At 41.4% G+C, this 141,626-nt stretch overlaps 13 protein-coding genes, 1 long non-coding RNA gene and 1 other non-coding gene across 23 annotated transcripts in view; 10 read left to right on the forward strand and 5 right to left on the reverse strand.

The window, feature by feature from the left end:
- The first annotated feature begins 6,576 nt into the window (after positions 1-6,576).
- On the forward strand, positions 6,577-14,784 carry LOC4350399 (very-long-chain 3-oxoacyl-CoA reductase-like protein At1g24470). Its single transcript, XM_015761123.3, has 3 exons — positions 6,577-7,475; positions 12,579-12,648; positions 14,204-14,784. Exons 1-3 carry the CDS (start codon positions 6,790-6,792, stop codon positions 14,465-14,467), a joined length of 1,020 nt encoding a protein of 339 aa, XP_015616609.1. The 5' UTR covers positions 6,577-6,789; the 3' UTR covers positions 14,468-14,784.
- A 4,991-nt stretch (positions 14,785-19,775) lies between these two features.
- LOC4350400 (uncharacterized) lies at positions 19,776-21,564 on the reverse strand. Of its 5 annotated transcripts, none has more exons than XR_010737436.1 (5): positions 20,961-21,564; positions 20,774-20,872; positions 20,611-20,688; positions 20,274-20,359; positions 19,776-20,040 (listed from the first exon to the last, which is right to left on the reverse strand). XR_010737436.1 is itself a non-coding variant. In XM_066305248.1 (3 exons), exons 1-2 carry the CDS (start codon positions 21,558-21,560, stop codon positions 20,816-20,818), a joined length of 657 nt encoding a protein of 218 aa, XP_066161345.1. In that variant the 5' UTR covers positions 21,561-21,564; the 3' UTR covers positions 19,776-20,688; positions 20,774-20,815. The 5 variants fall into 5 exon arrangements, 1 of the variants encoding a protein (XP_066161345.1); XR_010737435.1 differs by having other exon boundaries at positions 19,776-20,032; positions 20,264-20,359; XR_010737434.1 differs by having other exon boundaries at positions 20,264-20,359.
- A 451-nt stretch (positions 21,565-22,015) lies between these two features.
- On the reverse strand, positions 22,016-29,964 carry LOC4350401 (serine carboxypeptidase-like 7). Its single transcript, XM_015761856.3, has 13 exons — positions 29,735-29,964; positions 29,486-29,631; positions 29,220-29,419; positions 29,004-29,106; positions 28,876-28,913; positions 28,701-28,802; positions 28,500-28,583; positions 24,905-25,054; positions 23,602-23,673; positions 23,377-23,498; positions 22,948-23,061; positions 22,776-22,821; positions 22,016-22,347 (listed from the first exon to the last, which is right to left on the reverse strand). The coding sequence occupies exons 1-13, from the start codon at positions 29,911-29,913 to the stop codon at positions 22,264-22,266; spliced, it is 1,440 nt and encodes a 479-aa protein (XP_015617342.1). The 5' UTR covers positions 29,914-29,964; the 3' UTR covers positions 22,016-22,263.
- Positions 29,965-36,765: 6,801 nt separating this feature from the next.
- On the forward strand, positions 36,766-41,804 carry LOC9272531 (pentatricopeptide repeat-containing protein At2g35030, mitochondrial). 3 transcript variants are annotated; one of them, XM_015760193.3, is made up of 4 exons: positions 36,766-38,701; positions 38,780-39,055; positions 40,576-40,963; positions 41,641-41,804. In XM_015760193.3, exons 1-2 carry the CDS (start codon positions 36,992-36,994, stop codon positions 38,858-38,860), a joined length of 1,791 nt encoding a protein of 596 aa, XP_015615679.1. In that variant the 5' UTR covers positions 36,766-36,991; the 3' UTR covers positions 38,861-39,055; positions 40,576-40,963; positions 41,641-41,804. The 3 variants fall into 3 exon arrangements, with proteins under 3 accessions (XP_015615679.1, XP_015615676.1, XP_015615677.1); XM_015760190.3 differs by having other exon boundaries at positions 36,766-39,055; XM_015760191.3 differs by lacking the exon at positions 41,641-41,804 and having other exon boundaries at positions 36,766-39,240; positions 40,576-41,386.
- A 5,148-nt stretch (positions 41,805-46,952) lies between these two features.
- On the forward strand, positions 46,953-57,588 carry LOC4350402 (signal peptide peptidase-like 2). The gene is made up of 14 exons (NM_001423190.1): positions 46,953-47,159; positions 49,384-49,542; positions 49,640-49,751; positions 49,836-49,955; positions 51,555-51,712; positions 52,347-52,523; positions 52,690-52,724; positions 52,818-52,974; positions 53,780-53,833; positions 53,927-54,019; positions 54,394-54,533; positions 55,637-55,707; positions 56,860-56,943; positions 57,058-57,588. Exons 1-14 carry the CDS (start codon positions 47,010-47,012, stop codon positions 57,150-57,152), a joined length of 1,605 nt encoding a protein of 534 aa, NP_001410119.1. The 5' UTR covers positions 46,953-47,009; the 3' UTR covers positions 57,153-57,588.
- A 1,428-nt stretch (positions 57,589-59,016) lies between these two features.
- LOC9270206 (BTB/POZ and MATH domain-containing protein 2-like) lies at positions 59,017-60,758 on the forward strand. 2 transcript variants are annotated; one of them, XM_066305198.1, is made up of 2 exons: positions 59,017-60,633; positions 60,702-60,758. In XM_066305198.1, exon 1 carries the CDS (start codon positions 59,144-59,146, stop codon positions 60,323-60,325), a length of 1,182 nt encoding a protein of 393 aa, XP_066161295.1. In that variant the 5' UTR covers positions 59,017-59,143; the 3' UTR covers positions 60,326-60,633; positions 60,702-60,758. The 2 variants fall into 2 exon arrangements, with proteins under 2 accessions (XP_066161295.1, XP_066161296.1); XM_066305199.1 differs by having other exon boundaries at positions 59,017-60,594; positions 60,662-60,758.
- Positions 60,759-65,160: 4,402 nt separating this feature from the next.
- Positions 65,161-72,771, forward strand: LOC4350403 (protein transport protein SEC23 E). Its single transcript, XM_015761965.3, has 12 exons — positions 65,161-66,109; positions 66,186-66,359; positions 66,979-67,140; positions 67,854-67,996; positions 68,365-68,440; positions 68,537-68,709; positions 68,788-68,869; positions 69,255-69,332; positions 70,332-70,493; positions 70,573-70,836; positions 71,571-71,675; positions 72,403-72,771. The coding sequence occupies exons 1-12, from the start codon at positions 65,294-65,296 to the stop codon at positions 72,547-72,549; spliced, it is 2,382 nt and encodes a 793-aa protein (XP_015617451.1). The 5' UTR covers positions 65,161-65,293; the 3' UTR covers positions 72,550-72,771.
- A 5,189-nt stretch (positions 72,772-77,960) lies between these two features.
- On the forward strand, positions 77,961-80,237 carry LOC4350404 (pentatricopeptide repeat-containing protein At3g49240, mitochondrial). The gene has a single exon (XM_015759670.3). It carries the CDS (start codon positions 78,046-78,048, stop codon positions 80,029-80,031), a length of 1,986 nt encoding a protein of 661 aa, XP_015615156.1. The 5' UTR covers positions 77,961-78,045; the 3' UTR covers positions 80,032-80,237.
- A 9,192-nt stretch (positions 80,238-89,429) lies between these two features.
- On the forward strand, positions 89,430-92,950 carry LOC4350405 (protein ALP1-like). Its single transcript, XM_015760084.3, has 3 exons — positions 89,430-89,803; positions 90,689-92,076; positions 92,676-92,950. The coding sequence occupies exon 2, from the start codon at positions 90,691-90,693 to the stop codon at positions 92,053-92,055; it is 1,365 nt and encodes a 454-aa protein (XP_015615570.1). The 5' UTR covers positions 89,430-89,803; positions 90,689-90,690; the 3' UTR covers positions 92,056-92,076; positions 92,676-92,950.
- A 1,686-nt stretch (positions 92,951-94,636) lies between these two features.
- On the forward strand, positions 94,637-96,129 carry LOC4350406 (large ribosomal subunit protein eL38z/eL38y). The gene is made up of 3 exons (XM_015762235.3): positions 94,637-94,751; positions 94,844-95,027; positions 95,886-96,129. Exons 1-3 carry the CDS (start codon positions 94,749-94,751, stop codon positions 95,906-95,908), a joined length of 210 nt encoding a protein of 69 aa, XP_015617721.1. The 5' UTR covers positions 94,637-94,748; the 3' UTR covers positions 95,909-96,129.
- Positions 96,130-97,740: 1,611 nt separating this feature from the next.
- On the forward strand, positions 97,741-102,905 carry LOC136354103 (uncharacterized). Of its 2 annotated transcripts, none has more exons than XR_010737851.1 (2): positions 97,741-97,881; positions 102,451-102,905. It is a non-coding gene; the product is annotated as an uncharacterized lncRNA (long non-coding RNA). The 2 variants fall into 2 exon arrangements; XR_010737850.1 differs by lacking the exon at positions 102,451-102,905 and adding an exon at positions 97,946-100,155 and having other exon boundaries at positions 97,757-97,881.
- Positions 99,003-102,939, reverse strand: LOC4350407 (uncharacterized). Its single transcript, XM_015762234.3, has 4 exons — positions 102,632-102,939; positions 99,908-100,082; positions 99,543-99,659; positions 99,003-99,278 (listed from the first exon to the last, which is right to left on the reverse strand). Exons 1-4 carry the CDS (start codon positions 102,835-102,837, stop codon positions 99,111-99,113), a joined length of 666 nt encoding a protein of 221 aa, XP_015617720.1. The 5' UTR covers positions 102,838-102,939; the 3' UTR covers positions 99,003-99,110.
- A 17,421-nt stretch (positions 102,940-120,360) lies between these two features.
- Positions 120,361-130,531, reverse strand: LOC107276481 (protein ACCELERATED CELL DEATH 6). The gene is made up of 4 exons (XM_066305941.1): positions 130,402-130,531; positions 129,759-130,287; positions 121,179-121,705; positions 120,361-121,100 (listed from the first exon to the last, which is right to left on the reverse strand). Exons 1-4 carry the CDS (start codon positions 130,483-130,485, stop codon positions 120,405-120,407), a joined length of 1,836 nt encoding a protein of 611 aa, XP_066162038.1. The 5' UTR covers positions 130,486-130,531; the 3' UTR covers positions 120,361-120,404.
- Positions 130,532-132,231: 1,700 nt separating this feature from the next.
- Positions 132,232-132,338, forward strand: LOC112937226 (small nucleolar RNA R71). Its single transcript, XR_003239741.1, has one exon. It is a non-coding gene; the product is annotated as a small nucleolar RNA R71 (small nucleolar RNA).
- Positions 132,339-135,640: 3,302 nt separating this feature from the next.
- LOC107276482 (ankyrin repeat-containing protein At5g02620) overlaps positions 135,641-141,626 on the reverse strand; it is a 7,220-nt gene continuing 1,234 nt past the window's right edge. Inside the window, exons 3-4 of the mRNA XM_026021670.1 lie at positions 136,437-136,963; positions 135,641-136,330 (exon numbers count right to left, since the gene is read on the reverse strand). Coding sequence (XP_025877455.1) covers positions 135,641-136,330; positions 136,437-136,963 — 1,217 coding nt within the window. The remainder of the gene's footprint in view (positions 136,331-136,436; positions 136,964-141,626) is intronic.

Here is a 141,626-nt window from a genome sequence, read left to right on the forward strand (position 1 = left end):
GATATGGGGGAGAACAGCAATAATGAAGCCCATGAAGAGCAGTCTCATAACATAAGTGTTGTTTCTCAACAATACTTAGGGGATTGGCAAATAATTCTAGTTTTGCAAAGTCATGCACCTATTGTTTCAATTCCTGGTAGATCCATTGTCAATAAAGTGCAGGATGTATCTGGAACTATTTTATCCTTGCTAGTTTACCCCCAATTCTGGAAATTGCTCAGTATCTATAGGTTTGTTCTGGGTGGGCCAAGGCTGAATGCTGCTAGTGGATGTATTCTGGGCCAGACCAATGCTTTAGCCCACTATCAGCTGGCAGTTCATCAGATGGTCCAGTTTGCTCTGCTGGCCTCTTCTTTGATCTGGGCCAAGGATAATTGGACTGCTCAATAGGCTTTGACAGTTCAGCCCATTCAAGCTGTTTACCCTCATGCTGATCCTACCCCCTTGGAGCTCCCAGCTAATCCTTTTCAACAGGACATATCTCCAACCCTGCTTCCCAAGCCTAGCAGGGGTAAAAGAAATTTGGGAAAAGTGGTTCTTATTGACTCTGGTAGAAGAAGGAGTGCAAGAATCAACAAGTTGACATATGGCTTCATGTCCCCTGATCCCAATCAGGGTGTGGGTAAGCCTAAGGAGAAAAACAAAGGCCAAGAGTTCTAAGAAGCTTAAAGCTTTGGCTGAAGAGAGTGGTATTTTATTCTCCCTTAATCCATTGCCCCTGGAATTCACTGATCCTCCTAATTCTGGTGATGACACTGACGCTGCCCCCTTTGATTGTTCTATTCAGCTTCTACAGCAGATAGGGGTTGATCTTTGTGGTCTTGGCAAGGAGGAGGTGTCAGCTGAGGCCTTGACTTCCCAGACTAGAGCTGGGAAACATGTTGATGCTTCTCCATGATTTGCTTAATGGGTTGAATTGCTGTTTATTTTTGTGGGACTAGACTTGTAATTAAAGCCTGTGGGGTTGCTGTCATACTTTTCTTATTCAGTACCAGCTCCTCTCTTGTGTCTGCCTGGATATTTGGATTTTTTTGTGTCAGACATGGTCACTGTGGGTGTTATGCTATGCATGGACCTTTAGTTCTGTTCTTTAATCCTGGAATGTTCTTTGTTGGAATGTAAGGGGGTTAAATTCTCTAGCTAGCTGTCATGCTGTTAAGCAGAAAATAGATGAAAGCGCATGTTCAATTTTTTGCCTGCAAGAGACAAAGAAGGATCTCTTTGACCACAGCTTCATTAGATCTTTAGCCCTAAAAAGATTTGATAGCTATCTTTTCTCCCCCTCAGTGGGTGCTTCAGGGGTGTCCTAGTTGGTTGGTGTAGTTATGTCTTTTCGGGTTCTCTTGTGGAGCAAACTCAACATGCCCTAGTGATAAGTTTTACCTGAAAGATGAATGGGTTAACTTGGGTTTTAGTAAATGTCTATGGTCCTTCCCATGGTCCTGGTAGAGATGACTTTGTAAATTGGTTGCAAGATCTACAGATTGATAATGACTATTGGATTGTCCTTGGGGACTTTAATTTCTACTGATCAGTCGAGAACAGAAATAAGCCAGGAGGTAATATGAACGATAATTTTATATTTAATGAAGTCATTAGCTCTCAAGGGCTTCTAGAAATTCCTTTGCAAGGCCGTTCTTATACATGGAGCAACATGCAAGTTGATCCTCTTCTTGAGCAACTTGAGTAGGTTTTTACCTAATACTCATGCTTTGGTGATGGCTAGAAGTGCCTCTGATCATGCTTCGATTAAAGTCCAAATTGCTACTACAATCCCCAAATCAAATGTATTTCGCTTTGAAAACTTTTGGCTGAATTAGGCAGGTTTTCATGATCAAGTCAGAAATGTGTTGGAGGGCTTCAGAGTTACTCAAGATCAGGCAAACATAATTTCGGCCAATTTCAAAAGATTAAGAAGCTCTCTTAAAAAGTGGAGTTCTTGTTTGGCTAAACTCTCCAGGACTACAGAGAATTGTAACAAGGTGATCTTGTTTCTTGATAAACTGGATGAATTCCGCTTATTGAATGTTCCAGAGCTAAGATTCAAAATGATTGTTAAAAGCCAAGTTGCTTCTCTTCTAAGTTGGCAGTAACAATATTGGAAGCAAATATTTAAACAGAAACTGGTTCTTCTTGGAGGGGAAAACACTTAGTTCTTTCATGCCATGGCCACTGAAAGATTTAGAAATAATGACATCTCCTTTCTTCAAGATTCAAATGGCAATCAAGTGAGTGATCATGAAGGAAAGGGTGCCATCTTTTGGAAAGTTTCAAGGATAGAATGGGGCTTACTGATAATCCTGAAATGGTTTTTGATGTCTCTGAGTTGATAGAAGACAAAGGGGATCTCTCTTCTTTATGTGCACAGATAACCACTAAGGAGATTGATGAGACTGTGAAAAAAATGCCTGGTGACAAAGCTCTTGAACCAGATGGCTTCGATGGGTGTTTTTTTAAATCTTGCTAGGGAATAATTGCTCAAGACTTCTGTAGACTTTGTACTGATTTCTGGGGAAGTACCGTTAACTTATCTGCAATCAAATATTCTTACAAAACTTTGGTCCCAAAGAAGCCTAGTCCTCAATCCCCTAATGACTTCAGGCTGATCTCCCTCATGAATTTCTTTGTAAAAATTATTTGTAAAGTTTTTGCTGATAGACTGCAACCATTGATGACAACATTGTCATTTGTGTACCCTGGCCGGTCACATTCTGCTTGAAATTCTATTCGGGAATTTCCAGGCGTGACACATGCGTGCCTCACGTGCCCCTCACGGGCGCTGCATGCACGCGCGCGGCAGCGTGTGCGCTGGTAGGTGGGACCCACACGCTGATCGTCCCCGACCTCCAGCCGCCGGCCTCCTCTCTCTCCCGAAAACCTAGCTTCTTTCCCGACCAAATCCCCCCCAATCCGATGCCCAAATTCCAAATTAATTGGGGGCAATTAGAGCATGCCCATCAACCACCCAATATTTGATTCCCCAAAAATCTGAATTAGGAATACCAAAATAAAAATTGGGTCCAACAATCACCCCCTCCTCCAAAAACGAGGGGGTCCACGGGTAATAGCAAAGTGAGCTTGAAGCACTCCAAATGGTTGTTCAATGTCCTTCTTAGCAGCTTCTTGTGCTTTGGTAAAATATTTCCTCTTATTTCCTTGTGGTAGCTTCATGCTCTTCACAAGTGTTGCCCATGAAGGATAAATACCATATGTAAGATAGTAACCCATAGTCATGCCCTTTGATACTAAAATTAACTTTAGGAGCGTGCTCTTAAGCTAGCTTTGCAAACAATGGCAACCGTGGAAGGACATTAATATCATTGTGAGAATTAGGTGAACCGAAGAACGCATACCAAATCCATCAGTCATGTGAGGCAACGGCTTCTAAAACTAAAGTAGGAACTTACTCTTTCTCTTTATATACTAGCCTTGCCATGCGGTCTAGTAGTTCTTCCACTACCAATGCAAACAATCTAAAGAACCCAACTTTCCTGGGAGCCCTCTTTCTCCCCCCTGAGCAAGTAATCTAGCTTTGTCATTCTCGTTTGGTGTTCTCATATACTCCTCTCCATAAACTTCATCAACAGCCACCACAAACCTTTTAAAACTCTCAATAACGGTACTACCTCCAATACGAACATACTCATCAATTGCATCTGTTGCTATTCCATAACATAACATGCGTGATACTGTTGTTACCTTTTGTAAACATGACAGTCCAAGGATACCAGTCGCATTTCTCTTCTGCACAAAATATTCATTATGTGCTTCAATAGCATTCATTATGCGTAAAAAGAGAGGTTGTCTCATTCTAAACCTGCACAGTAATTAACAATAATAATTCTCGTCTATATCAATTTTGCAAACAAAGATTGACAAAACAAAAGGCACGGCTACAAACCTGCGTCTAAACTGAACATCAAGGTATGTAGGTTCCTTGGAAAAATAATCATTATACAATCTCCAATGACCAGTCAAATTTTCCTGATTAATTACTGTATGACCTAAAACATATCCACCACCTTTTGAACTTCACCATTGTTGAACTCACCGTGCACTATATCAACCGCCGAAGAAATAAATTCTTCGCCGCCATCCGATAAAGACTCCTCATCCAATAGCATTTGGATTGGTGATTCGGAATAAGATCCTCTAACCCAACTACAACCTGGCCCTTACATGGTGGACATTGGCATGTCGGTACATTCCACATATTTCCACGTACTCCCTCCGTTTCAAAAAAAAGAATTTGGGACGGGATGTAACACATTATAGTACAATAAATTATTACAATGAATCTGAACATATGTGTATCCAGATTTTTATAGGATGGAGATAGTATGAGCGACCATGTCACTCTAATTTTAGGTCAGATAATTAGTTCCATGTTGATTTTACAGCAATGATGGTTTCTACCAAGAATCATCATCTACCAGGGGAGATCCTTGGTAGTGTTTACTTTTAGCCGTAACAATTAGTCTGGTTTTCTGTACTAATTTAAATTGCTTTGCTATCCATGAACAAATATGAATAAAAGGAGTTTAGTATCTATTTGAAAAGATTCTGCACAGATACAATTTATTTAAACTCATATTCTATCATAGTAATGAAATATAATTGCTTTGCTTATGACTTGTACTTCATTATGGAATTTCTATCCCCAACGGAGTACTCTAGATGATCAATGGTGAAATGATAAATGAAATGATAAAGAGAATAATCGACTCTTCTCCAACAAATGAACTATCAACCTCCCAAAAAAATTAATTAATATATTAGATTAGCTATCTATTTTTCCATAACAAAATAACTATATATTAACTGAATAAAATATTGCAATGAAAAAATTATTTAGTAATTATAGAATTCTTTAGTAGTTAGGGGATCTTTTTCTTCTATTGGTGTCTATTAGTTTGTGTTTGCTTAGCTTCGTTTCTGCTATTGTGAACTTTTCTGTGTGACTTATGTAATAATTGTGTGTAACTCTTTGAGTAAACGCTAGGATGTTTCATTGAAAAAAGTAATTATAACCCGCAAAAAAAGAAAAAAGTAATTATAGAATTCTTGTATTTCTTCTTCGACTTGAATACCAAATTAAATAAAGAAAAAAATGAAGTAAAGAATGCATTTTCAAATTAATTCTACATATGTTTTTATGGTAAGACTATATATTACCGTTTAGTACGCTGTCATTTTATTAGTCTCCGTAAACAACCAGTATTTATTCTCCAATAACCAATGGAGGGTGTGGTCATAGTGCACATCTGGGTTAAGGAGGACCACAAAATAATGTAGGTACTGTTTTCGTATATATGCTATAGCTCAGCTATAAATTCACAGCTAGTCCTTGCTTCACCTAGGACCAGTGTGATCACGCGATTACTCTTGTAGTAAGCTGATCATTTTTATAAAGTTTTATGTCAAAAAAAAGTTGATCATTTATATTGTGTAGTAAGACGGATGATTAATCATCACACCGTTATATCTTCTGGAAGTGTACTATAATGTTTAATATATCTAACTTGGGATATATACTATGCACATAAACCTGTGCATGTACACACGTTATACATCCACTAAAAATATCATCGAAAATTATAAATCTTTTTGGTACATGTACCTTTAGTATTGCATCTATGTGTAATGTATCATCTTGAATTTCTTCACGCTTAGACCTTGTTCGGTTAATCCCCTTGAGGGAGGGATTAATTGGAAGGGATTTAGGGGGTGTTTGGATGGGGGTAAAAAATTTTAGTCCCTATCACATCGGATGTTTGTACACTAATTAGAAGTATTAAATGTAGACTAATAAAAAAAACTCATTACATAACCCTGGACGACGAATCTATTGAGTTTAATTAATCCATGATTAGCATATGTGATGTTACATTAAACATTCTCTAATTATGGATTAATTAGGCTTAAAAAATATCTCGTGAATTAGCTCTCATTTATATAATTAGTTTTGTAAGTAGTCTATATTTAAAGCTCTAAATTAGTGTCCAAATATCCTATATGACAAGGACTAAAGTTTTGTCACTGATCCAAACACCACCTTATTCCACACCTATTTTGGTGTGAAATTATTCCCTCTCAATCCCTTTCAAATCAAACAAGCTATTAGGGAAAAAAAGCTTGGTTTAGTTCCTAACTTTTTCTTCAAACTTTCAACTTTTCCATCACATCAAAACTTTCCTACACACAAACTTCTAATTTTTTTATTCAAACTTCCAATTTCGGCATGGAACTAAACACAGCCAAAGACAATTATGATAGAATTATACTATTAAAGCTAAAAAAACCCCTATATATTCGTAGATCGAGACATTACTCTATTAAATTACTGTATCATATTACAAACATAATGGAGTAGTGATCGAAGATAAAAACGATAGAACAAACTCTCCCATTAAATAGGACACATTGTACAAAGTACTGATCATGCAACAATAGTAGTACTCTGTTGCGTGTTGATTACCCATGGACCAGAGTAGCCATCATCATCACCCATGCTGCCAATCTGCCATATGCGATGTCATATGCTTGCGCTTGCATATGTAGAGAGATTTCTCTCCACACGGCAAAGCTAGCCATCCACCACCTTTGCTTGCATTCACTCGCCATTACTGACGGACCTACCAACTGTAGGGCGTAGGCGCAAGCACCACTCCACTGTTGCAGTTCTCAAATGCTTGCACTTGGCTTCCGCTCATGCTCATAAAAAAGAACCGCTGCTAACGTTGCGAATGCCCTGATATAGCAAGCTGTTCGGCCGCCGGCGCGAAGAACATGGAGTCCGTGGTGGTGGCCGGAGATCTGGCCGCTGCACCGGCGCCGGCGACGCCGATGTGGTTCGTGGCGCTGGTCGCCGTCGGCCTGCACGCGGCGGTCGTGTGGGCGGGGACGTTCCTCGCGTGGCTCCGCCGCGCGTTCCTCCGGCCCGGGAAGGGCCTGTGCCGGCGGTACGGCGAGTGGGCGGTGGTCACCGGCGCCACCGACGGCATCGGACGCGCGGTGGCGCTGGAGCTGGCTCGCCGCGGGCTCCACCTCGTGCTCGTGGGGCGGAACCCCGGGAAGCTGTCGGGCGTCTGCAAGGAGGTCCGCGCAGCGGCGCCGGCGTGCAAGGTGAGGACCGTGGTGTTCGACCTCGCCGCCCCAGGGGACGACGACGTCGGGGGCGGCGAGCTGTCCCGCGGCGTGGCGAGGGTGGCGGCGGCCGTGGAGGGGCTCGACGTGGGGCTGCTCGTGAACAACGCCGGCGCGACGTACCCGTGCGCGGCGTACTTCCACGAGGTGCCCGACGCGGTCTGGGAGGCGGTGCTGCGGGTGAACGTGGTGGCGGCGACGAGGATCGCGCGCGCCCTCGTGCCGGCCATGGCGGCGAAGGGGAGGGGTGCCGTCGTCAACGTCGGCTCCGGCTCCTCCGTCGTCGTGCCGGCGTTCCCGCTCTACGCCGTGTACGCAGCGACCAAAGCGTAAGTCAATCCATCCTTCCAATCTTCAAAGCTATCGTGTCATGCTCATAAGTATTTTTTTCTAGTTTAATCCTAAATTTATTTCTAAAGCTGACCAAAATTAGCGCAACTTAACAACTAACCTTCTTAAAACAAGTCTTAGAAAATTACTGATCGTTTCACGTTTGTTCTAAGTCAAACATTTTAAATCTTTAACCCATCTACTCCTATAAACAAATATAATTTAATGTAATAAGATTTATGAAAATACTTTAAATATATAATTCAATTATTGGTAAACTACATGGCCTGGATTTGAAAAAAGTGATAGTGAAAGATATATGTCTTACTTACAACAAACGACGAGTAATTAAAAGAAGGAAAAGTGTTACAAAACTTTCGCACGTTTCTTTGCTCCAAGAACTTTCATATTTGTAACTATTGGATTGCCTCGAGATTTATATATGCATGAAGGAAAAAAGTAGCTACAAATTTCTTTTCACACGTCACGTGTAAGATCATGGTGCTAGCCAACTAAATATAAGTTATATCATAGTTATATATAGCTTGATTAAAAAAAGTTACAGTGTAGTTACAATTATAATATAGTTACCTTTCAAAGTTTTTCGACTTTTCAGTCAAAAAAAAACTTGTAGCAGTTTTTTAAGATACTCCCAACGTAATTTGACTTTGTTGATCCATGCAGAAACTTGACTCTAATTAAATGTTTTTCTATCATCGGAACAAATTGTGCAATTTGACATCTAGAAACAACCATCTACTGGCATGTATGGAGTACAGTTCTACATTAATAGCCCATCAATTGGCAGGATGGCATGACACCACCTTAAGTCAACACAAGTGTATCATCTAGTGGTGGCAGGCGCCAAAAGGCACGTTGCAGTGCTATCACTATTCATGCAATATGTGGAGTACTTCCTTCGTCTAAAATAATAACCAAAATAATAACCTAATACGATATGTGATGGTTCGTATTACTATAAATATATATAAGAGCACTAGAATATATCATACTTTGTACTAGAGATATTTAATTATGTGCCACTCTTACAAGTGGCAATTAAATATGTCACTGAACCTACGTGTCATAAACTGCCAATGATAAATTCTTAATTGTCACATTTTAAAAGTAGCAAATAGTTAAATGCACACCTATCCTAGGTTTAATTATTTTGAAAGAGAGAGAGAGTATACATCCCAAACTTCACTGCATGCAATAAAAGGTTAAATTGATTTACTTTTTTCTTTATCAGTTGTTTTCAAAAAAGTAAATTTCAGATGATTGCAACTATATTTTTATTAAAAATTACCAATTTACAATAATTTTATATATACATTTTACAAATATTTGGAGAAATACAACAATAATGTACGGTTATATCTGAAAGCTATAAATTTTATTTGTTTGACAACTTTTGGGCCTACTTATCTTACACACACGCAATATTTATGTTGGTGTATGCAAGACCCATATATCATATAGATCAAGAGGGCTAAAGGTACGTAGCTGTGGCTCTGTGATAAAATTGCTTTGCTATTCTCTTAGTTCTGTGAGATACCGATGCAAAATTGTAGCAAATTTATACTTTTGAAAAGCCAAGTGATTGATTCTCAGAAAATTAAATGTTAATGCCAATTTGATTTAATTTTTTATGTGAGAAGAATCAATGCTTAAAAAGACTGCATCATATGGGTGCATGCATATAAGCAATTAATTAATAGGAAGTTTCGATCTTAAACAACAAAAAAAGTGAATTATATTTGCATGATCTTTTATTGTTGTAGTTTTACTTTGGACTGGTTATAGTTGAATTTAGGGTTGTTGCACTTCACTACTAGAAAAAAGGTTTTTTCAGGCGGCCCAAAACATGTGTCGCAGGTGGGGGGAAGGACCGCCGCTACCCTATCGCCTGCGAAAATAGACCATTTTCGCAGGCGGGCCCGTGGCCCGCCAACGAAAATCATCTTAGAAAAATTTTTTTAAAAAAACCACCAACCTAACCACTGGCGCCGCCACCGGCCTCACCTTCCGGCCACGGCTCTCCTCCGTCCGCCATTGCCTCCACATAGGAGAGGGAGGAGCCGAGCCGCCGTGTCTCCTCCGTCCGCCGGCCTCCACAGGCGACGTCATCATCATCGTCGCATCAACACCGTCAGTGTCGTCATCGCGTCAACGAGGAGGGGAGCCAGCGGCCGGATGCGAGCCGTCATCATCACCCGTCGTGATCGGTGGCGGAGCCGGCGAGGAGGGAAGCCAGCGGTGGAGGAGGCGAGCCGTCGTCGTCGTTCGTCGTGGCCGGCAGCGGAGGGGGCGAGGAGCGGAAGCGGCCGGCGGAGGCGGCGAGGAGGGAAGCCGGCAGCGGAGGAGGAGAGCCGTTGTCGTCGCTCCTAGTGGCCGGCAGCGGAGGGGGCGAGGAGGGAAGCGGCCAGCGGAGGTGGTGAGGAGACGAGCCTACGCCGCCGCTCGTCGCGCACACACCGCTCCTTCTCGGAGCCGCCACCGCTCGTTGGTGTCGACGGCGACGCCAACGCCGACGCCGACGCTGCTGCTGACGCCCTGCCGCGGCCTTGCTGAGTTGAGTTGAAGATAATATGCGAGATGGAGAGGAGAGGGTGAGTGGTGGGGCGGGGTTGAGTTGAAGATAAGATTGAGTACTTGAGTCTGTGACTTAGATATTTTTCGGTGGAGGTATGATTTTCTCAGGCGGACCACGTAAGGTTCCGCTTGTGAAAATCGATTTTTCCAAGCGGGCCACTTAAGCATTCCGCCTGTAAAATTAAAGGTATTTTCGCAGCCGGATCGCTTAAGTGGTCCGCCTGGATAAATCGATTTTCGTAGGCGGATGACGAAAATTCACCTCAGTTTATATTTTTCTAGGCGGATATTTGGGTCCGATGGTCATACCCGCTTGGAAAAATAAAAGGCCAATGTTGCTAAAAATCGTTTTTCTAGTAGTGCTTCAGACCTCCCGAATCTTTTCTTAGTTATGTCCATCCTATACTCAGACAAATAACATGATATGTTCTGTTCATAGGTGAAGGATTTCGCTAGCGTACTAGAACCGAAGTGGTTTAGGCGGTACAAAGTAAAACCATCATAAATTTAGCTAGTGGAAAGTAGAAAGATTGAACTAGGGATGGTCTAACATGAAACTAAGTGCAATTCACTCTTAAAAAAAGGCAAAATCTACAGTGAGAAGATTTGTTGAGCGGTTTGGTGCAACATTTTGATGCAGTTGTTTGTTTAGGTGTCACATGTATGTCGTCGTATATAGTTTTTTAAGCCACAAATTCTACTGGCTATTCTCATGCTATTTCTGTTTTAAATTAACTTTATTTTTTAATCTATGTTACAATTACCAATATAAGATTTAGAAGATTAAAATATCTTTTACTTTATTAATTTTCAGTACTTTTGTCTTTAACTTTATCAAGTCCAAGCCCACCACGTTTATCGCCAACTTTAACAAGTCCTAATATTTTGATTATTTAAAAATAAAGTCTTTATGAGTTAAATTGGTGAAGGAAGAGATGAAGTTATTTTGAGATAAAAAAGTACCTCGTATTATTTAGTCTCGTCATGTCTAAGATATGGCCGTGGTATGGCATATTTCAACGTTGAACCAAACTTCCCATTATAAGTGCAAGCCAACGATTGATCACCGTCCAAATGCACATGGCATATGAATGCTCGTTAATGTCCGTTCGTATATGACGGAAAAGTTCATGCTTTGTTCCCCCGGCGAATAACATGGAGGACCGGCCAATAATTATATATTGAGAAACGACATAAATAATAAATTAATATAGCAATCATGCATATATCCAGATGGTATATTCTCATTGATATTTCAGAGAAAACAATAATCATTTGAATATAATGCTGAAAACAAACAATTGAAGAAAAGCACATCTCAAAGTAACTTAAATATCATATTGGGTAAAGTGTATTGTCGGCCTTTAAACTTGTTTGTCTATATATATCATCAATGACTAACCATATAGTCGCGCTTTGCACAAATTTTGATCATGTTTAAGAACTTTTATATATGCTTTATTAGTTTATCTTAGCTTCTAGAAGGTTTTAACATAAGTTAATTTATTTACAAAATATTCATTGGCCTAACTAATTATAGATTTAGCTAAGTTATACTATATGTTCACATGAGGAATCACTAGAAAGTCTTCTGGATTTTTTTTTTCTTCGTTGTCTTTTGCCCCCTCTCTCTATTTGTATCATGTGTCCAAGATGAATCACCAGAAACATCCATAAATTCCCATATGCTTAGTCAGTTTGTGTTTTTTTATTAATTCCCATATGCTCTATTTGTATTAATGCATGCTTAGCCAATATGTTTTGATGTTGTGCCACATCATTGTGCAAGAAAGCTGATTCACTTCTTTCACTATATATATGAGATAAGATTTGTCTAAGTATATCATCCAGATCTATGAACTTTTAAAATATATTTTTAAAATTGTCATGACGCCTCGAGATCCTACATGATGCTCATTTGGAACACCGATATGATGCTCATTTGGAACATCGGTGTTGAGTCATTCTATTTTATCTTTTTTTCTTCTAATTTTCTTCTCTTCTTCCCTTCTGTTCGTGTGGAAAAAACAAAGAAAAAAATTTGGGACCGAAATATCCGTGTGGTATGCCACTTTAATGTGCATGTCACATACCAAATGAGCGTCACATAAGAGGGACCGTAACAATTTGGGAATGTTACTCAATACATAGGGGCAAACAAGATAATATAAGTTTAGGTACGTACTAATCTCTAGGTAATTAATATGACTGCTCTAACTTAAATTTCTTATGAGAGCAAGTTTAATAGTATAGTCCACTACTAGCTCCAATTCATCTGTAGCCGATTTAATAGCTAATTTATACAATATTGCTTACTATACTATTAATATATGGTCCCACATGTCATACACACATTGCGTCTTGGAGTCCGTACTATAGCTGACTACAGATCTGTAGCCCGCTGCTCTTCTCTCTCATCTTTTATCTCATTAAAATATGTTTGTAGCTAGCTAATAGTCTGTTATTGTACCTGCTCTGATACCATTTTTCTAATACCCTTTTTTTAGGTATGTTGACCAATTGTCTCGAAGTCTACATGTTGAATACAAGCATCACGGAGTGGATGTGCAATGCCAGGTAACATTTGTTATCTTTTTACAATGTTTATTGCCTGAACATTTATTTCAGCTTCAAAGTTTAATAAAACACCCCTTTATTTTCTTTTTGGACGGGCTAAAAGAAGCTATGTATTTCGAAGGTGCCTTGTAAAGAACTATGTGCGAAAATTCATTCTCATAGGCAGATCTGGAAGAGGCCTGCATGCAAAATAAAAGGTTTATTTTTATAGACAGGACTGTTAAACGGCCTACGTATGAATTTTCTCACATGCCGGCTCCCTCTCCTATATTCTCCTCCTTGCGCTAAGTCCTTTTCTGTCATGTCTACTCCTCTCCTTAGTGCTCTCGTCCCTCTTCTGTTCTCCCCTCCTCCCTCTATCTGCTCTCCTTGATGACCGACAAAAGGAGCAGCCAGCAGGCCCTAACAGAAGGGGCGGTTTGCCACAAGAGGTCTGCAGAGGAGTGCGGGGTCGGTGGACAGCGGTGGGAGCCACTGCAACAACGGGTGGATCCGCTATCGCCTGGCACCTTGATGGGCAGATCCGGCCCCAACGACCTTGTGTCGGCTAGACCTAGTGGCGGCAGCAAAAGGGTAGGGAGGGGTGGGGCCAAAGGCATTACATCTGGCGAGGTGAGAAGGGGCGGATTTGGCACCACCAGTCGGATCCGGTAGCTTGGAGCAGTGTGGGGCTGTTAGCGGCGGATACACGAAGACGACGACGGTCGTGGCCATGGGTGATGTGGATCTATCACTACTGTCACTTTCCCCTCCTCTTAGCTCTCTACCTCCCGGCACGTGTGGTGGTGTAGGCGGCGGTGGATCCATCGGTAGCGGCCTCGGACGGGTGGATTTGCCGTCTGCGGCTACTGAGAGTGGAGGTGGAGGAGCCAAGTAGACGAAGACCATAGCCTTAACGGCATGACGACGACCTTGACATCAACTGCGTGATGATGACAGTGGTGCCCGGTAGTGGCGGTGACAGCGGCCCTAACTGGGGTGTCTAGATTCGTTTTGTTTTCTTTTAGTTGAACGTCCTAATTTGGTCGCTTAAAAATAATTTTTTACAGGCGGCCTATGAAAATGGGTTCTAACGTGCGGTTGTGTCGCACGGTTGAAAAGATACTGATTTTTTTTCATACAATAGTGGGAGGCCTTTGCAAAAATGGGTTTTCGACATTTATAAAGATCATTTCTAGAGCGAGGTGAAAATAAAAGGCAGTTATGAGCACATTATTTAGGCTTTGAAAATATTGCATAGCTCATTTTTAACATATTGTAAAATAAAATACTAAAATTGCTACAATATTATAAAAAGTATAAAATTAACCTACCGATATTCTTAATTTCTTTTAACTTCTAGAAAACTTATATCTTGTTTCCAAACATATATTACATAATGGATTGAGTGTTTTACTCTTCTTCAGAAGACATCGAAATGCACTACAAATTAACACCAGAAAATATGTGCCTCTCATTACCCCATCACGTAAAATAAAAAATCCACTACCCATATGTACATCACATATTTCTCCATTGTCATCTCAAGTGGTGCCCTAACCAATTTTTTGTGCAGATACCATTATATGTCGCCACAAAGATGTCACCTGTCCAGGGTAACTCGCCGTTTATACCATCACCCGAGGAGTACGCCAAGGCTGCTGTCCGCTGCATCGGTTATGAGCCAAGATGTGTCCCCTACTGGCGCCACTCGATCCAGTGGTTCTTTGCATCTCTACTGCCAGATTCTGTTCTGAATCTATGGCGTCTCCAGGTTGGAATCCGGAAGAGAAATCAGATGAAGGTTCTGCTTGGTGAGAGCGATCATGGATTCAGTTAAACTGCCATAAATGTTGGTTTTGTGAAGTGTGTGTTAATCTATTCGAACAAAATAGTATATACATCAATCTGGGATTTGGGTAGTAGTATATACTTCGATGAGTTATGTGCTGAATATAATGGAATGGCATTTAGTGTTTGTTTTGAACTTTGGGTAGTGGTTTTGTTTGCACCTCTAGCACTATTTTTTATTGGTTTGTGCGAGTTGGAATTATTAGTACTTTTCCATTCAGTGTAATCGAGAAATAAACAATGTAAAATATGATGATGAATCTTAGTATTCCCTCCATCCCACACGCCCTAGTGTGGATTTGGTCATCTGCGTCAGGTGGAAATCCACATCAGTGTCGGTGAGTGGCTTGGTCATAGATCATTGGTTAGTGATGTGAAAACTCATTTGTGTCGGGCTGGCAGCCGTCACCGATAACAGTCATCTTTGTCGGGTGTAAATAAAAGACCATCATGGATAACTCTCATCCGTAATGGGTGGTAGTTACGACCTGTCGTGGATGAGAGTTATTCGTGACAGTTCATAATTACAAACCTTCACGGATAAGAATTTATGTTTTTTGAATTTTAAATGCATAGAAACCCCTAAAAATATCATTAGGATATTCCAACCATGGTCACACATCACTAGATAAAAATTCATGATTTTTCAAATGATATGCATGCATGTCTTAAGTGGGATTCAAACCCAAGACCTCTTAACGAATGAAAATCAATCGTGCCATCTCACCTATAGACCACATGTTGATCAGGGATCGATGCTATTTTTTTTAACTATTCTTATCCAAATCTGAAACAAAAATTTGAAACCCTAGATGAGTTCAAACGAGAACGCTTTCAACTCTTTAATGTAGGATATGTCTCCATCCAAGGTTGTTTGGAAAATTCAAAAAATATTTTGGAAATAGATCACATCACTTATAAACATATTCGGGGATGAAAACAATCTTAAATGAAAATATTGTCAATTATATTTCATCAAACCCTTTGACTTTGATATAGGAAACGTCTCCATCCGAGATCAAGGTAAAAATTCAAAATTATGTCTTTTAAAAATATATCTTGCCACTTATAATGCATTCTTGGGCATATAAACTATCTCATATTAAAATATTGTCCGCTTTAAAGTTATAGATCTCATCGAGATCTATAACTTTTATATATGGTATGTCTCTATCTAAGGTTATTTGAAAATTTCAAAAATTTAAATTTTTCTTCATCCATGATGGTTAGTAACTACCATCCTTTACAAATAATGTTATCCGTGAAGGATGGTAATTAAGACCCATCACGGATGAGTGCTCTCATCTTTAATGGGTCATCCCATTACACTCGTCACGGATGACATTTTATCCGTGATGGGATATAATTGAGACCCGTTATAAGTCATATATGACGTGTTAGAACTACAAGCCAATAAAGATGACCTTATATCGGTGAGGGGTCATCCCCGATAGTCATATCTTAAACGGGATACTTTTTGAACTGTTAGGAATGACTCATCCGAGTGAAGGCATTAGGTAAAGCACTAAAGTAAACGAGTCGCACTAGCCCGACACTGGTGGCTCATCAAGGATGCCCGGATCTATACTAGTGACAACTGCACTTATTTTGGATAGGAGGAGTATGAAGCTACTCATAGCAACTGCCATAGACAAATTAGTCACACAACATCTAAAAATAGGAGAAACTGACATGAGAAACTGGCAGGTCTATCTCATTTGCAAGAACAAGCAATAGCTTTTGATGCCAGAGTGAAGATAATACTCCCTTCGTTCTAAAATATAAGGGATTTTGGTTACCTGTCTAGATTCGTAGTGTTACGATATATCCCATCCAGCCAAAATGTCTTATGTTTCAGAACGGAGGGAGTATACCATAACTGCATGAGCAAGCGAAGCACTAGCAGAATTGTCCATAGCCTTTTATTAGTAGAGGTGTGTTCACTTGACAAAGATGAAGAGGGCGATGATATAAACCATTGTCTAGTGGTGTAATCTGTGGGGATAGAGATTACTCTAGAGTAATTTGGACGAGTGGTGTTGAAGACAGCCCGGGAATAACCCGTGAAATGGAGCAGTGCTTGGCTTCAACTCTGACCTTGGAATCTTCATCTCATCCAGAATCTTCATCTCATCCAGTGTTTTTGCAAACAAAATATAAAGCGCACTGCCTCCACCAATGAGGACCCTCTGAATTTGATTTTCTTGATAACCGGGTCAAGGACTAAGGGATACCGCCCCGGGCGAGCCACTTGGTCAGAATGATCCGAGTGGTCAAACATGATTGCGAACATCGACCCTCGTATGTATTGGGGTACATTCGGCTGAACCATATTAATTTCACAGTCGGTTAGCTTTTGCTTCCCCTTCTACTCATGCCAAGGGGCCTCCAAAAATATGGTTTAGCTCGACTCGGTGATCCTGGAATCCACTCGGGTCCATGTGGTCCGGTTTGTCCTTGGCCTTATCCTTGCCGGAGCTACCCTCACCGGCTGGCGCCTGGAGTTGTTTGGCATGATCTTCAGCGAATTTCTTGTAGAGCCCATTTAGATCATATCATAATTGTTGTGAGGAGGGTGCTGCGGCTGGTAGTTCCCAATAGTCGCTGCCAATTATTCTGGCCTACGCTTCCGATCTCTCTCCGATTAAATTCTCTGTTATCTCTTCTCTCCTTTGGGCATGGAGCATCCGGTGGCTTATCGTCGTGAGCATCATTGGTTGCATCTGCTGACTTGGCATATGGATTGTATGTCTCAAATAGCTTCGTCACGGTGGTCAGAAACTTGCCAATAAGGTTCTCATCATGGAGTCGCTTTTGAAAGGTAGCGATAATAATGTCATCCATGACCATTGGGTCTTTTTTTTTGTTTCAGGGAACCGCGTGATGTAATCTTTTAGGGATTAATTTTTCTTCTAATGGATGTGCTATAGATCGAACTGAGTACCAGGCCTCTCGTAAGTACCCTTGAAATTTGCAATGAATTGCTCCTGAAGCTCGCACCAGGAATCATTAGATCCCCATGGAATCCCCAAAGCCAGTTCCTCTATGAGTCGGTGAATGTTGCCGGTAAGTAGTTTACCATGGCCTTGCTATCTCCTCCAGCTGCTCTGATTGCTAAAGTGTATACTGTCAACAAGGATTCTGGCTTGGTCTTACCATCATATTTCTCGATACTTGTAGGCTTGAATCCGGTTGCCAATCCACTCGGTGAAGGTTAGGAGTGAACGCAGGAATCCCTTCATCGGCATCATATCCTGTGATCCCTCATAGTGAGTGGGGAATTATGATAGCCATGGTGGTCATGATTTTCACGCTCCCAGTGCCATCAGTTGAGCTCATCTCTGAGGTCCTCATTGTTCCTATGATCGCGTATTTCTTCACAATGGCGTCCATCGTCGTGGTGGTTACCAATGCGATATCCTCCATCCTGACGATTAAAAGCCTGTCCGCTACTGAAGGAGCTGGTCGACGGTTTCCATTTTGACGTCACCTTAGGGATGAAGCGGTATGTCCTTTGTTGCCTGCCACCGAGTGGTTTTTCGCAGAGGGACGCCCAGACAGCTCTTGGTTAGGGTGATTGCCAGCTAGAGTTTTAGGTAACTCAGCGACGGATTGGAATGTAATTGGCTTGGACGGCGAAAATTGCAACTTGATCCTCCTACTTGCTAGGAAGACGTCGTGGTCATCATGGCTTTGTCTTTGTTGAGGGTCGGAGTCACCTGGTGGTCGGGTATGGCTTCAAGTACAAGGTCCAACAGCATGACTATCGCAACAACATTGTGCCGTGGGGCGACGAACATTGTGGTCGTCGTGGCCCATTTGGATGATATTGTCGTGAGCCGTGCATCCTCAGGTTGTTAGATCACAATGCCAATCATGACGCAGACGATCTTCTACCTCCTTACGAAGGTATTCCTCTTCCGCTTCTCTCTAGATTCGAGCTTGTTCATCCTTGGCTCCTTTCAAAGCCATGAACACCTCACGGAGTGGGGTAGAGTCGTCGGAGCTATAGATAGTATTGTTATCGGAGAAATCAGAGCCATCCAATGAGTGAATCAGAACCTGCACCTCCCTAGGCCCATGTTCAGACATGGTAGAGCTATGCCCAAGCTGAACCCAAGGGTACATAGTAGACTCAGATCCAAAAGTTGTGACGAGAAGTGGAGGAACCTGTGTAGCGATTGGTGACAACGATGTGTAGGGTGGTCGGACTAGAGCAACTCCAATCGGTCAGATCGATGGCAGTCAGGTGATCAGACCGGCGCATCTACACCAGTAAGACCTATCTCCAACTGGTTTGAGGGTAACTTTTAATTTTGTTAGAAGTTTTCAGATTTTTGTGTTCCTACCATTCACCCCTCTCTGGTAGGCCTAGTTCTTGTTTCAATCCTACAACACATATAACTCTCCAACGGATTGATTATTAAAACGTCTACTTAATTCAAAATGGAAAGCCAATGTCGGTTACTTATTATTCATGGCTATTTTTTTTCTCTTCCTCTTACTTGAGTCCAATAGAAGGCACTAAATATCTCCCATATAAGAGCACGTGACAACACACAACTCTCTATTTTCCACGCTATTACTATATGGTTTTCCCATCCCGACGTCTGCGTCCATGGATGTTGGGACAGCGGTTCGGAACCCCCTCCCCCCACCTCCCTGATCTTGCACCGAGAAGATAAGGCGAGTCAAGTTTTTAGAAAATACATTGTGCGACTGTTGGCTGTTGTTCGTGAACGACTACATTCACTAATCACTATTTCCTCTTCATCATGGTTGGCAGCGAGAATGGGAACAACAACGGCAACGGCAATGACAACGATGGAAACGGTTCTCTTTCCATTACCATCGCAATCATTGAAAACTACTCCCGCAAAGGGAAGAAATGGACAAGCTGCAGTGTTTGCCTTGCCGAGAAATATTCGTTTGGAAACTAGAGGAAACCCGTGCGTTGCTGCAGGACATACTCAATATTATGCAATTGGATAGGATGTGCATCCATCCTCAAGTTAGAAAATTAAAGAGATAAATAAATGGACTTTTTGATCAACATTTGAGCCAAAACTTCAAAAGGATACTACATACTTAGGTCATGAGTTAACATACAATTCATTAGTGTATTATTCATCAAATGCTGTCACGATGTAGCTTACATATAGAAGGTTGCAATGTATCCAGTGACAATTTATATTGTTCTATCAAAGGTAGCCAATTCATTTCATCGTCTTCTCATCCAACTATCCACATGTTATATATATATAGCTCTTGTGATGGGTGTTTGACTGATCTAAGTATAACCACGAACACAATAAATATTATTTAGAAATTCGCAGAAAAGAATAATCAGGTAATACAGGATCAGAATATATGCAACCTTCAGTAATAGATAAGACGATGTGCCAAACAACTAATGGTGATGATGTGCTACAGTGCTTAATCAGAATTATAAATTTGATCTTGTGTCAGGATTTCTGGAACACCTTGAAACGTAGTGATAATCTGCTACTACTTGATGTCTTGACTGTTCCAACTCTCTGCGTTTAATTCAGACCTAAAAGGCTGAGACAAAAGATTGATAAGATAAGTCACAATGGTAAGAACAAAATGAAAAATCCCTACAGTTTACGATTTCAGAATGTCGGTAAACTCGTAAACAACCAAAAATAGATTTTATGCAACCAATATTTACATGTAAAAGAAAGAACTGAAGTAAGAGTTAAGTGGACGCAAAGCAGATAAATTTTGACATTCGCATCAATTGCTGGAACACCTAAACACAAACCCTCTATTACTCTTTTGGAATCACAAATATGTCATCCAATGAACTGTGCAGGATAAGAGAATGGAAACTGGGGGTGATGGCTGTATCCATGAATCCCTACAAAGCAGATCAAACAAATTCACTTAGCCAGTGCAAAGTTAATTTCTGCACACAGTGATAACAAAACATCCTAACAATGTGAAAGAAACTTCGAGCGATTAGACGAAATTAAAGCATGCTTCAAAAAAAAAAGGATTGGCCGAAGTATTAGTTAGAGTCTCAGAGATAAGACAAAAGCAGTGCTTCATGCATTAGGGATCTACTCCATGAAGTATAACTGATGAAGGAACATGGGCCAGCGAGCAAACCGTAGCGTGCATATCTGTCCATGGATCGTACAGCTCAAACACCTCCGCAAACGTAGCGCAGCACGAGTCAATCACAACCTGCATCGAATGCAAAATCCTCAAAACTCCGTAGGACGACAATCTGAACTCCTCAGCTTAAACAACAAATCAATCATGCACGCACCTTGGTTCCAAATTTGAAGAGGAATGATGGGTCCGCTAACATTCAGTTGCGGAGCATCAAGAATGCCCGGATCATCGCGGCTAGAGGCCATGGTGCTGCCTAAGAGATGAAAAGGGGACTGAAAATACCTTCTCACAAACATTTTTTTTTACCTTGTCACAAACAATTCTTCTGCAATTCGGATTACCTGCAGATCGAAGTGGTGGAGCAACATGACTTCCCGGATGCTAGCATCCTTGGCCGCCCCCATCATGTCGGCCGGGAGCGAGACACCGCATGCCGCGGTGAGGCGCAGCACCTCATCGAACCCGAGCAGGGGCCCGAACTCGGCCTCCTCATAGTCGTTGTCGCCGCCATCGCCGTCGCCGCCGCCACCCTTGCCGTTGTTTCCTCCGGAGCCGCTCCCGCGGTCCCCCACGGCCGATCCTTCGCCTGTGGTGGCACGTGGGGCTTGTGACCCAGAGCAGGAGAGGGAATGGTGTTTGGGGGGGGCAGTGGGGAGAATAGCCTGGAGGAGAGCTGGTGGAGGGGTCTTTGCTCGTGAGAGGGGTTTTGATGGGGAGGAGGAGGAGATCACGGCGGCGGCAGCGGCGAGGGAGGAGAGGGGAGGGGAGGCAGCGAAGGCCATTGTAGGGGCGGTTGAGGCCAGCATGGCGCTAGGGCTCCCGGCGCATATCTCCATCTCGCGATACCTGCAGCCGACGCTACAGACGCGCGGCTCCGCGGCGTGGCTGGTGCGTGCGGGATGAGGAAGGCAGTGCGACGCGGGGAGGAGAAGCGAGCACATGCGCAGGGGAGAAGGAGAAGCGAGTGCGCCGGCTAGCGGGCCCGCTGCGCAGCTGGCACGCACGCATGCGGGCGGGGGAGGGGAAGCGACCGCGTCCGGCGGCGGCAGCGGCTGTGAGCGATGCGGATGGGGAGAAACCAGGAAAGAAATGTGGGCTGGGCTTCACGCTTGTGCGAACGTTCAGATTAGATCTAACGGCTGACAATTAAACTGTCACGTGGCTTAACCACAGGGTATCGAGAGGTCATGTTCAAATATATACTACCTCTGTTTTTCAATGAATGATGTTGTTGACTTTTTATTACTAGTTTAATCATTTGCCTTTCTCAAAAAAAACTATTTAATTATAGTTTATTTTATTATAACTTGTTTTATTACTCAAAATACTTTAAGCATGATTTATATCTTATACATTTACATATTTTTTTTAAAAAAAAGACGAATGATCAAGCATGTGTTTAAAAGTTAATGGTGTCATCTATTAAAAAAACGAAGAGAGTATCACTGAGAGATCTCAGGATTATTTGTATCCTTTCATATTCACTTTAGTAATCATCTAAAGCTTGTTCTGGTCCTCTGTGGCATGTTCTACCATAATGCGCCTCACCTGAGCTACCTCCTTGCCCAATGAACTGGCCAAGGGATGTATCATTCATTAGATAATAATCAAAGCAGCTCTCATCATAACTGATATACACAATCGTCAAAGTGATTTCTCTGAAATCCATCTCCCAAACATTGCAAGACACCTCTCCGGCTGGTACTCTGGTGCAGTGTGTCCACCACCCTGGGTTAAATAGCGTTACAGCCGAGTTATTTGCAATTGTATACGTAATGCATAATCATCTATTCTTGTGCGTTATGTCACATTAGTACGTTTGTCCAGTAATTAACAAGGACACTATAATTAAGACAATTCAGTCTTATCAGAAAGTCCCAGAGAGCAGTAAATTGACAAATTTTCCCTGCCAGCTCAACTAAAGTTCCTCTGTTTTTTTAAAAAAAGTTATTTGTTGTGAAGTTTCAACGCCTCATACTGGAAATAACACTAGAGCAGTAGAGCCCACCTTAAAAGCATCAAATACCCAACATGCATTTTCTTTTCTTGCATGTAGTTAGGGATGAGGGTATTTGTTTCTTGTTGAAAAAAAATTGCATGTTTCTCTTTCTTAGTTTTGAGAGAGAGGGAGAAGTAACTTGTAGTTATGTTGTTACCTTTACCGTAGCGAAGGTCAAGTCATTTGCATATGTGATTGTGAATCTGCAAATCAATAATACTTTAAAATGAAAGTGTAATTGTGGAAAAAAGTTTGCATACTCAGATAATTATTTCCTATGCCTTTTGTTACAGTAACAAACTATATATCTGCAAGTTATAAATTCTCACCCTGCAGACTGCCCATCGATATGCCAGGCTCTCCAGTCATCCACAATTGGGTAGTTGAGTGATCTTACCCAGGCTTGTGTACCCAAAAATGGAACCACGGAATCATGGTCGCCACTATATGAAAGACAAAAATAAGAAGTTGACAACACATAGAAAAAAAGAAAAGAAAACAACCAATAGTATAAATTCGAATGGTTATACGTTAGAGGGTCTATAACGTTATAAGCCGAGAAATGAGCTGAGAAATCCTTCCCAACAGTTGGACCTTTTAATCTACTACTATTGGTGCTTCTGTCTGTATTAGCGGAAGCACCAATAATAAGAGATCGGTTCTTAATTATTAATTGTTGTTAAGAGACATGCACATAATCTCTAGGCGTTTCATAATCATAAAACTTTTGAGATGTGAACATACAAGAACTTGGTTACCTGTATACCAAGACACGATAGCCTCTAGATGTAAGATTTTGATGGTACTTAATACTGCTCTCTATGTCCTGAGAATAAGGTAGTCCATCGTCATGGCACCTCACCCACTCATCCACAGTTCCCTATATATGTTATGAACATCAGGAGAAACAAGAAAAGTGTGATGTAAACTGCAAAAGTGAAACACTACCAGTCGATATGGAAAAATAATATTAATTTAAATACCTTTTTTATTCCAAGATTTTCCCGTGTGTTGTTGCTGTTAGCCCAGAAATATGACAAATAGTTGGGATAGGTCTGTTGATAGAAGAAGTAATGTATTGATTCAGGCAAAAGTTTTGATGGCGTAGCAAGATCTTATATATGCCACATCATCCTTCACTAATAATTATTACATTTAAACATCATGCAAGCATGCTATATTATCTATAATTTTATAATTATTGAATTTTAGTTCTTTAAAATGCAAGAATGTTAAATCATCATCCCGCATAATTCTTATCTTACTATAAAGCTATAACCCACTAAATTCTAAAACTCTACATGCAATGATGACACATCATCTTTCACTAATAATTATTACATATAAACATCGTACAAGCATGCTATATTATCTATAATTTTATTTTATAATTATTGAACTTTAGAGCTTTAAAATGAACGAATGTTAAATCATCATCCCATACACCTATATAGTTCATCCTCACTTAGTTAATATTATTTCTCTCCTCTCATTTAGCTATATCATATCAATTGTTTTTGCCCTTAGATGATTAATCTATGGTCCAAATTATCTCTCTCCTTTTCTTCTCTCACGAAGCCACATCATCTTTTACATTTGAATCATCATTCTATATATACTATTTAAATTTAAATTACCATAGACTACATCAACTTATGTAAGCTTATGTTATCTAGCTATCTTACACATTACTTACTTATTGTTATTATACTAAACTTCCACAGCAACGTACGGAGTTTCACCTAGTATAGTATATACTACGTTCTATTTTTGGTACTGGGGGTTATCCACAAATAAGGTATATATATATAATGTAAACAATATCTTTTTGAATGTAAGGTATCTCGTTAACTAACCAATAATGCTCTCTATATGTTTGTCACCTATCTTCATTTAACATAAATATTAGGAGCCTTCTCTCTAAAGGAAAAAATAGAGCAAGATGGCAGTTTGAATCAAAGCATTCCAAAGTATTTGGATGGATTATATATAATTTGGAAAGCAAGAGTATATTTTTAATTAATTAAATTGGTATAACTAAATTGGTTCTTTCTGAATTTAAATAATAATAATTTGACTCCGTAAAAAAAACTTTGAATTAATAGTCCCTAACAAATGCCAGTTAATTAAACTTATTTTAAATAAATATTAGCTAGAGAATTATCTTTAACATTACCAACCGATGCAAATGAATGAATGTTTGATAGCATGGATTATAGCACCTTGAGTGGAAAAAGGTAATTATATCACAGGAAAATTGTGTGCTGTTCATTAAGATCAACTTACACTACAATCCATTGGAGGACGTGGTGGCCGATGGTTTCCCACTACAATCTCCTCCAGAATCTTTCTTCCAATAGTACCATCATCTGGTTTGGGAGATACATAGATGCATTTTTTATACAAAATATGTGCCTCTGAAACTTCTCCCATGAGCTGCAGCGAAGCATCAATTCTAGTCACTTTATTAAAGCATAATCATTTTCTAAGAAAAAATAAAGCATAACTATACCAGGTCCCATAGTCATTTAAGAAAACTACAAAGGTAACCCGCGCATCTGTGCAAGCACTTTATTTGAAGTGTCATAAATCTGTTACCATCAAAATTTAAATATTTAATTTTCGTTGACTTTTAATTAAAATATCATTTAATTATATTTGATATATCTAACTGTGTACTATAGGGTGTGAAATTTATAAAGGCTGAGCATGTATTTATGTAATTTGTAGTATAGGTTTTAAGATTACATGTGCTTTAAAATAGTATATGTGAGTTGTAAAATTTTCTTTCTTAATTGCTATACGATTTTTGTTCATATGCTTATATATTTTGTGCCTTCATCAATTATCCAAAGGTTATAAATGATTCAATTGCATGGTATGGATTTTGGGGGAGAAGAGATATAATTCGCACCCTTGATGAATCATCTAAAGGCTAAAAACAATTTAGATAATGTGGTTTTATGATATGATAGAGAATTAGTATTAACATTTTTTTAGTGGGGATGAACTTTACAGACATTTAGGTTTTTCATAGGCTTTCACAATTTAGGAGCTCATAGGACAGGAAGTGACTTGAGTGGTGTCCGAGCGGAAAAGGCCAATATAAGGGCCTGTTTAGTTCCCAAAAAGTTTTTTCCAAAAACATTAAATCGAATCTTTGAACACATGCATGAACCATTAAATATTGATTTTTTAAAAAAAAACTAATTGCACAGTTAGGGGTGAAATCGCGAGACAAATCTTTTGAGCCTAATTAGTCCATGATTAGCCATAAGTGCTACAGTAACCCACATGTGCTAATGACGGATTAATTAGGCTCAAAAGATTCTTCTCGCGGTTTCCAAACGAGTTATGAAATTAGTTTTTTTATTCGTGTCCGAAAACCCCTTCCGACATCTGGTCAAACGTCCGATATGACACCCAAAAATTTTCTTTTCGCGAACTAAACAAGCCGAAGTGGCGGCAGTGTCAGAGATCTGGAGTCCTCGTATTTAGAATTGTGCATATGACATGAAATTGCGGGGAGGCGGCTTGCTGCCGGTTGGTGCTGCGGTACGGCCATATTTGAAGCACACGTGACCTGGTATCTCAGATTAGTTAATTATTTTTGGGGGAAAATGTGTTTTGTAATTTTTTGAGCCATAGGATAAGGATTGAAGCCATCATCTGTTTTGCAAGAAATGAAGTGCATCTTTTTGAAAGTTTCACTTTGGGCTACCTTTTGTTAGCGATGTTTCACTTTGAACCACCCTTTAGATAATATTTCACTATGAACTGAGTAATTTTACCTCTATTCCACTTTGGACAACCCTGACTCTCTTCTTAAGCATATGAATGATTACAAGTTGCATCGGCTTCTACTCTTTAATGGACTCCCATAGCTATATTTAGACTATTGCTTTCGCATATGACAAGTTAATGTAGACAGATAAAAAAGTCGAGGGTGGTCCAAAGTGCCATAAAGGTAAATTTAACAGGTTTTAAGTTAAAACATTTATTAAAAGGTGATCCAAAATGAAACAACTCTCAATCAAGATTTAGATTTCATAAACTTATTTACCGTAAAAATTTGAAATTTTAATTTTAGGTGATTCTTTATGAAATATTGTTTAATTATATTTTATATATTGAATTGTCTGCTATAATGGGTTTGGAATTGAAGGGTTGAACATGTAGTCTATAATATATGGAGGTCCCACATGCTATATTATTTTTAGCACTGTAACATGGGAACACCGATGTGATTGCTCATGTTGTTGATGCTATAGATGATTCTTTCTGTGTTTTTATGCATATGTGTTGTGGAAATCTTTAGTTCTCCTAGTTAGTTCGGCACTCTTCATTTAGCCTTGTTTTAGTTTTGATGGCACTTTTTAATTACACATCCACTATACGCGTCCACGAACAAATTATTTACATTACATTGACTGCAAATCTATTGTAGAGCTGATCAACTGAGCATAGTATCATCGATATCCCACCCTAGCAGTGAACCTCCACATCCTTCCCAGCGCAATCTTCCCTGACCAGACGTGCAACATCTATAGATATTTAAGATTTACCGAGTGCTGGTTGGGGCTTAATATTGTGGTTTGTTTAAATCAATCTAATCTAATCCAACGGTTTAGAATATTGGACTCACAAATTAAATGTGAAAATTAAAAGAAGGAAGTTTTCCATTTTTTTTCCTCAGATTTTTAAGATTTTCTCTAAATTATTAGACTTGTGGTTTAACAGCATTTGTAGTAGTCTCACATGATGGTTTGAGAGCGTTTGTAAGAGGTTTAATAAACTTTTAGTATATAATAGACAGCTTTCTTATTTACCTAAACATAACTATACCAAGTTTTGCCTTACATTCTCCTAAATTTTCGTTTAAGCCCCTTTGTGTTGATTCCATTAGTTGGATAAACTATATTACCCCTTGTTTTTATAGAAATGCTAGCTTAATTAAAGCATATTTCACATAACGAAAACAATGTAGCTCTAAAACATCAAAAGGGACATCATTATTTAACCCAAATTTGAAAACCAAAATTTATATTTTGAAACAACCTTTAATTAAGTTTGACAAAATTTAAAATTGTAATTTCACCTCTCCCTCCCTCCCTCCCTCCCTCTCTCTCTCGCGAGATTTCTTCGAAATTGTTTGAAGTTGATTTGAAATGAAAGACAAAATGGTGACTTGTGTAATTTCTACATCTGAAATTTCATCAAATTTAATTACAATTCAGTGGGAAATTTAAATTTCAGTTTTCAAAATTTGGTTCAAGCAACTTTGTTGTCTTCATTTTTTATAACCGATGAAGATAATAACAAGTTAGTACTCATACTCCAGGGAGGGATAATATAGTCATTTCATAAAAAGCTAACAAACAACTTAAACGTAATGTTAGTTAATGGAGTGAGTATAGTAGGGACTAACATTTAAGGGATAACACAAAACTTAAGCACATGTAAGGGTTTGAGTGAAAATACTCAAGGTACGCAAGGAATTTTCTTCCTTCCTTTAAACAAAGACCGGCTGGTGCTGTGGGATGTAGCTACTCCCTTTTTGACTTTAAACGGTTGAATTAAGTATTTTATCTCGTTTTCAAGATGTTCGTTTCTTCTTCTTTTTTCACAATACTCATACCATTATACTTCATGTTCTCTGTTTAGATATTCTTGTTCTTTTTGAATTTTAGTGCACAAACTGCAAACTGAGGAAAATGTGCAGCGACACCCGGGAAAAACAAATCTTTACACAAGAGAATTAGAGAATGGTGCGTTAGGGGCACTAGAATTTATTTCATGGTAAATAAAGAATATCTGACAAAACTCCTGAATAACTGCAGAGTATTCCTCAAAAACAGAGCATAAGTTCAAGCCTGCTTACCTCACTGAACCTGTTCAAAGCTTGAGCGCAGGTTGCATTCTTGGGATTGGCATAATCCTCTCTTCCGCAATGCTCCAGTATAGTCTTAATATCGATTAAGTGCATGCCAATGGAGACACAAAGAATTAAGCCCGTTCTATTGGCATTCCACATCTAGTTAACTGCTAGTTGCTACTGTTTGTAAATAAATTGAAGTAGTACCTCATATAGTTGATCTGAAATGATTCCAACTCCGTGAGCATAAGGCACTTTCGACTCGTAATCGATGCTTTCGCCGGTACCCGGGTTGCCAACCAGATAGCCCTGAACTTTTTCATTAGCAGAGCCAATCTCTTGAACACTGATCCTTTATAGGTACATGGTGCAAATGATTTACCTTGAGATTAAGCACAGGCTTGACTCCAGCCTCAACATCTGGTTTAAATACAGAGCATCAATTCATAAGCTATAAAATGCACATCTGATGAATCATAGCCATACAAGCAGGGGCTAGAACACTATTACCTTCTGAGATTTTCTGCAGGAGAAATGGGACAAGCTTTCCAGCGTAGGATTCTCCACCAACGTACAACGGATTCGAGAGGAATTCGCGATGTTGAGAGAACCACTTGATTTGACAAGCAGAAAGAACAGTACAGTTATTTAATTAGAGCGGACACACACACACTTGGTGTAAATTAACTAGGAGATGATCTGTTGTTAGTGTTTGTGATCGAGCACCTTGTTGACAAATTTGGTGAGCTGCAGCGTGGAGGAGACGTCGCCGACGTCGTACCCCCTGGGGTCCCGGGAGAAGGAGAAGCCGGCGCCGACCGGCGAGTCGACAAAGAGGACGCTGGCGACCTTGGTCCACGTGTAGGGGTTGTACCGCAGCCGCGGCACGCCGCCGTCGTACGGCTCTATCGCCAGCTTCACCGGACCTGCAGCACAGAGGCGGGTGAGCGGTGGCGCGCCGGCCGGTGAGCGGTGGTGGTTGAGGTTCTCACCGATCTCGAAGAAGAGCGCGCTGAGGACGGAGCAGCGGTTGCCGCCGTTGATCCAGAGGAGGACGGGGTCGGCGCCGGGGTCGCCCTCCGACTCGATGAAGTAGTAGAACAGCTCGCCGCCGTTCTCCTCGTCGACGGTCACGTACCTGATCGATCGATCGAGCACAATCCTCTCTCAGTCTCAGCTTCGGCTGATGCAGAGCAGGACAAGAAAAGAATCGAAGCTTAGATTTGGTCGATTTTTTTTACCCGGTTTCGAAGCGGGAAGGGAGCGCGCCATCGAGGCCAGGGAGGCTGGCGACGTTCGTGCGTTCGGCGGCGGAGACGACGAGGAGGGGGAGGAGGCGGCGGGACGACGGATGAGCGGCGGCGAGGAGGAGGCAGTAGCAGAAGAGGAGACGGAAGGCGAGACGCAGTCGCAGGGACATGATAGACGTCGCCTTTGTCTCTGTCTGCACTCTGCAGGTGCGCTACCGCACAAGAAGCTCCTCGTCGGTCCTCTGCTTTTTATGGGCCCGCTCCGTGTTTAATTTCTACTCCCTCCATTTCATTATAAGTTGTTTAACTTTTTTTTCTAGCTGAATTTGATCAAGTTTATATAAAAATATATTAGTATTTTGAACATAAAACAAACATATTATCAATATATATTCAATGTTAGATTTTATTTTAGATATTGGTAAATTTTACTATAAATTTAGTTAAACTTAAAAAAAATCAAACGACTTATAATGTAAAACGAAATAGAGTTATAATAATATAATCCTGAGGTATCTCTGCTTTTTGATTTATTCTGCACTGAGTAGAGTTATAATATAATCCTTTTGGATAGACACGTAACATAACATCTCAGGCATGAAACTTTTGGATTAGGTGAACAAGTACGGTTGGTACATATTTAACTAATCTAGATGTCACATGTTTTGATTGTTTAAGGAACCTTTTAAAATATTTCAAATTAGAACTAAATTTTATAGATTTCTAAGTCTATTGCTTGGTATGTTCATATTATGATTTTGCATACGCAAGACTTTTATTTGGTGAAGAACTAAAAAAGCAGCACTCTCCAGTTTTGGTGTCACCTACTCCCTCCGTCCCAAAATAACTCAATTCCTGAGTTTCTGTGTCCAACGTTTGACTGTCCGTCTTATTTAAAAAAAATTATGAAAAAATTTAAAATGATAAGTCACGCATAAAGTATTATTCATGTTTTATTATCTAACAACAATGAAAATAGTAATCATAAAAAAATTTTATATGAGACAGACGGTGAAACGTTGGACACGGAAACGCAGGAATTGAGTTATTTTGGGACGGAGGGAGTAAAGCTTAGGGAACGCACAGGGCCTCATCATTATGTTATTCCACGATGCAGTTTTCTTAAAGAAGTTTGTTATTCTATTGTGGTGGTTGGGTGAGTCAGATGAGTTTCAAGTTTCAGTGGTCTGCTACTACATTTTTTTTTTTTGTAATTGTCACTCTGATATGCGTTTAGTGTTGAAAGATATATTCTACGGTGTATCGGGCAGAAGGATCTCTTGGTTACATTTTACTAGGACTCGGGCCATAATCACCATTTTTTTTAAATCCTTTCAAATTGCTTACCCAGATTTTAATTCATGTGCCATCCAAATTTCCAAATTTATGATGGTTGCTTAGGACTTGATCTTGGAAGGGAGGCGAAAGAACGCAGCAAAGCCATCAATTACCATCTTCAATGACTTGGGCAAAACAAGGTCTTATTTTCAATTATAAGAATTCATCCGTTTATTATTTTGGTTGCCTTGTCTTTATACCCACATAACATTATTTTTCTTCGGTAACTTTGATGAAATGTAGTACGATGTCAATGACGAAATTTTGTAATGATCTTTACATGCATTTTGACACAATATCGATATGATTTTCCTACTACCAATTTGGTTGATTTCTTTACCTGCTATGTCACATGAATTACTGCTTATCAATTTCTGGTTTTGATAGCGTTTTGATAGCTAGCCATTCAAGCGTTGTCGTAGCGTTAGCTATTAAATATGAAAAAAAAATTACTCCATCATTTTCATATTATAAGTTGCTTTTTTTCTAGTTAAACTTTTTTAAGTTTAGTTAAATTTATCAAAAATAATTGTATCATTTACAACAATAAATTAGTTTCATAATGTAACATTTAACATATTCGATTATACATTTGTTTTAAATTGAAAATATTGCTATTTTTTATAAATTTAGTTAAATTCACTATAAAACAAGTTAAGTTTAACCTTATATATATATGTGAAGGGATATATCTATTAATTTATTTTATTATTTTAAAATATTCTTATTTAGATGATATTCCCTCAGTTTTTCATAATATTTCTTATAGAAAATTTAATAACATCTAAAATATTAAATTAGTTTCATTAAATCTAATATTCGATATATTTTGATAATATGTTTGTTTTATGTTGAAAATAATATTATGTTTTTCTATAAATTTGATCAAACCTAAAGAAATTTGATGAGGATAAAAGTCAAACGATTTTTAATATGAAACGGATAAAGTATATAAAATTTATTATTTAAAAAAATTCTTATTTAGATGATATATAAAAAAGTGGTGACGTCCAATCGACGATGAAAATACATGTCCGTCATTTATTCGTTGCGCTACCACTACCAAACTAGGCGTGCGTTTGCACTGTGTGCACATGAACGATGCTCATCTTTTCAGAAGCTATCTTCTTTGGCCCGGTTTTGTTACAGGGTTGAAAAGTTTCGGTATGTTCTTCTTTAAACAGAATATCTTCTTTTAATATAAATCATCGGCAACAGTCTGACTGTTAAAAAAAAAAGTTTTAGCGTGTAACATCGGACTACAGACACATATTTGAAGTATTAAACGTAGTCTAATAACCAAAAAAATTGCATATTCCGACTGTAAACAGCGAGATGAATTTATTAAACCTAATTAATCCATCATTAGTAAATATTTACTGTAACACCACATTGTCAAATCATGGAGCAATTAGACTTAAAAGATTCGTCTCGTAATTTACACGTAATCTGTGTAATTAGTTTTTTTTCTATATTTAATACTCTATGTATGTGTCCAAATAATTCGATGTGATATGATGAAAAGTTTTTGCGTGAGAACTGAAAATGGCCTTTGTTTGCTTTTTATTTTTCATGATATTTTCAGAAGCTAGCAGCCTAGCACAGCGCCGAACAACGCGAGGCCCCAGAACTTGGATTGGAGTCACCCCAGGACTTGGATTCGAGAGTCAAGGGGGATATATGCTGTGCATGCGTGCCACCGCGCCGCGGCGTACTCTATGCAATGCATGCATATATGCGGCCACCGCTTGGGCACTTGGGTGGTGGGTGTGGACGAGAGGGATGCGTGGCTGCGACGGCTTTAGCAACTGTGCATGGACAAAGACATGGCAGGAGCGATGGACGGACGTACTCGACGTTGGCACGCTCACATCAGGCATTGTTACAAGGCGATGGGGTTGTGTCGTTGTGATATCGTCGAAGCCTGACGGCGATCGACAAGGACAAGGCCAGGGCGGCGCGCGGTGGCGAGATGACCATACACAGGGGGTGGAGGTAGAGGATATTAGAGGGTAAAAAAATTTTAGCTATATTTTATTTATTTTCATCATATATATATATATTTTTCAATACAAACTTAGATACTCGCATCAGCTTAAACTTGATTAAAGTAGAGTAAATTAATCAAGTGGCACCACCCTCCATTTCGTTTTAGCTCCGCCCCTGACCATACATCTGAGAGTTGGTGAGAAGGTGGCGTAATAGTTGAAGATAAAACCCGACTGATGAAGATTTTATAGTATGGTAGAACACCAGCTCTCAAATCCTAATTTTAAATTTTAACATCGGTTGGAGCTCTTGTTGGATATATATATATATATATATATATATATATATATATATATATATATATATATATATATATATATATATATATATATATATATATATATATATATATATATAAAAGAGCATTTCCAGCATGAACCCTAAACCAAGCCCCCAAACAATTTTATAAGGGTTGAGGCCAAAAATCTAGATTCAGCAGAGATCTCATTTAAGACCTCAAAATAGGAAGGACCTCAAATCCCTCTCCATAGAGTCCCAGTCCTAGAGGCTCTACCCACAACATCCATCTACATTTTTTTGGTGCGCGCGGGAGGAAAATTCTCTTCGTGCGTTGCCTTCCATCCTACCGTGGGCGTTGTGCCGCCGCTTCTCTCCCCGAACACACCCACACAGCAAATCCAGTGAGAACCAGGTAGGCATTGCCATGTTGTCGGTTGTCCTATGACATGTTCCGCTTCGGCTTATTTTTTTGGTGCGCGGGGGAGGAAAATTCTCTTTGTGCGTTGCCTTCCATCCCTACGGTGGGCGCTGATGCGCCGCCACTGCTCTCCCCGAACACACCCATGCAGTATATCCAGTGAGAACCCAGGCGGGCATTGCCATGCCATCGGTTGTCTATGACATGTTCCACTTTGGCTAACCCAACCTGACGTCCCCCAAGCACCTCCGCTGAGTCAAGCTTGGGCATCGCCAAGCCGCTAGCCGTCCTCTGGCAAGTTTCACTCTGTTCGCACCCTCCCAACCCGTGCGCTACACCATCAGCCATGGTAGCCTCGCTCACGCAATCATGCACAAATACTAGCTTGTATTAAGATCTTCACCAACCACATGAGTAGGAGAGGAAGTAAGTTTTTGCAGTTCTTTACTTTCTGCGTGGCGATGTCCACAAAGGGGCTGGCCGGTGTGGGTGGAGGTCGAAGAGGGTGGCGGCGTGGAGGTAGTTGGCGTTGTTGCTACTGATTCAACGACACGAAGACAACGACATAGAATGCTTAGAATGCTCGGAGATTGATCTCTCTAGGACAACAACGACAACGGCAGAGAAAAAAAAGGATCACCGCCCCAGGAGATCAGAACCCTCCTAGGGATGATGGCAGTGGAAGTGTGAGAGAGGCGCTAGATCGCCCACTCTAATACCAAGTTGAATAGTACAAGAAAGGAGATATTCTGAATATTAGACACGTTGTATTAAGGCTCAGGGGCCGGTATATATAGAATAATACTTTGGTAGAGATAAAGAAAGATCAAAGATAAGGAAGGAGTTCACACAAATCAATCGTATCCTAATACATTTCTAACTATCATATATGTTAGATTAATGGGCTAGGCCCAATTAAATCCTAATAAATTCCATTGGCCCACATTAAATGCTATGGGTAATAATACCACCTTGGAAATCTATGTGAAGAGGCCTCAACTTAAATACGGAGCTAGTGGAGAGTCTCTGTTGATCGATTGAGATGGTGCGCGGACAGCAGGCAGGGCGAGGCGAGGCAGGTAGCTGCTCTCTCTCTCTCTCTCTCTCTCATTTTGTAACGGACCGTAATAAACACGGAGAATTGATTTCGTATTAATGAGTGCGTCGGTTACGGAATTAAACGCCGTGAATTGATTCCATATTAACGAGCGCGTCGGTTACAAAATTAAACACCGCGGTTGATGTAACGGACCGTAATAAACACGGAGAATTGATTTCGTATTAATGAGCGCGTCGGTTACATAATTAAACGCCGTGAATTGATTCCGTATTAACGAGCGCATCGGTTACAAAATTAAACACCACGGTTGATGTAACGGACCGTAATAAACATGGAGAATTGATTTCGTATTAATGAGCGCGTCGGTTACGGAATTAAACGCCGTGAATTGATTCCGTATTAACGAGCGCGTCGGTTACAAAATTAAACACCGCGGTTGATGACTCCGAATGTTACTCTCGCGATCACATATATATACTCGGCAGCGACCAGAAGGATATGGAGAAGTTCTTCCCGACGTCTCTTGTGCTTCGAGTTCCTCCTCCTCTGTTCTTGCGCTGCAGAATCCTTCCCTGGTTCTGTTCACCTGCGCGCACAGGTGTACGGGATGAGCAGGTGCCTCCGGAATTCCGTCCGCTTGAGAACCTGTACGGGTAGGCGGGCGATCAAGTTTTTGGGTAGCACTTCAAGCGCGACTGCTCCGGTTCTTCGACGACAACGTTGCATCTTCCTCTGCTTCTGCTTCACCATAGCTTCTACTGGAGAGAACAAAGGAGACAACATCAACAGAGGCAATACGAATTCCTCAACATCTTCTGCACCGTTCTCTGGGTATAAGATTGTAACTTTATTTGATTTTCTTCTTATTATTTACATGTTCACAATGTTATCCATAGGATTTCAATCCTATGTGAATATCAACGATGTCTATACTTATTTTACCTTAAACATCTCATCACCAGATCGTTTCTCATTGTGTATGCCATATTTATTGTCATAATATTTTGGATTAAAATATACCGAATTATGACCAAATTTTCAACAATATACTCTAACAAAAACACCTCTAGCAGTTCTGGTTTCTCATTTGAAGGCCCAACTCTACCTACTACCCTTCAGCAGGGCCCATATCCAAGCCAACAAACCCACTAACTTTTTTAAACTTTTAATTTTAAAAATCGATCATCTCAATACTTATTTTTATTTTTAGATCTAAACATTTTTTTTCTATTTCACTCCGCCTGATGTGTGGCGAACAACATTGTCACGTCATTAGTAATTCATGTCACGGTTTTATCGTGCCAGTTTTATCTTGTCACACTAGTACAAATGACATGGTAAGACAATACTACCACGTCAGCCAAAATGACATGGTAAAATAACACTGCCACGCCTTCCTCCTCCTGCGCGTGGTTCAACCACTCGAGCTGCGACATGACAGCGCCAGGGATCTTCACCTTATCAGCCTCACACCGTCAGTCCGCGGATCCAAGAATTTTCTTAAGCGTGAACAAGCTTAATAGTAGATAATTACTAATAACTACTAGCCCCTCTAGTTCTCAGCCCAGGTTTCCAGTGCTCCAAACAACTCCACCCAAATCACTCCAAAGGACGACGCGCCGCCCTCGCTCTCGTGTTTCATAGCCTCCGCACTCCTTGTCGCACATCCCCGCGGGCATGCCCGTTGCTGCGGGCGCAGCTCAATTTAAGGGTATTCAGGTGAATATCTAAGATTTTTGAAAAAAAAATATATTTGTATGAGATATATGTCTCATATGAATATGAAAAATATAGAAAAGAGGCCTATTAATCGAAAGAAAAGCCCAATAAGAAAGCCTGGCCTCCTCTCCTCATTATGCAGGCCCAGTAGCCAAGAAGGCCCCAAAATTAAGTCACCCTAGACCACCTCCTGGTCCCAACTTCGCCCCGCTGAAACACCGCGGCCGCGCCGCCAATCGCCATCGCGGGGAGGTGTTGTTTTTTTTTTTTTTATCCCTTCCCATTTTGAATACCCAACCTAAAAATTCTAAGCGCGCCCCTAGCGGCGACGAGCACCGCAGGGCACAGCCGCGCAGGGTATAAGGATTCAGGACTCAATCAGGAGCTCTCAGGTTGCAGACTTGCAGAATCTCCTGGTTCTCTAATGGCAGCTTTGGCTGCGCCCGCGCTGCGCCGTCTCCGCTCGCCGCGGCTCTGCCTTGCCGCCACGGTCAATTGCATCAGCAACAATGCCGCCCCGGCCGCATCCGCTGGGGTCAACCATGTGCAGGACTCGAACTGGCGCGTCGCGGAGCTGGCCGCGGCCGGGCGAGTCTCGGACGCCCGCAGGCTGTTCGACGGAATGCCCGACCGGGACGTGGTGTCGTGGACGGCGATGGTCGCCGCGTACGCGCGCCGGGGCATGCTCCAGGAGGCGCGGGTGCTGTTCGACCGCCCTGATGCGCGCCGGAACGTGGTCACCTGGACGGCGCTGCTCTCCGGCTACGCGCGCGCACGCCGCGTTGACGAGGCCGAGGCCCTCTTCGAGGGCATGGCGGAGAGGAACGTCGTCTCTTGGAACACGATGCTGGAGGCGTATACCGCAGTTGGCCGCGTCGAGGATGCGTCTGCCCTTTTCAATCGCATGCCGGTGAGGGATGCTGGCTCTTGGAACATTCTTCTGTGTGGACTTGTGCGGTCAGGGAGTTTGGAGAGGGCTCGTAAGATGTTTGAGAGAATGCCAGTGAGGGATGTCATGTCATGGACCACAATGATTTCTGGCCTTGCACGGAATGGAAGCGTTGACGACGCTTGGGTTCTGTTTGATGCCATGCCAGAGAGGAATGTTGTTTCTTGGAATGCCATGATCTCTGGGTATGCACGAAACCACAGGATTGAGGAAGCACTTGATTTGTTCACGAAGATGCCTATTAGGGATGTTGCTTCTTGGAACATTATGATCACTGGCTTTATCCAGAACAAAGACTTGAAGAGTGCACGGCAACTTTTTGATGAGATGCCTAAAAGGAATGTGATCACTTGGACCACCATGATGAATGGTTACTTACAATGCATGCAGAGTGAAATGGCACTAAAATTATTTAACTGTATGCTTGTTCAAGGAATCCAACCAAATCAAGTGACATTTCTAGGTTCTCTTGATGCGTGCAGCAACCTTGCTGCACTCTGTGAAGGGCAGCAGGTTCATCAGATGATATGCAAAACACCATCTCAGTTTGATACTTTTGTGGAATCCACTCTAATGAACTTATATGCCAAGTGTGGTGAAATTAGGCTGGCAAGAAATGTGTTTGATTTCTCAATGGAGAAGGACTTAATCTCATGGAATGGGATAATCGCAGCATATGCACATCATGGGTTTGGCATAGAAGCAATGCATTTGTACAAAAATATGCAAGAAAATGGTTATAAGCCTAATGATGCTACCTATGTGGGATTGCTCTCAGCATGTAGCCACGCCGGTTTAGTGGATGAAGGGCTTAAGATCTTTGAATCCATGGTAAAGGATAACTCCATTGTAGTGCGTGATGAACATTACACTTGCTTGGTTGATCTTTGTAGCCGAGCTGGACGGCTTGAGGATGCTAAAAGATTAATTAGCTGGTTCAAGATTAAACCTACATCAAGTACCGTTTGGAGTGCCCTTCTAGGTGGATGCAATTCACATGGAAATGAAAGTATTGGTGATTTAGCGGCTAAACATCTCTTGGAAGCAGAACCTGATAATGCTGGAACTTATACTCTCTTGTGTAACATTTATGCTTCAGCTGGTAAATGGAAAGAAGCAGCAGAAATTAGGTCAGAGATGAATGTTCGAGGGCTAAAGAAACAGCCAGGGTGTAGTTGGATCGAGGTGGCAAATAAGGTTCATGTATTTGTTTCCCGTGATAAATCCCACAGTGAATCTGACTTGATCAATGATCTGCTGCAGGATATTCATCGCATTATGAGAATGGCTGGTACTGTTCCCAGGGACCATATGCTTATTGATGTGGAGCTAGTGGGGATTTAAAAGTAAATAAAATGATGAATGTCCGATTAATTTTCCAGCACAAGAATTAGCATAGCTTTTAGAGGAGTTTGGACCTGTGCGGACAGTGGTACCTTGACACCTCCCCTAGCACAGCCCAATCCTTTATTTGCATTCTTAGCAGCATGCGCATGTGCTCTGTTCTGGTTATTCATCAATCTGGGTGATATATGTGAGGTAGGTCTTTGCAGAAGCCTTAACCTTACCAATTTGTTATGTGTACCTTACCTCTGGGACAAGGAATAATGCACTCACAAACGGAATATAGTGGTCTATATTCCGGCGTGACATAATTCTTGGATTCTACTTTGCTGATTCAGTGGTAGCTGTTTTTTGTTGTCTGACAGCACCTGCTTTCCCAAGTATGTTATTTACCAGAATACCAATTGAAAGTTTACTCCTGTAATATCATCTATTCTGTTTCTTTGTTTAGAATTATTTCATAAGTCTAAGTTTTGTCTATCCTGCTCCTTTCCCATTACTGCTTGGACGAATGGTTCAATCGCAGAATTAACTTCTTTTTTTTAAGGATCCTTCATATTTAAAACTGTAACTGCAACTAGATTCTTTAAATTGGCCACTGAACTAATATAAATGGCAATCAATCATTTTCATTGTGTGAATCAAAACAAGATTAAGGCAATGTATTGTTTATAGATATCAAGTGAGAAATTGTCAAAAATAACATTTCTGATGGAGAAATTCTACGATACATGGATAATCAATATGTATCAGATAGAGTAAATTCCCTATGTACCCATGAAAACTCACTTAATCCCTTTCATACCCCTGAAATTTACCCGATCCATTCTATGCCCCTGAAATTTTAGCTTGATCTCTTCCATGCCCCTGCTGTTACATTTTCCTTCTTTTCATTGTTATGTTTGGTTGCAAATGTCTGTTGTGCCCTTGATGATTAATTTAGATTTGAATATAAGCTTGAAAAACGATTAAAGTTTTTGTTTGAGTGCACAGTATGTGAATTTTATGAAACTAATGAGACTATATTATTAGAGCAAAAAATTTTGAAAATAAAACAAATGTAATAAATTAAAAATTGTGTTTGAAATTTTAATAGGATAATGGATTTTTTTTGATCGGGAGTATTCATAAAAACAATATCGTGAGCATTGGTAGTCATATCTCTGTATGAATGCTCCTCATTTTTTATGTTTTTTTTAAAAATAAATAAATAAATATTTTTTATTTCATTATCTAAAAATAAATTGTCATAAATAATGTATCGCACAGTAAACTCATAACTATAGTAATCTCATGTGGCAAACATTTACATTTTTAATAATGTAATTCGTAAACTTTTATGTTCATCCAAATGGTAAAATGAACATTTTTATAGAAATTAGACGGTTAACTGACAGGAGGGACATGGTAGGGATCAAAAATCAAATTTTAGGGTATACAAGAAAGTAAGCAAAATTTAGAGGCATAGAAGGGATTAGCTAAAATTTCGGAGGTATACAAGGGATTTTCTCTATCAGGTATTATGGTACATGGATCATCTACATGTATCTGTATTTATAAGCATGATTATCCTTGACTTGTTAATAGGTCATGAATTTGTTTATTGCTCTTAAGGAGTCATCAATTATTTCTGTATGGTAGATTTCGAATGCATGACTGCTTTTGTATGCTGATTTATTAAAATTTTGTCTTTCATGGGCAACGTGCATGTGCAGGAAAGTCGGATCATTTTAGTTTTACGACTTTGGAAGCCATGTGCTCCAGGACTCCGCCACCATTGAAAATCTGCACAGCAGCAGGTGTTGTGCTCTTTGAATTAAAATATGTTATTCTCAACGCGGCAATGAGCTGTGCCATGGAGGGAAACCTAAGGCTGGATCATGGTGAGACCCAACATGAAAGAGGAGTGCAATGGTGACTAGTGCATTTATCCAGATCTCAAATGGCTTAGTTGATTCCTTTATATTCTTGGCATTCCAGTTCGGGGGTGGTATGCGAATGGAGGACATTAGAAAGTAGAAACTGATGATTTTTGCCATAGGGTAATTTCGAAGTGTTTCTGGGGGCTAAACTCAGTATACCAATTGGACATCTCAACTCAAGGTTAGCTTTTTTCTCTTTCTTTACTGATCATTATTCTGTTAAGAAATATATTTTGCCATCTTATTGGAGGATCTGAGATTCAGGTGATTTCATTTCTTTGCATGGATTTAGAATATGGACGTAGGAAAAAATAATTATTTTTTGGGCTTATACAAGTTGCATAAGATTAAGGTTATGGTTTATGTTATCAGTTTTCCTTGATCTGTTCATGAAGAATCAAATGGGCTTACACAAGTTGTACAAGATTAAGCTGCATGTTTTCTGTGGTCGCTTTCCCTTTATCTGTTCCTGGAGAATCAAGACGATTTTTCTAGCAGTAGTTAAAAATATATGAGTCCTCTACCTCCTATTAACTCCTAAGTGATTGTATTTCATTTTGTTGGATGTTAATTTTATATACTATAGTGTGGTTCCTAACCTATATGGTTGTCCCTATGCTACTATACAGACCAAAATGGTGGATAATAAGTCCAAAGACATGTCACACTTGTATATGAAAAAAAATGCAAAAAAATGTAAGACGAAACAAGTATAGCTATGATTTTTTTGTTAAGATTTTCAAGTTAAATGTGCTTAATTCTGTCCATATTGACATGTCCAAAGTATGCAGCTGTTATTTTTCACGGAAAGGCCGGAATCATAATAATCCTGAAATCTTGTAAGTATTCCTTTTTCAGTTTGTTCTCTGGAACGGGTAATGAGTAATGACCACAAGGAAATGGCGCCGGTAATGCTGTACTCACCAGATATTTTTTTCCTTGGTGTCAAGGAAATTACTCCCAAAAACAATGGCACCTGTTGGGACCCAAGGTCATGAATAAAATAGGGATATGCGAGAAAATGTTTTCCCCTGCTACTCGATAAAGTGTTTGTCACAGTTACTGTTTCAGTAAAAATATAATACGTGTTGCTACAGAATCAGGCTGGGTTTTATCGCCACAGTATATTCATGCAAAATTACATTAATTGTAATTTTGCAAAATTATATCCTTGAAGAATTGGAAACGTTAGTCAGACAGTACAATCAGATGGCTCCATAAATCACTAGTGCATGTAAGAGCGGTTGGAATGGTCTTCCAGCATCTTCTATGAGAGTATTCTTACCGGTAACATAGCCGCTAAGTTTCGCCTTCATCCTTCACGTACCATCCACTCTTCCGTTCCGTACAGTGGCAGTTATACCGCCCAGCCAGCGCGGGCAACTGCCCGACTCCATGTACGCTACCCATGGATCGAGTGATTGCTTTGCGTTAAAATCCATCATTTTCCATCATTTTTCTGACTTCCTTATCAGCTAGTCATGCAGCTCTTTTGCATGATGCAATTAGGCCATAGCCACCAGTTGCTCACTGACTCTTTCACGATTCATGTGTTTTTCCTGTGGACTAATCAAACGATCATTCTTGTGTTTTTCAATTATCTGTTTTACACTTCAATTCCTATCAGAATCCTGTATTTTTCCTATTCCTCCGTTTTTTCAACCCTGCAATTCAAAGGGGCCCTTAGATTACAAGGAAAGTCAACACTTGAGTTGATGTCTCTTAAGTCTTTTAGGCTGTGTTCGCAGGAGGCAATCTCTAACCCAAACACCGTGCACGGAAAACGGAGCGATCCATTAGCACGTGATTAATTAAGTATTTGCTAAAAAATTTCAAAAATGGATTAATTTGATTTTTTTAAGCAACTTTCGTATAGAAACTTTTTTAAAAAATATACCGTTTAACGGTTTGAAAAGCGTGCGCACGGAAAACGAATAGGAGGGGTTGGGAAAGGGGGCATCCGAACACAGCTATACACAGGAGTGGTTGGAGATCCACCTTAAAAAGATGTCTAAAGTAGTCATCGTGGCTGTATGGTCTTCAAACATGACACCATCTTGACATGTACCCCCAACCCCCCCCCCCCCTCCTCTCGCCTTTCAATTTATTGCTCCTTTTGTAACCTCCTAGCCTGAGGCTATTGTACAGTTTTCCCCCTACTTAACACAAATACACCATGTTGGGTTTCGTAAAAAAAAATATGACACCATCTGCTTCCAAATGTGCCAGGGATGAATATAACACCTTGTCTACAAAGTTGGTGGTAATATAAGCCTGTTTAGCTGAGAAAAGCATGTTTATCTAACAACTAACCAACACATGCTACCCCTCCATTTCATTTCATATTATAATAATGAGACGTTTTGATTTATTTTTAAGTGAAATTTATTTAATTTTAATCAAATTTATAGAAAACATAGCAATATTTTAAAAAAAATATATAGTATAATATACTCGGTTAGATATAATGAAACTAGTTTGTGTTATAGATATTGCTACGTATTCCTATAAATATGATCAAGAAAAAGTCAAAATATCTTATAATATAAAATAAAATATAGAGATTACATAGTAATTCATGGCAACCCACGTTATTTGCCATTATGGTTTTTCGGACTCTTTGCTTCTTACCCATCGCATCCATAGCTATATAAGATACTACGGTAAATACCATCGGTTGCTATAGAAGATACGGTGAAAAACAGTAGTTTTGAGAGAGGTTGCGTCATCCATCTATCATGAGGTTGTATAAGTAAGCTTGAAACTTATACAAAGCTGGGCCTATCTTTTCAACTTATTCATCGGATTATTAAAATAGATAATTCCACACTTTGAAAAACTTTTTTCTTAAAGATTATTTCTTATAATTTTAAATTTATCACTATAATTGAGTGATTTGTGGTAATAACTTGCTCAACAATAAATTATCAAAATCAAACTAGCCCGTTACTTACCAGGACTTGTTTAAAATATATATGATTGAATTAAGATAAAAAAAAGTGAATATTAGGAAAGGACCTAATATCAAATAATTAGAAGGGGCGAGATTTCGAACCTAGGTCGTCTAGCCCACCACCTTATGGAGCTAGCCGGAAAACCCCTGGGCATTTCTCTATGATTGAATTAAGATTAACGCGCGTCCTCCGCAAATTAAGATAGCGTGGTACAAGGGAAAAGTAGCTTTAGTTATAATCAACTAGTTGGGTGGCCCGCGTAATTGCGCAGCTAGCACCCAAACAAAATCATATATTTTTCAGTATAATTTTACTTAAAATTTATTAAATAGATATATTGTTGTCCTAAGACTTTGAAAGGCCAAATCTTATCATCCTCATATTTCTAATTAAATAGTTTTTAAAAGTCACATCAGTTACTACCCCTTACTTATGTCATATCTTACTTCTGTCATATCCTTCTTTATTTGCTTTGCTCGATCTACTACTATTATTCATTCTCCTTAGAACCTTTAAAAATTAGATCTTATAGTTTTAGAGTTTATTGTCTCGTTGGGTTTTGTTTTTATAATTTCTAGAAGTTATGTCAAACGCTGCCATTATACTTCTCTACGGCCCGTCCACTGTCGTTTCTCTTTATTGTCATTGGGATTTTAAAAATCGAACATAATTATCGTTCGGGTTCTTTTTTACTTTCTAGAAGTCCCGCCAAACCGTCAGCGGCTTTACCATTGTACTCCTTTATGGCATGCCCGCTGCCTCCCTTCTTTATTGTCATTAAGATTTTAAAATCAAATATGATTATCATCGGTTTTTTTTTTTACTTTTTAGAAGTTTCGAACCTTTAAAAATTGGACCTTTTAGTTTTTAGAGTTTATTGTCTTGTTGGGTTTCTTTTTTTATAATTTTTAGAAGTCCCGTCAAACAATACCACTATACTCCTCTACGGCCCATCTGCCACCTACTCTTTATTGTCATTGGGATTCTAAAAATCGAACATAACTATTGTTGGAATTCAATTTTTTATTTTCTAGACGTCCCGCCAACCGTCGGCAGCTCTGCAACTATACTTCTATACACCCCGCCTGCTGCTTCTCCTTTTTATTGTCATTGAGATTTTAAAAATCGAATATTATTATCGATGTTTTTTTTACTTTCTAGAAGTCTCGGCAACCGCCTTGCCTGTTTGCTTCATGGCCTGCCTGTCTTCCCTCTTTTTAATAGTCATTAGGATTCTATTTGGTGTTTTATTAACAGTTTTTATACGTCGTATCAACCATCACCACTCTACTCCTTTACAGGCATGTTACTTAATTTTTCATTATGATATTTTCTATTTATAAATTATTTTCTTACTTGAACTCCTATAATTATTTTTCTGTTTTTCTAAATTTATTTTATTTGTTTTTCAAAATTTATTTTATTTTCGGAATTATTTTGTTGCTGTCTAGGGTAGGCAGTAACAGGCCGCATGTACGTTCCAACTTTGATGCCCTTTTATCAATCATCAATCAACTAAATTAATAATATATATTCTCAGTCCACCATATATATATTTATCCATAAACGTGTATGCATATGAGGCCTTGTGTTACTATTGTATCCATGGTGTCCGTATACGTGTATTATATATATTATTAAGGAAAACGTATGCTATAGAAAGAAATACATGGAGTAGTAGTGAGACCTTGTCTGATTGGGTGGTTGGACATAATTCCAACATGATTTTTGTTTTGTTGTGTAGAGTAGCAATTGTTTTTTACCTAGTCTAGTAGGATTAATTTCTCTAGATAGTTTCCTTTACTATAGATATCTAATCAATCTCGACCGTTATAATACAGGCTCATCATGATTTAACGGTTCAGATTTTTCTATTTTTCTTCGATTAATGTGGGAATTTCTAGTCCCCACAGCGAATATGGTGTCTCCTTTCAAAGCTGTTTTAATATACATACTAAGCTTAATCATCATTAGTGATGAGGACACAACTAGCTCGGATATAACCATGACTACCTTATGTATTAATCAACCAAAGGTGCATATGTTCTACATTAGATTTACTTGTTATATATTTGAACAAACATTGCTACACAATGAGTTTCATGTGTTTTTGTTTGCAGAGGTACTTGCTTGGGCGAAAGAAAAGAGACCGAGCGTAAGGAATGCATAGATGATTGAAGAAGTTGATTGGGAACCAAACCAAGACCTTCTTCAAGTCTTATTTCATCTCACCACGTCACTTTTGGTCCATAGAAGACAAGAGATAAAGTTATACACGTTTTGAATTTAGATTCGGGTCTCCTGACAGCATCAACTTCAAATAGATCTAGCCGCTGTTCTAGAAGGAATTTCGGGGCCCATGAGTACTTGTTGGAAAGCTTATGGAGTCTACTTTCAGATGGATTTGGTCCCACATCAAAATTCCTACCAAGCTGCCGGGAAACTGCAAAACAAGCCACGTATCTCATCCAGTCCGAATCTGATTTGCGTTTTGGGCCTTGTAACTGTGTCGTGGGCTTAGCCCAAGGGGGTGTGCGCCCTAGGGCAACCCTAGGACGTCCTTAATCATATTTATTCATTAGCCGTCATCGTTTAGAGTCGGGTTTTGCTTAAATTATTTTATCAAGAACAGTTTCGCCGCTAGATCGATTTGTGAAACCCCAAATCCGAGTGCTTAATCATTCATATGTAATTTGGTTGCAATCTATCTTGTTCTTTCTTGTGTTCTTCGATTCGCATGCAGGGATTAGCCTTCTCGGCGAGGTCAACCGGGTTTCGGCACGGTTGATAACCAGAGGAGACGTGGTGCTGCGATTGCGGGGCTCAGTAGCGTGTTCGTTCAGAAGCCGGATCGAGTTGTATCGCAACTCCGCCCAAATTAACTGTTTATCAATACCTATCGGAAGATCGGGACCTAACTCCCTCATCAGTTAGTGGGTACCAGTTATAAAGCATACAACCTTTTGCTTATGTTATAAACCAAAATTTTAATTTCAAATTCGAATTTTTATTTTTTTTCATACTAGTTTAATGTACAGTATTTTTATTTTAAAACCAATATAAGCACACATTATATTTTTCTTTCGCTAATAAACCGATCTTTACGAATATTGGATTGACGAAACATCACTCTCTCCCGGGCGCCGCCCCATCCCATCCCCCATCCATGTTCCACTGCCAGCCCGGGCCCACCGCGTCGGTGTTCTCCTCATTCCTCTCTGCCACTGCCGTCCGAGCCACGGAAAGGCGAGCGGCGCGACGCGGCGACGCCCTATGGCGACCCACCACGCCCGCCGCCTCCCCGCCGCCGCCGCCGTCCTCCTGCTCGTCCTCCTCGCCGGCGGCTCCGCGGCCGACGACGCCTCCAGCGACGACGACGCGGGCGTCCCGCCGTCGCCCGGCTGCTCCAACAAGTTCCAGCTGGTAACGCGCGCCCCACACCCCCCCCCCCCGCCGCCCCCAATCCGTTCCCGTTTTTCTCTTCCTGATTTTGGTCAGGGTTTGGTGGTTGGTGGTGGTAGGGTGCTTAGCCTGCTGGTTGGCTTATGGGGGTGACCTAGTGGGGAAGGGATGGGGATCTCTCTTTGGTTGTGGAGGGGGGGATTTGTGGATCTGCTGCCTCCGTGAGTGCTGGTTAGTAATGGCAGAGGACCTTGAGAATTTGGTTGAGTTGTTCCCAGATGGATTGTGATGCTGGGTAAGGAGAGGAGGAATTTCCGAGCTGCACGCTTTAGTTGTGTACTGGAATTATGGATCCAGTTGGACTGTGATTTCGTTTCATTATGGAGTTCCATTTAGTTCATTTCTGATAGCTTGAACTAAAAATGATAGTTGATCATGTGCCCTGTAGAGATAGCATTGATTTCTTGCCACTTTTTGGTTGACTTAGCTGATTATCTCTAGAAATAGCCACTTTAGACCGAATTGGTCTATTTCTTTTTTTTCATTTTATATTTTTGGAAAAGCACCAAACGATGTACCTGTTTTGCGCCTGCTGTCCATGACGTATCATGTACTTGGTCCGGCTTGAACCATCGAACAGCTGAACCCGTTCCCCTCCTGCAGGAACCATTGAACAACTTTCTCAAATGATGAGAAAAAAACGAATAGATTTTACAAGAAGCAAGGAAGATAGTAACAGAACATGTTACCAGGCGGACAGTGGCATGACCCATGGCAACAACGGTTATGGTGGCGAAGGATACAAGGAGGCAGTACAGAAATAACAAGCGTTGGGCTGGGCTGCAGTGGTGTGTACTTGTCCTCGCTCTGGTCCTCCAGGCGGTCCTGCTTCGTTGACATGGTGCTGCCACTGAATCGCCTTGTAGATTAGAGAGATGAGATGGGCTCAGCTGCTTGATGGTTTGAGCCGGACAAGCATATGATGCATTGTGTCTAGCAAGACTGCAAGAGGATAACGGATGCACCACCTGGTGCTTAGCTTAGCAAAGAAAAGGGGGCAAAATGATGTATTTCGGATTTTCGGTGAAAAGTGGCAATGTGTTAAACCAACTAAGAAGTGGTAAGAAAACAATTGGCCTCCAGAGAATGGCAAATCCTAGAGTGCAATCTCTGAACAGTGGCATATGATCGATTATCCCAACTAAAATGTATTTTTCAGTTGCATGGTCACTTCTCACTTCAGGTGGCATTGGTACAGAGTAATGCAGTGGCATTGTCTGGAGGCAACACAGTGACTACATGTGGTACACAGAAGCAGGGGCAACTGCTGCATATAGACATCTTCACATGACTAGTCGTGAACCATGAACCAAGAAGATAAAACAAGATATTTTCTTGAACAATTTTTGTCACCATAGTAGTTATCTTGTCCCGGTGGATTGAACTGTGTAGGGCTTACCCTTTAACCTTTCACCCTTTTCATTTAAATGTTCCACAGCGTACTTGTGAAATTTCACCATGGGTCAAGCTCTCAGTTCTATTCCTGGTGTTTGCAAACAAAGACCCAAGTAAAATATTGAATTTAAAAACTAACAATATAGTTCTTATTTACTGTTGATGCCGTTCTGTCATATAAGGCTACCAAGTGCACATGCCAATCTCTTTCTAGTAATGGAATTTTGATAGGCTTGGATAGTTCAAGGGTGCCATTTAGGCCATCTCATTGTTTTGGGGGTTTAAGTAGACAGACAACCAACAATGTTGAGGGAGTTAAACAATCTTTTTCCTTCTAGTGATGTCTATGGTAGTCATTTTGCATGAGACTCATATACTTGCATGTACCCTGTTGGTGCGCAATAAAAGTTACAAAGAAAATTACCTATACTTTTAGGGCCCCTTTTATTTGAACGGAAAATGTAGGAATTTTAGAGGACTCCAATCCTATGGGAAAAAAAAATCCTATGAAAGCCTTTGAAGTAAAGGATTGAATCCTATCCTATCCTTTAAATTTTTTATGGAATGGGTAGTCCTATAGAGATTTTGGAGGAAAGTTAGCAAGAGGTCCAACCTCTTGGAAAAAAAATCCTTTGAGTCTAACTCTCTCATCTGATTCCTACGTTTTTCTTGTGGTTCAATCAAACGGTCATTCATGTGTTTTTTCTATTCCTCTGTTTTTCCATTCCTGTGATTCAAAGGGGTCCTTAAGTTTTTCCACAAGGGTTCTCATCCTTGAGATTTTATCCAGGTTAAGGTGAAGAATTGGGTAAATGGAACTGAAGGTACAATTGTTGTTGGGTTGAGTGCAAGATTTGGAGCCTCCGTGCCTCGAGATATTCATGAAGCTCAGAAAACATTTGCTGTCCTTGCAAATCCACTTGATTGTTGTTCCAATTCGACATCAAAGGTTTGATTTTAACATCAACTATAATAAACTTATTAGCAAGTTTGGTTCTTTGAATGACTGCTGTAAATATTTTCTAAACTAATTCTCGCTTTTGCAGCTAACAAATTATATTGCTATAGCACAACGTGGAGAATGCGCTTTCACTGCTAAAGCAAAGATTGCACAGACTGGAGGTGCAGTTGGTTTACTAGTTATCAATGATAATGAAGGTATGAAAAGGTTAATATGAAATATATTATTATATATATCCTGTTAATATAGTCGTATTTATCTGTTAAACTTCATTCTTTCAGAACTTTACAAGATGGTTTGCAGTGACAACGATACTTCCATTAATGTTACAATACCTGTTGTAATGATACCACAGTCAGCTGGAAAAAAGATGAAGGGCCTCTTGGATCAGGGAGCAAGGCGTAAGTCAGTTAGTTACACATTCTTAATTATCCTCAGTAATGCTAAGCTTCATTCATATTTCTTTTTTCCTGCTTATGTTGCCAATTGGTAGGGTTTAGTTACTTAAACATCTCAAGCCTTTTACTTCCATGGTTCCATCTACTGTGATGGCCAATTGCATTTTTCATCAGGTATATGTTGTCTGACTAAAAACAGAATTAATGTTGGTTTGAATTCATTCTAACTTATATTTTTATATTTATCCAGTATGGCAAAGAAACATGATGCAATAAACCATATTGTAAGAAAATCCTCTTGGCAATACATCAATTAGAGTACTGAGCGCTTAATATTCCAATATTGTACTAAGTTATCAACTGTACAAGGCAATTATCTGTGTTGACTGTTGAAGTTTTAATCTCTCGAGCATGCCGTCCCGTGCTCTCTTGAGCGAGTTAGTGCCTGCAGATGAGCTGATCTTCAGGTGTATTGGAAAAAAAAAAGGAAAGGAAGAAATCGGCTTTAAGTAGAGTTTGCTGGGACCATTTTGCAGATTATAAATGGAAGAATTTTGGCATACTAGTTAAATGCCTGTGCTTTACTATGTATAAAAGGAAAAAAAATCATAATATTGCCTAAAATAAATAAAAACATATTTTTTATTAAATATGTTGCCCACCCTTTTGCTTTTGGGATACTCACCTTAATTTTGGGTATCCATTTAGATTTAGTTGTCATATAATATTAAGAAGTTCAAGGTGTATTATGTAAAAACTACAATGGGAGTAGGTGGGGTAGCATATTCACTGCCATCACCATTGGAGTACTTTTAAAGGAGTCTAGAGATATTCGCTCATCAGGTTCGTGAATCCTGACCCTGGATCTTTCTTTGAAGTTCTACTTTTAATGTCATCTAACTTATATCCCAAACTTCAAATATGTCAAAACCAACATTTTCTAAACAAAGATCATATGAAAAAGAAAGACAAATTGCTGATATGACAGCTTTTCACTGATAACTAAAACTGTGTGCATCCTGTTTTGCATTTGGTTCTGGGTTTTAAAACCTTTATCCATACCAATGGAGTGAACAATTTCTGCAGTCTAATTTATTGCTAGTAAAGGTTGACACCTAGTATCTAGGTAGGCGAGTAGCAAACACGGAAGGAGCAATGTGGAGGGATCTTGAAGCAAAGCAGCAGCTGGCTTGAAATAGAGCGACCTGCTTGAAGCAGAATAATCAGCATTCCAACAATATGGTGGACTGGCAGGCAGAGCTGGTGGTGGAGAAACTCATGGCTATGCTAGATCTCCAAGCTGGTGACGGTGCAGCTTCCTCTCTAGAAGTCCTGGTGCCTTATTTGCTCTCCAGAAATCCTGCACGCTACCTTTTGAGATAACAAAATGGGCAAGCTTCCCACCTGGACCTGTGTGGACACATGCATGCACGCTCACACAAGCAAAGTCGCTCAGTTGACTCCCTGTATAAATTGGAAATCTTTGTGTTGGGTGCTGTGATTGCATAAATGTTGACTAGTTGAAGTGAAATTGTACTTTTGAATTAGTAGTTTATGGTAATACAAAGTATGCATGCTAACAAGAATGTTCTTTTGCTGCAGTGGAGGTGCAGCTATATTCACCAAATCGACCAGTTGTAGACCTTTCAGCATGCTTCTTGTGGATAATGGCTATAGGAACCATAGTTTGTGCTTCACTCTGGACTGAATTTGTTGCATGCGAGCAAGTTGATGAGCGTTATAATCAGTTGACACGGAAGGTTTTGACTTTTGTGCTTTACCTTTCTATCCAAATTATGTCATTTTAATTTTATATTTTCACACACATATGGTAGCACATTCATACCCATTTTCTCTTGGTACCACTCTACAATTTTTATTCTTACGATGTGAATAGTTTTTTTTACCACCTTAAGTCCTTAAGTGAAATGGCTTGAATACTTTGCACAAGTGGCAAAATATGTGATGCAGACTGCAGTGCCACTAAACAATGCATCACATATAGAAAATAGATAAGTTATTGATAAAACATGCAATATATAATTGAAGCATATAAAGACCAATTTCAACTCTATGATGTCTTCGGAAAATTTTGCTGTGAGTTCACTATTTAATGGAATCATGTTACAATATGCCTTGTGTTCAATTTTGGTTTTCATGTATTCTTTTAAAAAATAAAATCACATGTCTTCCAAGTATATTCTTTTCAATCATTGGATGTTGTTTTTATGTAACCTGCCTTTCAGCATTTCAAAATACAACAACTTATCTTGTTGCCTTGCCAAGAACGTCCTTGCTGCTTAGAACATATCTAGGTTCTGTTATATCATATTTTTGTAGTTCGTCACTGGATTATGTTTTACTGACAGATTTGTTCCTTTTCGTGCTAAACAGGATGGGCCTAATTCTGGAACAACCAACAGAGAAGATAAAGAAATCTTCGAGATCAGTGCCAAGGGGGCTATTGTTTTTATTTTAGTAGCTTCAGTTTTCCTCCTCCTCCTCTTCTACTTCATGTCTTCTTGGTTCGTCTGGCTGCTAATTGTATTATTCTGCATTGGTGGTATTGAGGTATTTTCTCATACATTTGTTATGTGCATTGTGCTATTTCTTATTGGTACCATCTTAACACTTCTTTCCCTTTTGTTTTCATTGAATGTTGAAGTATACCTTTTTTTTTTTTTTCATTTTCCTTTGTTGAGAGATTCAGCTATGAGACTGACTATGAATTTTACAGGGTATGCATGTTTGCTTGGTCACACTTCTCACTAGGTAACAAATGAACTAATTTGGATATAGGAATTTGGTCACCGCTGTTCACTTTATTTGCCTTTCTTTTCTTATTTGATGTACTTCACCTAACAGGATTTGCAAGGATTGTGGACAGAAGACTGTACAACTCCCCTTTTTTGGGGAGGTGTTGACCCTTTCTGTTCTGATTGTACCATTTTGCACTATCTTTGCAATTCTTTGGGCTGTCTATCGGCATGCTTCTTTTGCTTGGATAGGCCAAGACATCCTTGTAAGACTAATTTATCTTCATTCTTGTGTGGTCTTTCTATATTTTATATATGACCTTGTATGGTGTGCTTCTCACTAGGAGGTGCATTTTTTTTTCTATATTTTGCTTCAGTACCATTCAAAAGTATGCAACTAACTGTACATGCCTTCAGAGGTACCAGCAAGCAAGTCTGGATTCACATAATATAAGTATATTACAATATACTGTAAAGGCTAACATAGTGTTACTTCTGAAATCAATCTGGATCCAAGTTGTATATTTCCAGTGGGTCAGCTAACATGTCTCCTTGTAAAATTTGCGCACTGTAACGTGGTTTGTTCCTTTCAAAAATATTTGGTTTGAAGATTTTTTTTGCATAAATATCCAATAATTAACATTGCTTTTACAAAAAAAAAATATATATTAGCCTGATTGTTTGGTTCCTTGCAAAATGTAGACACCACTATGCTCGTTTCACACTATTCTGACTGGTTTTGGATAAGATACCATAGCTGGATATTGTATACCATAGTTTCTAAGCTGGATATTGTATACCACAGTTTCCAAGTTGGATATTGTATCAACATTTCATGCATGTGTCAAAATTTATGTTGTCTGGTTGTTCCATTTTATTTTTATTTTTGAGATGATTTTATTTTGAAGTGTGGAATAGTCTTATAACAAATCTATGTTTTAGTTGCACATTTGTAATAATTCATACGTGAGATGTTAAATTTCTTGCCTTCTGTGTTTTGAGACATGTGAGCAGAGCCTTTGCAAAATCAATTAGATATTATTAACCATGGGGTTTGTTTATTGTCCTCAGGGAATCTGCCTGATGATAACTGTGCTTCAAATGGCACGCTTACCAAATATCAGGGTATTGCCATGTCTTTAAGTTTAATGTAGTCGTGCAAAACCTATATGTTTCATATGTGTATCAGAATTATTCATCATGACTATAACTTTGCAGGTTGCATCAGCTCTTCTTAGTGCTGCATTTGTGTATGATGTTTTCTGGGTGTTCATTTCACCTCTTATATTCCATGAAAGTGTCATGATTGCAGTAAGTGCATGATTTTTATTTTTTTGCAACAATCTTTTTATTACTTACTGTTTAGTACTGTGGATTTATCCAGTGGTGATAATAGTACCATAATATGCTGCATACGTGGCTCATGAATCTACTAGTTTCCATGTTATTTTCAAAACCAGATAGTAGCACATGCTTACTAATAGTAATAGCGTACTATTTTGTTAGTTTGTTCTATGTTTCAATCTAATTCGAAAGCATTCACTTGGAGGTTAGAAAATTTGGTGATAAGACAATTCATATAAGTTTGATATGTGTATCTTCAGTTAGATCTGTCCTGTAAGATATACCTTTTATCTATTATGAAGTGTTATAGTGTTAGATATGATTCTATCCATACTGCACAGGTTGCTCGTGGTGATAACTCTGGGGAAGCAATTCCGATGCTCTTAAGAATACCTCGTTTCTTTGATCCATGGGGTGGCTATGACATGATAGGCTTTGGTGACATTATTTTCCCTGGATTGCTAGTTGCATTCAGCTACAGGTATTATACTATATATATTGCTGCAATATAAGTTGTAACTTCTCTTTTGATGCCTTGGTTTCACTGGACGCTAAAGTGTCGGTAGGTTGGTAAATATACTGTTGATGAGGAAAACATAATCCCAAATCAAAACAGTGAAGTTGTAAACCATCTGAAAACTTTAGGAACACTTACCGTAGGGTGTAGTTTTATTTAAAATCAAATGATACTGAGAATGTTAGCAGAAAATGGAATTCACCAATCACCATATGAAAGCAATATGCTAATTGGCTCCTGAAAGTTCCTATCACGTTTCATGATTTGTTTGATTGCTAATTAAGTTAGTGTACCATGGTACCAAGATGTTACGTGGTGGAAAAGAGGATCAAACACCATGTTTCTGTTTGAATTAATGACCTTTGATTTTACACTGTTCTGTCATCAAGGAACATAAAGGCAATGAGCCAGTGGTTGATTCCAAAATTTGCCTTACCAAAAATATTGGTAATGCCAATAGTACCACTGGTCTTGCCAATGGAATCAGAGTCTATTTGGATTATCAGAGTTATACATTACCTATACAACCTTACCAAAATTTTGATTTCGCCAACACATTGGTGGTATTCTTGTTGGTAGGACAACAAATACACCTTATATCACCATTTTTTTTTTGTTAATGTTGAAACTCAACTTTAAGGCATAAAAACCTCTCCCAATGGTTTCGTACTGTTGGCTAATTTAGTCCTTTATTTGGTATGTTGGAAATAAAGTATGTTCTGTTGTAATCAATTCATCATGCTATAATTTGACTTGTCAAGCAGAATATAATTAACTGTTTAGGATTCCGAAGTTAGAAATACCTGTTTTTATGTGGTAATCGATTCATGTTGTAATTGATTTTACCTGTTTTTATTTTCATCCTTGCATAATGGATTTCACTCTTGTTAACATAGAAAATTGGGGCCAGGCATCTTATTATATATGCCGGCGTTTGTTTGATGGTTTCATTATTTCTCTGTGAGGTTTAATTAGCCCTTTCCATATCTGTTGTGTTTACTTATGACTATTTCAATTATATATATTCAATCATGTTTACCCCCATACATCAATTTGATACCGTGTAGATTTGATAGAGCAAGCAAAAGGGGCCTCTTCAATGGGTATTTTCTATGGCTGACGGTGGGATATGCTGTTGGTAAGCTGTTCATTCTTTTTTTTTTACACTTTTATATTTTACCTATGTTCTATGCTCTATATCGTGTGTACTGTGACATTGAATTTTTTTTCCTTGTGCAGTTTGCCTAATAGTTACTTGACTATGAACTACATAAGTCTGAACAAACATAGAAAGTATTAATTAATGGTCATGGTTTTCACACCATCTTAGGACTAGTTGAAGCCATATGTTACTGGTAGCATCGTTTCCAGCTGTAAAACTATACTCCCTCCATCCACAAAAGTTACACCTATTACTTTTATCATCAAGACCAAGAAGAAATTAAATCATCTTGGATATTACAAAATCAAGGATTGAATGTAAGCATACAACCAATGAGTATTTAGTGTTGGATAAGTCTTTGTGGTCCTTGGTCGTGATTCTTCTTTTTGCTTTTGGGTAGTTTCACCTTTTCAGGACAGCATCTACCCCTTTAGCATATTTTTCAGTTGCTAGGATAGCTGCGGTTAGTAGGACAGCAGCAGTTAGCATCTCCTTTATGCCTCCTTTATGCTTTATTCAGTTTGGATGCCCTCTAGGACAGCATCCCATTCAAATTTTGAATTTTAGACTAGGAGGGTGCAGCAATAGGCTAGCAGCCAGCTATGGCTATATATATGTATCCAACCTCCCTCGGGTAGGTATGGCTTTTGAGTTTGTGAATGAAGAAAACCAGAAAATTGCCCCACTCTGAGTGCCATCCTCTTCTCAATGAGAGTAACCATTGAAGTTCTAACATCTAGATGACTCCTTTGGTTCTAATCAAACATTTAATTTATCTCTTCATTTAAGTCTTGAATGCATAAAGACTACAAATAAGAACAACTTATTTGGAAAAACTCAAATGTGAAGTATGTCTAACTTTTGTGGATGGAGGGAGTACCAATCAACGAGGGAGAATGTTACTGTTCCATTGCAGGAATTATCTTTGTTTTCTTCCCCTTCTTTTTAGAATGAAATTGACAATGGCTAACTTGTTTATTTTGAATGTTTTTTATTTTGATTTTGATTTTTTTTTTTTTTGCAAAATGGATTCATGTGTACATGCATGTCATTGTGTTATGGCATGAACACATGTTTGTGGAGACCTTGGATATGTCGTAATGGGATTACATTTTTTTTTTCATGTAGGCCTTTTCCTTACCTATCTTGCGCTCTTCCTGATGGACGGGCATGGTCAACCTGCGCTGCTGTACCTTGTTCCATGTACATTAGGTAAGTATATGCATCGTTCCTTTAGCACACAATCATGGATTGTTTTTATTCTTTTCTTTCCATATGACTCTTAAGTCATTGCAAGTGACGACTCCCATGTATTTCTCGTTCCAGGGCTTATTGTTATACTTGGTTGGTTTAGAGGTGAACTTCATGATCTATGGAATTATGGTAGAAGTCAAACAGAAAATTTAGTCGACGAACCATAGAAGAATCTGCGGACAATTGAGATACTAATTGCCCAGTGGATCTCCTGGAACAATATCAGAAATGTACACAGTTTACTTTTTGCAAGAAAAGTTAGATGCAATGTGATTTGCTTACCTGCAGTATATAGTTTTAGTAATGTAGTACTATTCAGTGCTGCATTGTACTAACATAAGTGTTGCTCTTTATTTTTATTTTTTAAAATAAGCATATTCACTATACAGTCTATATCCGTGCCTCTACCATTTCTTTTCTTGTCTGTAGACAAGGAGCAGCTGGAAGTTATTTTTTATATATTATGGGCATGTTTGACATGGCTCCAACCGCTATCTTGTCCGAGGAGCTGGAGCCTGGAGCCGGAGTGGGTGGATCTGCCCTATAAAATACATACTCTCTGTCCTAAAATATAGCAACCTAGTATGTCCACATTCGTTATACTAGGATATGTCCCATCCAGTACTAGGTTGCTATATTTTGGGACGGAGGGAGTACCTTTTTCCAGCTTCACAAGTTTAGCTTCATATCAGGTTTGGAGCCTGTGATAATTTGAAAATAAACCAGTGTAATAATGTCTTTAGTTTTGAACCTTGTGATGATACCACACTGACATGCCGGTATAATACTGCCAAATAGAGTGACCGGGCTTGCAACAAACATACTTCGAGAAGTCGGTAGCTTCTGCCATCCCGTATGATCCGAGAGGTTCACACACGAACAACGTTGGTGTCGTACCGCGCGGACACCATGCAAGGGGAGATAAAGAGCACTAAAATGGTTCATATTCTATTTGCGTGCAGTAAAGATCTAAATTCCAGATGTCTGCAGAAAGATTATTCTATGTTCTCTCTTCAGTTTAAAGAACACAAGAAGAGATAAGCGTGGGAGCTAAGAGGAGCAGAGGTTACAGATCAGACCAGGCCGGATAAATGGGTGTCCCTCACCCAACCTTGAGCAGGCGACAACGACACGCTCAGGGGAAGGAAGCAGCTGGTGGTGACCCGCGTAGAGCGGCGAAGCTATCGAGGGACTACGGATACAGGAGGACGCCCCTTCCCCTTAGGCAGCGGAGGTTGGATGGTGGCGTCCTGAGCACAGAGGTCGGGGGAGGACACCAAAGATGCGGATGATGTAGAAGAGGAGTTGGGGCGGCGTGCAAGGGGCAGGGTCCCATCGGCAAGGCTTGGGGATGGCTGCAGGGCAGCACCAGCGGCCTAACGGCGACTCTCGGCCTGCGTAGAGGTTGGGGAAGAGCAAGGTCCTAGTAGGATGAGTCCCTCAGTGCGCCGGCGGTGGAGAAGGTGTCGGGGTGGCGGGGTAGACAGGCGCTAGTGCTAGGTGGCGGCAACATGGTAGGAGAGGTCAGCGTGAGGATCTTGGTGAAGATGACTTAAGCAGAGGAAGTTGAGGTGGAGGAACCGATGCCCCTGGTGGTAGCCATGCCGAAGCTTGTCCTGTGTCGGCGACGGCCTAGGCAAAAGTGGAGGCAAATCTTGGCAGCAACCACGGAGGAACAGATGGGCATTGGGAGCATCCGTGAGGATTGGTTCGCAAGCGCGAGTTGGCAGCGTGCTCAGGTGATGCTGGCCGGACCAGAGTTTCATAAAGAAAAATCCACCGAAGCCTTCCGTAATTTTTTAAGTACAGATATAGAAATAAAAACCACGTACTCGTACACTGATATTCTATCGGAATAGGAATAGGATGTCGTACCAAAAATTTTGTGCAGAAGTAGAGAAGAGATGTTTATAACACTACAGTTTACTCAGTTCCGTAAAGAACACAAATTATCATTACTCTGTTTCAGCCGAGAACGTAGGGCGTTCAGAACTTCAAATATAAACCCCACATCGATAACTACCCTTACCCTCCCGTACCCTACTCGATCTCCCCTCCCCGTCTCCTCGCGAGTTCGATCGCCCACCGCCTGAGCCGATCCATCTCGCGCGATCCCGCGAGCTGCGTCGCCGTAGCCGCCTCCTCCTCCTCCATCATCATGGACTTGCTAGTGTCGCTCGTCGACCTCCTCTTCCCCCCCAGCCACCCTCCGGCCATGTACTCCATAACCGCCGCGCCGGCGACGGTGTCCCACCTCGTCAGGATCGACGGCTACTCCCGCACCAAGAACCTCCGCAGGGGAAGGTTCATCGAGGCCATGAACTTCACCGTCGGCGGCCACCGCTGGTTCATCCGGTTCTACCCCAACGGCCACGGCCCCCGCGATGTCGGCGTCGTCTCCGTCTACGTCGGCATCGCGGGCGCCTACCGCCGCGGCGGCGGCGACGCCAAGCCGGTCATCGCCGACGCCAGGTTCAGCCTCGTGGACCGCGACGGGAGGCCGGCGCCGCCGTCGTTCGTCCAGGGCATGCCCGCCGTCGACTTCTCCGGGAACGACTTCGGGATGAACATCAAGAGGGCGGAGCTCGAGACGTCGGGGTTTCTCAAGGACGACGGCTTCCTCGTCCGCTGCGAACTCGGATTCGTCAACAGCGCCGGCGACGGCGACGGCCGCAGAGGGGTTCAGATCAAGGAGGGGATCAAGGTGCCACCGCCCAACCTGCACCGCCACCTCGCCGATCTCCTCTGGAAGAACCAATCCAGCGGCGACGTCTTCATCGAGGTCCAGGGGAAGACGTTCACGGCGCACCGGTGGATGCTCGCGGCGAGATCGCCGGTCATGGCGGCCGAGCTCTCGTCATCCGACTCCGACGACGCGGCCTACACCGACGCCGACGCCACCAAGAACACAATGATGACGCTGCGCGTCGACGACGACATGGACGCCGAGACGTTCAGGGCGCTGCTCCACTTCATCTACACCGACGCGCTGCCGCCGCCGCCCCAGCCCCGCGCCCGCGACACGAAGGAGAAGGAGGACGAGGCGGCGGCGGCCGAGGCGGCGAGGCGGCTGCACGCGGCGGCGGCGAGGTACGGGATGGAGAGGCTGCAGCTGATGTGCGAGGACGCGCTGTGCAGGAGCCTGAGCGTCCTCACGGTGGCGTCGACGCTGGTGTTCGCGGAGAAGCACGGATGCCGCGTGCTCAAGGCGGCGTGCCTGGACTTCCTCTCGTGCAAGAGGAAGCTGAGGCAGGTGACGAGGCTGGACGATGACTTCCGTCTGCTCACCACCACTTGCCCTTCCGTTATCAAGGAGCTCTTCGCGCAGGTCTTGAAGTAGACAAGACACATAACATAATATAACATAATATGAGATTTGCTCCGGTTAATAAAAAATATCTCGAGATATCGATACCTCACCTCACGGTATAAAATTATTTCTGATTGTTGGATCTAGCTACGTATAATGTGCATTGTTAGATTCAACGATCGGAAATGATTTGGTATAATGAGATACCGGTATCTCAATATATATTTTTTTTTGAACCGGAGTAAATCTCAAATAATATAGGTTTCCATTGGTATCTTGGAATTAAATATATGCTGGAGGTATGATTTATAAGTTATTAATACTAGAAACTGTTGGTAGTTTTCGTATTCGTTACATATGCTGGAGGTATGATTTATAAGTTATTAATACTAGAAACTGTTGGTAGTTTTCGTATTCGTTTATTATAACGTGGAGAGTATAATGACAAAAAAGTTTCTCTCAATTGTGGTTCGCAAAACTATGTTTTCCTGTTTTTGTGAGTCTAGCTTGATTGTTCAAATGGGCTCTTGGCTCTGTGCTATGTTCAGATATGCATTTTTTAAGTTAGGATGAGGGGTGAACACATAAACTTTCAGGTATACACACTGCCAACACTTACTAACAAATATTACTAACATTTCTATATAGAAATACTACTTTCGTCCCAAAATATAACAATTTTTTGTTGGATGGAATATATTTCTATCCATATTCATAGTGTTAGGATATGTCTCATCCACCCAAAAAATACTATATTTTAGAATGGAGGGAGTACATATGCTTAAATTTTAGAACATAAGAGTAAAAACCAAAATATGTGCTTCGATATAACATTTTGCATCAATTTTTGGAGCATTTAAAAATTTTATTCCAAAATGGTGAAACCTACTTTGGTCAGCTACCGCTCCCATCAGTTGGCTTCCACTCACCACTGTTATCTCTTCCCAGAAAAAATTATGGGCAGTTTGGTTTGAGGCCTAAATTAGGCTTGCCAATTTTTTGGCAACCTCAACAATAATTGTGTATGTTTGGATTGAAACCAAATTTTAGCATACCTATATAACATAGGCCATTTCAATAGCCAAATTAGTTTAATTTGGCTTCAATCTAAACACATGTTGGCGTTACCAAAAATTAGCATGCCAAATTTTGGTAAGGCCAACATTGGTCACAAACCAAACTTATAGTACAAACCAAATATGTAGCGAAAATACATATGATTCAGAGTAGAAGTAAAACTTTTACTTATGGTTAAATATGGGAGTAAAAGTTACACTCATGATGATATGGATAAATATATCATACGCCTCTTTTTAAATGCTATATTAGTTTTTAGGTTTCTATTATATATTATACGTGGTTGCACTACCTCTATTACCTCGATCTTCTCTTCCAGTGACTAGCATGTACGTACGCCAGTCTCTTTCCTTTTCAGATCAACTCGGTCAGCTGTTTCTTTGAGCCTATTCAGATGGAGATGTAATCACTATTGTTGGATTAGGTTTCTTCGATGATTGTAGCCCCTACGTCTCAAAATTACTTATACTAAACACACATTGTTATATTTTAACTATTAATTTTATGAACTATGTAATATCAATTAGATTCACCATAAAAAAAATACTTTCATAATAACCTACATGTTGTCAAACTACATGAATTTCTAAAAATTAATTATCAAACATAAACATGTTCCACTTATGATAAATACTTTAAAAAAATAGTTCTGATCTGATTTTTTTTAATGACAGCCGACCATTGCAAGCTTATTTTTTTATATAATATATAATATTGTGCTTCAAGGAGAAATGATGCAGAATCCTATATGTTCATCCCCACTAAGAATTAGTTAATGTTATTTCTCTCTTTTCTCACTAAGCCACATCACCCCAATTATTTATAGTTTTTGGGTGATAGATCTTTGGTTCAAATCATCTCTTTTTTCTTCTCTCATAAAACATGCAATATCAATTATTTTTGGACTTAAAATTCATAAGTATCAATTTGTTTTAGTTTTAATAATCATATTGTATTTGATTTATACATATTATGCAACTTAATTTCCCGCAGCAATGTGATGAGATATTAATTAAGGAAAACCGACTGAAAATCATAGCTACAAGGACTCACAACCAACTATCCTAAACTGCCCGGCCAAGCCATACATGGAAGCATGATAACCAAGCTCAACGCGAAAAACTATACAAGCTTGAAGGGCATTGCTAGTCAAAACTCCATTGGCCATCTATCTCTTCACCTGTTCTAATATGACTTATTTCTTCATTTTTTGTTCTTCAACTGAAGGGCTATAAAAAAAACCCATATCAAAGATCTTTACAACCCATGAATCTTTACACTGCGGTCTATGGTGGAGAGACACTACAATGGCTATGGCCTTCCTCAACAAGTCACTTTCATCAAGAACTAGCCAAATTATGTCACAAGTAGTGTCTGACTCCTTTATAGTAGCTGCTTGATGTAGCACGTTGAGCCTAACAGACCACAACCCACCCTAGATGTCCGCCCCAGCACAAGTCCATGACACCACATGTTGTTAGTGAGTCCAAGGACCATATTAGACCACAAGACAAACTTTGGGGACAAGTTTATACATAATGAAATGCTAAGGATCATATTATCTCAAAGCGAATTTCAGGGACGTTATTCTCCCTTCATATTAGATGCAATATTAGAATTAGTAGGAGTATTGTCCAGGCTCCTATGGTTCTTTGTGCAGAATAGTCCAATAGTTATTGGTAACGATAATTACTAGATGACGTCCGCGCTTTGCTGCGAGATATATGTAGATACTGGAGAAATGATGAAATGATTTGGATTGAAATATTATGAAAATGATTTGAGAATGATGATTTAGCATGCGTATGTTTACTTTTAGAATGAAATAAATATGGGAGTGTTTACGTTTCAGGTGACTAAAATTTTCGAAAATTTCAGTCACTTTTCTCATCACTCCTCTCTCTTTATTAGATAGAAGGTTAAATCTATTTTCTTCACGTTAATAATACTTGTTGTTTTGGATAAGACTATTATCAAACTTTAAAAACTTTGTCTTAAAGTATTTTCATAAAATAATATATTATTTTTTTGGCTGGATAAAATAATATATTATTGATATATTGTAAGGCGAGAGAGTATGCCAAGTTTTTTTTTTAAAAAGACAAATTTTGCTATAGGACATCGCGACTTCGTGGTTTTAGCTGTGAGACACCGCACGAAGTCACTTTTGGGGAAGACACTATCAAAATATGGTTATTTGCTAATGGACACCGCAGACAATAAAATATTAATTTCTGGTTCAATAGGAGAGATAAACAGTGTAAAAGGTCAAAAATGCCCTTGGGCCTACTTGTCATATTGTACCCACACAACTAACTCCCTCTCACACTTTGGCCATAGCACCACCTCCGGTCACCGCAAGCGACCACCCCGGACCTCCCTCCTTGCCTTCCTCCTACCCCCCATTTAGCGCTGCTCTTCCTCCCCACCCTCCCACTGCTGGCGTCGTTCTCTCTTTCCACCTCCGCTCGAAGGCAACTCTGGGCCGGTGCTGCTCGAAGGCGGTGACTCTTGGTGACGGAGCGAATGAGCAAGAAGACGACGCCACACGCAGCTGCTTCGTCGTCGGGGTCATCGCCATTGAGGACGTCGCCCTGAGCACATCCTTTACCAAGGCCACCGGATCGGAAGAGGTGACGAGGAGGAGGAAAACATGAATGAAGCCGCCAAATCTGAGCGGTGGAGGAGGCCTTCTTGACCGCCGCCAAAGAGCTCGATTGCTCGACCGCGGCTGCAACTCCCGCTCCGCGCTGCCGCCGGGTAGGTGGACAACCTGCCCCCACCGCCCCACGCCTGGCAAGATCCGGTGGCTACCGCCGATCTCGTGGCCATGGGAGGGGATAAGACGTCGTCGCTGTTGCTGCTTGAGGTTGCCCCGCCCGACCGTAGCTCTGCTCGACGCTTGCCGGAGACGAGCTCGATGACTCCGCGTCGGGGCCGTTCTGCCCAACGCCGAGCTCGTCGCTCGTGGCCGTGTGTGGGGAGAGGATGTCGTAGCCGGTGGAGGTAGAGGAGGCAAGGAGGGAGGTTCGGGGTGGTCGCCGGTAGCAACTAGAGGTGGTGCTATGGCCAGAGTGTGAGAGAAAGTTAGTTGTGGGGGAAGAATATGACAAGTGGGCCCAGGGGCATTTTTTTTTTACCTTTTTACACTATTTATCTCTCCCATTGAACCAGAAATTAATATTTTTATTGTATGCGGTGTCCATTAGCAAATAACAATATTTTGAGAGCGTCTTCCCCCAAAAATAACTTCTTACGGTGTATGTACTGTAGCAAAAATTTGCCAAAAAAAAATACCGAACCACGTGAAATAAATTTAAACTTAAAGAGTCGCAAAATTACATGTAAAAATTATTCAAAATCAGACAAAAATAAAGTAAAACCATATTAAAAAAAAGCAAAATCTCATATTCCATAGTGTTGCAATTTTAGTCCGAAAAATGTGTAATTTTGAAGTCACTAAAATGTCACAGATCTTCATGCGTTTGAAATATAGCAATACCCATTAAATATTATAAAGTTACAATTTTAAATAAATAAAACATTTTTGTTAAATAAAATCACGTATAAGTTTTTACCGAAATCACATCGTGTAGGAGCCGCAATCTGATACGGAAACCGAACACATCATCCGTCTCGGAGAGACCTCGCCAAGTCGGCAAGTCGCCACGAAACGCATCCAACCATCGCACGCCAGCTTGGCGGGCTCGCCACCACGTCCGTCCGAGTCGAACGCACACTCGAAAAGAAAAATAAAAACGAAACGAAACGAAACGAGCCAAGCCTCCAACAAGGCAAAAGCCGCGACGCGACGCGAGCGCGACGAGAGACAGACACCACGCGCACCTCCTCCGATCTGCTCGCTCCCCATCCCCACCACCTCTCCGACCGCCGCTCGCCGCGCCACCGCGCCCACCCTCCATGGCGGCCGATCCCTCCGCGGCCGCGGCGGCCGCCCCGGACCCGGACGGCCCCGACGCCGTCCGCCTCACCTGGAACGCCTGGCCGCGCTCCAAGGTGGAGGCGAGCCGCTGCGTCGTGCCGCTCGCCGCCGCGATCTCCCCGGTCCGCTCGCCCGAGTCGCTCGCCTCGCCGCCGCTCCCTTACCCGCCGCTCCGCTGCAAGCCCCCCTGCTCGGCCCTCCTCAACCCCTTCGCCCGCGTCGACTTCGCTGCCAAGATCTGGATCTGCCCGCTCTGCTTCTCCCGCAACCACTTCCCGCCCCACTACGCCGCCATCTCCGAGTCCAACGTCCCCGCCGAGCTCTTCCCGCAGTGCTCCACCGTCGAGTACCTCCTCGCCGGCGCCGCCCCGGCCGCCGGCGTGCCCCTCCACCAGGGCGGCCCGCCCGCGCCGCCGCCCCCGGTATTCCTCTTCGTGATCGACACCTGCGTCATCGAGGAGGAGCTCGAGTACGTCAAGATGTCCATGCGGAAGGCCGTCGCGCTCCTGCCGGAGCACGCGCTCGTCGGCCTCGTCACGTTCGGGACGCAGGTGCATCTGCACGAGCTCGGGTTCTCCGATCTCAGCAAGATCTACGTCTTCCGGGGCACCAAGGAGATCTCCAAGGAGCAGATTTTGGATCAGCTTGGGTTGGCGGGTGCGGGGCGTCCGGGTTTCCCCAAGATGCCTCAGCAGCCAGGGGGGCCTCAGATCAACGGGATGCATCCCCCGGCAACGGCCGGGGTGACTAGGTTCTTGCTCCCGGTGTCAGACTGCGAATGCACGCTCAGCACGGTGAGAAATTGTGTTCATGGCCATTTGATTTCGGGGTTTTCAGTACAAGGAAGCATAAGTTTTTGTTCTTTTGCAGCTGCTGGACGAGTTGCAGCCTGACCAGTGGCCGGTGGAGACCGGGAACCGTGCGATCCGGTGCACGGGTGTTGCGTTGAGTGTGGCGGCTGGCTTGCTCGGGGCTTGTATGCCTGGGACTGGCGCAAGGATCATTGCGCTTCTTGGTGGTCCATGCACCGAGGGTCCTGGAATGGTAAAGATCCCACTTTGTTGTGCACCTATGCATTTTGACTTGATTTTGCGATAATGTTGTGGATAGTTCTTAAAGTACTTGATGTTAGGTAGCTAAAAATTAGAAATTTTTGTGTGATAATATCCTGGTTGGGAGTTATGACTAAGGCTTATGAAGTATCCAAAGCATGTTTCATTTGTATACTTTAGGCACAGTTCTATTGAATGTTTTTCCTCCTTTCTTCAAAATGCATAATACTATATCAGTTAATTTGATATCTCATTATACGTTCAATCAGTTTCTTGATTAAAGCATATACAACTTAAACATTATCACTATGCAAGTTTTACTTTTACCTGCTTATCAATGTTGAGATGGATAATGTTGGTGATGCTCCCCCCTGAATTAACCCGAGCACGATGCAAATAAACTCTAAAAATGAAAGTGCATAGTTCAGATTGTGCTATTTGTTAGAAAGTAATTCGTTACCCCTAGAACATCAATTGCACCTTTCAGAATTGCAGAACTCCAAAAACTTCTGTTTGTTATTCTTTGTCCCCCTCTAATATTTTCTCCATGCTTCTGTTCATTTTTCATGATGCTTTGAAGTCCCAATTTAATACTTTACTGGGCAATGCAGATTGTGTCGAAAGATTTGTCAGAGCCAGTTAGATCACATAAGGATCTTGATAAGGATGCAGCTCCTCACTTCCAGAAAGCTGTCAAATTTTACGATGGCCTTGCCAAACAATTGGTCAGTCAAGGCCATGTCTTAGATGTTTTTGCATCTGCTCTTGATCAGGTATGTATAGTATTCTCTTTAGCCAGCAGCTTGTGGTCATACTTAAATTAAAGCTTCTATGCTCAGCAGAGTTTGCATGTTGCTGGAATCTCACAACTGTACATTGTTTGTATCCAGACTGTTGTTTTGGAGCTATGCTCACAACATATGTTCCGAATACTATTGCCTGTCCTTTCAAGATACTGTAGAATGAATATTCAAATATTTTAATTCTGGGAATATCCAAGCTACATTTGTTAAAGAGGTGGAAACCCTAGTGAAACCACCATGCTTTATATAACAGCATAACCAGACATATTTTTTGGCTTTTCCTTTTCTGATATGAGCTTTCGTTTCATTGGAGCAAAACTAAAATTCAATTCATACAAATATATGTATTGTTGTCAACTGTAGAACTTGATACAACATAGTCCATGAAAATATTTATTGATAGTTCATTTTGTGAGGATCAAGTTGTCTGCATACCAATCCAGTGATCATGAAAGTAGATTAATATTTGATAAACGGGCATGACTATTTTTTGTTTCACTTCTAGTGAAATTGTTAGTGCCAATTGAGTCGTAATGACTCTGCTTGCTAGTTCACAGTTATCACTTGATACATTGCATACTTCAATTCTCAATCATTAGGCATTTCATAACTGCTGATTGTGATACACATGACCTGAACTCATTTTCTGTTTTTTCTACAAAAAATGGTTGGAACACCTACAGGTTGGCCTTGCCGAGATGAAGGTCGCTATTGAGAGAACAGGTGGCCTTGTTGTCTTATCTGAAAGCTTTGGGCATTCAGTATTTAAGGATTCTTTTAAACGTATTTTTGAGGGAGGGGAACAGTCTCTCGACCTTTCATTCAAGTAAGTTTGATGCTTATTCCCCCTGTTGGGCTGCATTGTGGTATTGAGCTTTCTGCTTCATGAAGCATAAATGCTGAATTATGACTACAATAGGTTTTCCCTATCATTATCTTGATAAGAATTGCTCTGTTTATAAACTGGTACTGGGGTATGGAGGTGGTGCCAACATTTTAATTCTTCGTACAATAAATATATCAGTAGACGAAAATTCCCTGAATATTTGATCTTTCTGTTGACCAATTGTGCGAACAAAAGATATATTTTGTACTGTAACAGCTTGGTTTGATGTGCATGGCTTACTGTTGTATATGTTTCATATACTTTGTTTCATCAGTGACTGATCCTTTGTCTTGTTCATTTTGTTAAAGTGGCACGCTTGAAATAAACTGTTCGAAGGACATTAAGGTTCAAGGTATTATTGGACCATGCACATCTTTGGAAAAGGTAGGGGTATCTGTTCCATCTAGTCAATGCTCTAAGATATTTCAAATTGGAAAGGCCTATTTTGAGACTTGGTTTAATACATCATGGCATTTGTAGAAAGGAGCTCTATGTGCCGACACAGTTGTTGGTCAAGGAAATACAACAGCATGGAAAATGTGTGGTCTTGACAGGAATACTTCATTAACAGTATTTTTTGATGTCTCACCGAGTGAGCGGTCAAGCCAACCAGGACATCAGAATCCCGATCTGTATATACAATTTGTAACAAGGTACCTTTCATTTTTATTCTGTTGCCTCCAGTGTAAGAATGGCTTGATGTTATAATTGTGCTTTTGTTTTCTCTGTAGTTACCAACACCCAGAAGGTCAAATGAGGATTAGAGTTACTACCATATGCAGAAAATGGGTGGATGGATCTACCAACACAGAGGTTGGCCTTGAAAATCTGTTCTTTAGTTCCTATACTATGTTGTTGAATACTGCTAAACTATATCTCAACAATCCTAATTGTATTATTTCTCATGTCTGTGCGTAACAACCCATGTATTTTATAGCCAGCAAGGACAATTACGCTCTGCTGGCTAGACAGTGAACAGCATATCTGAAAATTTTGGTTAAATGTTAACAATGCTTTGGAAAATATTTTTAAGCTTTTACACTGTTTGTCGTATAGCTGCAAAAAAAGGTGTTTCTTGGCTTGAACAATCTGGATTCCAAAACATGCTGTGTCGTACTGTTTAATTTATTTAATGATAGGGCAAGTAAGGGCAAATATGTTGCGGTTTTGACTTTAACTGACATCTATTTGACTGTAGGAATTAGTCGAGGGTTTTGACCAGGAAACTGCAGCTGTTGTGTTGGCGAGATACATCTCGTTGAAAATGGAAATGGAGGTAACTTTCTTCATGCTTCATGACTCCAGTAATTATATGTTTGGTTCCATGTATGATTTTATCTGACATCATCAAAACCTGAATGCCTGATATTATGTCAAACTAGATGCATGTGTGTTGTATAGCAAATCTGATATTATGTCTTGCTGTGATACTTACATCCACCCACTGTCAGTGTTGGCCAAACGGTCCATTTCACATTAAATGAGCTTTGAATGGTTGATCAAAGTTAGCATGTAGTTGGATTCCTGGATTTTGTTTAATTTGGTTTTATACAATATTTATGTTCATGATATTTCATAATGTAATAGTTACCATCTAACTGCTATACCTCCGTTTCAGGTTATAAGACTTTCTAGCATTGCCCACATTCATATATATGTTAATGAATCTAGACATTTATGTGTGCCTAGATTCATTAACATCTATATGAATGTGAGCAATGCTAGAAAGTCTTATAACCTGAAACGGAGGAAGTATATTTTTTTTATCTTGTTGTCAAAACTCTATTTTCATCCAGCAATTCCCCCCCTAGGGTTTGCTGTGCCACGTAATTTGGACAAAGAATTGGCTATATATAGGAGTTTGTGTAATGTGCCAAAGCATTCTTTCTTTTCACTTAGTTGCTTTCCTGCTTTTTTTAGTAAATTCATGATGTCATCTCAGTCACTTCCATACAACAATGCCACTCTTATCTACCTTCCTATTTGAGCATCTGAATTATACCACACATTTCTATGTGAATTTTTATATCTTTGAACTGAAAATGTAACAGAGACATTGCCTTCATTTGTAAGGTGTATTACTAATTGACATATTTATCTACTTGATTCAATTAACATTTTTTTAAACCTTGTGTGCATATCATGATGTTGCTTAGGCCTTCCAAGTTAAAAAAGGAAAACATAAAATTTATAAGTTCAATCTGTTGTCCCTTTTGTGTTGCTAATGAAACTATGTAGATGGATCGTTAACGTTTTTTGTTGACCATCCTTGTAGGAAGAGTTCGATGCAACACGGTGGCTTGATAGATCCCTCATACGGCTTTGTTCAAGATTTGGGGATTATCGGAAGGATGATCCATCTTCATTTAGCTTGCATTCAAATTTCTCTTTGTTTCCTCAGTTTATGTTTAATCTACGGCGTTCACAATTTGTTCAGGTGATGTGTTGCACTTTTTTTTTTTGGTTATCTTTAGGAAATCCTTGCCTTATTAATACTAGCATTTTCCTTGTCACAGGTTTTCAATAACAGTCCAGATGAGACAGCTTATTTCCGGATGTTACTCAACCGTGAGAGTATCACTAACTCAGTTGCCATGATTCAACCATCATTAATTTCATTCTCTTTTGATTTGCCTCCATCTCCTGTATTCCTCGATGTGGCATCAATAGCAGCAGATCGTATACTGCTACTTGATGCATACTTCAGTGTTGTCATCTTCCATGGTATGACAATTGCTCAGTGGAGAAACATGGGTTACCAGAATCAACCTGAGCATCAGGTGAGCATCCTTTCTGCATTTCTACCCATAAGAACTTATTCCTCCTGTGATTGACTTAAGGGTGTATTGGTTATATAGCCGTCTCAATTGTACTGTAGTTATCACTTCAGAAGAAACATTGGTCAGACTTCCTAGGCTTTGGTAGCAGCATATTCTAGTTCTAGAAACTGGTTAACTACATGTTTGTTGGTTTCACCAGTTGCTCTAATGACAGTGTATGCTCTAGTTATCACTCAGTATCACCAGTCCCTTATTATAGAAGAGGTTACAGCATGCGTTTTGTAGCCATTAGCTGTGTGGACCTGAAACCCTTGCCACAATCTCTTTCAGTGACGGCCCTTTATAATCCATTTGTCTAGCACAATACTACTGAAAACTTGTATATATTACATAAAAACTCAAAGTCAACTTGAGATTTGAAAATGCGAACCAGAGGACGAAAAAAGCTGCTTTCTGTGTTATTATTAATCTGAACTCTGAACTGTCCAGATTCAGTTTTTACTGCCAAAATGGTTTTCAAAACTCTTCTATGAAGACCTCGCAGAGACGTTACATATTTGATAAGTCCGCATTGTTGACCACACATGTTTAAATATATTGGATCTATGTTCTTCTATGATTGTCAATTGAACTTTTTCGTGTATATAGGTTAGCTGATGTTTTGATGCAACCTATTGACAAGCTAGAACTTCCATGTTTATGATGCTTAATATAACTCTCCGTATTTGTTTCAGCAATTTGCACAATTGTTGCAAGCTCCTCACGAGGAGGCTCAAATAATAATTAAAGGACGATTTCCTGCTCCAAGACTAGTTGTCTGTGACCAACATGGCTCACAGGTATGTTATCACAGTTGTTATTTTTCTTTCTTAATTGTTCCTACTACCATTAATGGCTTGTACTCTCCATGCAGTTAACTGGAAACAACTAAATGCTCATGGTTAAGAATGAGCCTACATACATGTCCTATCACCATCTAAAACCATGAATATTTTATAAAATTATAAAATTGCATACATACGTTCATATGCCTTAATTGTAAAATTATCTTGATAATAGCATAAATGTGTGAAGTTGTTCTCAAACTTTTATGTACTCAATTTGGATAGTCTAAGGCCAAATAAGAAGGCAACAAATGGAAGAACTATTTGTGTACAAGTTGTGGTAGATAAGCTATAAAGCATAAAGATATGCTATATCCAAAGCCTTTATGACAAATAAGTTTGTTAAAATCGCAATCCTGAATCAGAATTGGGGGTCTCTAACCAATCACAGAATCACATACATAAAAATTGTAAAATCGTAGATTCTGCCTACTAGAATCATAGAATCAGGCCTCTTGATTAGGATAGTAAATTCGTAGAATTGTATGGAAGAATCGAGTTACAACCTTGATGATAAATGCGTGGAAAATTTGAAGTATTTGATCATGTTTGCCATGTTTACCTGTTTTATTTGAGGAACTGTATAATTTGGCTCTCCTTAGAATTCCTCACACAAAAACTCAAAGAAACAGTAACTTCATTATGTGATAGCTAACATCAAATGCTCCTCCGTTCTATGCAGGCAAGGTTCTTGTTGGCAAAGCTGAACCCATCGGCTACATATAACTCAGCACATGATGTTCCTCCAGGTTCTGACATCATATTCACGGATGATGTTAGTTTCCAGGTCTTCTGTGAGCATCTTCAAAGGCTGGCCGTTCAGTCCTAAGGACATGTATGCAAAGTTGTACACCGTATCTGATAGCTATATTTACTGAGTTTGGTAGGTCTGAGTTGTGGGAGATTTCTGCTTTCCCTTTTTTTGACCTCATGTGTTCTTATTACATCGTGTCAGGTTTTCCGACATCAGACAATTTTTTCGGGAAATAATCTTGAAAGCATGTATAAGTTGTCCCCATAATATTATTTATCCATCATATATACTTCTTTATATTGACCTCACTGTCATCTTAAGGTGTATAGACAAGTAAGATTTTTGTGGTCGGATGTTGTCTCATTTTGGCTTCCAATGTGTTCTGGCGTGGTGTTCATGTTTGTTTTCCTTTGCGACACAACGTCGATCTGTGACTTCATTGTGATATTGTTAGCCATGCATCTGCCATGTATCTTACAAACAAGTTAAAAACTTTTGAAGGGGACAACAATGGTACTTTTAGAAAACAATGTTCCATATCTACGGTCTTCCGTAGTGAAAAGATGTTCAAAAGCTTCGATCTTTAACAGTTTAATTTCATTAATTCTAATAGCCTTAAAATTTTCATAAAAAGTCGATGTTGATAGATAAACTATGATGAGAAAACATCGAATCTAGTTTTAAAATATAGCCGTGGCGATAGTGAACATTGTCCTGTTGAGAATTTCATTGTTGATTTTCAGACTGATTTGGTCTAACCACTTCAAATGTATTTCTGTTCAATGCATGTAATTGTTAGGGCCTCATCATTTGCGTCATAATGTATCTGCCGCGGTTAAAATTTGAAATTAAAGTTGATTTTAGGGTATTTATGGCTAAGGATAAATGGTCTTTACAACATGGGGAAAAATATTGTTTTCTTAAGGCCTTCCAAAATTGACCATTAATATAAGATTGAAAAATTTGATCATTAATATCACACAATACTTACAGTGTCCAATAGTTTGTTGAAAATGAAGCTTGGGATTCATCGACTCAATTACAAGAAAATATATTATCAAAAACGTACCAAGCTAAGTTATGAGCTACCTTATTACCTATCTTAAACAGTGCGCTACCTTATTATACCTTGGACAATGCGAGAATTCATCTTTCTCAATTTTGAGGATAGCATTAGTCTATATAAATTGCCCTTGCAATGCCAAACGAGGAGTCATATCGACAACATACATTCACTACTTCCGTACAATCAGATTTCGCTTGGATTTGCTACATCCCAAGTTTACAGCCAAATAAAGACCAACCAACATTGGCATTAGCCGCATTACCTCTACCATCGCAGTTGAAGGGACGTATGTGGTATAAGAACACATGGCAACTAAGAAATTGGTATGCTTCATCACATAGTAAAATAGCGGCTACGCTTGATTATTCGTCCGCATGAAAAGCTACATCAATATTAAGTTTCACATATCCATGGAAATGTTCCATCCATTGTTTTTTAAGTCCTCTAGGATTGAATATTATTGATCTTTTATTTTAGTGTTATCTTTTTTTTCCTTGCATGAGGACTATACTTCCTCATTTCATTAAGAAGAAGAGGAACAAATACACGGGAGAGGTCGAAAGGATCATCTCCAAAACACAACACACAACACCACCAAACCTCAACTAAAACACATCGTGCTATCAACCTCACAAGGAGCTCCAGCAAAGCATGCGCTCCAACTAAACACCATAACTACTCTCATTTGCTATAGAACATGACCTAAGGATGCCACCATTAAAAACACAGTCATTATGGTGCTTCCAAATATCCCAAGCTTCTAGGATTATTAAGGAGTCCATCCCGTTCCGCCAAACTCTAGGTGCTCTCTTAATACTTTGTGCCACCAGTTTGCTAGGCGGGTTGCCGAAGATTGAGGCGTGACTGAGAATATTCCTAACTTAAAGAAAATCCACGTCGAAATCTACCGAGAGAAGACACAAGGAACTAAATATATGTTGAATGGTTTCACTGTGGTAGAAAGAGTACCGATTGTTAATTGCTAGCCAAGTGAAGAACTTGCTACATAAGGGGGCACAATTCTTCCAAATATGTCTCCAAGGTGAAAACTTGATGATCCAACAAAGTAAGCCTCATACGCCGACTTACTAGCGTAGGAGGCTGAACTTGTAAACTTCCATTTTGATCAGGCACACTAGGTTGAAAGAGCTAATCATCAACCGAATCCAAAATATGCAAGTATTCACAAAAGGACCTGTTTTGGTGAGTCCTCCATGGATATATGACACCCATCTCCTATCAACCACGGCTTGTGTTACAGTGCGTTGTCTCCTAATTCTTGGAGGGATCAAATTAAATAAGGTGGGAGCTAGCTCAACATTTGTTCTTCCTTGCACCCATCAATCTATCCAGAATTTAGTGCTCTCCCCATTACCAATTACAGATTCCACTGCAACACTAAACAATGAGTGCACATTATGTGGCACTTGAATAGGTAATGCTGCCCAAGGTCAAGAGGTGTCATTTTTTAACTAGAGCCATCGGATGCATAAAACCCATCCTAGCTATTTCAGATTATGTATGCCAAGACCATCATATTGAAGTTGGATGACAAACCCGTTCCCAGGAAATGAGGCAATTGCCACCATTGGCATTCTCATGTCCCTTCCAAAGAAAACCACTTCTTTTTTTTTCAAGGGTTTTAATTACCCATTTGGGAAGATCCATAGCCATCATTGAATAAATAGAGATAGTGGTTAAAACCACCCGGACCATGATGAGATGACCCGCTCGGTTCATAAGAGAGGCTTTTCAACCCGGTAGACCATCAGCGACATTGTCCACCAAAGGGAGAAGATCAACCTTGGTAAGTTTGTACACCAAGGGAGGGAGCCCGAGATAAGAACAAGGAAAATCCTTTATCCCACAAGATAGCTCCTCCACAATAATCCCCTGAATTGGAGTGACAGAGCTCTTTTAGAATGTTGGTCTTGAGGCCCGAAACATGACAAAAGAATTCCAGAGTTTGCTTGCCAAGGGAAAGATCTTCTCTTGTAGGTTTGAGAAACATCACAATATCGTCAACACATATATAAATTTGGTGAGTTGCTGTCTGAACAACGAGCGGTTGTAGGAGATTTTCCAGGGTGGCATGAACTACAAGGGAATTAAGCATGACCATGACCAAAATGAGTAGCATGAGGGACAAAAGGTCCCCTTGTCAGAGGCCTCTTTGATGAAATATAGTGTGTCCTGTCTCTCCATCGACCAACACCCTTATGGAAGAAGTGGAGAGCATCTGACAAAGCAAGTTGCACAACCTTCTTCCAAACCCCAAGCAAGAAAGCCCAACTTACTAAATCAAAGGCCTTAGATATATCCAACTTGAGGAGGATAAGGTTCTTTCTTCCTATGTAGACATTTCACCATTTGTGAATGAGTATACAAGATATTTTTTTTAACAAAAGCACTATGGTTTACCGAAATCATCCTAGGAAGCAAAGGTGCTAGGCGATTTGCCATAAGCTTTCTGATTAGCTTAACAAAACTATGTATAAGACTAATAGGCCATATTAACAGTCTAAGAAAAGTCATGTTAAGCAACTTAAACTTGAACACATGATCCTACTGAATTGCAGAGAGTGCAAGCACCACATCCTCCTTGAAAATTTCCTAACAAGTCTTGTAGAAACGACCCGTGAACCCATGCAACCGGAGGGACTTATCCAAAGACAATTTTTTTTTACTCTAGCCCACACTGGAAGGATCCTCTAAGCAAGCAAGATCAAGAGAGAAGTTATTGTGTTAAGCCATACCAAGGGGATCAAAGTATAGGGTGTAAAATATTGGAATGGACATTTTCTTCATTATTGCTATTTGGTGCATGTTCGTTTCAATTGCATAGTTTTTCATATGAAAGTTTAGGTATGATAATTTTTCTTATAAATAAGTTTGTAAATAAACCTTTACTTTCTCCCTTTTTCCCTATTTCTGCATCCTGAAAAAGGAAAAAGTATACTTTGACTCCCTCAACTATCGCCCGAGTATGATTCATGTCCTCCAACTACAAAACCGGGTATATCGACTCCTCTATCTATCAAAACCGGTGCAAACAATGTCCCTCGGTAGTTTTGGCTGACGTGGCGGTTTTGACCAAGTCTTTATCCCACGTGGCGCTTACGTGGCATTAGAATAAAAACAAAAATAAAAAATATTTGGGACCCATACGTCATTCACACACAAAAAAGTAGTGTGGGACCCACTTGTCATCCTCCCTCTCCTTCCCTTCTTCCTCCCCCTCTCTCTCCCTTATAGTTCTCGGGAGCGGCGGCGGGCAATCGGCTGTGGCGGTGGGGACGAGGCGGAGGGGAGTGGTGGCGGCGGTGGTGAACGGCGGCGATTGAGGTGGGGTCGAGGCGGAGATCGGGGAGCGGCGGTGGGAAGCGGCGGCGGCTGTGGCGGTGGGGAGTGGTGGCGGTGGGGAGCGGCGATGGTGGGGACGAGGCAGAGGGGAGCGGCGCGGCGGAGGTCGGGGAGCAGCTGTGGCTGTGGCGGTGGGGAGCGGCGGTGGGGATGAGGCGGTGTGGAGCGGCGGCGGCGGTTAGAGGAGAAGAAGGCGGAAAAGGTGGTTTGCAGGGAGGATGCGGCGGAGGAGAGCGGAGGAGGAGGAGCATGACGTCCTACGAGGAGGAGCTCGTGTTTGCGCCACCACCGGTCCACCGCTGTGCTCGTGCTTGCGCCACCGCCACCACCACCGCTCCACTCCCCTTCTCCTCGTCCCCACCGCCGCCGCTCCCCGCCACTGCGTCCCGACCGCCGCCTCCGCTGCTTCGTGCCGCCCCCGCTGCCACGCTAGCCAGCCGCTGTCCCCACCGCCTCGTCTCGACCACGGTCGCCGCTCCTTCGTGCCGCCCCCGCCGCCGCGCTAGCCAGCCGCCGTCCCTATCGCCACCGGCAACGCCGCCGCCGCCGCTCCCGACCGCTGCCACCGCTCCCCTCCGCCTCGTTCCCATCGGCCACTGCCACCGCCGCCGCTCCTGAGTGAGAGAGAGATAAGGGAGAGAGGGAGGATGACATGTGGGTCTCACATGGTTAGTGGGTCCCACTTTTTTGTGTGAATGACATATGGGTCCCACATATTTTTTTATTTTGTTTTTATTCTAATGTCACGTAAGCGCCACGTAGGAAAAGACTCAGTGAAGACTGCCACGTGGGCGCCACGTTAGTCAAAACCACCTCCAAAACCAACGAGGGACATTGTTTACACTGGTTTTGATAGCTAAAGGAGTCGATATACCCGGTTTTATAGTTGGAGGTTATGAATCATACTCGGACGATAGTTAAGGGAGTCAAAGTATAATTTTTACTCCCGAAAAATCCAAGCTGACCAACACCCCGAGCCCGCGTTATAATGGACCTCAACAGAAAGAAGCCCAAAGCCCAACTAGTCACTAGCCAGCCCGCATTTCGCCATTTCCCCGCAGCGGAAAATATCCCCCAAATCCCTAGCTAAACCCTCCCCTCTCTCCCCAATCGCCTCGCCGTGATCCGTCGCCGTCGCCGCCATGGCGCTCTCTAAGCCGCTCCTCTCCCGCCTCCTCCCTCTCCCTCTCCCTCTCCGCCCCCACCTCCGCCTCCTCTGCCTCGCTACCGCAACCCCCACCCCGGCCCCAACCCCGGCCGACGCCGACCAGGCCACCCCGACCGACGCCGCCGCCGAGCGCCGCCGCCGCAAGCGCCGCCTCCGCGTGGAGCCGCCCAGCGCACGCGGCGGTCCGGCGCCGCAGCGCGCCCCGGGGGCGCCGCGCCCGGCGTCCAACCCCAACGCGCCCAAGCTCCCCGAGCCGGCCTCCGCGCTCTCCGGCAAGCGCCTCGACCTCCACCGCCGCATCCTCGCGCTCGTCCGCGAGGACGACCTCGACGAGGCCGCGCTGCTCACCCGCCACTCCATCTACTCCAACTGCAGGCCCACGGTGTTCACCTGCAACGCCGTCCTCGCCGCGCTGCTCCGCCAGGCGCGCTACGCCGACCTCCTCTCGCTCCACCGCTTCGTCACGCAGGCCTCCGTCGCGCCCACCGTCGCCACCTACAACCTCCTCCTCCAGGCCTACTGCGACTGCCGCCGCCCCGACACCGCGCTCGAGCACTTCCGCCTCCTCCTCAAGGACGACTCCCCCGTCCTCCCCTCGCCCACCACCTACCGCATCCTCGCCCGCTCCCTCGCTGAGAATGGGAAGCTTGAACAGGCCATCGAGCTCAAAGATGGGATGCTGGAGCGTGGCCTCGTTGCCCCTGATCCCCAGGTGTACGCCCTTGTCATGGGTGGCTTTGTCAACGCCGGGGATGGCGACACAGTGGTCTCTCTGTACGAGGAGCTTGTTGAGAAGCTCGGCGGTGGGCAGATTCTTGATGGGATGGTTTATGGGAACTTAATGAAGGGGTACTTCTTGAAGGGTATGGAGAAAGAGGCCATGGATTGCTACGCGGAGGTGCTTGGGGAGGGTTCGAAGGTGAGGTTTGGGGCTGTGAGTTACAACATGGTGCTCGATGCCCTTGGGAGGAATGGGAAGTTGGACGATGCGCTCCAGCTGTTTGATAGGATGTGCGAGGAGCATGATCCACCAAGGAGGATTGCTGTGAACCTGGGGAGCTTTAATGTCATGGTGGATGCATACTGCCGGGCTGAAAGGTTCCAGGATGCGATTGAGGTGTTTGGTAAGATGGGTGAGAAGAGGTGTGCTCCGGATGCACTCTCCTACAATAATCTGATTGACTGGCTTGGGAAGAATGAACTTGTTGGGGAGGCGGAACAATTGTACAAGGAGATGGGTGAGCGTGGTGTTAACCCTGATGAGTACACTTATGTCTTGCTAATTGAGTCCTACTTTAAGGTGGATAGGGTGGATGACTCTGTTTCTTACTTCAATAAGATGTTCGTTGCTGGCTTGAGACCTAATGCCAATGCATTTAACAAAGTTATTGGTGGCTTGGTGAAGGTTGATAGGCTTGATGAGGCACAGGGGTTTTTTGATAAGATGCCAGAAAAGGAAGTCAAGCCAAATATTGGTAGCTATGAGCTGTTGTTGAGGGCGTATATTGATGCTGCGAGGTTGGATGATGCAATTAAGATGGCCAAGTGTATTCTTTTGGATGAGAGTGTTGTGTTTAGCGATGAATTAAAGGCACTTTTGGAAGGGGCACTACAGAAAGATGGGAGAGATGGGGATATGACGAAGTTGTATGAGGATGTTGAGAGGGAGAAAGCAGAGGCAGCTGCACGTGCAGCTGAAGAGAAGGCTAGAGCGGAGGCTTTAGCTAAAGAAGAAGAGGAGAGGAAGAAGGCCGAGGCAAAGGCCAAGGAGGAAGCTGCTGCCAGGGCTAGTCGAGCAGCAATTGAGGCAGTGCTTGGTCGCAAGAAGGAAGGTGAAAATGATGATTCAACTGTTAATGTTGAGGAGGCGCAGGTTGTTGAGTCCCATAGTGACACCAATGATATTACAGAAGAGAATGAAGGTGATGATCAGAAGAAATCTGGTGATGCCTTGCCATAGGTCAGACCTTTGTTTCGTTGTTCTATTCTCAGTTAATGGTTAGTTTTGTTTCAATAGTAGAATTCTATTTTAAGAGAGTATCTAGTAGATGGTTAACTTGATAATTTGAATGGAAAGTTATTCAAGTTGCTACTGATTGTATGCTGGAATCTTATGTGCCACATCGGTCATTTGGAGATAATCAGATAAATATATTTTTATCCCTATGACTGCTAGAATTTAAATTACTAGTCCTGCTTACTAGATAAATTATTGTTTTTGCACTCTTTTTTTTAGGCAAAATTTGCTACAGGACATCCGAAAAAAATGTAATTAGCTAGGGGACATCGTAAAAACGTGTATTTGCTGTAAGGCATCATAAAAAACTGGTAATTAGCTGCTGGACACCGACGGGATTATTTTATTATTTTTAGAGGGATAGGAGAGAGAAACAATCATTAAAGACCAGTTTGCCCTTGGCTCAAATTAATCCAATGTGGGCCCCACTGTGAGTATGTCCTCCTCGTGTCGCCGTCGTAGGTGAAGTGGTGAACCCCACGTCGGCGCCGTCGAGCGTGCAGCTCGCCAGCCTCCGCGAGAAGTAGGCATCGAAACGGCCGCAACCGTGCACGCTGAGCGGTACGGCGGCTGTGGTGGCGTCGACGGCGCACTCCTCGATGGCGTCGCTGGGTGATGCCCCCCGTGCCGTCCGCCCACGGCGTGCTGATCTGCCGGATGCTGTGCCAGTGGATGGTGATGTTCTCCGTTAGCAGCGAGTTCTTGACGTTGATGACGATAGTGTCCCCCTAGACGACGCTGATGGTGCGGCTCGGCGTGTGGCCGTTGATGGTGACGGCCAGCTTGCGGACGCTGTCCGGGGACGTGAACTGGTAGGTGATGTCCCAGTCGTGGCGCCGCGGCTGACGTGACGCCGCACAGTGCCGCGGAAGAGGCTGCAGAGGAGGCGGCGGCTACACCGCGTCATGTCCCCTCTTGCTCGCAGTCGCAGCTGCATTGTTTGGTTTGCTCCGGTTGCTAGCTGCTCTGTCTGTGCGTCGTTTTGAGTTACACTGGTGGATTTGGAGCTCGCCAAGTAGCGAGCTTGGGTTTTTGATGTTTAGAGATGTTTGGAGCCTGCTCCGGTACCGCTGCGATGGCATTGACGGAACACCTCGTACTCGAGCACCCCGAGCGTCACCGGTAGCGCGGTGCCGCGTGGCAGCCGGACTAGCTCACGCGCCCGGTGCCGTCATTGGCGACCAGCGCAATGGCGTCGACGTCGTCGGCGCGCACGGCGCCGGTAAGCGTCCCGGGAAAGAATGAGAGAGGGAGAAAAGGATAATGAAGAAAAAAAGAAAAAAAAATCAAAGGGTAGAAACATACTTACACAGCTGTTTCTCTCTCCAATTTTTCCGGATATAATAAAATGTCTAGCAGCTAATTACCAGTTTTTTGTGGTGCCCTACAGCGGAAACACGTTCTTGCGGTATCTCCTAGCTAATTACATGTTTTTTGGATGTCCTGTGGCAAATTTTGCCTTTTTATTATTACTGCTACCAGATTAAAGTGACTTTGTATGTTGAACCTCACCCATTGTTCTCTGTAACTTTATATTCTTCAGCTTTGAACTGGACTCAGGAATTTTTCCAATCCATATGATTGTTCACTTTTTTCTTGTTTTTAAATAAATACTCTAGTTTGATGTGGAGGAAAAACATAGAAATTTTAGAGGATTTCAATCCTATAAAGCCTTTTGAAACAAAGGATTGAATCTGTCGGTGACATGGGGCCGGGGGTATCGTGACTAGAGGCTTGGGTAGCCGCGGTCACCCACGTGGCCTGACCCCCTCGGGGGGAGGGTCGGGCCCGAGGGTGACGTGGCCACCCCTCCCTCTGTCTCCCCGAGGGGTCGGGCTGCTCCCGTTTCGGCCCCGAGGGCTGGGGCGCCCCCGTTTCGGCCCCGAGGGCTGGGGCGCCCCGACCCCCTGTGGTTTTGGCGCCACGTGTGTGGGTTAGGTGAGCACAGCGGGGCTCACCTAACCGCATTTATAACAGGTTGGACGAGCGCGCCACGCCGCATTTAATGCGGCGCAGCGCACGCTTATCCGGTCCGTGACCGGTCGCGGTGTGTGACCGGTCAGATCGCGGGTTAGGTGGCAACAGGCGGCCTGTCACACGCCTCGCCCCGTCCCGTCGGAATGATGAGAGCTTCCTGGCTCTCGTCCCTAGCCGGAGCCGGCGTGCTAACTCCTGGAGTTGGTATGTCAGTCCCGGTCAGATCCATTCCAAGCTTCAGCGCAAGTATGGCAAGGAAGTCGCTGGCCATTAAATGAAGGTTGAAATGGGCGTCCACCGGGAAAGCGGGCGAGCGGGGCAGGAGGCGTGTGCTCTGCTTGTCAGAGGTCACTTCCGGCTGTAGACTAGCCCTCATTGTAAAAAGCATATTTCCCTTCTTAGGCAACTGGAGGCCCATGTGGTGACCCCTGACCAGATAAAAAGGAGGCCCAGGCCTAGGAGAGGAGGAGAAGAAAAGAGGAAGGGGGGTTGGGACTCTGGCGAATGGGTTCTAGAGCCTGAACTCTCTCTCGCTCTCCGGCTCTCTGTATTCCTTCACGCACAGATCCACCAGAACACAGGAGTAGGGTGTTACGCTTCTCAGCGGCCCGAACCTGTCTACGTCGCCCGTGTGTTGTGCACTTCCTCTCTCGCTGACGTTCCGCAGATCGAGGGCGAAGAACCTCACTTAGCGCCCCCGGCCGAACCGGCAAAGGGGGGCCTGCGCGGTCTCCCGGTGAGGAGCCCCACGCTTCGTCAGAATCCTATCCAATCCTTTGAATTCCTATGGAATGGACAATCCTACATAGATTTTAGAGAAAATTTAGCAAGAGGTTCAACCTTGAACCTCTTGCTAACTTTCCTTTGAATCTATCTCTCTCACCTAATTCCTGGGTTTTTCCTGTGGTTCAATCAAACGGTCATTCCTGTGTTTTTCCTGTGTTTTGCAATCCTCTGTTTTAAACTTACATTCCTATCAAAATCCTACATTTTTACTATTTCTACGTATTCTCAATCCTACGATTCAAAGGGGCCCTTAATAGTTCTGGTGCTGGAGAGGACTCTAGAAAGCAACAATTTAAGCTAAAAAACTGAAAAACAGACCATTATAAGCTAGAACTAAAAGCAGCCAGGGGCAAACGCATGGATTTGAATTGATTGGGAAGAACAGTCAAGAAAAAAGTGTCCTTACGCCATGGCACGTTGGGAAGAATAATCAAGTCACATTGTCCTTACGCCCCGCCACCAAGAATATGTCTCCATGTGATCCTCAAATTCCTTTCCTAGTTCAAGTAGATTCAAGTGCTCAGAATATTGAGGTTTCATTATTTCTCTGATAAAAATCCTATGTTACATTAATCTCGTTTGCACCAGAACTCAAAGGAGTATCCATTTAATTTGAGGGTTAAATTTAATAGATCGAAGAGTCCTGTGGCATGGTATGATTACTTGACACGACATCAGTGAAGAGCCAATTCCACGATTTGCCATCAACAGAGCACACTTCACTTTGCCATGGGCAAGCCAACTTCATGCCTACCATGCCATTGCTTTCATGTGCCTCCATTTACAGTCTGGTTAGGTGGGAAAAATCGACCAATTTGTCCCTGCTCAACATTCTAAGTTCGGGACTTAAAATGTACTACTTCCGTCCTAGCACCGTACATTGTCCCAAAATAAAACTATTTCTTCACCTACCTTCTCCTCTCAACCAATCATAACCATTCTCTTTCATCTACTTACTCTTATCAACCAATCACACAATTCCTCCAATCATGCCCACCTACTTTCTTAATACCCGTGCTAACCTTAAAAATGCTTACATTTTGGCATGGAGGAAGTAGGAAGGATTGTTAATAGTACCAGCCACACTTTTTTTTTATTTTGTGGAATAAAATCAGATCAAAACTCCACATTTTATATCAAAAAAACTAAGTTTTCAGCATTTGGTAACATGCGAATTTTAAAAATTTGCAACCCTAACATTTAAATATCAAAGTTTCACCTAACAAAAGGCACTTGCTGGCATGTCATGGTAGGGATAGTTGACTTGACAGTGGCATGTAAGGGAAATTCGTTTTGTCGATTGCAAATCATGGGATTGGCTCCTTAATGATTGTTTATTAGAATTTTCTTATTCTTATATATCTACAAGGTATGTCAGTTACTGTGTTCCTGGCACCTGTGGATTTACCATCTACCATTTTTTTTAATGTACTGCAAGTGATATTTTTCGACATGTAAAAGCTGTCTATCCACAGGAACTTAAAACTATTATTTTGCTTATGCATATGTTATGATGATACTGTAAAAGTTAGTGCATAATTCATAATACTACCCCGTTCCACATTATAAGACGTTTTGACCTCTACATCTCTCATCTATATTCACTAACATACATATGAATTTGGACACATATAAAGCACAATCATGGATCTATGCATGAATCTATTCGAAACCCAGAACATCTTATAATGTGAAACAAAGCAAGTAGCTTTTTACATATGCTACTTGCTCATGTTTAAAATTAGTAGCATAGATAGGAGAAGTCACTGCATTATCATGTTGTATGTTTATTATAGACCCTTGGAACCCATAACTTGAACCACCATAATCTTCTGTTCTACAACTGGTCCAAATGGCTAGCACTCTGTTTTGCTTGGGCTAATGCAGATCTGAAAGAGCTTGTTAGAATAGTAACTAGTTCTGTGATGTAACCTGGTATAAAACTACAATTTTCAGGAAGTTCCTAAATATTTGTCTACCATTGCAGTTACTGTGAGTGAAATTGAAGCAGCATATGATCCCCACAGAAAATTAAGTAATTCATTCCTCAAGTTAGCTCTAGATGAATAATTCTAGTTTGGATTACAACTGACAAACTTTCAGGAAAATAATTTGGCTTGAAACTTTTTTCTTGTCCAGTAATAATTCAAAAGTGTTCATGCTCGAAATAGAAACAAAATTTCTTTGTTGATAAGGTAAACCGCCAGTATATTGAGTACTTACTTTTAAAGTGTGGTTGGTACAGTATTCACTTGGTAGTTCTTGTGTTGATTGCTGCTAAAAACATGCATTTAACAATCAAGTAAATTCTTTTCATTTTTTTTTCAAATGAGTACCTCAAAAATGATATTTGCACGTCCACTCTTGCATTCTTTTATTTTTGAGAATATATGCAAAAGAGCACATTGTCACATTAATCGGAGAAGAGTCACTTCTATCAATATTTCACTGAGGTGTTGTAATTGTAGTTTCTGTCAGACTGCAAGTGTTGTATGGATGTGGGAGCATTTGCAACTTCTTGTTGCTTTGTATTTACGCTATACGGGATTAAGACTGATAGGATTATCAAACGGGCGCAAGGTTTATTTTTGTTGTTTCTAGGAGATTCCTGCCAATAAACTGAGTCATACATCTTAAATTTTTAATGTTCAATTGCACTTGTTGCTGCCTCTCTTTCTGACGCCTAATAAACTGAGTTATATATATATACTCAACTTGGGAATGTTCAAACTACAAAAAGATATAGTTGTTGCAAATCAGATGTTATGCATCCCTTAATTTTTGTACTATTAGTTTCCCCCATTATGTAATGTAGTCTTGAATATGGTTCCATTATGTAATGTAGTCTTGAATATGGTTTTTTTTCTCTGTGGGTAGCCTTGCGTACTCCTATGTATATATTGGTGGACTATTCCCTGTCAATTCATAACAGATTAACTTCTTAAGTGTGGCTGTCTTGTGTACCATTTGGGTTAACATTGTGAGATCTTGCGAACGCACAGCTGATATGTGTTCTTCTTCATCGACTAATTGCTTTGGCTGCATTTATGTAACATAGGTTTTGACTAAAGGGTTATGGTGTACTTAGTTGGCATTTATGTAACATAGGTTTTGACTAAAGGGTTATGGTGTACTTAGTTGGGAAATTGGAGCTAAGTCTCCCTTAAACCATCTGTTGGGGTGGGAGGACAAGCATGTTCACCAGCCAAGCTACAATGCTCCCAGAAATGTGAGGTGGCAGTAGTGGGGAGCGGATCAGGCTTTTCTCCTTTGACACGTGGGCTAAGTGAATCATGAATTCACCTGCGGTCCTGTTCGTTTCTATGAAATTATGGATTTTCATGTCATGTTTTTTAAACTGCTAAACAATACGTTTCGTGTGAAAATTTTCTATATGAAAGTTGTTCTAAAATATCAGATTAATCCATTTTTAAGTTTGTAATAATTAAAACTCAATTAATCACACGTTATTACCACCTCGTTTTACGTGAAATATTTAATATTTATCTTCATTTTTAGCAGATTTAAACATCACTGCAGTGTCTTTGAAGATAAAAAATCTCAATCCTGGCTTCATTGTATGGTTGAGTCGGTGTAAAGTTTTGGCGTGTCACATCGACATCGAGTTTTATATAGGGTGTCGCATGAGGTGTTTGGACACTAATAAAAAAACTAATTGTATAATTCGTCAGTAAATCGGGAGACAAATTTATTAGGGAGAATAGCCAATACGGTTCATAAAGTTTCGCTCCTAGGTCATTTTAGTCCTTAATATTTTATATTGTCCAAACAAGTCCTTTAAATTTATCACATGGGTTGATATAGTCCTTGGTCCCACCAAAATCGTCACATGGATATGCCATGTCACCCTCCTATACAAAATCTATATGATTTATCCAATTTACCCTTACATATATCATAGGAAAATAAAAAACAAAAGAAAAAAGTTTATATATATATATATATATATATATATATATATATATATATATATATATATATATATATATATATATATATATATATATATATATATATATATATATATATATATATATATATATATATATATATGGTATATGTAAGAGCAAAAATATATGTCAAAAGGGTAAAAAAAAAGGAAAAGTATTTTTTTCCTATGGTTACGTCTAATTCATCCTTATATTTATTATTCTATGATATACGTAAGGATAAATTGGACAATTCATAGAGTTTGCATGAATGATGACGTGGCATATCCATATAATGATTTTGGTGGACCAAAGAATTATTCTAGGCTTTATAACAAAGTTTAACGATTTCTTTGGACTATTTAAAAGGTTAGGGATTATACTGATTCTACAAAAAAAAACTTTAGGAACTACAGTAGCTATTCTCACAATTTATTAAGTCTAATTAATCTGTCATTAGCAAATGTTTACTGTAGCACAACATTGTCAAATTATGGAGCAATTAGGCTTAAAAGATTCGTCTCGCAAATTAGTCACAATATGTGTAATTAGTTATTTTTTTAGCCTATATTTAATGCTTCATGTAGGTGTTCAAATGTTCGATGTGACAATGAAAAATTTTAGGGTGGGATGTAAACAGTGCCTAATTAGAACAAGATCCTTCGCGGATTAAAATGTGGGCCCTCCTTGCTGTAGGGTCCAAATTTGAGTCTCTCTTCCTGCAGAAGCAGTACGACATAGGAGTTGAGTCTTAGGCCTTTTTAGTTGGGTAAATTTCTGGGTTTGGTTATCACATCAGATTTATAAACATACATTTAAAATATTAAACGTACTCTAATAACAAAATAAATTACAGATTCTGCTAGGAAACCGTGAGATGAATTTATTAAGCCTAATTAATCCGTCATTAGCAAATATTTACTATAGCACCACATTATCAAATCATGACGCAATTAGGCTTAAAAGATTCATTTTATAATTTATATGCAATTTGTGTAATTGATTTTTTTTCCTACATTTAATACTCCATACATGTGTCCAAACATTCGATATGTCAGCGTAAAAATTTTTTGTTTTGGAACTAAACATGGCCTTAGTTAATTGAATCTCGATTTGACGGGTCTCCCTACTAAAATCTTATAGTTAACGGATGAAAAAATCCGAGTGGTGTTTGAATTTTCTAAAGATGAAGATGAAGATTAAGTGTTTCACGCAAAATGATGTGGTAATAACGTGTGATTAATTAAGTTTTAATTATTATAAACTTGATAAATGGATTAATCTTACATTTTAGAATAACTTTCATATAGAAAGTTTTTGCACGAAACACACTATTTAACAGTTTGAAAAGCGTGCCACGAGTATCCAAAATTTAATCCAACTTTTGTTGGAGAAAAGAACATGTCGGTTTGTGAAAATGCTTGTATGGGCTGAAATCGAAAATCCACCTCTATATTCTTTTTGCAGATTATGTATAGGGTTTGGCACATCGTTTGCTTATGGATTATCACTCGCGAGTCGGAAAAGTTAAAAAAAACTCCACCCAATACAATCCTTGTGTTCTTTTGTTACTCGAACCACAGACAAGATACTGTACTTGGTTCCTTCAGCTCCCAAATATTGTGCTTGGTTCCTTAGCTCCCAAAAAGGTTAATCGGATCCATATAATTTCAAATTTGCTAATTTTTTTAAAAAACATTACTATTCATGAAACCTGCTACGTGCCACTGAACTTTTATAAAATTTTACGATGTCATTGATATCAAACTCCATCTCAGGACAGCTTTTGGCGTCATCTCCCAGCTCCTTTCTTTCTCTTTGGTCGTCTTCCTCCTCTGGAAGGAAGCCCCCCTTGCTTCTTTCTCTGTCGTGCACATGCGCTGCGCGCGCCATTATTCAAGAAGGGACTGTTACACGGAGCAAATGTTGGCAAGCACAACCTAAGTCGTACTAGAGCCGCAACAAGCACTTTTCGTTCCTATTCCACCGGTCAACGATGACTCTAGTGTGGGCTTCTCCCAGATCCACTCCCAGTTGAACCCACAACAGTCCCGTCGTTTCTACCGCGCGTTGGGTAGGAGCGCGAGGGTGCGGCGGGTAGCTTGTCGGGCCGTTGGCCGCCACTTGTGGAAGCAGACGAAGCCCTGATAGCCCCGTCTCTAATACGGCATGGCTGCAGAGGAAGCAGGACTCTTTGGAAGACGTCGCTAATCTCTGCGCCAGTCCATGGCAGCGGCTCCACTGGCTTCAGCTCCTTAATGGTCACCTCCTCACCGTCGTGCCCTTCGTCATACCATTAGGCAAATCTACTCCCAAACAACATTCAATCCGATTTTAGCTTGGGGGAGCGAGGGTAGGAGTGGCTGACATCACGTAAGCTAAAACTAGGCTCAATGCTGCCTTAGAAAGGAGGTGTTATACCTGATTTTGCGGTTGAGGGATACCATTAGGCATGGACAAGACATGAGAGAGGCCAAATAAACTTATTCCTTTCTGATACCCAGCCTATTGTCAGGAGTAAGGCCTACTTACCGCAGGCCCACGACGTTGATCTTCGTGGCGGGCTCGCAGCCCAACACTCAGCTCGCCGCCGGCCGATTTCGTCGTCCTTGGCTGCCTGCCTCCGTCGCCGCCGGTCGTCGTCGGCGCCCATTTTGTCCCACCTCTATCCACCTTACGCGCATCCTCCGGTAGCAGCACTGCGTGGTTGCGCCGCCGCCGCCTCCTCCTGTACCGACGACAGCAACGCCAAAAACCCTATCCCCATTCCCCTCGCTGCTTGACTGCGCGTTCTCAGCCGGTTTCCCCCTTCTCTTCGTCGTCGTCACCGTCGCGCCTGCGACTCGGCGTGAACGGGGGTGGTGGCCGCAGCAGCGCCTGCGCAGCGAGGGGGGTCTCCTGTGCGTGTTGCGCGGCTGTGTCTTCAGCACTACGGTTCCCCTTCGTCTTCGCCTGGTCGCTTTCACCGATCAATTGCTCTCTCGCCCTCCTGCACGGAGGAGGTAATCTCCCCTTTCTTTTTTTTCCGTATGTCGGGGGATTACGCCTGTCTAATCCCGCCTGGTTTGCTTCGATCTGTGGCAAAAATTTCATGGTGGAGCTATTAATTAGATTTTTTTAATAAAATAAGTGGGTTAAGTTAGCGTCCAATGATATGGTTGTCAGAAAAAAAATTGGGGGAATGCTACTTGCTCATACCAAGCAATGCCCTGATATTCATTTGTCACATCTGCTGATTTATCAGGAGCCCAAGAACTGATGAATCAGAACATTTGTTCTGGTAGCTGCTTTAAAATGCTAGTAGTAGACTATCCTAATCGCTAACACTTGTAATGTACCGAAAGTGAATCAACTGTAAATCACTAAAAGAAATCAACTCGTTCAAGCTTGCAGTAATGTAAACGCAGGCAAAATAGTTCTGGCACTCTGTTGAATGCAGTTCCGTTTGGGCCTTTGACTAATAATTCAATGGTGAACACATCATAAATGTTAGCGTATTTACGTAGTGTCATTTCTTCTTAGAGGGTATGCAAAAGTATACAGTTCACCAGAGAAAATTTATAGGACACCGAAGGCTGATATCTTATACACAATATGTATGTACATGCATAATAAACAATGCTAATTTCATTTAGATTTCTTTAACTACAAAAGAGTATAATTGATCTCAAAGTTGCTAATGTTAGCGACTGGTTAGTTTAGAATAATCCTTAAGCTCCTCGTTTTTCCACTTGCATCTTTTTCTATGAAGTTCCTTTTATAGGCGAGGTATAAATTTTTTAAAACTAAGCTCAATTCTGTTGTTTAATGTTTATTTGGATTTGGGATCAGTAGTGTATTTTACTTGCCATTGAACCTTGATATACGAGTCTCCCTTTTCTTTTCAGGTATGTCCCATCAATCAGACACATCTTCAAGCTCAAATGATTCCGAAGATAGCAACATCATCCACCCAGCCAGCATATACTCTATGGAAGAATTCATTGCTGAGCAAAGCATCGTGGACAATTTTCTTCAGCGGATCATTGTGAAGATTGAGGCCAAGATTGAAGCTCAGAAAGCTAGTACATCTCACCCTCGAAGTGGTGAACGGAAATATGTAAAGAGGAACCGCGAAGAGGGCCATCGACGACTCGTGGAAGATTACTTCTCTAAAGATCCAATCTACAGTGATAAACAGTTCCGTGCAAGGTACCGGATGAGAAGACCCCTTTTTCTACGTATTGTTCATGCCTTAGGTGAGTGGTCTCCCTATTTCACTAGTAGGAGAGATGCCATTAATCGTCAAGGGCTCTCACCTTTGCAAAAATGCACAATAGCCATTCGTGCATTAGCATGTGGCACCCTCGGAGACGCCATTGATGAATACGTAGATACTGGTATCAGCACAGCACTGGAGTGTTTGGATTGGTTTGTGGAAGGGGTGATTGACAATTTTGGTGAAGAATATTTGCGAAGCCCCACTAGTGAGGATATGCAACATATACTACAAATGAATGAGGCACGGGGCTTCCCTGGCATGTTAGGAAGTATTGGCTGTATGCACTGGGAGTGGAAAAATTGCCCAGTTATATGGAGGCGTCACCTTACTCATACCGATCATGGTGCGACTACAATGATTCTTGAAGCGGTTGCTTCAAATGACAGCTGGATATGGCATGCTTTCTTTGGTGCCATTGGATCGAACAATGAGATCACCATTCTCGGCCAACCACAGTTGTTCACCGAATTGTTGAAAGGCCAAGCTGCTCATGTGCAATTTTCTGTCAACAGGAGGCAATACAATACAGGCTACTATCTTGCTGATGGAATATACCCAGAAGGCAATGTCTTTGTTAAAACAGTAACCCTCCCTCAGAGCGAAAAGGATCAATTGTTTGCACGGCATCAAGAAGGAGCAAGGAAGGACGTCCAGGAAGCCTTTGGACTTCTACAATCTCGTTTTGCCATTGTGCGTGGTCCCACTCGTTTCTTTCAACAAGAGACTCTTGTCAAAATTATGCAAGCTTGCATTATACTTCACAACATGACAGTTGAGGATGAGAAAGATATGGGAAGCTCTTGTTTTGACTCGGATGAAATCTTAGGGACACTGGCTGTTCTTTTATCAGATATCAACACTGTGCCTGCTGGCTGTTATGCTGAAGTGGTACGGAGAAATGCTTCTGTTTGTGCTCAACCAACACATGCACAACTTAGAAGGGACTTAATGGAGCATATTTGGCAGCGTTTTGGTCCATTTGGCAACAAGTAAAACAATCAATCCTCCTGTATGGTGAGTCACATTGTCATGTTCGTTTTCCTGCAATTATATCTTACAATATTTTTTCTCCCTCTACTTTTGTTATAAATTTTTGATATATTTGTTTTTGTCTCTAATACTTTAGGATTGGCATCCACTGACATTTTGAATATATTACATAATTATATGTATTCTAAAATCATTCAAAACTGTAGACAAAGGTAAACAAGTTCACCCTTGACCGTAGATATTCCAGTCCAGTTAGTTTATTCTGAAGAAAACCACATTGAATTCTTTACCTTTTTTATTCGTTTACACGACGTTGTGCTTGATGTAATTCTCTACTTCTTCAAATAAAGTTATGATGTTCTGCCATTCAGAAGTTGTTCTTATTTATAATCTTCTTTCGTGATTTCTGCAATCCTCTATTTTTGAAGAAAAAGGAACAATAGTAGAAGTCCAGCGTCTATGAGTTTTAGTTTTCCTAAAGGCATATTGAACATGCCCCACAGTCACATTTTCAGAATTTCGATATTGACACATCTCATAGCTAGAGCAATTCAACATCAAACTATATGCAACTTGCTCGGGCAAAGCCATCGTACTGAAGTTTTTGTTCTATTTATTTTCAGGTTATGTTAAAAGCCTAAGCACCTTTGAGGTTACTGTAAGCCAACATTTTGGAAAGCCAGAATCTCAAACAGTGTCCCGCTGGATTACTTGGGATATTGGACTTCCAACATAACCAATGATGTGGTTCTATTGTTCCCTTTGTCCGACTCGCTACTATTCCAACTTGCTGGTACAAGAGCTAGCTCTGTGCTGCTATGTTCTGTTCCAACTGTGGATGTATTGGGTATTATATAACAAAGAGCATTAGGAGTATATTACTTTTGAGTTTGTGATACTTTATGCCTTAGAGTTTTCTTTTATAGCATTTGGTTCTTACCACCGTTTTTTTAAAATAAATAGAGCTTGTGCTTGCCCCCATCCTGTTAGACGACTTAGGCTGCGTTCGGTAGGACATGTTCCCAACTCCTTCTTTTCGTTTTCCGCGTGCACGTTTTTCAAACTGATAAACGGTGCGTTTTTTCAAAAAGATTCTTAAAAAAGTTGCTTGAAAAAAATCATATCAACCTATTTCTGAAAAAAATATATATTAAATACTTAATTAATCACGTGCTAATTGCACACAGCTTTCCTAGCTGTGTTCGTTAGTTAGTGTTCCCAATCCATGCCACTCGTTTTCTGCGTGCACACTTTTCAAACTGCTAAACGTTGTGTTTTTTCAAAAAGTTTATATATGAAAGTTGCTTAAAAAATTTATATTTATATTGATCTATTTTTGAAAAAAAAACTAATACTTAATTAACTATGCGTTAATGGACTGTTTTTTTTCCGTGCGTAAGGTATTAGTTCCCAACTGGGGGAAACGAACACAACCTTACCATTGTTAAAATTCACTTTAAAACATGGGCATATGTCAAGTTTGTTCATTCCCTCATTTTTTAAAAAAAAAATTGTGTAAGTGAAAATTCATGTCAGAACAGGGGCGTAAATTCACATAAGCATGTTTGATGCCAAAATAGGGAAAGAAGCATCCTAAGAAAAACATAGGGTTCCCTAATCTGCAAGTGTGGGCATTGACAGTTCAAATCTAGCCATCTTAAAGGAATGAGGACAAGTACATATACTTCGGTTTAAATAAATCACAAACTTAGAGAAGTAAGGTAATCACAATTGCAGTGGAAAACAAGAATAAGAGTGCAAATGCCCTTTTTTTTTTTTGGGTCCAAATGAAGGCATCGACAGTTGCAAAGCTTGTTGTTTTATGCAGAAGAAGATAATCAGATTTAACCTGTTTAGGCTTTGTTTGAGAGATGAGGTTGGGAACTCACCTTCGGCGCACGTAAAATGGAGCGACGCATTTTCTTATAATTAATTAATTAATTTTTTTTAAAATGGATTAATATGATTTTTTAAAGCAACTTTCGTATAAAAAAATATTTTAAAAAAAACACCAATTATAGTTTCAAAAATGTGCGTGCGGAAGACGTGGGAGATGAGTTGCTAAAGTGGGGAAGATCACAACCTCGAATTCCGGCCTGTCCGTTTCACGGAGGAAGAAGAACAAGGTACTTTCTCCGTACTCGTAAAGGAAGTCATTTTGGACAGCAACACGGTCTCCAAAACATGACTTGGACTTCTTGTTTCTATGAAAATATTTATTGAAAAGTGATATATGTATATTTTTATAAAAGTATTTTTCAAGACAAATCTATTTATATAATTTTTACATTTTCAAACTCAATAACTTGAGATTTATTCATGATTTATATTACTAAGGTTTGACTTAAACATTATACTAAACGACTTTCTTTACGAGTACGGAGAGAGCGTATTTGGAAGTGTGTGAGGCCCACATGCCAGCCTCAGAGTTGTGACGAATGCATATAGGAATCTCTCTTGGGCCGTTGGCCCAATATGGCGGTGCTGGGCCATCTGATTATTTGGGCCTTCAGCCCAATATGGAGTTGCTGGGCCATCTGGATCAGTTGGGCCCAAGGGTAGCGGATTAGCTCCTATATAAAGTAAGTAGGGTTCCATTCTCTCTCGCCTCCTCGTCTTCTCCACCCCTCGCCGCCGCCGCCGCCGCCGCCTCCGTCGTCTTCTGCCGCCGAGCAGCAGCAGCAGTGCCTTCCACCATGGTGAGTTTCTCCTTCCCTCCCCTCTCTTTCCCCGCCGCGAAGAGAGGATGCGATTGACCCCGTGGTTTGGTTTGGTTTTGGTCTTGTTGCAGCCGAAGCAGATCCACGAGATCAAGGACTTCCTCCTGACGGCGAGGAGGAAGGACGCGCGGTCGGTGCGGATCAAGAGGACCAAGGACGCCGTCAAGTTCAAGGTGCGGTGCTCCAAGTACCTCTACACCCTCTGCGTCTTCGACGCCGACAAGGCCAACAAGCTCAAGCAGTCGCTCCCCCCAGGTCCGTGCCTACATTTCATCCACCTTTTTCACTATTGACTCTGTTCTGGTGCAAGTGGTGGTGGTAGGACTGTGTTTGTTGATGCGAACTGTTAAAATTTGTTTGCTTCTAGGATTATAAAAAATGGCTGGTTGAGACAGTGGTATGGTATGGTTCTGTATGTCCTTTGTAAAATTCAGTTTGGTCTGACATGCTAATCTGGTGGAACTGGTGATAAATGCCCTTCCATTTAGATTTTAGTCTGCATTTATGGAAATCTTAGCAACCAGTAGTTGCATATAGGCCGGAACTTGCTTCAGGATGAGATTGAGCAGTTGCAACCATCCTCCATTGTTCCTGCTTGTGCTTGTACAGCTTGTTATTGTTTACTTGTGATATATTGAGATGCCAGTATGTCTGGCCTATTGACTCAAAAGAAAATGGCATAATGGATATTAACTAAAAAAATTGTGTATCTTGTTATTGTCATTTCATTTTCACCTGTCCTGGTCCTAAGAAAACCAGCAAAAGTAATCATAGCACTGGGAATACCAGTTCAATTTCAGATTAAATATGCTATAAAACTACCTGCCACTAAGCAGAACACTACAATTGCTGACCTGGTCCAACAGACAAAACCCAGCACCCCAAGTTTATGTAACTTTTTCAAAGGATTGGTGCAGCCTAAAGACCAGCCAACTTACAACCCTGTAATACACACAATTGAGCTGTCTATAGTTCATCCTGAATTTATATATGTTTTTTACATTGCTTTCTGTGCTTTACTGTTTTTATCACTGACACATAAGGTACAAAATTTCTTTTGTTGAATTGACCAGCCATTGTTAGCTGTTACTGATTGTGAATTTCTTTTTTCAGGTTTGACTGTCCAGGAGGTTTAAGCATCAAGACAGACTATGCTGTTGGTAGCACCAGGAATGTTTGCTCCAGTTCGCTTTAGTAGCTATTAGAAGGTGAAATTTATATGCTGGGTTTTGAATGTAACACCAAAAGTTTGTGTTGAGCCTTGCTGTTTCTCCTTGCTGGACTTATCTACCACTCATATTGTCCCAAATAGACTGAATTTTGAATCATTTCTCCCTGGTTGCTGGAGAGTTTCGTATTTGTTTTGAACTCAATTTTTACTTCTGAAATTGTGTTGACAGAGCTGTAACTGTTTATCATTTTTGTGTGGTGATGGTGGTGGAATCAGACAATCAGTTAGGCCTTCAGGTTACTTAACACCTACCCGGGTTGTTCTAATGAAAAAAGTTGTGTAGTACTCAGCAATTCTGCATCCTCCAGACTAGTGCGCAGGATTTGCATTTTTATGAAATTGTTGTGCTAAAAAAAGCAGGATTTGCATATTTTCTTTTGAATTTGCATATTTTCTTTTGAATTGCGCTTTCTCGGTTGTTCCTATCGTTTGGCACCCTTGTGCATGATTGTTATGTTGTAGAGCAAAATGTCATTGAGTTCTTGTTCATATGCTGTTCATTTTCTTTCCTACCGTAAATATGAGCAAAACCATCCAAGATAGGCCAGAATTTTACTGGCTAGCACAATATAATTTCAGTTACTAGCTGGCTGGATTTTGCTCGGTCACAATATAATTTCAGTTACTAGCTGGCTGGCATATATAAGATAGCAAACGGGATACTGCATTCCTTCTTTTATAAGGCCAATTTTTTCTTTCCAACGTCCTTTAAAATTAAGGCTCCTCAAGAATGCACGATTTTCAAAGGCAAAATTTGCTACAGGACACTGAATGATTGTGGCCTTTGCCGTGAGACACCTGAAGATCGTGTATTTCCTCGTGGACACGGTAAAAAAGTGGTAATTAGCTGCTGGACACTCCTCCCATTATTTTATTATTTCCGATCGAAAAGGAGAGATAAACTTTGGTTAAAGACAAGTTTACCCATGGGCCCACTTGTCAATCTCTCTTTCTCTGTTCATCTTCTTCCTCTCTTTCTCTGTTCTTCTCTTCCTCTCTCTGTCACGGCACACCTTTTTCAGGCAGGCATCCTTTTTTTCGCGCCGGCGAAAGAGGCCGCGTCCACCGGCCTCCTCTCCACCCGCTGGCGCTCGCTCTGGCGCTCCACCGGAGCCGTCAACCTCGCCGTCCGGCCTCATCCACCGGGGCAACGACGACTTCTCCCTCCACGACGCGTTTGTCCGCTCCGCCCACGCCGCGCTCGCCGACGTGTTCCTGCACCGCGACCCGCAGGATTGGGAGAGGAAGCACGATGTGGTCGCTGGTGTCGTCTCCCACCCAGTGGCGCGCCGCGTCGAGGAGCTCCGTGTCGCCGCCGTCAAGTCCGCCGACGAGCCGTCGTCCGACAAGGAGGTCGCGGAGATGGAAGGGGAATTCCACCTCTCCCTCCGCAGCAACACACAGCCGTCGGAGACGCTCCACGTGCTCGATGTCACCGGGTACGGCAGCTTCTCCCTCTCCGCCGGCGGCGCTCCCGCGGCTGACGACGCTGCGGCTGCGGCTGTGCGTCGTGCAGGTCAAGGACTTGCAGGGCGTCGTCGACTCCGCGCCGGCGCTCGCCACCGTGCACCTCGAGTCCGTCTTCCTCGCCGGGGCGAAAGAAGATGGCTGCGCCCGCGCCCGCCCGGGCAGTGCACCACGTCGGCGTGCGTCGGGAGATAGAGGAAAAGAAAAGAAGAGAAAGAGAGGAACTCGTGTGCTGGGATGCCGCCGTGCGTCGTCGCTGTCGGAGTGAACCCCGGCGATGCGCCGCCTTTGCCGCCGCCCCATCGTGGCCGAGCTGTCTCGGCTCGGGCCGGCCGCCGTCGCGCCTCGCTGCGAGGAAGAAGGGGAAAGAAAAGAAGAAAGAGAGGAAGAACAATATGCATGGGCATTTTGGTACTTACACAACTTTTTCTCTCTCCTTTTGGTACTTACACAGCTAATTACCACTTTTTTACAGTGTCCACGAGCAAATACTTCGGGTGTCCCACAGTAAAGGCCACAATCTTTCGGTGTCCTGTAGTAAATTTTGCCATTTTCAAAACACTAATGAAAAAAGCGCATGATTAGATTGTCACAACACCTTGAATCCTATGGAATGTTTTCATACGATTAGATTGCACGACACCTTAAAATCTAAGAGGAATGAAAAACACAAACTACAAAGAAACCATTCAGATAGAGCATAGAAAAAAAGACAGAATTTGGAAGTAGATTCAAAAGGAAAATTCCGAAGAGATTGCATATGCTTAGGAATCACCCATGAAACACATACGCTTTCATAGATATGTTTCACGGGAATTTTGAAGAAGTTTTAGAGACCCAGTCCTTTGTTTTAAAATGCCTTCATAGAACTTTTATAGGATACAATCAAAGGAGCACTAAACTTTTGGCTATCGACCTCTTAGCAGTGGTAGAACCATTATCGTGTGAAAACACTTTAAAATATAAATATGATGGAAATACTAAGTGCACTTGTAATTTGACTAGGTATTGACCCTGTTGTCAAGAGGGTCAGCTTGCTGAACATTTCGGTCGGATTTGGATCCGGTGCAGTACCTAGTGTTACTGCAACATAAGCAGTCACACTAGGACCTTATGATGCAAATCCAAGGGTCCAAAATCTATGAAGTGCTGTTTACATCTGAAAAAAACTGTAGAACTACTGTAGCAGCAACACTGTAGCATCAGATCTAGACCGTTCATTGAAAAAATGGATGGCTGAGATGATATGCAGTTCCTAACTTGCGGTCACAGTTAGGACTGCACTGGATCTCAATCCATTTCGGTCACTAATATGTGTCGCACAGTCGCACTGTAAATTATTCCGATTGTATTAACATATCAAAATTCTGTCAAATGAGAAAGGTTAAAAATGACAATTTACCTCTTAGTTAACACTGTTAGCTTACCTTCACGGAATAAGGTTAACCTTGATCTTTAATTTTGAAAAACGAGGTCAAACAAGCAAAGTTAAAAAAGTGAGGTCAAATTGGTAGCCAGCTTTTAGAATATGGTTAAATAAGCAATTGTCCCTTAAATTATATTAAAATTATATTAAAGTACGTGCTCCAAAGGAGTATATAATACATGAGCATACATAAGTCCTCCCAGACTAGTATTAACTAGCCAGTAGCCACATCTAAATACCACGTAATCTCAGCACTTCGCCCGCCCGCCGGCTCTGCATTTGGTGATGCTGATCTATTAGCATAGTTGCTTAGTCCAGTTCTTAACTTCTCCAGAGTTATACCAGTATCCACAAGCACACAACTGACCCCCAATTTCCTTGTCTGAAACAACACAGACAAAAGTTTCACGATAAAATAAGTTATACAGCAATTTAAGACGGGATTCATTTAAACATTCAGCAACAAAGGATATGTACGCATCCACAAAAACGTTAAAATTGGAGCCCTAAGTAACCTGTAAAATCAACAAGGAGATTCTATCGTTGATTGGGTTAAATTCCACTAAAAATAAAACACTCCATCATTGATACAGTTGCTATTCCACCGGGATATCCAATCAGGGAAGTATCAAAGAAAAGATCTTACTGCTATAATATTTCTGGCCTCATCATCAAAGAAAAGCATAGACTTGAAAGGTACACCTGTCTTCCGATGGATACTCTGGAAATGCTCATTCTTTGGACTCCAAGTGTAGAATATTTCCTATAGTTAATCAAAATTTATTTAGTGACAACAAGAAGTTACTTCTGACCATATTTGAATAGGAATGAAGGCCGGACATAAGTTTGTTAGCACATTTTTGAACAGTTAATCAAGTCTGTTTTTGCTGCACCTACCACTGTACTATTTTGTACATAATCCTGCTATTATGTTCTTAGGAAACACTTCACTTAATTAGTGTTTGTTTTTACCTTTTCATTTTAAGAACGTGTGGAATAAATAATTCTCACCTGAGCCCCAAACATGAAGTGAATGCCAAGTTTTTCCAGAAATGCTTTTGCAACACCTTTCTTCCTGGATGCTCGAGAAGCAATGGCCATCTCAATTCCCCTATCCTTAAGTGCTTTCAGTATACCTCTAGCTTGTGGATAAAGATAAGGGGGTTCATCTTTTGGCAGACGATCACTGGAATGAAATTGTAACTTGATCAATGTAGCGTCAATTTGTTGGATAAATATAACATGAGTGGTTTGTCAAATGTCATGGGGTGCTGATGTTACCCAGATTATAATGTAATGCTGAAATTGAGAAATGTGGGATGCACCTTATAACAAAAGCTGGCAATTGGATCTAACTATATCGTTCTATAAAGGATATATGGAGAAGTGCAAGAAGGCAGAAGCCAGCCCAACACTGATCTCACAAGTAGATGGAGTATGATAGGTCACATTACATATGAGAAAAGATAAATATTTTCATCAAGTTCCATAACATGTCAGTGTCAAACTGTAACAATTTAGTTAGGTGAGCAAAGTCAATCATTAGATAAGAAAAACAATTTTAACTAATTGACCTTACTAGTCGCCTTTGACTTATACAAGGCTAACAAGATTTCCATATTACCATGTTGAATTTTGCTTTGTTCACCTTACCTTTTATGCATTTGTCTCCATGATTCCTGGTTCTTATTTTACCATTTTAACTCCAAATTTGAGGGCTAGTAGTCAGTGCTGTGTATGCAGAAAACCATCATGTCCGGAAGCTTGAGAAATTCATAGTGTCCTTTGTTTGTAATGTTTCATTTTGTTCCATTGTTCAACATAATTATTTTGAAGGATTCCTAAAGGAAATCTCAATTCCTTTGGAATAAGCACTATTCATGCATTCGGTTTGTAGGATTCAAAGGAAAATTTTCCATAGGAACACTATGCCAATCCTCCAAAATGTACTAATTCCATAGGAATGAAAACATCCACTCCATCCTCTTGTTTAGCTAAGTGTAGGAAAAATTCCTGTGTTCCAATCCTTTGTTTTGCACTTGCATTCCTACATTATTCCTACGTTTTTCCTATTCATGTGATTTGAAAATCCTATGAACCGAATAGGCCCTAAGTAGGTTCTGCATCAAGAGGCTCAATTAAATCCCCAGAAAAGAGACACTGTCACTAGGAACATCAAGGAAATACTTAGGTAATTTAGTACTGTGTATTCAAGGAAAATAAACCACTTTGTTCAATGCTGTTTCAGTCTTATGCAGAAGACATCATGGGCTGAAACCACTCTGAGAATTCAACTAGTGTAAATCAATGTTCTCAAATGTCATATATAAACATACACATTTTCAAAAAGAATTTCAATCTAGACTAAATATGCTACAAATTTACCAAGGGTTATGTTAAGTGGAGCCAATCAAGTAACATAATTATGTTTTTGAAAAAAAATTAAGATAATTATATAAACATTTATCCTTGTGAACACACAAATCCAAACAAACAATAGTGAAGATTGGAATTACAGGGTCTTAAGTCTGAAACATAAGTATGAAATATGCCAAACTGGAGTATAACCCTTAGCCCACAGGTACGATCAACTGATAGATCATAGATTTAGCCTGTACTTGAGAAGCAGAGCTGTGATAATGTGCATGTTCAAGGACAGGAAGAGAGACACATAAGGGAGAGATTGACAAATTGCTTATTTAATTTGGTAATTCCACTCAAATGCCGCTGGAAACTCATAAAGAGGTGTGCAGACCAGAAGAAACTTCAACTAGCTTAATCTAATACCTAACCAAAAGTCTAATAACTGAGTCATTTGACTTAAGACCTAAGCAAGAGCAAAACTACCTGGAAGCTCAGCTAGATCAATCGGTCATTGTGCTATGGTTACTCTGGCTATTTGTATAGCCCCACATGACAAAGCAACCACCAATAGATAATAAAAACCAAAAAACATGCGGCTTATAGTTTTTTTTTTCGAACAGTCAGGCCATTGCCGACGTTTTGTATGAAGAAGAAAATGCCCTATTTTAAGGAGAAAAAGTGACCAAACCTTACAATGCGCAGTTAATTAGGGAAAACTTGGCGAAAACCACAACTACAACACTCTAACTAACCTAAGCTACCAAGACCGTGAAAATAAAGAAGGCGTGGGAATTGTGCCCAAGCCCCAATCCTTTGCCTACCCCAAGAATTTCACAATCATTTCGATGGCTGCTGAAATTATACCAGTTGCCCGAATGACTGTCCCATTGCCCGTTTGCTGAATGTGGAAAACCAAAAGACTAGCTGAATTTGTAGCAAGGTCAGTATGTCTACTATCAAACATACCCAGAAAGTTTTCTAATACCCACACACATTTTCCATAGTCCCTATGTAATTTGTAAATACACATACTCAGACTCTCAGTAGTTATGCAAAACATGTAACTTCCTATTCCTGAAGTAGTTGCATCACTGAAATTAGGCATAGCAAAATTGATGCTTGAAATCGATCCCTCACTAGTCACAGTACAATTTGGCGAGTAATTTTTGTTCACCACATTTTCCCTGCAGTCAATCAATTTGAGGAGTACCTCGAATAATGCAGCATCACAAGCACAAGACAAGCGCTTCTTTGATAATGGGCTATCCCAAACAATTATTCTGAAAGTAGGGAGCCCAAGAAAACGGTATGAGCCCTTGGTATTCAGTATGGGATAAGGAGATGGGAGTATAGGGAATGACGAGGACGAACCACTGGAACGGCCAGAGGGTGTGGTCGAGGTCGAAGACGACGAGCCGCGGGAGCACGGGGTGGGCCGCCATCAGCGCCAGCGCCTCCGCCTTCACCTCCTCCGCGTCGGCCTCCGGCGGCGGCGGCGGCAGCCGCGGGCGCTTCCGCCGCCACCAGGGTACGGAGGCGTCGACGCCCTCCCCGTCGGTGGCGGGCCTAGCGGCCATCGGCGGTGGTGGGATGGCGGGGGAGACGCGGGGAGGGCTCCGCCGCAAGTCGCTTCCCTTCCCTTCCCGCCAGGATCATAGCAGAATATTCGATTTTGTTTCAGAATTCGCCGCCTCTTCGATGGCAGCCTACAAAACTTGCAATTCCCAATGCACCAATTGTATTTTATTTTCAACTAAAAAAATATCCGTGCGTTCCAACGAGCAAAAACATTTTTGATTGCTATACATTATTATACTATTTGGTTTTGGATAAAAACTTACTCCCTCTCCATCTATTTTTGATAGTCATATTTCCAAATCTGAAAAAATTATTTTTAATATGCATATTTCAATCCAACAACTTATCATCTTAATGGCTTTCTTAAATTTAATACGTGAGTCTCCATTTTTCTACACAAGATTAGCTATATGGGCATCGAGAAATGTAAATATTAATGAATCGCTTGTTTACGAGGAATGACTAGTATCATATTTAAATAGATGATAAGTAGAATCAATTATCCTTGGTCTGTGTGCCAAGATAAAATATGACTATTAAAAGTAAATGTAGATGGAGGGAGTATTTTCTTCCTTCCTTTTCAGTCTTGGCCCAGCTCGGTAATTCTCTCTACTGGGCCTACTTCTCTTTTGACCTAGCTCACAAGTAGAGCTATGGGCCTAGCTTGTATAGTCGACGGCGGTCTTCAACCTCGAAGACAATACCGTTTAGTACGATGCCAGAACCGATACTCCCCGTTAAATCCGTTCGAATCTTTTTCAATCTCCCAAAAATAGTTGACTGCTTTTATTCACTCAATCTTTCTTTCCGTTTTTATCAAAATCGCAGCGAATCCACAAAACTCTCGAATATAAATGGTGACTTCTAAATATGGAATATTGAATCCGGTAAATTAAGCAGAACTGAATGAAAAAAATTATGGGAAAAATGATGATGGAGTAGTGGAGAATTGATTTTTGCAATTAATTGGAGGAGGGAAAGCCTGAGAAGGCCGATCAATGTGGCGGTAGTGGTAGGGTTCGGCCCGACGACGAAAAGACCGGTCGGATAAAAAAAATAGAATCCTCACAATGTGCGCAAACCCTTCCGTATAACAAAAATTACGAATAAAATTACGAATAAAATTTAGGGATGAAAAAAAGCGGATGAACAAAAGGGAAAGAAAAAAGTACGAATTACTCCCCCCGGAACTATCGCGGTCGACCGAATTACCCCCTGAACCACAAAACCGGACATTGCTCACCCTAAACTTCCAATACCGGACGAATTACCCCCCTCGTTGCAATCCTATTACCCCCCTCGTTGCAATCCAGAGTGGTTTGTCCTAAGTGGCGTACGCATGACAATCCAGTCAGCATTTTCTTTTTTAAAAAATTAGTGGGACCCACCTGTCATACCCTCTCTCTCTTCACCACCTCTCACCCCTTCACTTCCATCTCTCTCTCAGGCATATGTGTGCACGGCGACACGCCAGGGAGGCCGGTGGACGGCGGCGTGAGGGGGCGGCCGGCGAGCAGGGGCGCGGAGACGAGCGGCACCGGCGGAGGCTGACCAGCTCAGGAATCCCACGTGCTGGTGGAGGCGGAGGATGAGCGGCGCATCGGCGGAGGCGGAGGAATCCCGCGTGCCGGTGGAGGCCGAGGACGAGCGGCGCGTGGAGGCGAAGGCGGCGCCGTCGAGGATGAGCGGCACGCCGGCGGCTCCGAGGGGGTGACGGGGCGGCGCAGCCGGTGACCGCGGAGGCAAGGGCGGTGACGGGGCCGCGTAGCCTCCCGCTCGCCCGCTTGCAGTGGGCGGCCGTTCGCAGAGCGGAGGAGGAGGTAGCGCCGGATGGAATTCGCCGGAGTTTCCTCCCGCTCCCTCCCGGAGTTCGCCGCTCCCTCCTCTATGTCCTGCGCCGCCACCGCCGCCTCTGCGTCCCCCGCCGCCGTCGCTGCCGCTGCTTCTGTGTCCCCCTCCGCCGACGACCGCGCTGAGGAGGCGGCTGCTCGTCGTGGCCGCCGCCGCCTCCTCGTCCCCTGCCGCCGCCTCTCCGTCACCTGCCGCCGCCGCCGCCGCCGCGGCTCCGCGTCACCCGCCCCCTGCACGCCGCCGTCCACCGCCCTCCCTGGCGTGTCGTCGTGCGCTCATATAGAGAGAGATGGAAGTGAAGACCTGAGAGGTGGTGAAGAGAGAGGGGGTATGACAGGTGGGTCCCACTAATTTTTTTATAAAAAATGCTGACTGGATTGCCACGCGTACGCCACGTAGGACAAAATCACTCTGGATTGGATCGAGGGGAGTAATTCGTCTGGTATTAAAAGTTTAGGGTGAGCAATGTCTGGTTTTGTAGTTCTGGGGGTAATTCGGTCGACCGCGATAGTTGTGGGGGTAATTCATACTTTTTCCAAAGGGAAAATGGCGATGACAAAATAACCGGAAAGAACAGCGAAAAAAAGACGGATGGAAAAAAAAAGGACGAAAAAAAGCGGATGGAAAAAATAGAAAAGAAAAGCGGACATAAAAAAGAAAAAAAGGCGGATAAAAGAGACGGACATATACCAATAGGTCTTTTTTTTCGCTGTTTTATAATGTGTTTTATCTCCGGTAATTTTTTTACGGGCTTTTTTCTTCACTTTTTTTAGACGGCGGTTTCTTTTTTCGCGTGACTTTCTTTATTTTTTTTAAGGTCGACGACTTTTTTTTATTTTTGTACGCTCGGCTTTTTCTGTTTTCTCCATCTTTTTTCGCCATTTTTTTTCCGTTTCCAGTCCGGATCGGACTTTTTTTCTCGCTGTTTTTCTACCGCGTTTTATTAAGATGCGTTTTCTTTTCCCGCATGATTTTTTTTCGCCCTTTCTAAAATTATCAATTTTAAGTAGTAGAGATTAAAACCGACTTAAATACGGACGACGTACCAAAATACCGGCAAAAACATTTTAAACTTTTATAATAGGTAAAGACTAGAAAAAAAATATCTATTTTAAAAATATTCTTAATTGACATGGTGCACCCTTAAGTTTCCCATTTCTAGCTTTAAATCCGTTTCATAAATTGCTTGAAGAAATGGTTTAATTTAATCTAGAGCTGAACCCTAATTAATAAATGCAATTGATAATTGGAAATGGTATGGTGGAATTTTTCTTGAGTTACCGATGTTTAAATGCATTAACATGATTTTAGTGGAATTTTCAGAGCCTTGGAAATAATTTTAACCAATGAAAATCTATTCTCTACAATAAATAAATCACAGGAAATTCCTTTTCTTTTTCCTCCTTTTTCCTTTTCTTGGGCCATCAGCCTAGTCCGCCTTCTGTGCCCACGCTCGCCCTCCCTGTTGGGCCGGCCCGCACCCCCTCTCTCCTTTCCTGGTTACTGACAGGTGGGGCCCATCTATCGGGCCCGTCCCCTTCCTCCAGCCGTTGGCGTCGGATGCCGCAACCACTGCTGCCGCAATCTCCGGTCCACCCCGTACCCCGCTGTTGATGAAAAATTCGCGCTTGGCTGATGGTGCCAGAATTGTGTTGGCGCGAACTATATAAGTAAACGAATACAACGGCCTAAGAGATCTGCTTAACTTTAGTGCAGGTCCAAAGGTTGATGAGATGCGGGCATGCCAGTCAGTTTGATCTTGCAACTGATAAGATATACAAATAGCATATCAATGAGCCGATCAGCTGACAAGCCGATGGAGTAATTCTAGCGATAGGATTTTGAGCTACCGGCTATATGGTTGATGTAGAATCTGATACTTGATATAAATAAAGACAATTGGATGATGATAATATAACAAAACAACAATATAATTCAGTCGAAACCAATTGGCTAACATATGATAGAATAAGCACTGATCCGAAGGTTAAAACATATATCGGCTGGAAGTCCGATGTCATTAAACCCAAACGATTAGATAAACAGTGAAACCTTTGTTGCAATCGGCTAAATCCAACTTGTATGTAATCCTTATATGCAACGTCTAGATAACTCATCGGTTGAAACCCCGATGAAACCCTTATTGCCAATCAAAAAGCAGGCTAGAGGTTATGGTTCTAAGCACGACTAGGGCTGATGCAGCGTAAAGTATGAAAGGAACATAATATCTACACAATCAAGCCCTAGACTGATTTTTAGGGTGGTAGATACCTTAGCTAATCTAATATGGTAAAGCAATTTAGCCCATACCGGCATAAACTCTAAAACGAATTTTAGCCGATACAAATAAATTGAACTACCAAACTAGATTAACTAAGATATGTGATAGATATGTGCTTACATTGACAATATCAGAGTGTGGAAGCCCTAGCCCTGCTGATGCAAACATCCACGACAAGTATAAACTCGTCGAAAAAGTAGAAAGGTAAAAAAGGTGGCGATGCACCGAATTTGTATTGACTGCGGAGATAGTTTATTAATCCTTCTTGAACAAGAAAGAAACTTTCCTAAAGATAAAAGTAAAATATAAAGTCCTTATCGGACACTAAACACACTTTTCTAAAGTTAAAATGAAACTAACAAATTCTTCCTAATAAATAGATAAACTGTCATGCCGCATTCTCCTTGAACTCGGTCTCTTTTGGATAAATTTCCTTTAATGGATTAATTTCATTAACCGAATATAGCAAGAATCTGACTATTGGTAACTTGATAATTCCCATCGATCAATTCCTGGATTCTGAAGCTGATACTCACTCTAGACCGATGATGACTTCGGGGCTTACCAAATTTCACTGTTAACACCCACGCCGTGCCCACGTCGCCCGCACACTCCCCCATGTCGCCCGCAACCGCTGCAGCTTTTCGCCCCACTCCCTGCACCCGTTTTCTCCCATTTCACGCAAAATCGGAGCCCACCTCCCCACATCGTCGGAGCCCCACTCCGCCGGCCGTTGCCGCCCTTCCTAGCCACGAGCTCGCCTCCCAAGCCTATAAAATCCTTCACAGAGCCATCTCTCTCTTTTTCCCCAATCTCTCGTGCTCCCCGCGCCCTCGAACCACCTACCCACGCCAAGTCTGAGCTCCGCGGCCCGCCGCTTATCTTCGGCCGCACACCACCGCTGCTAGGGCCGCCGCCACGCCATGCAACTGCCGCCGTGAGAACCACCTTGGCTGCCGCCCCTCACCTGCGGAATCCCACCGAAGCCCCATTTCCCTCGCTCACTGGTGAGCTTCTGCATTTCCTCCATCTCTGGCTAGCGTTTCTCACCGCGCTGCGACTCCTCTCCTTCCCCTGACCTCTCCACCTCCTTCCGTATGTTGCGGTCGTCCCTGCCCGCCTTTTCCAAGCGCCGCCCGCCGCCTGTCTCCTTAAGCGCCAGTCGCCGCCGTCACCCTCCGGTGAGGAGCTCCTCCTCCCTTTTCCTTTGTTTTTATTTTAGCTGTAGTTGTCTCTCTCCCGCACGCCATCGTCTTCGGTCGACATTGCCGTTCCACACGCCTTCCGCCACTGCCTCCCGCATCGCCGTTTGCTGCTGCCGGTGGCTGCATGCCGCCGCATCGCCATGGCCAGCCGGGCCGGCTTTGTGCCGTGCCCGAGCATGACTGCCAGTACCTGCACCGTCCGATCGTCATTGGGCCGATCTGGACCGATGGTCCTGTGGACCGGCGGTGGACCAACCGCATGGTCCCGGTCCACAGTGGACCGGTCCCCTTGAGTCGCTGACTGGTGGGGCCCGCCAAACAGCGCCGACCCCCGGGTTTTATTGCGCAATAAATTACTGAGGACTTTTCTGTTTATAGTGAAAACACAAAGAATCTTCTAAAATTCATAACTAATTTATCCAAGGTCCGTTTGAGTCCATTCAAATTGCAATAAATCCATAAAAATCCCTAGAATCCACTAAAAATGGTTTTGTTTATTGTTTTAGTAGACTTATAGCCTGTTTTGCTTGTGTGCTTTGTTTGTCGCATAGATTTCAGCAGTTCTGACGCATCACTGTACTTTGAAATAATTGCAATGGTCCCAACAGCACGAGAGCAAGGCAAGTCATGCATTACAATTGATCATATTGTACCCGAGAGAATTCACTTAGTGCCACTAAGTTTTCCCCACTTCTACAATATACCACTGACTTTGTCAAGTTGAATAATATGCCATCGTGTTTTTCCGAACGTCTACTGCATGCCATCGCCGTCCACAAGCCGTTAGGGTGCATCCGTTTGGTGTATTGAATTTTTTCTTAATGACTAAAATACCCTTTACTAATAAACCCTAGCACCTGTTGACAGAAAACCTAACCCTGCACTCCCAAATCGATCTTCCCAGAGTGAGGCGCTGACTCCCATCGATGGAAGGCTGGCCGCCCGAGTCCCCCAAGCACCATTTTGGTATTCATTTCTATATCTATATGAGCTCAGTGCCATGCACCATGTTCAAACTTGTTTTATATCTAACTGTATGGGGTTGATTTTTTTTTTCATTATGTACATTTATTTGTACTAGATTTATATGATTCAATCAGTTTGACAGTATATGTATTCATATGTAGATAAATTACCTACATATCTCCCTGGACAAAAAAAATACCATGTACAATGAGTTAGGGGCAAATAGGTCTTTTTACAGCTCTAACAGATGTCCAACTAACAGCTTGTGGACTGTGATGGCACACAGTAGATGTTTGGGAAAACAAGATGGAATATTATTCAACTTGACAAAGTCAGTAGTTTATTGTAAAAGTGGGGAAAACTCAGTGGCACTGAGTGGATTTTCTCATTTGTAAATGTCTTGCTTTCTATTAAATGTTGCATTATTTTACAATGTCATGTGAGATGGTTCCTATTACTCAGCCATATATTGTTCACCTAATGCAATTGATAACTTGGGTATTAATTTTACTAGATGTTGGTTTAGAAAATGCTTAGCCATGCTTAGATCAACTAGCTTACTATGGGAATCTCACATATAACTTATATCTCAATTAACGATGATGATTATGGACATATACCACTCTGGTATTATCACCACTAAAATATGTTTAATGACGGACTGTGGGTGAGGTTTTGTTAGACGCGCCCATGGCATTTAAGCACCGGTTCACAGGAAACCATGGAAGACTTACCGTACTTACCATAAGCAGGCGTGGGCAACTGCTAGACTTGTAGTATAGCTCGACCCTTTCCTAGGCACCGAGGCAAGGGTGGGCGTGACGGAGTTGGGTCGGCCAGGGCATTCGGTTGATCGGCTTCCAGATTCACCGCGGCGCACAGGGAGGCTGCCCATTGCCTGTTTAGGAGTGGGGGTGAAACCTCAGGATGGTGTGGATGGTCAGGGGAGAGTTATGCGAAGGGTCTTGTCATGATTTCCCCCATTTGCAGTACCATGGTGGTACAGTTGTGGGTCGTGTCTTGTGGATACAATTTTACACTTTTGGCCAGAGTAAACTATTCGAATAGTCGTGGTCGTGGTTATGGGTAATCAACCAGATTCACCGTGATTAGTCCCACCCTATTAATATTTTGACTTAATGGAACTGGCATAGTTCAAGAGGAGGGTTGGGCCTGTCGCAACGCGGAGTAGCGTTGGACAATGGTGATTAATATTACTTAATTTACCTTAACGGTTTTTATTGCTTTCAACTACTGCTTTTAGATGCTTGATTTATGCAAATGAACCCATAGCCTCCTTTGGAATTACTTGCATCATACCTCCTCTTCCGATATGACTTCTGAGTATAATGGGTAGCACTCAGTCTTGCTCTTTCTTCCCCACACTAGAGCTAGAGTACTTCTCGGTTGGAGATTTCTCGGAGGAGTAGGCTTCGTCGCTGCCGTCAAGGATGCCCGTGTAGTGGAGTCACCACGCTGCGAGAGTCAAGTCTTCTAGTTTGGCTCGCTTTTATTTCCGCTACATTTGTAAAACTTTTATTATATTTGTAAGACATGGATCTGTATGTTTACCCTGGCAAGTTCTAGACAGGGGTCTTAATGCACATTCAGTTTGGAAATTCTGGCTCATGAATTTCTGGGCATGACAAAAACCATGCACTCATATGCCACCATTAATATGCCATATTTTAGTTGTATAATTACGACCAATAAAACATGACCAGGTGCCTCGAGCTCACGTCTCATCAAGCTACTATAGTAAATAACATGATTATCCCATTAAGTGCGCTAGTGGCAATTAAACATGACTTTAGGCTCTGTTCGTTTGGGCAGGTTCCCAACTCCTCTTCCTCATCTTCTACGCGCATGCTTTTCAAACTGTTAAAACGTGCGTTTTTTGCAAAAATTTTCTTTAAGAAAGTTGCTTAAAAAAATCATACTAATCCATTTTTGAAAAAAAATTTATCTAATACTGAATTAATCACGCGCTAATGGACCGCTCCGTTTTCTGTGCATAGGAGTTTGGTTCCCATCTCCCCCAAACGAACAGAGTCTAAACATGTAATAATTCTTGATATGTCAACATAAGAAACACAAGCTAGTCAAATTATCACCCAAGTTTGACAAAGGATGGATAACAAGTAAACATGACACAAGCAAGCAGATAGGTTATTCCATAATCCCATGTAATTAGCAAAATGTGTAATTTATTTGCAAACGGGAAAACATTTTATAAATTAAGTTTAACATGCTCAAGGAGGAATGCGTGACTTTCCTTGCTTCTTCAATTAATCTTCTAAACTCTTTTCCTCATGGTTGCGATCTTCCGAAATGGCAAAATCTGCACACATGCACGTAAAATGAGAAAAACCCCTAATAAAATCAAGTAGACAGTACATAAAAAGTAAACAAACACATACAACTCAAGTTTAGATGAATTTTGCAAGTTGAATGGCTGAATTTGGAGTTCATATGAATTAGTTATGAAATTTAGAAATTTTGAGCCATTTAAATAAATTTATAGAAATTAACTCGATTATTGCACAATTATTATTTACGTTCTTAAAGGAAAATGAGGGATTATTGCATCAGCGTGGAGCGCGGGCGTGGACCGAGTTCACAAGGCCATCGGCTCATCGTGGACCGAGACCACATATGTGGTCCACGGGACGGCTACGAGCAGCCGGGCGCGGTGCACGGGTGAACCGGGAGGCCAACTCCGGCCCAACCGCCGGCGCCGGCGGCGCGGGAATGCATCGGAGGAGGCGGGGAGAGGGAGAGGGGTGCTCACGAAGCGGCGTAACAACGTGAAAGGTGACGCGTGGAGCTCTGCCGGCAAGGATTTCGAGGTGGCGTTCCTCAGGGTCGATGGCAACAATGGCCTCCGGTGAGCTTTGGTGAACAGGAAGAGGATGCCGAGGTTCTCCGGGAGCCCGTGAAGGCGAAGGGAGCTGTGGAGCAGCGTGAGGTGGCCTCAACCGGCGGCAAGAAGTGGTCGAAGGCGTCATTGGTGGTAGTGGTTCGGGTTGCGCGGAGAAACGGTGCCCCAATGGTGGGCACGGATGGAGAGGCGGTTGCTGGGGCGCTGCTTGGCACGGCGGAACTGATGGAGGTGGCGGCGTGGCTTGGGGTGGTTGGGAACGACAGCAAGAGGCGGCCAGAGTTAGTAAAGGTGATGGTGGCTCAGGTTGGTGGTGGAGGTGGCGGCTTGGTGGTGGTTTGCGGTCCTGGAGTGGTGGCCGGGGTGCGATGCTGCAAGGTGATGCTGACGGTGCAAGTGGCGTAGCGCGGTGATGGTGGAAGTGGTGGCGAGCGACGAGTGGGTAGAGAGAGGCGGGGAGGGCGATTCCGGGCGCAGCAAGCTTGTGCGAGTAGGGAAAAGAACGAGTGGAATATGGGGGTGCCTTTCAAGGGCACGAGGATGCAGGATCGAGGCCAGGTAACACGACAACCGATGGTGGAGTGGGGTGGCGATGTGGGGAAAGTGGGCGCAAATCGGTGCTGGCCTTTGAGGGAGGAGGGGGGAAACGGGTGTGGGAAGAAGGAGGAGGGCGACGACCGCATCCTCTCCGTCAGGGGCGCACGGGCGGAAGCGCGAGGTGCAGGACGAGCGGTGGCGACTTAGGGATGTCACTCCGATTCTCCTGGTCGAAGGTAGGAGAAAGGGATGACATGTGGGGACACCAGTCCCGCCTGTCCGTGAGAGGGGAAGAGGAGGGAAGCCAGTTGGACTTGTATGCGAGTGAAGACGAACGAGTTGAGGGAGGAGGGAGGAGAAACCGGGCCATGCGAGGAGTTAAAGCAGACTTAGTCCCGAAACAGCCCAAGGACAAAGAGAGGATTTTCATTTGTTTCTCCATTTATTTAATTGATTAAATGAAGTTTATTTTATTAATTGCTTCTTGAGCCCTGGAAATTCATGAAAAGTTCCAGAGAGTATTTTAGGGCATGGATAACAATATAAAAATATTTCCAGCCATGCTTTTTAAAGGAAATTTTATTTGCCTCATTAAATTTACTTGTTAAATTGCTTTAACTATTATGTAAATTCTAGAAATACATTATTAAATAATTTTTAATCCTGAAAGAAAATCGGGGCATGACATGTACTATCTCCCATTCCACTCTCCTCTTCCCTTTGCTCCCATTTAATTTATTCCTCTTCTAATTTTGAATTAAGAATCTAATATAAAAAAATATATCAATACCTAGAAATCTAAATGATCATAATGCTAAAGTTATATCTGATTTTTAAGTTTATTTGAACTGTTGTTTTATTTATAATTAAATAAAATAATTATGGATCCATATCGCCATGTTTTACTATATTAAAAAATAAAATGCATTTGAACATAGACCCTTATCCTTTGCACGAGAACCAATAGCAGCAACAATGGAACATGATCAAAAAATAAAAATAAGTATCATATCATTTTAAGTCATTCCACGTCCTTTATAGCTCTCTTAAGTAATCACATTTTACGTGCTAAAAACTAAAAAAAAAAATCTTACCATAAGGAAAACAACGGTTGACCATCAATTTTCACTTAAATCGGTGATCCAATATTTTTAATCACTTTTAGAAAAGTCTTAAGCTGCAATACGTTATGTGTTAAAAACAAGAAAAAATGTTAAAAATTCAAAAAAAAATGGATCATCGGTTTTCAATTAAATCATTTTGAAAAAAAATAGAGAAAAAACTCCCTTCCATCTTGCCCTCCCACTCACATTTGCACAGCACAGCTACAACCGCACCTCCCCTCTTTGACTCAGGTCTGCTCTCCCCTCCTCTGTCTATGTGTCAGTAGCTATCAAACTATAGAAATAATCAATAATTTTAAATCACATAAAACCAGATGAGAGATATGTAAATTTTGTGAACAATGTTACTATCACTTTGTCGGATGAAGAAATAACTAAAATAAAAGTTATAGATCTTGATGAGTTATACAACTTTGTTGTTGATGACTTTTTTAAGTTAAAATCATTTATTATTTGAAAATGATGTTTGAAGTTGTCATATTTTCAAATTCAAATTCAAACTTTTTAAAAAATGTTATATAGAAAAATGATCAAAATAAAAGTTATAGATCTTGATGAGTTATACAACTTTGTTGTTGATGACTTTTTTAAGTTGAAATCATTTATTATTTGAAAATGATGTTTGAAGTTGTCATATTTTCAAATTCAAATTCAAACTTTTTAAAAAATGTTATATAGAAAAATGATCAAAATAAAAGTTATAGATTTTGATGAGTTATACAACTTTGTTGTTGACAATTTTTTCATTTGAAATTATTTACTACCCGAAAAATTATTTGAATTTCTTATATTTTAAAATTCAAATTTTGTATAGTTCAATCAAACCCAGATGGAGAAATGACCAAAATAAAATTGGTAGATTTCAATGAGTTCTACAACTTTGTTTTTGACAGCTTTTTCATATGAGTTCATTTAGTATCATAGAATTCAATTGAAATTCATTTTTGCCTAGAAGTCTGATTTGCATCCTCTGCATGATAATACTTGCTAAATATATATTTGATCCAATTAACTCGATTTTACTGGTGAAATATGTGATCAAAATGGATGTTATGTGAATTTGGTTGTGTTAAATATATTGATGGTTGTGTATGTGAATGAATGTATATGAATGGGGTATACATCCTGACCCAGGGCTTAATAGGATTAATAGAATACTCATACCAATAAGTGACAACTTCATTTCCGGAAGCCGATCTCCGAAGAACTTTGAGGTTAAACATGCTTGGCCAGAGCAATTTCAGGATGGATGACCGACCTTCAAGGCTTAAGACTAGCCAAAAAACAAAATTGATTTTTTTTTGTGGATTATACTCATCCGTGACGAGCTATAATTTGGATCCGATTGAGATGAGATTCATCCGTGATAGGCTATAATTTAGGCCCGATTGAGATGAGAATCATCCGTGACGGGTTATAGTTTAGGCCCGTTAGAGATGAGAGTCATCCGTGACGGGCTTTTATGTTGGCCCAATTGAGATGTGTATCATCTGTGACGGCCGGATGCTCGATTGAGATATTTTACCACATCAATGACCTTTGCTCTGTGACGGGGGCCCTACCCGATAGAGATGAGGCTTGCCGCCCATTACAAATGACCGAACCCGTGCTAGTGTATCAACTTTTACTTTGTTGATGACAGAAGCAGACAACTCCCAGCATCTCTGCACCCTAAGGTTAATCTATATATGGAAGGGTTGTTGGGCCTGTTTACTTTGATGCCATTTTCAAGCATACCATTTTTTTTGTAAAGTTGCCAAAAAAAATCTATGTTTAGTTTGTTGCCGAATTTGCTAAATACATAAGAAATCCTGCCAAAATTTTGACAATATTGCCTTCCTACCAAAATTTTGGTATTTCCAAATTTTGGTATGGTTTATTTACGCTGTAATCTGAGCAGGCCTTTATTCTTTAGACTTGAAAATTGAAATAGACAATTCTTTCAGTTAGGAACGTATATACGAGAAAAATAGTGTTGCCAAAAAAAAATTGAGCTTAACTACTTCACATCTAAAGTTTAGTAATACAATTTACACAAAACCTGTTGGTAAAATGAAGATGCTTGTTCCACACAATGGGAACAGAGCTTTTCTCGTAATTAACAACAATAAGATAAGTGTATTGTAGGATCGAAACACAATAACTAAGCCAACCAGAGGGGGGGGGGTGAATGGTTGGTATGCCCAAAAAACCAAAACTTTTAGCGGAAATAAAAGTTACCCTCAAATTCGACGAATCGCGATCTGACCGAAGTAGATGCGCCGGTCTGACCGCCTGATGAACATCGGTCTGACCGGTGTAGATCAATCGGTCTGACCGCCCTGAGATCACCTGCTAGCTCCTGTCGCCGCCGTCGGTCTAACCGCCGTGTGCCCACCGGTCTGACCGCCGGTGTCCCACCGGTTCGACCGCCGCACCCGAGAAAACACAAATCGAAGAACTCTTAAAGTGGATGACGACTTTATTGATTCTCTCTGTGTTTACAAATTGCACCAACAGCACTCCTTACAAAGATTTTGACTAAACTCGAAACCCTATCTAAACTATCAACTTAATTGCTCTCAAAAGCGATACCGAGAAGCCTCACGCTCCCTCTCTATTTATACATGAGGTAGGCAGCCTAAGGCCACTAACCAAACTCATACTAGAAGTCCTAATCCCTATAGGAAACCTTCTCGTACAAGAAACAAACTTTACATAACCAATCATACCAAATTTGGACTCCTTCCAAATTCGACTCCGCATACCATACACACACAGTACCTCTATCGTATGTGTCACATCCTGATTTTTGTTTCAGGATTTATAAATTATTTAATAAATTAATAATATAATTTATATTAAATGTTCTTTAATTTACAAGTGAAGTTAAATGTGGGAATAAAATTTCCTAAATATAAAGCATGGATGGATTTAATTTTTGTTAAATTCTCCATGGTTAATTATACTCTCTGAAATTTTCTCGGATTTTCAGAGCTCAATTCTTAAATAATACAAAGAACAGTTCAGTAATTATTTGATCATTAATGATCTAATTATATTTGTTAAGTGCTTTTCTTGTTTAAAATCCTTAAATTATAAATTGTTGTTTAAAAGGAATTATTAGAAATGATTTTAAAAGCCTAGAAGAGAAGATCTAATTTTAATTTGCTAAATCTCAACATAAAATTGGGCTAGATAAAATTTTATTAAATACTTTACTTAATTCTATAATTCCTAGATTTTTCTGGGATTTATTTGAGCTAAGGAAGTATTTTTAATAAATGGAATTGCATTTCATGAATAATTTAAATTGAAAAAGGTTTTTAAAAGTCTTCTTTTGGCTTTGGGCCGAAAGCCGGCCCAAAACCTCTCTCTTTCTCTCTCCCTCCCCGGCCCAGTCGGCCCAGTCCGCCGAGCCGCCGCTCTCCTCTCTCTCTCAGCCGCTGACAGGTGGGGCCCGTCTGTCGGACCCGTCGTCCTCCTCGCGCCGCCGCCGCCCGAAACCCTAGCTTTGCGCCGCCGCCGTTCCTTTCCAAATCCGGCCGCTCCTTTCCTTCTCCGGCCGAATTGATTGAGGGGAAACAATCTCCGGGATCTCCTCTTCCTTTTCCTCTTTGGAAACATCGGCTAAATCGGCTTGGGAAGTGTTTGATTCGAGGTCGAATCGGATCGGCTTTTCTCTCTCCGAGCCCGAAGTTTCCTTCTCGTCGCTGGCCGTCGTGGGCCTTCGCCGTCGCCTCCGAGCCCCTTTAAAAGGACCCCCAAGCTCTCCTCTACCCGTCGCCACCCTCGCCTTCGCCTCTCGTCGTCCGTAGCGCCCTAGCGCCGTGTGCCCTAGCGCCGCCGTCGCCGCCGCCGCTCCAGCCGTGCGCCGCCGTCGCTCCAGTCGTCGCCGTCGCTCGGGAAGGCCACCGTCGGGATCGCCAAGTCGCCGCCTTCCCCGTCCACCGTTTCGCCGCCGCCGAAGACCGCCGAAGCACCGTCGCCGCCGTCGACCCGATCTCCGCTGCCGCTTCTTCCTCGTCGCCGGCGCCGTCCGTTGCTTTTCCGCCGCCGTTTTGGTTACCGGTGAGTTCGCCGCGCCGCGCTCTACCCGTTGGTATCCTCCGTTCGTGCCGAAGCGCCGCCGGAGGTGACGTCGTCGCTGACGTCATCGTCGCCCTCTCCCGTGAGCCGGTCGTGGACCGATCGATCTCGGCCGTCTGTTTTGGATCAAGTCGATCTCGGCCGTCCGTTCCCGTGAACCGTCGCCGTGCACCCGGTCCACCGCAAACCCTAACCGCTGACGCAATAATCCTCCTTTTCCTTTTCAAAAATAATTCATTATTGCGTCATAATTCAATTAAAATCCATATAAGTGTTTTAATCCGATTTAATCTTTGAAAATTCATAACTAATTCATCTTAACTCAGTTTAATGTGGTTCAAGTTGCAAAAATTGTATAAAATAAAGATCTAGATATTAAAATTGTCCATAAATTGAATTAAATTTATTTAATTCTTTTTAAATGGGCTTTAATTAGATTTAATCTTGTAAAATTCATAATAAATTCATTTGAAGTCAGAATGAGGCCGTTCAAGTCTCATAATTCATCTAAAATTATGATCTACATGTTTGTTTACTTTTTATGTATTGTTTATTTGGTTTTTATTAGTCTTTTTCTTCGTTTTGCGTGTTAGCTTGTCGTTTCCGTCGTTGCGAAGGTTCGCGAGTGCGCCGGAGGTATTCAAGAAGATTAATTGAAGACCGATTATTGCAAGGCAAGTCACACAGATCCTAAACACAATCCTTTGAGCATGTTGATCCTATATTTAAATTCTCTATTTATTTCAACTGTGCATTTATTTTCGAATGTCATTGGGTGGAATTAACCTATTCTTTGTTATGGCCCTTTTGTTCTTGATTACTTTATTCCTTGATACCTTGGGTTATTATAACTTGACTAGTTGGGCTTTATATATTGGTTCAGCTAGATGTTAGATATAATTGCTTAGCCATGCTTAGAAACATTAGCACACAATTGGGATAACTAATGTTTCACTATCACTTATGGTTATATTTAATGGTAGCTCACGATGGTCAATCGTGATTGGTTAATTAATTACTTGCCAACTAAAATTTGATAAAGGTGGGTTGTGAGCACATGGTTTTGAGAGTCGTGCTCATGGCAATTAAGGACCGGTTCGCGAGCTACTATTGTGAAACATTAATCGTGCCAACCACAAGCCAGCGTGGGCAACGGCTTTACCTTTTGTACAGCATGGTTCATTGCGGAGCACCAGACTGAGAAGTGGCGGAGATAAGCCCACGGGGGTCGCTGGGGAGTCCATGCCTTGTTTTATAAGGGGGTGATTATGATCCAGGAATGGTGCACTGTGGTGAGTTGTGTTGTGCAGAGGGTATTGTCACAGCCTCTATTCGGGTACTTTCCAGTATCGCGACGCATGGTAGACATGATGTTGAGGCTGTGTCTTGTGGGTACAGTGGTACACCTCTGGCCAGAGTAAAACTATTCGAATAGCCGTGCCCGCGGTTATGGGCGAGTTGAGCAATGTTTTTCGTGATTAGTCCCACACCTCTCACAATAATTTTTGATGCTATAACTGGTAATAATTTGCTTAGCTCCTGGTTTGGAGATTAGATCTGTACAGCCGGGTATGGTTGTTCAGGATGGTTGGGCCTGTACAGCATGGGTGTGCTGTTCAGTGTTGATTAAAATTTCTGATTAATTACTCTACTGTTTTACTACTCTTAACCCTTTGTTAAATGCTGCTTTCGCAAATGAGCCTATATTATGCCATCCTTTGGTATCCTTGTGCAGTTGCATATTTGCTGTGTGGCTTGCTGAGTATGTCATATGCTCACCTTGCAATAATCACTCAACCTCAGTTGAAGAAAAAGGATCCAGAAAGAGAAGACGTTTGGCTTATACCCCAGTTGAGCTGCCTGTGGGAGTGGAGCCGGAGCTTCGCTAGATTTTATTTTCCGCTGCAGTTTTCTTCTTGGTGAGGACTAAGTGCCTCTTAAGTAAGTATTTATCGTTTTAGTTAATTTGATGAATCTGTATATTAAATTGTCAGTTTGTGTACCTCGGCTGATTCCTGGACGAGGATTTTATGCACAAATAAGTTCGGAAATTACTAGTGAATTTCCGGGCGTGACAGTATGCCATATGGAATCTTCACCAACCACGTGCATTGAACTCTAGCCTTAGTATCCGCATGATCTCTGACCACCATGGACATCGTCTTATCCCCAAGCCGACTCCCGGTCCATCACCGCAAATACTCTCCCGAGACATCGAGTCACTTACATATGAAACAAACAAAGAAACCATATTCCGAGACCAAGCTATCTCAAACTTGACTCATTAGTAGCAAACAACAGTATTACATACGCATAGTATCTATATAGAAGCCATAAATATGAAACAATCACGGATTCCAAATAAACAACCCGAAACCGAAACTGACACAGAGTCTGACCGGCAGCACCTGCCCGGTCTGACCGGACCACATATCCAGCAGTATCTGTAGATCACCTGTAAAATCCAATCATCTCCAAAACCACTTCGCAAATAAATTCCAAATATCAAAACCAATAATCTCCAATGCCAATTGTTCATTATAGAATAATAATAAAAAACACCTTCGATTTTACAATAAGAGTATATAAGTAGCGTCACCATCCACAAATCACGCACGTTGATAGCTCAGCAGCAACCTACCACACTATTTCATCAATAACTGAGAGATTTAAAAGTGTCAAATCCAGCCAATGCTATATTAGCTATGACAAAGAACAAAACCATGTTGAAAGTGTAAAAGATCGCGTAGGGATACTGCCGGCTGATGCGCCTCTTCGCTCGCCGCTGTCTTTCCATGCGACCTCCGAATAGGAACTTCAGAATGCCTGTAAATGACCCTACTGTCGTTAAGCTTGTAAGCAGCATCGTTAATATCCACATCCCGAAATAAATCAGGATGGCCATTGTAATGTTTAAGCCCTTCTTCTTGCTCATCACTGCAGATATAGCTGCCAAGAAGCCTAATACCATGGTGTTTATTGACAGCCATAGAAAGTGCGTTGAGATCATGAAGCTCAACCATGAGTGATGAGAACTGAAGGCTCTACCAAATACCAGTAGCATTATCGCCACGACTGAAGTGACTAATGAGATGGTGTCAAGGATCAGAAAAGTGTCATACATGCAATTCCCTGCTAGATTCGCTTTTCCATCATCTCCATATGACCCAGGAATGTTGAAAGCTGCAGAAAAGGCGACCGTTGCCACAAGTGTCGAAACAATAGCAAGATATTTTGATGTAGTATCTCGCCATTTCATGATGTCCTGAGCATTCCACTTCTCTATATGATCTTGCCTCTGTGGCTGGAACTGTGCTCCTGAGGCATACATCTTCACCACTAAGCTTACCTGCATATTTGGTAATTCATAAATGCTATCGCTTGTTGAATTAATGCCAATAAAGACCGAGGTATAATTGTTTCATACCATTGAGTAGAAACCTTTACAATTTTGTACGAGGTCCGATGGTGTGTGGCCTTCATTGTTCATGATGTGTGCTTGCACTATTTCACTTGATAATAGCTTAGAAACAATCTTGCATTTCCCTGCATCCACAGCTAAATGGAGTGGCGTGTTACCTTCCCTGTCTTGTGCGTTCAGAAGATGCTCGAGCATGCTGCTACCTATAGCATACGAGATAATGGAAGAGTGGCCTTTTGTGGCTGCTGTATGTACAAAGCTTTGGCCACGATTGTCACAAATATCTGCAGAGGCAGGGGAGAACTGCAACAAGAGGCGAACTGTAGCTGTGTGTCCCATCAACGCTGCAGCATGTATAGGTGAGAATCCCTCGTTATCCTGCATGTATGGAGCGCTCGGCGGAGAGCATGCTAAGATTGCTTGGACGATGGAACAATCCCCATCAGATGAAGCGAAATGTAGGGGGCTGCTCTTGTTCCTGTCCACGTGGGTGGCAAGTGCTGGTTTCCACTGCAGTGGCAAAGAAACCATCTCTACAAAGGGTGTAGTTTTTCAGAATTATATTATAGTGTCCTTGCAGTGTTTAATTATACATGCTAGCTTAAATGAAATTGCGAAAGAACAATATGGAGACAATGAATGGCCGGATGCAAATTTTCTGTTGGTGATCATTGTACTTATCCCTGCATATATATATATATATATATATATATATATATATATATATATATATATATATATTTGTTAAAATATGGGAGTGTTTGATTGCTTGGATGGCTTTAGCTTGGCTCAAAAGAACTATCCAGGCTAGCGATGTGGGAATACACGACTTGTTTGGTTGTTTGGCTACGATGAGTCCGTATCTCTGTTGGGACGCTGTTTTGTTTGATTACATCTTATCTATTGGATAGGCGGCATAAATGAGGAAAAGGATATCAGAAAAGTTTTAGTCATCTCAAAAATAATTTAGTGGATATTGCTTACCATTTTTTTTTCTAAACAGAGCAAACGGATGTGTTCAGGTTCCCAACCTCACTCTCTCGTTTATCACGTGCACGCTTCCCAAATTATTTAGCGGTGCATTTTTTTTAAGAAAGGTTTCTATATAAAAGTTGCTGTAAAAATTATATTAATCCATTTTTTAAGTTTTTTAAACTAATACTTAATTAACCACGCGTTAATCCGTTTGCTCTGTTTTACGGCGGAGGAGAGGGGTTCCAACAACTCTAAATGACACAACATAATACAATTGTTTGTTCTTTTAGCAGATCGACATGGGTCTCAACTTAACATGATCCTGTATATGGGAGGCACAGTTGCAAACATTTTATATTGCGAATTGAGTTGCACGGTAATTATTTCTACACTTATCTTTATTTTCGTTGACATTCTAAATGACGTACATGTGCCCCCGTCACATCGAAAATTGTCAACTTCTCACCATGCATGAGTTAGTTTACGATTGTTGTGCTACCATGCATCAATGTCTACACGTCAGTGCTTACTACTTACCCTCCCGCAATTCGATCAGACTGATTTTTTTTTTTTTTGTGAGAACGACCAGACTGATTTGTTCAGTCTACTGTTTTGTTGGTTCAGTTAAAGGGGAAAACTACAGTTGGTAAACAATGTACGAACCCACTGATCAATTATATTTCATCTATTAGGTGAAACCTCGCGGATTGCTGTGGAATCTTAGTATGATAACAATTAGTAAAATTTATATATAAAATGTGGTTTATGATAATTTAAATAGGATATAGAATTATGATTCACATGTAAAAGTAAGGTGATGCTGCTTTATGAGAGAAGAAAAGAAGAGATATTATTTTGATTATAGACTAAAAACAATAAGTTGATACGACTTAATGAGAGAAGAAAAAGAGGGAGATAATTTAGACCATAGATCATTTAAGGGCTATAAATAATTGATATGATATGATTTAGGGGCTGTTTGGATCAGTGACTAAAATTCTAGTCCCTGTCACATCGAATGTTTAGATATTAATTAGAAGTATTAAATGTAGACTAATGACAAAACCCATTCCATAACCCTGGACTAATTCGCGAGACGAATCTATTGAGCCTAATTAATCCATGATTAGCCTATGTGATGCTATAGTAAACATGTGCTAATTATGGATTAATTAGGCTTAACAAATCTGGCTTGCAAATTACCTCTCATTTATGCAATTAGTTTTATTATTAGTCTACGTTTAATACTTCTAATTTGTGTCCAAACATCCGATGTGACAGTGACTAAAATTTAGTCCCTGGATTCAAATACCACCTTAATATGAGAAGAGAGAAATATCATTAAAGTGAGAATGAGCTATATAGGTAAGTAGGATATTAGAAAAATGATGAGCGATATATTAAAATAAATATGTTAATCATATGGAATGATGATTTAACATTATTGTATTTTAAAGCCCTTAAATTAAATAAATTATTAGAACAACTATTAGAAGCGCAGCGCGCTCCTAATATTCCAAGCGCTAAACATGCATCAGCTCAGACCCATCCCATCCCACGTCCCGTCATCCCACTCCTACCGTTGTCGTAGTAAACGATTTACTCCTATCGCGCGCCTCAACCACCCACCTTTATTCGAGTGAACGATTTATTTTGATAATAAAAACAACTCTCCTGCTTCCGATCCTACCCCACGTCCCGCATCGTGCACCCACCATTATTGGAGTAAATGATTTACTTTGATAAAAATAACTTCTCTGCTGGCGGTATATATTCTATTTTTCTTGTACCCAACCAACCACTCTTGACCCCACTCCGTTTTTTCCTTTTTTTTTTGGATCTGAATCGATCCACCATCCTAGCCCACAGATCGGCGACACACCATGGAGGAGGATGACGACACCGTGGCGGCTGATGGCGGTGGCCAGCGGCGGTTAAGGCGAAGGCACTACTTCAGGCCTCGCTGCTGGACGCTAGGCAACATCTTAACCAGCAAGGAGGTCTTTACCTGGGCCAATAGTAACAACAAGCGGTTGCTCCACGTTGGCGACATTGATAGAACAAGCAAGTAAGGAAATGACACTCTGATTTGCATATGCATAATCTCCTTCAACTTCACACATGAAGCCCTAATATCTTTTGCAAATCAAATTAACATGCAATCTCCAATATTACTTGATCTCAATTGATGGGCTGCACAGGTCCTACATTTGCACATCGTACTCCATGTGGCTGGCCGTAGAGGATAGGGTGGAGTCCACCGGTGATGGAGATTGTTTGCTATTTTTCTTTTGCTCGTTATCTGTATTGACATGAATGAGAATGTTTTTGCATTTTTTTTATGCTTGCTAGATGATGGATGGCTGCTATTGCGCAACGTCGAGCTCATATCTATACCACACCGCTACATCCTTCCATGATTCCATGATGGACTTTTGGCTGAATTATTTTTTTCTTTTCTAGTTTGATTCACCTGTGAGTAATTTTATCGCTTGTGTGTGATTGAGCTTGTAATTTTTTCATTCATACGACTATTTTGTGAAACAGATCAACAATACTCTTAGTACAAGTTTTTACTCTTATACTGTATATTGAACACATCAGTAAACATATTACTACACGGTGGCTACAAGATCATGGCTATATCAAGAGGAAGGTGGTAATTATTTTACTCGCAGACCACAAAATCTTAGTTTTTACTTTTACTCTTATATTGTGTATTGAACACATCACTAAACATATTACTCTACACGGTGGTTATTACTACACGGTGGCTATGACATCATGGGCTATATCGAGAGGAATGTAGTAATTGTTTCTCACAGACCATGAAATCTAAATAATATTGGTAAAAGAATTACTAGCATTGTAAGCTGGTAGTAATTCTTTTATGACCATATAGGTATGGCGTTATACGAGAATGAGCAGATGTGGGAGACTAGGAGTAAATGAAAAACACAGAGTAAATTCGTTACTTTTGAGACGTGCGGAGATACTAGAAAAAATGGAAAACTCGGAATGAAAAACTAGACGGTAAATATTTTACTAAAACGTGAAAACAGAAAAACTATAGAGAAGGAATGAATAAGAGAAAAATCTGGATGGTTACCCATTGATGAAGCACGGATAAGATAGAAAATAGAAAAAAGAAACACGGAAGGTGGGGTGGTAAAAGAGAAAAAAGAAACACGGAAGGTGGGGTGATAAAAAAGGGAAAAACCGGAAGGGGAAAAACTGGAAGGAGAAGGCGTTGTGCGGCGCTTGAATTATTATTCCGCGCTGTAGCGCGTGGAATAGCGCTACTGATAAATTATAGAAGTATAAGTAATATAGCATACTTGCTTGATGGATGTAATAATTGCTAGTGAATGATAATGTGATATCTCTGCATGTTGAGCTTTAGAGTTTAGTGGGTTGTAACTTTTTAAGTAACTAGGTGATTCCCCGCGCTTTGATGCGGGTTACTAAGTAATTTTTAATAATCGAGCTAATAGTAAAAATTATATTAGTTATTAACAACTAATAAAACTGATTTGTGAAACTATGTTAAGAGAAATAAATTTAGTAGACTCTGTATGAGATTATAGATGAAATATGATATCCCGCACTTTGATTATATGGATGAATATATGTTAAATATTATAAAAAATAATTGGTATGTATATATAATGTGAAGGAAGATGAATGAATGTTGATTTGTAGAATTTAATTAATTATAGATGATGTTGCATGCTTACATAAATTTTGTACGTAATTTATTGCTAGTGGATGATGAGGTGGCATGTTTGCATGTTGTGTTTTAGAATTAGTGGGTTATAACTTTATAGTAAGATAGGAAATCGGATATGGAGTTACCGGAAAAGTTCCTTGCAAACCATATGAATTTGATTGTAATCTTCCTCTTGATCATAGCTATCAATGTTCAGAAATAAGTTTAACTACTGAACAAAACAAAAATATTCAGAATTTATTTCATGGTATCAGGGCATTTATCACCAAATATACTTAACCATCAAGATAGTTAAGTCTTGTTGACAGCACATAATTGTTTTGTAAATATGTCTCTGAAAATAAACTGCCCAGAAATGAACCTAATTTGTATCTATGCATATATAATTGTTGATTATATCGATATAAAAACAAACAGAGAAACTAGGCGACGGACTGACGTTCTAATGGTACAGTTAATTAAGCACATCATCTACGGGCGCCACGTTATCGATCCACCCTGTGGCGGCTGATCCTTCCGGTTGAACCGAGTTTCTGCTCGCTCGTGCTCAAACCATAGTTATTAAGACCAGACCGGTGAATGAACCGGTGAAGCTCTCTGTTCACCGGTTTAGTGGTTGGACCATTGGTTTGGCTGGTCCGACCGCGGTTCAATGTATAATAGGATGTATATGTCTTTATCAATACAAGTAAAGAGATGGTGAGTTGGCTAGCGTGTCTTGCTCCCAATCAAGCAACCCAAGGTCAAATCCCCTCCACAACACCCTTTTCTAGTTATTTTGGTGCAATTTGTGCCTTCAGGATTGAAGTGGGCTTCGACACCCTTTTCTAGCTATTCTGGTGCAATTTGTGCTTTCAGGATTCTTTTCTAGCTATTTTGGTTCAATTTGTGCCTTTAGGATTGAAGTGGGCTTCGACACCCTTTTCTAGCAATTTTGGTGCAATTTGTGCCTTCAGGATTGAAGTGGGCTTCGCCGGCGGCCCATCAACAACCCAATATCCGGCTTAGCTGGTCCAACCAGTCTGGCTCAACGTCCGGGTTTACATAAAAACCACCCGGCTCAATTGGTTTTCCCCGGTTCATTTGCATAGCCGATCTTTTACGAGGACCGGACCGGACCGGACCGGCCCGGCCGAGGCCCTGGTTCCGGTTTATTCCGGTCGGACCGCCAGTCCGGTCCTAATAACTATGGCTCAAACCAGTTCTCGGTTCACCAGTTTAGTGGTTTGCCCGGTCCAACCACAGTTTCAATGTATAATAGGATGTATATGTCTTATGTCAACACAAGTGAAGAAACCTGGGTTGGCTAGCTAGTGTCTCTTGCTTCCTGCCATGCAACCCAACGTCGAATCCCCACCACCACACCCACACCCTTTTCTAGCTATTTTGGTGGAATTTATGTCTTTAGGATTGAAGTGGGCTTCGCCATAGCCCATCAACAGCCCAATAATCCGGCTCAGTTGGTCTGACCAGTCCGGCCCAATGTCCGGTTTACATAAAAACCGCCCGGCTCAATTGGTTTTTCCCGGTTCACTTGCATAGTCGATCTTTTAAGAGGACCGGACCGGCCGAGGCCCTAGTTCTGGTTTTTTCCGGTCGGACCGCCGGTCCGGTCCGGTCCTAATAACTATGGCTCAAACTTAAGCCTACGACGTCAAATGGCAGCGGCCAAGAGTTATCATCGGCCCATTTATTTTCGTTTAGATCCATTTTCTCCACTTTTTCTATGGATTTTGCTTTGCTTAATTAAATTTACTTCTTTATTTTAATATGAAATTGTCTCCAAGTTTTTTCGATCACATAAAACTTTAGCCATTTGTATATCAATAATATACAACTATTACTACTATTCTTCATGGAACACCAAGTTTTATAAAATACAATGGCACCTTTTAAATTTAGGAAAAAATATGGATGTATGATGATTTTTTGGTACACATGTGATATTTGATGATGCCTCACGAAATACTAGTGGTACAAGTGATACCTTTGCAGAACATAAGTGATACTTATGATATCTATGGGTACTAGGTCTAATACATATGGGTACCAAAAATCACGTTCATGTCTCATACATTGATTTATCACCACCTAACCTATAAGATATGATACTCAAGTACCAAATGTAATACTTTGAGGTACCATCATGGTACTAGGGCCGACACACATGTACACTGGTGATTTAAGGCACCAACTTCATATTTTGATATAGTCATATGCATAATATGTATTACATATGTCACTTGTACATGTGAGATATGATATTCTGGTATCAGGCACAATATGTATATATACCAGACATTATATCCACGTAGTAGGCATGGTATATGTTGGTACCAAGTCTGATATTATATATACCAATGATCTAGGTATTAATTAGCATGGTGTTAACGACCAAAATTGATGTTTTTCGCATCAACACATGGGACCAAAGATAATACTTTTATGATACACTATTAGTACCGTATATGATACCTATACACATCAATGATGTGCCAATGATGAGAAGAAAAGGGATTTATGTCTTGGTTTTGGCGTGGCTTCATGAGTGGGTGCGGCTGCTTTGGTGAGATATCATGGGCAAAGATGTGCGGCTACCGAGGAGTAATAGCGATGATATACGGTAGCTCGGATAAGGTAGCACACAGATGTGTACTATACCAAGGAGAAATGCGGTTGAAGTGATGACTTCCAATAAGGTATCATAGAGGATATATATAACATTAAAAAAATGAGAACAAGCTATGCTGCTTCATAAGCATGCATTTCCAAGAAAATGGTTCATAAGCATGGTTAACAAAAAATAATGTGGTTGCCTAAGCCATGCATTTCCAAGAATTTACATGTGATCAACTAGGTAAGTTATATTTCCTACGGTGCAAGCTAGTGACACGATGAAGGGAATTGATTCGGCTTGCATTAGGTCTGGCATGCGGCGGTGCGAAGATAAACAAGCCTAGGACATGACTTGAGTGGTTGGTGGGTCCACACACGAATGCCAAGAATCATGACATACACACTTGGCCGCCACATTAATTTATTATTATGGTTTATTTTTTCCTTTTGTGTGAACACATATGATATGTCTGTTATATTGAACCCAATACAACTTGGTTTTGGCGTTGTCATAATGATAAAATATTTAATGGTAAATAATTATCTAACTCTATGAAGGTTATCTTCATGTCTTCCTATCAGCTCCACTTTTGGTCTACGTTGCTACCATAGGAAGAGCATGATACTATGTGCAATGATGCTATACTCTTGGAAACGATAGCCAAGAGCCTCTTTTTTCACTATGAGTGGCATAGTTCCATTAGAATTACTAGCTAAAAAATCTATATGATTTAACGCTAGTTAGTAATAAAGGGGAGTTGGGGACTTGTTCCATCACTTTATTTCTCATTTTGATTATTTTTATCTTCACTTTTTTTTATTAAACTTATGCATGTGTGTCTTATGACAGAAGTCAGATATGTAATCCATTTCTATTATCTAAAATTCACCTTCGGTAAGTGGTCATAAACATTTATCGATTATGATAAGATTAATTTGACTAAATTATTAAAATTCCAATAGGAAGTGTATGCACTTTAATTTGTCTCTTGTGCCGTTTGACAAAAATATGTCTTCTTTGGGTATTTCTGGCGCTTACCATTAATTAAATTCAGTTAAACATTTGTGCTTCCCCTTTTCAAAAGTAAAAAGCACTGTGCTTTAAGAATAGCTATCAAACAAATCATTCCATGGAATAAAATGATGTTTTGTGTTTAATTATTCCTTAATTAACACGTGTGAATATTAGTTGAAAATCTGCATACAGTCCATACATACGTGTAGCTTATGTAGTATGCTGTCAGTAGACGCAGAGACTTAATTACCTGAACATTGGAGCACCGCGGCATGCAGCGCATTCTGAGAATTAGGGCCGGCAGCCGACGCATCCCTGCACGAGATAATGGCCCTGACGGCGCGCACCGACCTGCTCATCACCGCCAGGTACAGCGGTGACACGCCGGCGCCGTTCAGCTCCGACGCGGTCTCCGGCGCCACCTCCATCAGCTCCTCCACCGCCTTGCCATGGCCGTGCCTCGCGGCGATGTGCAGCGCGGTGTCCCCAGCGACGTTCTTGCTGCGCACTACGTCCCTTACCCTGTCCTCCTCAACACTTGCCCCGGCCAACAGCGAGATGGCCCGGACGGCGAGGGCGTGCCCTGCCCTCGCCGCGCAGTGCAGCGGCGTGTGCCCCGACGAGCTGGCCGAGGAGAGGAGGCTGCTGTCGTGAAGGCACAGCTCGGCGATCAGGTCGTCGTGTCCTTGCCCGGCTGCAATGTGGAGAAGCGTGCGAAGCTCTGCGGTAACCTCGCGAATGCTGCAGGGTCCTTGGTGATTAGCTGAAAAGTTCACATGCTTTCATTAACCATGACTTGCTCATAAATTTTTAGAATCGCTTGCATAGTTGAAGAAGCTTGGAGTACCACGTTCTTGCGCTGCCGGCGATGGCGAGCTGTTCGCCGGCTGCACGGCGGCGCCACTGCTTCCGGCTAAGAGATTGCAGACCTCATCTGTGTAGCCGCGAAATGCTGCGAGGTAAAGTTTAGAGCACATGGATAGGTGTTCAGGAATCTCATGGTCGCTGCCAGCAGGTGTGATCTCCATTGTTTTCTTTTCACATGTATAAGCATGTCTCTTTTAGGATTTATAAACGAGTTGATATGCATGACACCTACCCTTTACTAGAATATATATTAGTGTGCATCTCTGTCCGAGGAGATCTCATTCATTAGACAATTTGTATTGTAACTTATCTTTTGTTAAATACCGACAGAGTTCGTTAACTTTTGTATGTTAACAACCCACATCACTCGATTAATACTTGGGTACTTAGCACTTAGCAGGTTAAAATTGAGTTGAACACAAGGGACTAGAGGACTGTGTTCCGTCCGGGTAGGGTACGTATAGATTACAATGTACATACATAGTCCCTCCGTTTCACAATGTAAGTCATTCTATCATTTCACACATTTATATTGATACTAACGAATCTATATCTATATAGATTCATTAGCATCAATATGAATGTGAGAAATGCTAGAATGACTTACATTGTGAAACGGAGGAAGTAGTATTCACGCAATGACTTATGCGACTATATATAACTACGAGCCGTGAGATAACGCTCCTCCCTCATAGCCCATGCATGCAGCGGTATAGGCTTGAGCCGTGGCACTACCACAGAACACGTTAAAGGTGCCGGTTGGGAAACCCCTTAGGTGTCGGTTTTCCCAACCGGCATCATAAAGGTGGCACTGATGTTGAAGCTGGCACCAATCATATTTTGAAAACCGGCACCTTTGAGAGGTTCATGAGCCAAAAAAAATTGGCTCGATGCACCAGCTTGAATCGGTGCCGATGCATCGAGCCGAGCTCATCCACCCCGCATCAAACAAATCACTAAAATCTTTCACAGAACAACAAACATCACTAACATCACTAGAATCAATCCCAATCCCCAATCAAACAAATCACAGAACAATAAACATTGAAAAGCATCACTAAAATCTTTCACTAACATTGAATCTTTCACAAAATTCAGAGGAGGGCTCCACCACTGCCACTCCTTCCGCCACCGGGACACCACCTCCTCCTGCCGTCGAGCCGCCGCCGCATGCCCTCCCTCCAGATCCAATGGAGGTAGGGTGCCGCCGCCTCTCGTCCCGCCGCCGGACCACCACCGCCGTCCCGCCGCCGGGCCACCACCGCTTCCTGCCGCCGGGCAGCCACCGCCTCCCCTCTTGCCGCCGGATCTAGTGGAGGGGAGGGTGACTCCTGCCGCTGTCGCTGCAGCTGCCACCGCAGCTGTCGCCTCCCTCCCGCTGCCGCGCGTTCCTGCCCGTGGGAGACCGCCGCCTACGCTGCCCATGGGAGAGGCGGGAGAGAGAGAGAGAGAGAGAGGAGAGGAGAAGCCGAGAGAGAGATCGAGAAGAGCCAAGCGCGCGAGCCTTATCTTGCCAAGAGCTGGGCCCCACCAGGAGGAAAAATATCTCCCTCGGCTGGCTTGCCTCGATTTAATACGTGTCGGTTTTTTCGCAAAAACCGGCACCTATAATATATTGCAGGTGTCGGTTTTTTAAAAAACCGATACCTATAATATATTATAGGTATAGGTGCCGGTTTTAACGAAAAAACCAGCACCTATCTTTATTTAAAGGTGTTGGTTTTAATTTTTTCATCCTACAAAAGTGAGAAAAACACTATAGGTGCCCGTTTTAGCACTACCGTCACCTATAGTGGCAACACCTATTTGATGTTTTGTAGTAGTGTGGGAAACTTTGCGGGATGAGCCACTTGTCCATCCTATGATGATGACAGGTGGTGATATATTCCTACAGCCTTTCCCAAGCTTTAGGTAAGGTTTCATCCCTCGTCCGTTGAAAACCGGATATTCTTTCACGGAGAGCATTAGTCTTACCCATCGGGAAAATTTTTAAGAGGAATGCCGTTGAGCACTTATTCTAGGTATCCACCATTGCACAGTTGGCGTAGAACCATTGTTTTGCTCTCCCGAGGAGTGAGAACGGGAACAGTCGGAGCCTGATTGCATCTGGGCTGACTCCTTTGACAATATACGAGCTACACATTTCCAGGAATTGCTGCAGATGAGCACTTGCATCCTCATTAGGTTTGCCGCAGAACGGGCTAGCCTGCACCATCGTGGCCAGGCTGGTCTTCAGATCAAAGTCACCATCTCCCACGTTGACTTGGGGAGGGGTCCAACGGGCATGTTGTCAGCGAGGGAGCATCGAACTCGCGAAGGGTCTTCTCAGCCATGGACTTGAAAACTGGAGGCGCTTGGATGGTTGGTTTCTTTACCAAAAGTGTCTTCTGAGGAGGGACAACACGCAGTTTGACGCACCTAAAGAAGGCTTCGGGATTGTCTTGGAAGTTCTTCGGTAAATTGAAACCAGTCATACACTACTCTGTTTTCACAATAAAGCGAAAACAATCAAGGTTAGTCTGCAAAGGACAATGATCATACATTGGTGAATATAAAATTATTAGCATGTAGTAAACTCTTAATCAAATATCTTCCCCGGCAACGGCGCTAGAAATGCTTGTTGATATTTCTTAACGACATTACTAGAAATATAATTCCCAGCAATGGCGCCGAAATATTCTTGGGGGATACAGATATAATCCGCAAGCGCACGGATATACCGTTATAGCATTTTATCCGGAAGTATTCTAAGATATCATATTTATTTAATCCCAAGGGAAGATATGATAAAATAGTACTATGCTAATAATTTATATCACTTGTATTGATCAAAGTCTATGTAGGGGTTAATCATATTCAAGGGTAGAAATGAATTCACACATAGAAGAGATAACCATGATACTCTCATTATATATACACTTGCTAGTATACAATTATGCATCCAATACCCCTAACTATGCCCTCCTAGTGTTTCGAGAGACTACCCCTGATTGCCGAGTTTCTTACGACAACCAATCATGACCATCCGACCGGTAATGAATATGGAGGAGTACTGACACCAGGAAATTGTCTTAGTACTATATACGCACGTGGAGGAATACCCGTACTGAACTGTCACCATCAGCAGCCCACCTCTACAGACCTATGGCATATAGTACCATTTAATGGTATCTAATAATCTAAGCACCGCGCTTACATTACTAAATACTACTCCACATCACTGTAGCAGACATAGAGCAATCACCGAAATGAACATTAATCCCACACCATTGCATATCTTTGGCAAGCTAGCTACATCATTATATCGAGACAAGTATAATACCCCGCAACCATCATTGAGGAGCGATCAGGAGTGTCCACGTGGAAGGCCAGGATGAGGGGCGCAAGCTAGGGTTCGGCCGAACCCCTGGTTTGGCCAGAACCTAGGCCGGTCCTTTTGGCCCCCCAGTTTTGGCCTGGACGTCTCTTGTTGGGCCTTGTACTCCGTGGCATGGTAGTTGACCTTATTTGCAAGTATTAAATTAGTTTTGTAAGCCCATCCACCCATAAGTCTGCCACTCGATGGTCTTCGATTGTTTGTCCTGTTATTTTCCGTTGATTCTTCTCGTATTACGTAGAGATCTCTGTATCCAAATAAAGTTCCGAGTACAAGTGGAGATATATTATTTCTAATAAAATATGCATTGCAAGCATAGCTAGTTCTCCTTTATTATGGATATATTGACGGTCGAACTTGGTCTATAACGATCGTCAACAACTATCCAAGGACAACAACTATTGGTAGGCTAGCTATGCTAGCTAGGCTAGAGAGGACTTTTTATGTGTTTTAGTTATCTAAGCTAAGTTACAGGTAATGTCCTATCTGTTGCTTCGAGCACCGACCCCTGCTAGTCTGCCAGCGTGGTTCCAGCTATAGCTCTATGATGTACCCGAACGTGGAGGATTACTAGGATGGGATTCAGGGCTATCACCACCTGTCGTCTACCTTTGACAAATCCGTAGGATACACAACAAACAAAGATAATCTCTAACCTAGACACCAGGCCTAAGTTATTAATTACTACTCTAATACGTGCGCAGGAACTTCCTTCTGTATCTAGAGTCCTAGTACTAGATCACTTAGTACGAATACTAAACAACAAACCCACAAAGATGGAAATCTATATTACTTAGACTAAGTAATTAAATAACATAATAAAGTATCCCAAATGCTTACTTTATAGAAGAAGTTTTTCCGAACCCGGAGCAGAGTGTACCAACAGCTCCGGTACTCCTCCAGAATTCATTCTAGAAAGCTACACCCACTGAGGTAGAAGTCTGAGATAGCGCCAAACTTCAGGGCACTCCTCCAGAGCTTCCCCTCACTTTCTACCTATTTTCTAATGTACACAAAAGATACAATAGTGTCTCTTGTAATTCAGCTCAAAGAGTTGTGTGTCTTAAAAGTGAAGTGAGCTCCTCCTTTTATAGCCTCCATATGACGGTTATGGCGGTTGGAAATGTCCTAAACGCCCCTCCACCGTCATTGAGAGTAAATCTAGGACATACACATGGAAAATGACGACCAACGACACCAGGAAGGGTTCGGTCAAACCTGGAGTTCGGCCGAACTTCTGGGCCACCTCCCAGCCTCCCCTTTGGTTGGGAGACTTCTTAATGGGCCCCCAACATCATGTACTATGGTTGGGCTCAATCCTCGGTGCTTTTTATTGACTTATGGGGCCTCCAATCTGTGTAAATGCGTCCTGATTGTTCGGAGGTGTATTTGTCGCATGATGGGTGGTTTTCATCCATAAAATACCTGCATACACATATTTCACCAACACTAGCGGAAATGATTAGTAATAATCTCTACCACAAAGTTAGATATCATATTTTATTTGATTATATGCAGGCATTGACAGTCGGTATTATGATTTAAGGACCGACAACAAGCATACCCAATTGAGGCCTCCGCAAAAGAGGTTGAAGCTCGCTTGGCCAAAAACAAGCAAATCAGAGATGCTCATAAAGATCCGCCATTGCCCAAGGAGAAGACTGCCTTCTGGCAGAGAACCAAAGGGGGGGGGGAAGCTAGTTGAAAACTTGAAATCTTAAATCTTCTTATCATATAATGCACACAAACTTTGTTGATCAAATATAAATCTATGTTGGACGATGAAAACATAGGTTTCCGAGTAAGTAAATTGGAAAAAAAATGACGAATACAAGTCCATCAACAAATCTTGCAATTATCCTATCTGTTGTATTTTACACAACCTTGCATCAAAAACTAAGAGCTCTAGTGGCATCGAATGTCAACATTGCTATATTATTTATAATGAAGAAGAAGATTACATTGAAAGTGTAAAAGGCAATGAAGGGATATTGCCGTTTGATGTGCCTCTTAGCGTGTTGCTGTCTCTCCATTCTACCACTTACGAGGAACTTCATAGTGCTTATAAATGACCCTGGCATTGCTAAAAATGTAAGCTGCATTGTCAAGATGTACATCCCATGGTAGATCAGTTGGGACATTGCAATCTTTATGCCCTTCTTGCTTACTGCGGCTATTGCTGTGAAGAAGCCGAACACCATGCAATTTATTGACAGCCACAGAAAGTACATTGAGATCACAAAGCTCAGCCATGAGCGATGAGATCTGGAGGCCCTCCCATATACCAGCAGTATTGTCGCCACAACTGAAGTAACCATGGAGATGGTGTCTAGAATCAGGAAAGCGTTATACATGGGGTCACCCGCTAGATTCGCTTTCCCATCATCTCCATATGATCCAGGAACATTGAATGCTGCGGCAAAGGCAATCGTTGCTATAAGTGTTGAAACAACAGCGAGATTTTTTGATGTATTGTCTCTCCATTTCATGATGTCTTGAGCATTCCATTTCTCTATAAGATCTTGCCTTTGTGGTTGAAACTGTGCTCCTGACTCATGCAACTTTACTACTAAACTTACCTGCATAACACAATTCCTTAGCCTATTTCTTAGTGGACTGAATTGAATTACGATCACAAGGAATATTTTTATTTTGCATATGGATGAGATGTAGAGAGACAATTACCATTGAGTGGAAACCTTTACATCTTTTTATGATGTCAGATGGTGTGTGGCCTGCATTGTTCATGATGTTGGCATGTACCTCTCCACTTGATAATAGCTTAGAAACAACCTTGCATTCCTCTACAACGACAGCTAAATGGAGCGGCGTGTTCCCCTCTTTGTCTTGGGCATTCAAAAGATGCTTAAGCATGCTGTTCTTTACAGCGTATGAGATGATGGAAGAATGGCCCTTCATAGCTGCTGCATGTAGAAAGCTTTGGCCTTGGTTGTCACAAATGTCTGCAGAAGCAGGGGAGAACTGCAGCAACATGCGAACTGTTTCTGTATGGCCCATTAGTGCTGCAATGTGTAGAGGTGAAAGGCCCTTGTTGTCTTGGATGTTTGTAGCGCTACGTGGCAAATGAGTTAGGATTGCTTGGATGATGGAACAATCCCCGTCAGATGAAGCGAAATGTAGTGGAGTGCTCTTACTGCTGTCAACCTTAGTAGCAAGTGTTGGTTTCCACTGTAGTAGCAATGAAACCATTTCTACAATTGTTTAACAACGGAAATGATTAGTACATCTTTGGCCTCTCTGGCCTCTATCACCAGGGACACAGCCAATAAGCATTTTTACAAATGATTGGAGACTTTGATAATTATGTTCTATCATGTAATATATACTTACTTCAAAAAATTGTAAAAAAAATTGAAGCAAATGAATGGCAGCACATACAAAAAATTTTGATGTAATACTTCAAAACTGAAGTTCATGCTTTCCATTCCCAGCTTCCAGTATCCTGTGTTAGAGCCTTATGCCCATTCCTTTTCCATATATTTTTTTTATTCAGTTGCTTGCATCTAAGTGCCCATTGAGAAGAAGAAGAAGAAGAAGAAGAAGAAGAAAGAAGAGTTGTACTGACTAGAGCCATATCAAGTTTGGGTCACTGCTAGACCACATTCACCTTCTGCTTAGTTGGGCCTATCAACTTTTAATCATATGTGGTCAACTCCAACAACATTGATGCTGGCATCGCCATGTCTATGGCATGCCAAGGAGGTTAGCACCAGACCCTCTGTCGCTGAGATATGTTGGACCTCGATGGCTCTATGCCGTTGGGACTGGCGTTGTGGTTTCGTTTTTCTTTTTATTTAGGTTTTGTCGGGATCCATATATAAAATAAGTTATGCAAAGGGTTAAAGTGTCAAAATTGCTGGGTATGTTTATATCTAATAGAGGGTAGTAGTATACGGACCTATATGAAGATAAACTGATTACGATGGCTTTTTAAAATTTGATTAGTTATATCAACCATATTGCACAAAAAAAATTATCATAATGTGGGTAAACCATATGTTCTTTAGCAAACAGCTCAGATTAATATATTATGTATAGAGGAGACGCAATGCTTGCAAACATTTCTATACTGTGAGCTGATTTGTGCAATACTTAGTTAAATACTTATCTTAATTGTCGTTGACCTTTGAATACCATGTCACATTGAAAATTGTCAACTTCTCACCGTGAGTAATTTATGATTGTTGTTCTATCATCAAGGTCTACACGTCGTTACCAGCTGTCTCCTTCCAATTTGACTATACCGATTTGTGCAATCAAGTGATTTGCTCTGGTTCGTTTAAAGAGGATATAGACATTGCTAAGTGTACAATCCCACTGATCTATTATATTTTGTCTGTATGTAGAGTCACCTGGAAAGTTGCTTGCAAGCTTCGAAGAGTTACCTACTGAATTAGATGAAAACATGCAGATTTCTTCATGCTATCAGTACATCTCTCTATTATACACTAAAAGTCTATTAAACTTTATACAAATATTCTCAAGCCGTCACATAGAACTCCTACAAATGCTCCTACGAAGCCACGTGGCACTCTAATAAACCGGCGGACCCACTATTTAGATCCATTGAATCTATTATGATTAAATAACTAATTTAACCTCCCCCTAAATTAAGCAAAGCAAGGTACGTGCCCCTCCTCCCAGTATGTATGTCCACCGACTCCCCCCTCCCATTTCCTATTTTCTAGCTAATCTCTCTCATTTTCCAACTAACTACTAAATATATAAAAAAAGGTAATTAGATAGTTATTAGCGCTTATAACTCGAGAGTTATATATTAATTTTTTAATTTATTTGATGAGCCGTTGTTTTATATAATCGAATACATTATTATCTTCTACCATATTTTTATTATAGATCGGAGTATAAAAAAACCCGGCTGGGAATCCTGGCCCGGATCGAGTCCAAGACGTGGAAGCTCCTCAACTTCAACGCCACCTCCTGTGATCGACATCAAGGATCGATAATTCAAGAAATAGATTAGACACAATAATCCTTATATTAGTAGTTCCAAATTTGATTTTAGGGGTTCGGTAGTGACAGGGTGATCGATCAGCCGTGTCATGTCAGAATTTCAGATATATGTGTAGTTGGAGGTTTTTGTTGTTTAACTAGTAGAAAAAATACCCGTGTGTTGCAACGGGTAAAGATGTTTTTTCAGTGATACAACTATTAGAAGCCAAGTAATAAATTAAAACATTAGGATCACTATATACATTATAATTGAAAAAGTTAATGAAAATCCTTTGTTGTTTTGGGCTGAAACTCTGCTTTCTTCCTTTTCAGCTCTAGCCTAGTTCAATACCTCCCATCTCTTAGCCTATCTTTCTTCGGCACAGCCCGCAAACAGGACTAGCTCGCATAACCGAGTGCATCTTCAACCTCCAAAAGGCATTCCGATGATGTCGGAGCCAATTCTCCTCACCAAATCTGGTCGAATCTTTATCAATCTCCCAAAATTGGTTGAATGGCTTTTGGTTTACTCGATCTCCTCTTTTTGTTTTATTAGAAGAATTAGCAAAACTCGGGATTAAGGCTGGGAAAGCTCGGCGGTCGGCCATCTTCAACGGAGACTATCTTCAATGGAGATTAAATCCAACAAACTAAAACCGAATAGCAAAATTAGCTACAGGGATGGGACATAATTATTACGGGGAACCCGCGTGGCCCAATGATCTTTTATATATTTTTCCAGTAGTAATTCTAGGTACTATTGCATGTAATGTAGGTTTAGCGGTTCTCGAGCCATCAATGATTGGTGAACCGGTGGATCCATTTGCAACTCCTCAGGAAATATTACCCGAGTAGTACTTCTTTCCCGTGTTTCAAATACTCCGTACATTACCTAATAAGTTATTGGGCGTTCTCTTAATGGTTTCTGTGCCGACGGGATTATTGACAGTACCTTTTCTAGAGAATGTCAATAAATTCCAAAATCCATTTCGTCGCCCAGTAGCTACAACCGTTTTTTAATCGGTACGGAGACTATCTTCAATGGAGATTAAATCCAACAAACTAAAACCGAATTGAAAGGGGAAATCATGGGGAATAGAATGAGGTAGGAGTTCTTCCAAAATTGATTGAGGGATTTTGATCTACTCGATCTCCTCTTTCCCTTTTTTTTTTCAAAATCAGAGAGAATTAGCAAAACTCGGGATTAAGGCTGTGAAAGCTTGCTGGTTGGCCATCTTCAATTGAGATTAAATCCAACGAATTAAAAGTTAAAACCGAATCGAAAGGGGAAATCATGGGGGATATAATAAGGTAGAGTAGGAAATCGATTTTTGCAATCAACTGAAGGAGGAAACGTACAGGGAGACAAATCCACATCGTGCTAGGGTTTGATCCAGACGACGGCTTTGCACGCGTGCAGCGGATCGAACTGAGAGCAGAAAGGAAAAGGCGAGCGATGAAAAAAAAACCAAAAGCCCAAAAAAACCGTTTCACATGGAAAAGAAACTAGCCAGACAAAAAAAAGCGACAACAAAAAAGAAAAAAAAGAGATGGACAAAAATATACAGAAGCCTTACAAATTTTTTAATTAGGTATATAGATTATTAGTTTTTGTTTTTGCTGTAATGCGGCTTTATATCTCCAAATTGTTTTCACATATTAGTATTATTATTATCATCGAATAAATGAGACATCACTAACTATAGATTGTTGTATCCCCACCCAATTCATCCTATAATAAACTATGATACTATATATACAATTAAAAAACACCTTACTTTTCTAAAGAAAATAAGTCTACCTTCCTTTCAAATGATGAAGAAGATTATAAATAGTTGCTTATAAATATTACTTAAATATGATATAATATAAAGCTAATAGGTTAGAAAATTATAAAAGCAACTAATGCCAATGAAAAAATTTATGGAGATATCATGACATATGTTCTCCAGTTAATATTTCGCTTTTATAAGTGCCTCAAACTTATCGTACGATGCTTGCCGTGCGAATGCGCAGACTATCTTCCTAGTTTTTCACCAAAAGTCGTTTTTTAGAAACTGATTCACTAAATTTCAGACCTTCACTACTACTACGGAATCCCTAGCAAGGGACGCCTTATAGGTGTCTATTTCTAAAAAAAAGTGACTAATATAACCCCTTTCCAACTGTCACATGAGTCTAAAATTAAAAACCAGCACTAATATACCCTCAAAGTGCAAATACATGTACCAATTTTTTAATAATACCGGCATTTAACAGGATATATCAGTGCCGGTTTTCTAAAAATCTGACATATTTTGTGGAGCTGAGCCGATGAAAATCGAGCCACATGACCTGATTTTTCTCCTCGCGTCTCTCTCGGTGTCCTCCCTCTTGCTCTCCCCTCCTCTCTTCTCTCTTCACCGTCCCTCCCACTCTCCTCCAACAGTCCCTTTCCCTATCTTTCGCCGCCCCTTCTCTCCACACTAGGGCAGTCGGATCCACTTCCGCAAGCATGGGGGCAGCCCGCTCGACAAAGCCATGGCTACCTCAACTCCCTCAATCGCCACGAGCATATGGTGCCCACTCGATATCGACGTGGCTCCCTCAACTCCCTCTTTTTTCTCTCTGTGTTCTCCGTGATGTTCATTTGCTCCCTCAACTCCCTCACTGTTCTTTGTATTGTTGGATTTTGATAAGTGGATGCAAGTTTTGCTTTTGAATATAAATTCTATGATTGTGTTATTGGATGTTGATCGATCTCCGGCTAATGGGGAGCTTCTCAATCAGTTAGCCTTTTTTTATTCATGGAATCTTAAAGGTGTCGGTTCCTTAACCGACACCTTTGATTCCTCCTCACTTGTGCCGCCTGATGGATATCGGTTCAGGAATCCAACATTTATGTGGAGTTCTCAACCAGCA

The sequence above is a fragment of the Oryza sativa genome, chromosome 11 (genome assembly GCF_034140825.1).
Source record: "Oryza sativa Japonica Group chromosome 11, ASM3414082v1".
NCBI lineage: Eukaryota > Viridiplantae > Streptophyta > Magnoliopsida > Poales > Poaceae > Oryza > Oryza sativa.

Bases quoted from the DNA above. Each gene is read 5' to 3' on its own strand.
- LOC4350399 (XM_015761123.3), top strand. From the start codon at position 6,790: ATGGAGTCCGTGGTGGTGGCCGGAGATCTGGCCGCTGCACCGGCGCCG. The intron at 7,476-12,578 runs GTAAGTCAATCC...CCCTTTTTTTAG, and splicing joins GTGTACGCAGCGACCAAAGC to GTATGTTGACCAATTGTCTC. The intron at 12,649-14,203 runs GTAACATTTGTT...TTTTTTGTGCAG, and splicing joins GAGTGGATGTGCAATGCCAG to ATACCATTATATGTCGCCAC.
- LOC4350400 (XM_066305248.1), bottom strand. From the start codon at position 21,560: ATGTGCTCGCTTCTCCTCCCCGCGTCGCACTGCCTTCCTCATCCCGCA. The intron at 20,873-20,960 runs GTAATCCGAATT...TTCATCTCTTAG, and splicing joins TCCACCACTTCGATCTGCAG to GCAGCACCATGGCCTCTAGC.
- LOC4350401 (XM_015761856.3), bottom strand. From the start codon at position 29,913: ATGTCCCTGCGACTGCGTCTCGCCTTCCGTCTCCTCTTCTGCTACTGC. The intron at 29,420-29,485 runs GTGAGAACCTCA...TCTGTGCTGCAG, and splicing joins CGCGCTCTTCTTCGAGATCG to GTCCGGTGAAGCTGGCGATA. The intron at 23,062-23,376 runs GTAACCAAGTTC...TCTTTCATATAG, and splicing joins TATCGTGTCTTGGTATACAG to TGGCGACCATGATTCCGTGG.
- LOC9272531 (XM_015760190.3), top strand. From the start codon at position 36,992: ATGGCAGCTTTGGCTGCGCCCGCGCTGCGCCGTCTCCGCTCGCCGCGG.
- LOC4350402 (NM_001423190.1), top strand. From the start codon at position 47,010: ATGGCGACCCACCACGCCCGCCGCCTCCCCGCCGCCGCCGCCGTCCTC. The intron at 51,713-52,346 runs GTTTTGACTTTT...CGTGCTAAACAG, and splicing joins ATAATCAGTTGACACGGAAG to GATGGGCCTAATTCTGGAAC. The intron at 52,524-52,689 runs GTATTTTCTCAT...TGAATTTTACAG, and splicing joins TCTGCATTGGTGGTATTGAG to GGTATGCATGTTTGCTTGGT.
- LOC9270206 (XM_066305198.1), top strand. From the start codon at position 59,144: ATGGACTTGCTAGTGTCGCTCGTCGACCTCCTCTTCCCCCCCAGCCAC.
- LOC4350403 (XM_015761965.3), top strand. From the start codon at position 65,294: ATGGCGGCCGATCCCTCCGCGGCCGCGGCGGCCGCCCCGGACCCGGAC. The intron at 66,360-66,978 runs GTAAAGATCCCA...TGGGCAATGCAG, and splicing joins GCACCGAGGGTCCTGGAATG to ATTGTGTCGAAAGATTTGTC. The intron at 67,997-68,364 runs GTAAGTTTGATG...ATTTTGTTAAAG, and splicing joins TCTCTCGACCTTTCATTCAA to TGGCACGCTTGAAATAAACT.
- LOC4350404 (XM_015759670.3), top strand. From the start codon at position 78,046: ATGGCGCTCTCTAAGCCGCTCCTCTCCCGCCTCCTCCCTCTCCCTCTC.
- LOC4350405 (XM_015760084.3), top strand. From the start codon at position 90,691: ATGTCCCATCAATCAGACACATCTTCAAGCTCAAATGATTCCGAAGAT.
- LOC4350406 (XM_015762235.3), top strand. The intron at 95,028-95,885 runs GTCCGTGCCTAC...TTCTTTTTTCAG, and splicing joins CAAGCAGTCGCTCCCCCCAG to GTTTGACTGTCCAGGAGGTT.
- LOC4350407 (XM_015762234.3), bottom strand. From the start codon at position 102,837: ATGGCCGCTAGGCCCGCCACCGACGGGGAGGGCGTCGACGCCTCCGTA. The intron at 99,660-99,907 runs GTGAGAATTATT...GATTAACTATAG, and splicing joins ACTTCATGTTTGGGGCTCAG to GAAATATTCTACACTTGGAG. The intron at 99,279-99,542 runs GTAAGATCTTTT...GTGTTGTTTCAG, and splicing joins AGGCCAGAAATATTATAGCA to ACAAGGAAATTGGGGGTCAG.
- LOC107276481 (XM_066305941.1), bottom strand. From the start codon at position 130,485: ATGTGCTCTAAACTTTACCTCGCAGCATTTCGCGGCTACACAGATGAG. The intron at 130,288-130,401 runs GTGCAGCCGGCG...GGTTAATGAAAG, and splicing joins CCGGAAGCAGTGGCGCCGCC to CATGTGAACTTTTCAGCTAA. The intron at 121,706-129,758 runs GTAATTAAGTCT...CACCCTTTGTAG, and splicing joins CGCGGTGCTCCAATGTTCAG to AGATGGTTTCTTTGCCACTG.